General features: G+C 42.7%; 2 protein-coding genes and 1 long non-coding RNA gene across 5 annotated transcripts in view; all 3 read left to right on the top strand.

The window, feature by feature from the left end:
• Positions 1-46,954: 46,954 nt before the first annotated feature.
• Positions 46,955-116,003, top strand: nrp2a (neuropilin 2a). 2 transcript variants are annotated; one of them, XM_079264161.1, is made up of 18 exons: positions 46,955-47,624; positions 55,519-55,690; positions 66,356-66,537; positions 73,033-73,263; positions 74,445-74,600; positions 75,066-75,235; positions 75,974-76,129; positions 84,372-84,516; positions 86,015-86,190; positions 86,356-86,535; positions 86,674-86,818; positions 97,198-97,278; positions 97,394-97,498; positions 102,527-102,792; positions 103,287-103,383; positions 108,497-108,529; positions 113,250-113,312; positions 113,912-116,003. In XM_079264161.1, exons 1-18 carry the CDS (start codon positions 47,549-47,551, stop codon positions 114,211-114,213), a joined length of 2,736 nt encoding a protein of 911 aa, XP_079120287.1. In that variant the 5' UTR covers positions 46,955-47,548; the 3' UTR covers positions 114,214-116,003. The 2 variants fall into 2 exon arrangements, with proteins under 2 accessions (XP_079120287.1, XP_079120286.1); XM_079264160.1 differs by having other exon boundaries at positions 75,063-75,235.
• Positions 116,004-120,989: 4,986 nt separating this feature from the next.
• LOC306773847 lies at positions 120,990-121,369 on the top strand. Its single transcript, XR_013771815.1, has 2 exons — positions 120,990-121,127; positions 121,237-121,369. It is a non-coding gene; the product is annotated as an uncharacterized lncRNA (long non-coding RNA).
• A 19,858-nt stretch (positions 121,370-141,227) lies between these two features.
• Positions 141,228-144,179, top strand: part of abcb6a (ATP binding cassette subfamily B member 6 (LAN blood group) a) — a 10,678-nt gene continuing 7,726 nt past the window's right edge. Inside the window, exons 1-3 of one of the 2 annotated variants that reach the window (XM_079263750.1) lie at positions 141,228-141,438; positions 141,885-142,408; positions 143,071-143,211. In XM_079263750.1, coding sequence (XP_079119876.1) covers positions 141,893-142,408; positions 143,071-143,211 — 657 coding nt within the window. In that variant the 5' untranslated portion in view covers positions 141,228-141,438; positions 141,885-141,892. Of the gene's footprint in view, positions 141,489-141,884; positions 142,409-143,070; positions 143,212-144,179 lie in introns of both variants that reach the window. The other variant, XM_079263749.1, reaches the window with a different exon arrangement.

Raw genomic sequence — 144,179 nt, 5'->3', positions numbered from 1 at the left:
GCTTCAGACTTCTTTCTAATCCATTATGTGGTTTTCCCTTTTACAGCGGTCGAATACAACAATTTAAAATGTTCTTTCTGCTTTGCGTCTCGAGTTTATCCTGCTACTGTTTCCTTGATATATGTCTAATTGCCAGGATATCTCATAAACCATGTTTCTCTTTCCTTCTGTGGGTATGTTGTCTTCTAGGTGTACCAGTAACTGTCTCAAAGTGATGTGTGATATTATTAAGGTGTTTATGTGATGCTTTTTCATTCTTCTTTGTGTCTGCTCTGTGTCTGTATGGCAGGGTAACCATGCTATCCTGGTTTTCAGGCCTGTTTCCAGCAGGTTTCCACCTGGATGCAGCATCAGAGCTTCACTCACAGGATGAGAGGGCTGCCCTGTCAGCCTGATGTCCAAACCTTTCTGAATCGCCTCTTCACAAATCCCACCCAGCTTTCTCAGCTGTCCTCCTGCTCTGACAGTGAAAAACACCAAAAAGCAGTGTGCACTCTGGTTTGCAAGCAGCGTGGTTTGAGCAAGCAGCGATGTGGCGAGCAACAGCTGAAGTCCATGACCTCTGGACCCCATCCATCAGGTTCTCAGCACCAGCCTTGGCCTCTGACACACACAAAACTTCAGCCAGGGAATGGAAGCACACAACTGGGAAAGGCATCACTGTCAGGGAGACACTGGTGCCATATAAAATTATACATGTGCACTCTGTTTAACTTTTGACATGCATGTCATGCTAAAACACACCACCGCTGCTGAGCTGAATATAAAGCTCTAAATGTTTCCAGAAGGTCTGAGGTTGCCAAACTGTGGTTTTTCACTGTGTCCAGACTGAGCTGTCTGTCACTGCTTGCATATTAAGCTCTTATTCTAACACATACTTTCACTGATGTGTCACACACCTTCTCTCAGCCCTGACACACAAACCGTCTGCACATCCGTATCGCAGGGCGCTCACACATGTTACCAAGACGTGTGTGGCAGAGGCTCAGCTGACCGCCTGGCAGTCACTGTGAAATTGGCACCCTTCTCATACAGATGCCAGGTGTTTTGCTTGGCCGTCGGAGGGTTGCTGGGGGTGAGCTTGTGTCAGGAGTGTTGGGTTGCTCTGAATGGCAGGGAAAGGATGGGGTTGTGGGGGTGATATGTTACCCTGTTAGCCCGGCTGTCTGGCTGAGACTGGGATCAGAGAGTGATGTATTGTCTTCACTGTGATCAGGTGATTTCCCAAACGCTACTGAAACTCGAAGCTATGAGGCTTCATTAGTTTTCAATTAGCCATATTTTCCTGACTGACATATGTGGGTGTTCAGCACGATATTCCAGATAAACTGCTGGAGTCAGGTGCCGAGTTGCGTTGAGCTGCACTTAGTTCTGCAGACGTCTGATCTTAGACCAGTTCATCATCCATTTCATTCTCAAAAGTGGAAATTTACCTTTGGTTCCATCTTAAAGTGTCTTATTGTGCTCATTTTAGTCAAATTTATTTTAATATGCAAGTCCAGAAGGGCAAGAAATAATCAAGCATTTTTCACAAATCCCTTCATTTATTTTGTATTGATCCTCTCAGATCAGCCTCTGCCAGAAACAAGCACAGAGAAAGCTCCGCCCTCTGTCCTGCCTGCGTCTGATTGGTCAGCTGCTGAGAGTAGTTATACTGAGCAGTGAAGGTGGGCGTGGCTTTCTTCTCGTGAACATGCACAACCTAGAGTCACTGAGTCCCTCCACCGGGGCGTCACTAAAATTCCAAAGTAGAAAACTCTCCAAAATCAATCATTTCCATTGCCATGGAAACCGAATCTAGAGAGTCCTGGACACTCAAACATGCATTTAGGTGATTAAAAAAAAACAAAAAAAAACAGCGCCGCTCATATGTCTGATGAGTATTCAACACTATAACACTGTAGAAAGCTCAGAAAACTACAGATGGCATAATGGAGCCCCTTTAAGCACGAACAGACCATTCTGTACTGTATAAAAGCATAAAACAAGATAAACGTACCAATTAAAAACAGAATAATAGCAAATAAAAACAATGAAGCAACATGTCCTGTGTAAGTACAGCAGTAAAGCAGAAATATAATGACGAAAGACATATTTTTTAAATATACTAGTAGTTGTAAAAGTTGGAGAAATAAAGGGCATATTGCAGCCCTTTTTCTTGGCCAGTGGATCAAATGCAAACTATAGCTGATGGGTGGACTCTTGTAGGATCTGGATTGCTGTTTTGATTACTTTTGGGGGCTGTAACTCCCAAAGTGACAGTTGTTTATTCTTGTGTTTAATGGAGAGCTTTCCAAGGCAGGACAGAAAGTTGTATGATGAAACACTATCAGCTTGTGGACCAGCTGATGTTAAGAATCTTCAGTTTCGTGAGAACAACAAGCTCCTGTGGACTTTTTTGTGAATGTAGTTGACATCTGATCATCTATTATTGTTATTATTGTTTCCAGGTATTTGAAATGTTTAACTCGTCCCACATCTGGACCCTTTATGCTGATTGGCATGAATGTAAACATGGAACCTGTACCCTCCTTCTCTCCTGCTGCCACAGCTCTTTAGTTTTAGCAACTTTTATGTGTAATAAGTTGCTCCCAAGAAGCTAAAGCTTTCATGTACTGCCAGTATCAGAGTACTGTCATTAGCATATTTAAGGAGGGAGGGGTCACTGCTGTTGCATTGTACACTGCCCACTGAATCCTGGAACTGTCATTTTTGGAAAGAATAACCTGGTTGTTGAAGTAGTCAGCTGACCTCATTATTTGGGCATTTAGACCTGACCAACTGGAGCAACCCCTGACTTACAGCACCACCCCACAGGCTTAGCCACAGGTATGATAGCTGCATGACTTCATCCTCCGTTCCTCTTACCCTGATGCTCCCATCACTCTGGAACAGGATTAATCTGGACCCATCGCACCATATAACTTGTTGCTCCAGAGTCCAGTCTTCATGTTCTTTAGCAAACTCGCTCCTTTTTTCCTCATTAGCACAATAAGTGGTTTTATTGTAGCTACACTGCTGTGAAGTCCCAATCCCTTGACTTCCATTCACATTGTTCATGTGGAAATGTCACAGTGAGGTGGAGGTGTGGACAATAACCCCTGGCTAAAGCCTGGAGAATGGGGCGGGATTGGATATTTGGCAAAGTTGGAAGTGAAATAGGCATGGTAAGACGGGCAATGGGGGTTAAGGTTAGCAATGGCCACCAATGAAAATGTTGAGGGGTCGGGGTTGGACATCCAGCCCTATCCAATATCCAGCCCCGCCCCTTTCTCAAGTCTGCAGCCAAGACCCACTTGGTGTGGACCCAAATGCAGGGATGGCAGGTAGGGATGCAAAATCAAGATGTCTTTTAATGTGCAAGAAGTTCATTGAAGGCACCCTAACAAGCCAGCACATGAAGCTAACAAATGAACAAGCAAAGCAGAACTGAAACTAAGGGCTAAAAATACACAGGTGAGCTGAATCAGAAAATCAAAACTAGGTGAGATAATTAACAGGAAACAAAATGGGAGACAATACGCAAGGGAACAACACTACAAAATAAAACCAGAAACCAGGAACTAAAGAGCGAACATCACACCATGACTGAAAAGGTTTTTACTTTCACCATTAAACATAGCCCTGAGTTCTACTGTTGTTTTGGTACAACCACCGATCACAATCTTTAAGATAATTTTCCGACCACATTTCTCTCCTGGTTGATTTTGCTTCCAAACCATCCTTCCAGTCTTAAATGATACGGTGGGCTGATCCTAAACCAGCTGTAGTTGTTTCGGCACCATCTTATATGTTTTCTCTGCTTGATGCCACAGGATGTGTCTTCCAACATGGTTGCCTAAGAAATGAGAAGCTGCTCACTGCCTCAGTTGGAGATGTCAGGAGATTGTATTGTTGGACTATATTACATGTGTCAAACTTCAGTCCTTGAGGGTTGGTATTCTGGCTGTTTTTGTTGTCTCCGTGCGGAGAAACTGCTGTATCAATTTGATTTCAATCAGGTGTGTTGGTAGAGGGAAACAATGAAAACCTGCTATTACAGGCCCTCGAGGACTAGAGACACCCCTGGACTATATTGTCCCATGGAGATGGAGCCCAGACAAGCTGGATACAAATGCGAAATTTGTCTTGTTTGTCCTTTGCAGCAATCAGCACTGCATTAAATCTGTGACTCTGCATGCTAAATTAGATTTGAAGTAATAGCAGGAAGCTAAATCTGAGCAGTGAGACGGTGATGAGGAGTGATTGCATTGAGGCAACCGGTGAACTCATGGCCTTTCCCTGTGCTTTTATGAGGTGTGTGTTGGTACGTATCATATTTCTGTTGTCTTCAATGCACATTTTGATTAAACACAGTAGAAGAGGTTGATGGAGACACCAAAGCTTTACCAGTGGTGGAAGTACTAAAGGACGAGTTCATCTTTTCCACATAACTTTGATCTAAAATATCGTGTTTTCTTTCACCATTCAAGTTTCCATGCAGTCGGATCAAACAAGCTAAACACCTGACTTCCAACCTCCTTTTCATTTTGCAGAGACGGTCATTTCAGCGTGGATTAGATAAGGGTGAAGACAAAGTGGAGCCTGATTGGAAAGTCGCTGTAGCAGCCAGCAGTGTAATCCATCCACACATTCCTTCCAGAGAATGCCAAACAGCTCGCTAAAAAAATGAGCTGCCGACCTGACTCCATTACATCTCCTGCTTTCTGTCTTTCAAAACCACACACACACACACACACACACACACACACACTCTGTCTGCGCCTGCCACCAGCTTCATTAGCAGGGAGAAATGTCCTGCTCGTTACGGCGAAGCAATTAGCGGCTAATTGAGAAGCTTTTTATCACGAAGACAAACTTGCTTCCTTGTGATTTTCTTGTGTGGTGTGTGTGAGTGTGTTTGCATTTTGACCAGTTCGTGCATCTGGATTTCCAACTCTGGCTCATATTCTTGAGGTAATTTTTCACTTTAGAGCCGCTACCTGAAGGACATGCGGTGCAAAGACAGAAGACGAAAATAAGGTTTTGATGCAAGACTTCGCATATTGTAGAAAAACGCCTCCTGTGAAAACATCTGACTCATTATTTCTGCCTCGGTTGTTTATTTATTGTGTTTTCTTTAGTTTGCTCAGACAGTTTAGAGCTTCTGTCTGGAGTTTGGTGTCATCCGATACAGCGAGAAAAGCCTTAATGGGGAGTTTTACCTACTTATTTCAATGCTCTTTCCCCTTCATTATGCCTCCTTTCTAGACATAACAGTCAAATTGCCACAACTACGCTCCACGCTCCATGAAAACACGAGTTGCCAACTGCCTGCCCTTCTCACTCCTCAGCTTGACTTTCCATCCCTCCGTCTGCGTTTCCTTCTGCCACACTCCTCCGTCTCCTCTTTCCATTCTGTCATTCCTCACCCCCAATTCTTTGCAGTCCAGAGATAATCTCTATGATAGGGAGGAAATGAGAATCAACACACACACACACACACACACGCAGTGTGCCAGTTGTGTTTGCAAATTGCTTAATTAAAACTTATGATTGTGATGAAGTAGATAAAAATATAAACATGCAACTAAATTTGAGGTTTTATTCTTGTTATGCAGGCTGTTTTAAATGCTAGTTCAAGCTTTGTCCTGTAGGGGGCAGAAGACTTGTTACTTCAGTGCACTCCAGTGACCTCTTACCCAATTTAAAGTACACATTCCCTGGCACAGCTTTGCACTGGTGTCTCATCTTGATCTTTCCCTTACAAATGAGGATAGAAATGCTGACCATCCAGCCCTGGATCACTAAATAAACCGCACGTATGCAGTTCTGTCTCTTGTACAAGCTCACATCATGGATTTCCCCTGTAAACAGTGAAGATATGTGACCTCCCCCTCTCTGACCACCCTCTGAGAGTATGTTTTCCTAACATGCCTTATCTCAGCCCACCCCACTTCAGAGAGAAGCTGAGCTGGGGATTCCCTGTGAGTTTTTTGCACACAAGCATTCACCAGTTTCCATGTTTCATGGCAGAATAGGGTCCCCATTGTGGCGCGAGGATGCCGGAACTCAAAGGTGAGGGTCTGGCCACACAAACGCCTGCGGCCGTCTTGGCTTGACTCATGAAAGACACGAACACTTAAACAGCGGAGGCGCCCCAGAGGGTTTGAAGGCCTGTAGATGTCCACGAGGACAAGTCACATCCTATTCCTCCTCTCTGAGTGGAGAGCAAAGAGAGCAACAGGCCTGTGTGAGAGTGGGCTGCTGGGCTTCATTATAGATGAGAGATGTGTGAAAACTTGTTGGTTTGTCTGTCATCAGGGAGACGGGAGGTGTAACATCTGCTGCTGTCAGATTGTATAATCTGCATACTGATATGAATTTAAACAAACAAGACTGTTTATAGTCATAAAAAAAGTAGCACACACCCTCTTTCAGTTCTATTGTTTGATGGAATTTTGGCCCAAACTTTGCTTCAGTTCATTGATGTTTTCAGGACTTTGTTTATGCACGGCTCCGTCAAGATCCCACCACAGTTTCAGGAAGGTCTGGACTTCTACTGGATGAATAAAACCTCTTGATTTTCTCTTCATATTGCAGATTAAAGAGCCAGAAGATTACTTTAGAAGTTTTATCATATAACATGGGATTGGGGGTGTGTCAGTATGTGTGTGTGAATAATTTTGTGTCTATTTGTTTTACTTGTTGTTTTCATTAATGTAAAGCACTTTGAGCTGCTTCTTGGATGAAAGGTGCGACCATTGACCATTGGCCGACTGGCAGTTTCAGCTTGCCTCATGTTGACTCAAGGATACTTTGAAAGACACAGGAGTTCATAGCAGTGAGTGGAAGGTGTTCAGGTTCTGTAGTTGCCAGACAAGCCCAAATCATCATTCCTCCACCACCGTGCTAGACAGCTGTTATGAGGTGTTTGGTGGCGTGTGGTTTCGGCTTCGCTGGAATTGGGAGGAGTTGAGCTGGGATTCAGGAAGCAGGTGCAGATTCAGTCACCCTGCTGGTCTTTCTCTGCACCAGTGTGTTGAAGCCCTGGAGGGAAGAAAGCAACCTAGAGCAGGCAGGCCGGGCCTGATGTCAATAGTACAGTGTGTTAAAATAATGTCCACACAAACCAGACATCCATGTGTGTCACATAGATATATCCTGATTAGCTGACCTTGTATAAGGTATGTTCTCATGGATTATCCCCAAATATCCCCATTTGGTGTCAAGACATCTGACTTCTCATCGTAGCATTTGGAGCATTGGTCCAAAGCTGTTTGGTTTGTGTCGATACCAATACGACATGTATTTAGTAGGGATGTGAAGATGATCCTGTTCATGTTGGAACACAGTTGTAAAGTTGAAGACAGAAGTGCAGGAATGTGATACTAAATGTAATGGACAAGGAGCCAAGCCTAGCATACATCATAAGCTCCTCTTAGCTTTAGCAGATTTTCTCACTATGGCGCCCACTAACGACAATTCATTCAGCTTCCATCTTGCATTGTGTCTCTTCTCTGAGCACTCTACCAGCAGTAAAAGTTACTTAGATACTAGTTAATAGGGGTGTGACGATATGCTTTATTCGATTTGATTCTGATATTTTGGGTGCCGATTTGATTTAAATTGTGATTCTCGCAATTCTCCGATATTGCTGATTATTGTAGACTAAAAAAGAAGAAAATGTATAATTTTTGCCCGTTCTTTTCCTTGATTTCAATGAGAGAAAAACAACACAGTAGCCAGACCATCATTGTGCTGCTATAATGCCCAAGAAGACAAGTAAAAAGATAAAAACAATAAAAATGACAAAAATTTTATAGTGCATTCATTTTATTTATTTGAAAAAAAAAATCTATTTTTTTAACAAAAAAATCTATTTTAAAATTTTGAAGAAAAAATCCCAATTTCTGATTTTCCGATTAGTTTTTCCCACCCCTACTAGTTAGGTATTATTGCTCTGTTCCTCTCTCTTTTTATTCTCCACTCCTCAACCGATAATGCCTTACTGGGTCTCTTTGCCTGAATTGACCCAACTATACATTGAAAATACACTACTCACAAAAAGTTAGGGATATTTGGCTTTCAGGTGAAATTTATGGAAAATGCAATATGTTCATGCTACAGTGATATAATATCATAAAAGTAAGACATTTAAGTAGAAGGATGCACTACTGATTTCCTCATCTCAAAAAATTCATTCAACACAAAAGGTAACAACAATGGTAGTTACACCACAACAAAAAATTTGAACGTCTCAATATCTCGTCATGTGCCCTTGAGCATCAATTACAGCTTAACAACGACGTCTCATGCTGTTCACAAGGCAACTTATTACCTGCTGAGGCATGGCATCCCACTCTTCTTGAAGGGCAGCCCTCAGGTCATTGAGGTTCTGGGGTGCAGGGTTTCGAGCCTCTACACGACGGCTCAGCTGATCCCACAGGTTTTCAATGGGATTCAGGTCTGGAGAGAGTGCAGGCCATTCCATTTGAGGTACACCAGTCTCCAACAGCCGTTCCCTGATGATGCGGCCTCGATGAGCAGGAGCATTGTCGTCCATTAAGATGAAATTAGGCCTGTGCTGTTCATGTAGGGGCACAATCACTGGATTAATGATGTTATTCAGGTAGTATGGGCTTGTCACTGTACCATTCACAAAGTGAAGGGCAGTTCTGTACCAAGTGGACACCCCTGCCCACACTGTAACACCGCCACCACCAAAAGCTGGCCTGGTGACAACAGTGGCTGATGCATAGCGCTCTCCCTGACGTCTCCAACATGGTTGCCGGCCATCATTTCTGCTCAGTGTGAATCGACTTTCATCAGAGAACAGCACTGAGGCCCACTGGTTCCTCGTCCAGCGTAAATGCTCCCTGTCCCATGCAAGACGATGATGCCTGTGCCTGGTGGTGTGGTCAGGTACCCGTGCAGGTCGTCTAGCACGCAGACCACGCTGATGTAAACGGTTTCGAATGGTCTGACGTGACACTTGGGTGCCTCTCACCTCTCTTAAACGTGCCTGGAGTTGAGTGGCATTCATCATCCGGTTTCTCAGGGCAGTGTTCACAATGTAGCAGTCATCAGCACGGGATGTGGCCAAAGGACGTCCACTTCTAGGCCTTTCTGTGACTCTTCCAGTCTCTCCATATCTCTGTTGCAACCTGCTGGTGACACTCTGTGACACTCCAAGCTCAGTGGCCACTTCTGTCTGAGAACGTCCTGTTTGAAGCATCGCAATGGCAAGGGACTGTTGTTCCATTGTTAGGTGTCGTCTTGGTCTCATGATGTCAAAATGTGAACAGCATGATGAGGACAACTGTTTAAACACCAGCTCTAATTGAACCAGGACATTTATTGGTCAATTCAAGGATCACACACCTGCCGTGATTTTTGCCGTTAAGCTCCTTGTTAGAGAACAGCAACTTGTGCAAAATGTATTGAAACATTTAACAGTTGGACATGTGCATTTAAAAGCTTAGAGAAGATCACATTAAGTTCACCTGTACAGGTTTGAATGCATTTTAGGCTTGTTGTGAAATTTCACCCAAAAGCTGAATATCCCTAACTTTTTGTGAATAGTGTATGTCCATTTCCAGCATGTGACAAGGTGCCGTAAATGCTGCTGTAAAGATGATAGGAAAGTGGGTGGTGACCATTTAAACAGTGGATCAGCTGCCGGCCACCTGCATTTGTTAGCTGTGTTGTCATGTCTTTTTATTAACAAAAACCTACCAAACAAGCCACACTTGTTTGATGTTTTTAGCATTTAGCATGCGAACTGAGACCTATAGAGCATGGCATTTACCTCAGACTGGTGACTTTGTAGTTTCTGTGACCATTTATGCAGTTTTGGGGTGAACTTGCTGGGTAATAGAGCACTGTAGAATGCTGCGCTCATTTTTTATTTGTTTAGTTGCAGCAGTTGCTTCTCAGATCAATGCTAAGGTCTTTCCTCCTTTACATTGTGTTTACAGTGTTGCATGCAGGAGCAAAGGATCTTGGAGTGATGTGTGGGATGAGAGAAGCAGCTGCAGGACATTCACATCTATAAACATAATGATTTTCTCAGTATTAACTTACAATTGAATTGTCATAAACAGTATTGTGAAATGTTCCAGCTCCAGCAGATGCTGGAAATATAATGACAGTTACTCAACATTGGCTGCATTTCCTTTTGTTTAGCATCTAGATGATAAAAAAAAGTTGATATCAGATCACCGTGGCAGCAGTCGAGAAGTCACTTTGATAACACTTCAGTGCTGTCAACACTTCCTCATTGCTTGCGGCTGCTGCTTTCACTTTGCAGACAAACCATTCATCAGGCAGAGCAATGATATCAGATGAATCTGCAAAACCAAACATTAGGTTCAGAGTTGTTGACGTGTCAGTGGAAGGCTACGGTTTATTTTCACACACAAAAAAAGCCTTTTCTTCCACTTCTTTGTGTTTTAACACCCACATATAATTTCTCGTTTTAGCACGGTCGGGTGTCTTGGTGGGAATAATCCCGATACCTTTGCTATTTTAGTGAAACTGACATTTCTGCTCTTTCCATCCCTACCAGTCTCACATATCTCACAGGGATGCTGCTTTCTTGTAACTCGAGAAGTTTTCATTGGCCTGTGCTAACGCCAGTCAAACTGGAAACGATCATGTTACAGCATATGCAATAATCTGTCAGCTGTGGTGCGATTGTTTAAAGAACTTTTAATTGCTTCTTGGCAATAGCGTTGTTTATGCACGCATTCTCAGCATCCAGTAGCCACTGCTTCAACGTTCACGCCGCTGTAAGTGATTAAATCTTTAATCTGAAGTGAGATTTTTTTAGCTGGCAAATAGAGAAAAAAAAACATTCCAGGTTGAAATGAATCAGTTTTTCTTCCCTCTAAATCCCTGAGCAGCAACAACATGTGCATTTTTCACTTAAATATCCACAATTATTGTGGTGTGAAGAACTTATAGAACTTGTTACTATAAAATGCAAAAAGATTAAAAGCAGAGTTAGACATAATGCACCCCCTTTCTATTTTCTTAATCAGACTTTTTTCCCCCAATTTCAAAAAGTTTCAAAATCACAACTAAAAATGCAAATCCATGGCGAGTCATGCTGCATTCACTGACAAATGGGAACTAGGAATTTCTAGCTTCTAACTGGGAGAAAAGTACAATTTAAACCACAAGAAGAAGTTGGATTTTCTTAAAGGGAAGTTCTCCTGCTGCAGAGAGGCTCGTCCACACCTCCGTCTCCTCCAGGCTGGACTATTGTAACACACTCCTCATTAGGATCCCTGGCAGGAGCCAGTATGTCCAGAACAGCGCTGCCATGGTCCTGATGAGGGGGCGCATGAGCACATCACCCCCATTGCTCCATTCCCTGTACTGGCTCCCTGTTTACTTCCATATGGACTACAAGGTCCTCCTGCATCACTGTCTGCATGGTGTGGTCCCCACTTACATCACTGAGCTGCTCACATTAAACACCTCAACCCGGTCAGACCAACAGCACCGTCTGCCCCCCCCCCAGGACCCGGCTTAAACGGGAGACAGGGACTTTAAAGCAGCAGCTCCCGGCCTGTGGAACGCCCTCTCTGACCACTTTAGGCCCCACAGACAGTGGACTCTTTCAGGAATGGACTAAAAGTCTTGCTTTTTCAAAAAAAAGTTTTTTGTGGCTAATTTATTTATATTCCTGTTGATGTTTTTTTTTTTTTGTCCTTTTATTTTATTGTAGCTCATTGTAGCACTTTGAGATTTCACTTCAAATGTAAAGTGCATTATAAATAAAAATGAGGATGATGATGAAGGTTATGATTATTATTATTACGAGCGTTATTATTATTATTATTACTTTAGAGATTGATTTTTAGAACAATCCCTAGTTTTAAACAACCTGATTCAGACTTTGGTAAAAAAAAAAAGACTTAATGCTTCATCTATCTTCCCCACATTTACTGGAACTATTCCCAGTAACAAGGATTTTGTTACTGGGAACTTTGCGTACCACTGTTTGCTGCTTTAGCACTTAGTATGTGACAACTAAACATGCCCTGCAAGTGTGTGCTCTCTCCAGCAGCATCAGGGTCCTCCTCCTCCTCTTCCTCCCTCTGCAGAGGCGTATTGACGCGGTGTGAGGAGGTTAAGCCTTCGGTTTAGTGTCCGGGCGGCCATGACATTCTGCCTTGTCGGCCTGTAATTGACTCATCGGTGTGTGTATCAGTGAAACCGCCGCTCACCTGCTTTGAGGGTGTCAAGGGGTTTGTGATTGACAAGCTACTCTAACGCCACGGCTCTGCAGTCCAATGCATGCTGGGTGTTTCTTCCGTTCTGCTCTGTTTTTTCTGGCAGGTTTGCCAACATTTGATTATTTTCCTTCCCCTCCTTTCAGTGTTGCTTCTGGCGTTTCCCACACTTATTTTGTTTTCATCTGTCTGCCGCATGTGTTTCTCAGTCTGTTTGCTTGTCAGCCTCTTGTCTCTTCCACCACCTTGCTCTGGTTTCATCATCCTCAGGTCCTTGTCGCTCCTCGCGGATCCGCGGTGTCAGGTCATGTTAGTTGACTGTAGTGGTGTTAAAGTTACGGCGCTCTGCAGAGACCAGCTGGAGGTGAGAGGGGGGGTTTAGTTTCTCTGGAAAGTTTGCTGCTCATGCTACAGGCATGCCGTTATGCCTTTGGCTTGATTTCAGCTGTCTACTCCTCTATATGTACACACACATGCACCCACTCACTCTCCACCTTTTTCTCACACACCAACACGGAGCATATGTTGACTGAACCCCAGTACGGGAGCATTATCTATTTAAGGCCACTAACTCTGTGGATTAGACCAAGATTGGGCCTCATAATGGCTACTCTGGCACAGCACCCTGCTTCAATTACGGCCCCAACATATCATACACACACATCCCCTGTCAAAATAATCCGATCTTACTCACACCCAGATGTGATCATCACATTAAATGGCTATACACACTTTCATACATCTTTCACCATAACTGTATTTTTACAGTTTTCCCCTTTTTCCTTCCAAAGTGGCGTTTACGTCACTGCCGTGCTCCTGCTGGCACAGTAAAGCATATTACAGGTCATTATTAACATTATAGTACATGAGCACCTTTTATTGAAAAAAAAAAAAAAAAGAAATGGTTTTGACAGTATCTACTCGTGCTTTACTGAAGTTCTCGTAAACGTTGGTGAGACTGCTTCCATGATGCAGGAACCAGATGTGTGCACCATGAATGCACAGAAAGTCTCACTTTATGAGACTGTTAATGAAGTGAGAATGATGTCATGTCGTTTATACTTTATTTCAACAGTAATCCAAGAGGCTAAACAAGTTCAGGTGGAAAACAATGGTTATGCTTGTGCATATTTTAGTTTAGGTGACCAAACATAAGATAAAGATAAACTTTTTTTTATATAGAGCTTTCCAAGGTCACAAAGTGCTTCACAATAATAAAACACAGAAAACTTGCAATGTTTGGAAAAAACACAACAGTATAAATACAGAACAGTGTCAGAGTCTTTTGGGAGCTAAAATGCTTGCCTGGAAAAATTTGTTTTTAAGATCGAGCTGAAAACCTTCCTTTTTCATGATTCTTATAGTTAGGATATGAGCATCTCCTGAGTTGGAGTCTGCATGTACGGGACCCAACTGTCCAGGTTATGCTCATTGCTCTTATAGTTATGGGTAGTCTAGCCATCCATTACTTATGTAGCAACGGGGATGTTACCTGATGCACTGAGAAGTACCTCGCTCTATTTCTCTAATATATTAATGTATAAATATATGCCAATATTGCCGTCTCTAACTTATTTCTCCTTTTTTCCGCAGGTCTTCCTGAATAAGTGCAGTTGTACATGTTGTTTTGTCTTTCTCCACCCCAACCAGTCGAGGCAAATGGCTGCCCTCCCTGAGCCGGGTTCTGCCGGAGGTTTTCCTCCTGTTAAAGGGGAGTTTTTTCCTTCCCACTGTCGCCGTGTGCAGCTCAGGATGGGGGATTGGATGGAAGTCATGACTCGATGAAATCAGTTGGTTTCTATTATAGGATATGTATGAATTGGCTTGAAATGATGTGCATGTAAAGTTCCCTGTGATAACATTGTTGTGAAGTGGCGCTATACAAATAAAGTTGAATTGAGTTGAATTGAAAAGCATCTTCTGAATCCAGAGAGCGCAGATCCTGGGGAAGCTCATTCCAGAGACGGGGAGCGACAGCTTGAAAAGATCGGTCTCCCCAGGTTTTAAAACGGGTTCATGGCACCATCAACAGGTGTTTCTCAGTCGACCTCACACTTCGAGCCGGACTGTAGGGCTTAATTAAGTCCTCAATGTATCTAGTGCCCTGTCCATGCAGGGCTCGGAAAGTAAGTACCAAGATTTTAAAACAAATACGATATTGAAACAGAAGCCAGTGAAGAGACTTTAACACGGGTTCGATGTAGGTTCTCCTGCTGGTTCTAGTCAAAACCTTTGCTTCTGAGTTCTGCACTGTCTGAAGACGAGCCAGTGCTTTCATGTTAAGGCATGTGAATAGGCTGTTGCAGTAGACTAATCATGAGGACACAAATGCATGTATAATCATTTCGAGCTCTTGCTTAGACATCATTGGTCTCAGCTTTGCAATATTACATAGTTTAAAAAAAAAAAAAGCTATTTTTAACCAACTGTCTTGAATGATGGTCTAATGACATGACATATTACCCCTCAGTTTCTCAGCTTAGACTTGGCTGAAGAGCTCAGGTTGCCTAAATGTTGCTTTATGTTGGGGATTTCACTGTCTGGAGCAATAATAAGTGTCTTGGTCTTATCAGAGTTAAGTTGGAACCTGTTATCACTTAACCACTGTTTTACTTTTGAAAGACAGTTAAGTAAAGAGCACAATATGTGAGTTTCAGAAGCTTTAAATGAACCGTACAGTTGGAGGTCACTGGCAAATAAGGGATAGGAAACATCCTTACACTGCTGGATAATCTGTCCAAGAGGAAGGACGTATAAGAACAGAAGCCCTCCCAACATCTTGTTTTACACTAAAAGCAACCATGCGGAAAACACTATAAAGTAAAATTAAGCAATAAATTGGAAAATAGAAGCTATTTTCAGCTTTGAAGGGGAAGTTTTGGTTAGAGAAAATCTGTGTTGAGCTAGCTGTGTTGGCATCCAGACATCCAGCATGATGCTCCACCAGGTGAGCGCTCAGATCTGCTGTGCTACTGTTGTACTATGTTTCTGTAAACTTTTGTCCAATGTTTCTTCTTTTTTTATATTTAAAAAAAACAAAAACCTTTTCATTTTGTAAGCAAGAAAGCTGAACATATTTACCTTTTTACTGCTAGATCCCAAGCGGGGTAGCAGGCAGACAGCTGGCAGCTGACACGCTGTTTAAACGGAATGCAGGCTCCATTGCTCAGCACCCTGCTGGCACGATGGTGCAGGCTCACGTCTATTCAACTCAATTTGCTGTAAACTTTAAACAGCCAGCTTCTAAATCTGGAATTGGGTTGGTTCGTGGCCTACTTTATTCAATCGAGGAGTGCACACACATAAAACATGTCTTAGAATTAGAATTGTGTCACCTTTACATCCCCGCTAACATAAACATCCTAACACTAAAAACTGCAGTCGTTACAGAAACTGGGGTTATCCTGCTCCGCATCCTTCATGCTCTGTAACCAACATGACCGCTTCTCCTCAGAACTGGCTTGCATGCTGCAAATGTTTGATCACATCCAGCATGAATTTAAGGTTAAATGCTGCTTGGGTGCTGGATGTCAGGCTTCAAGGGTAAAAATGTCAGCCAGTGTGTTCTCTGTCTGGCTTCTTTATCTGATGCAAGGCAGTCATTACGTTGTTGTTGATGCAAACTTTTTTTTTTTTTTTTTTGCTTTACTCTGACTCCTGGAGGCCCTGCAGGTATAAATGTGTCGTCTTGCCCCGAAAATACAAATTTAGGCAAAGAGGTCGAGCTGAAAGGGGGGCTGTGAGTGAGGGGGTGGATGATTAACATCTAGCAAACTCTGAGCTGCCTGTATTTAAGAGCTCACAAAGCTAACCGGAGCTAACAAGCGCTAACCAGCTAACAGAGGTAAACAGGCTAAAGCTAAGTCACATTGTTAACCGGTTAAAAACTGCGGTTGTTCTACGTTTTTCTTACTTGAAGCAGGAGATTGGGTACCTGTCAATTAAAAGGACACGCCCCTAAATATGCCAAAGTTTGAGATTAAATTACTTTTAAATGGGCGAGTTAGAAAAAAATTCACTCCACCCACAGTTGTCATGAAGGTAAACCTGACCTATAAACTGAAAATGGATTTTTGAACCAGGCTGTAAACATGTTTATTTCTGCTGTGAAGTTGGTCTTTTTAACATGGGAGTCTATGGGGATTTGCTCTGTTTTGGAGCCCCTAGTGGATGAAGGGGGAACTGCAGTTTTATGCACTTCTGCATCGGCTTCACTTTAACCACCGGAGTTTGCCGCCTGGGATCAACACAAACCATGGATGCCTTAAAGCATACTACGTTTATCATAGTCAATCAAACTGGCTTCAGACAGTGTCACAGATGTAAAAGAAATAAATAAAAATAAAATCTACTTCCACACACACATCACTACACACCATCTTCCCCTTAACAATAAAATCAGTCCATTTGCTATTCTGGGCTCCATTTTGTATTTGTTGCTATCATGGAAGCAGCTCTGTGGAGGTCCTCGTGTTGGGAGTGGAGGAATAATGAGGCTGGCCTGTAAATAATGAAACAGGGAACATTGTGCATCAATTAAAAGCCATTTACTGCTTTGCATCCATCTCATCTTCTTGCATTCGTGTGTTTATGTTTGTCCCTGTGTGTGATTTCAAGTTTTCCTGTATGTTTTCCTTTTATTGTCAATACATCCATGTGTGCTGCACACACCCCTCTGAAAACACATTAATCAAATCGCAAAACCTCACTGCCTCCCCTGATATGAAAATGAGCCGTCCGGTGCCACATTGAGGGAATTGTCACAGTAATTGCTCTTTGACAGCTATGCACACATGCACACGCATGCGTATAATCTTTAATTGCCTCCAAAATGTTCATGTCAAGATGACGTTGCTAAGATAATGGCTGGAGACTGTGAGGCCCACACTAATGGCATCCCTGTTTTTAAGCGCGTCACGTCAGCAGAAAGTCCATCAGATATTTAGTGGTGTGCAATGGCTGCCATTTTTGGGGTAATATTGTGTGTCTGGAAGCCGGCCAAATCATTAAAAACCTTATCTCACAAGAAGGAAATCTCCAGCACAGTGAGGCGTATCAGGGAGATCTTCATAGATATAACTAATGTGACATTTCAATTCCGCATGTCTTTGTTTATGTGAATTTCATTCTTTGTTTAGATTTAAAGGCACAAAGAACAAGCAAATCCAGACTTTATCATACTTAAAAACCTTTTTTATTATCAGTGCAAAGATGAATATGAGAGATTAAAGATGCTTTTGTTGTTTATAAAGTGAAAAACAGCTGAATATACTTCAGTGGTCCATATGGAGCTTGGCTGGGGGCTTTGGTGAGTGGTTGTCTGCGGTCGCCTGGATCCTCAGTGTCAGGTGGGTGACTCTCTGGCTTGTAGGGGCGAGGACCTGGCTCTTGCACACGACTCAGATTTGGATGCCCAGTGCTTGGTAGGGCTGGTGACCATTATCCCTGGCCCCTCTATGGCCGTGGGGGCTCTTCCACTGTCAGCTTCTAGGTGGGAGAATGGTTGTCTCTGCGGTGGGCTAACTCGGTTTCATCTCTATGGTGACTGCTTGTTGCCGGGTTGTGGAGTCCTATGAGTCTGCTTCTGATCCTTGGGGGGGAGGGTGTTTGCATGATTGCACTCATTATAAACCACTGTTCCTCAAATGGGAGAACACGTACCCCTTGAGGTACTTGGAGATGCTCCGGGGGCAGGGCCAGATTGAAAGTGCACAGGCCCCTGGGCCCCGAATGTTCCCTGGGGCCCCTTCCCCACCGCAACATTGTGAAAGGACATTTCTAACATCTCTCAGCCAGTGGAACCAATAGCAATACACTAGACACTGTGGTGTAACTATGTTATGTACATTTTGATTTATGTCCAAACTTCTGGTGTTTTCCCTACATGGGCCCCAGGTGGGCGTGGGCCCCTGGCCCTGTGCCTATGATGCCCATTGGATAATCCGGCCTTGTTCGGGGGGTATGCAAGAAAGTTTGTTGAGTTGAGTCAGCTCAGGTGGGCAGGATTACGACACAGTCACGATGTGATGTTTGTGTTCTCTTTAGTTTCCTGTTTTATTTTGTAGTTTTGTTACTTTGTGTGTTTAACTTCCTGTTAATTAGTTCACCTGGTTTCAATTTTCTGATTCAGTTCACCTGTTCCTTATTACTCCGTCTGTGTATTTATACCCTTAGTTGCAGTAAAAAAAAAAAATGTTTTGTACTTTTTTTAAAATTTATTTTATTTTAGTCTACATAAATCAGCAATATCAAAGAATTGTGAGAATTGCAATTTAAATTGAATCGGCGCCCATAAAATTAAAATCGAATCGAATCGGGACAAAAACCTATTGTCACAGCCCAAACAGATATGTTTGCATATACCGGTACTTGTTGCTGTTTTTTTTTTTGTTCATGTTTATCTACAACAAGTTATACACACATGCATTTATCACACGAAGAAATGCTAAATTTAAAATTAGCACCTTAAAAATCTTTGTTTTGTAGGGAGACTTGGAAAAGTGAAGCAGACAGTTTGGTTCTTTTCAGGTGGGATGTCCACAGGCCTGTGAAAGCACGCTGCACACTGAGCCTGACAGCAAACCTAAAACACTGGCTTTCACTTTGTTTTTGCACGGCACCTTCGATCATTTTCCATGACTTAAAACACTTTGTAACCAAAAAAGCGAAAGTTTGGTTTCTGTCAAGTGGGTTTGTATGAGTCATGTGTGGATTGGGATCTGCACACCTCCCAGTTTGAGGTTTAAAGCAAAGCGTATTTTACCAACCTACCATGAAAATCCCACCTTAAACAGGCTATTTCAGTTTTAATGTGGGTAGTAGGTTATATTTATCTCCAGTAATTTGTCAGATTTTATTTTTAAAGTTACTCCATTAACAAAAGAGATTGCAGAGCTGCTCCTATGTTGCGGCTTCAGTTGTTTCATAAATATTGTTTTTGTCTGACTTTCATGTTTTATAACACTCATTTAGATCTAAAATGATGTAAATACCAAAACAAAGGCATAAAGGCAGCATGTATAGACACAAATCATCTAGAAAAGCAGCCTTAATGTGTTTCTGTTTGGACTGTTGAGCAGATGGCAGATAATTTGTGCAAAATTATGCAAAGTGTGCGACTTCCCCGTATTGGAAAGAAGAGTCACTTTGAATTTTTTGGCCAGAATTTTGTCACCCGATCGTATCAAATTAGCAAGAGCTTTCTACTAGTGATCACTAGCTTTTCCACAAATAATGTATTCCAGTCTGCCCAGACTGCCTGCTGCTGTTGTCTGAGGAGAATTTTTATGGCTTAAATGCTGCAGTAAGAAACACTTTTGTGTGAAGTGAGGAAGTTTCAAGTCGGTTAGCTCACCAAACATGCTGCGGGAGACATCTTGGAAGATAACAGCAAGGTGAGAGGTTAAACCAACAAGGCTCAGTGGAGGAGAAAAGGAGTTTTTTTCTGCTGGTGTTAATGTTATGAAAGATAATATGGACTGGAGCTTCGGTTTGCATGCATTTCTGATTCACACCGAAGAAAAAAAACATTTGGCTCCTGTGTGTTAGCATCTCCACAACTGCGGAAAAATACCTGCATAACAACAACCTGCTAATCTGTCAGCATCAGCAATCGCAGCTACAGCCTGTTCCTCTCTTCATGCACACTTCTCTCCATTTTCACTTTCACACCCTGACTCGCATGCTAGCCAGATTCCCAGAATCCTTCATGCAGACGACACATTATTCCTGCTTTCTTTGTTTGTACTTAGCTTTGTGAGGTGTTTAAGGTGTAAATAGATGCTCTAACTGACTGATAAAATGCCTGATGAATGGTTTTGGCTTTTTTTTTTACCAGACAACATGAAATTTAATATTGCAGCATTTAAAAAAGGGAAACAAAAAAAGGAAAGCAACCCCACAACTCTACCTCTTATAAGGAGTTTATCTTTCATTTTTGTGTGTGTCTTTTTATGAATCATCTTTTTACTATTGCAAATGCATCATCAGCCTAACACACCAATTTTAATGTGTGTGATTTGCATTTCATTTTAATTTATTAGTAACATTGAAAAATAAATGAAAGTAGAAGTTGCACCAACACACATTTGCCAACTCCCTCCTCCACACATTCATGCACTAATCACAAACCCAGTCCCGATTAAGTTTCTGCAGCAGTCATGGCCTTGCTATCATCCATAGCAGCTGCCAGTCCATTGTGTACTGTGGATGAGCTCAGTTACCCCCAAACACTCACACACACACACACACACACACACACACACACACACACTGCAAATGGTATCCCGGCTTCGTCTGCTTAATTATTACGGTACTGAAACTGTCATGAAGAGCTTATTGTGGCATCATGGAAGCAAGTCTCTTCACAAATCTTAAAGATTTGATATTTGCTAAGATGGAAACTTGCATTGGGACTTCCTTTCACAGCTGCTTAGAAAGTGAATATAATGTGGGATGGGAGGGTGTAGAGAGGGATGCATTTGTCTCTTCTAAATCTAGGTTGCAGAATAACAAGTGAATGATTTATGAATATGAGTGTTTTCTGACAGCGGCTGAGGATTTGAAGCGGAAGTGAAACGATAGCGGGCTCAGGCAGATTTTTGGATTTGCTCAGCAGGAAGTTAGCAGCAGTGTAAACCAAACCCATGTAAATGATTTCTGCATTTATCGTTGCCAATAACTTGCTGGGATAGGCTCCAGTTTCCACACAACCTTGAGTTGGAAGCAGATGATGAGTCATTTCGTTTTGGTCTCATTATGCCAGAAACAGCTGGAAAAGTTGCATCATTTTCATTTATAAATAACTTGCTTATATATACATATATATATATATATATATATATATATATATATATATATATATATATATATACATATATATGTATATATATGTATATATACATAGGTAATATATATACATAGGTAATATATGTAATATATGAAAGAACTCCTCCCTCAACCAACCCCTCCCATCTCCCCAGGGTATGGCGGGTGGCTGTTCATCTCTCAAGCTCACGTCCTCATTATGGGTACTACTGATGCTTTCACCCTCCAGGCCTTCTCCAGTTCTTCCTTGAGGCCTTGGTACCTCTCCAGTTTCTCATGCTCCTTTTTCCTGATATTTCGATCATTGGGAATGGATACATCGATCACTACGGCTTTCCTCTGCTGCTTATCCATGATCACTATGTCCTGTTGGTTGGCCATCACCATTTTATCTGACTGGATCTGGAAGTCCCAGAGGATCTTAGTCCTCTCATTCTCCACCACCTTGGGGGAAAATTTCCAAAAGGGACTTGGGGGTCTCTGGTCCATATTCTGCACAGATGTTCCTGTACACTATCCCAGCGACTTGGTTATGATGCTCCATTTATTCTTCACCTGCCAGTATCTTGCACCCTGCTGTTAGGTGCTGGATTGTTTCAGGGGCTCCTTTGCATAATCTGCAGCTGGGATCCTGCCTGGCATGGTAGATCTGGGCCTCAATCACTCTGGTTCTCAGGTCTTGCTTCTGTGCTGCCATGATTAATGCCTCGGTGCTGTCCTTCATTTCAGCCCTTTCCAGCCATTGATAGGACTTGTTTATGTCGGCCACTTTGGTGATCTGCTGGTGGTACATCCCATGACTTTTCCTCCAATGATGGTTCTTTCATCTCTTGTGAGACATTAACCCAGTGCTTCATCCCTTGGTGCCCTCTTCTTGATGTATTCATGGAGTGGTGTTAGCAGCTATAAATATTTATATGCTATAAATATATAGATACACACAAATTTACATTTATATATATATATATATATATATATATATATATATATATATATATATATATATATATATATATATATATATATAAATATATACTATAGCATGTAAAGCTATATATGTTATTGTTGTTATGTATATATATATATATATTTCATATATATTTCATATATACATATATATATATATATATATATATGTGGATATATATATATATATATATATATATGTATATATATATATATATATATATATATGTATATATGTATATATATATATGTATATATATATATATGTATATATATATATATATATGTATATATATATATATATATATGTATATATATATATATATATATATATATATATATATGTATATATATATATATATATATATATATATATGTATATATATATATAGCAAAAGCTATATAATCCGTGTCTGACTGGTAGCGATGTTGCTACTATGTTCATGGGTTTTCCTTGGCTCACATTAAGTGATGCATTTAAGCATTAGATAAAAAAAACAGGTGTGTTGGCGAGAACGCTGACAAGACCAGAAAAACTGTGCTGGTGACTGACAGTAGACCTGTAATTGGGAAGGAAAAACATATCCACAAGTCTAAGAAAGTCTCCTTCCAACAGTAACCCTTTTTGATACGGTTGTACACTAGCCTGGCTATTAGACCCAACTCATCCATCACTCCGTTTCCGCATGGGTTTCCGGATGCGCAGCGGCTAGCCTGCTTCCAAACCACCTTCAGCTCAGAAGCTTGACTTGCTGAAATTGAAAGCAGATTGACCCTAAGCAGGGCTGCGACATACTGCAGCACTGTGGCCATTATTAATAACGAGCAGGACATGCAAGGTACGTTTTGACAAACAAGTGTGTGACCCCTGAAGACACCGAGAAGCTATTGTTCTGACCTTTAGATGGTAACCACCCTGAAACCTAGGATTGAAAATAATGAGTGTGACTGCAGCCATTACCCAGGGAGGCTCGTGCGTGCATGTGTGTGTGTGGTTGTCACGAATTAGATCAACAATAATCTTAGGATTGTCCACATCTTATAATGGAAGTGTATTCAGTTTTATTCAGTAAAACAATTTTTTTTTACCTCTAAGACTGTGTAACAGCATGTGTTAGAAGTACATTGTTGTCACGAGGAGGTGGTGGAGGTGTGGACCCAGATGCAGGATCTGGAGGCAGTAAAGCTGAGTGTAGATGTTTATTTCCAAAGAAAAAGACGTGACACAGGAACGCAGGAAGTTATCAAAATGAACCAGCAATGACGAACAGAAACCAAGGGGTCTAAATCCACAGGAACAAAACGAGATGCAGATAAAGTGAATGAACTACACGAGCAGATGAAATAATGAACAGAAAACCAGACATGAGAGAATTAAACAAGGGAAACTATCTAAACCAGGAAACCAGAACTAAGATACAAAACAAGAGACCAAAACTAACATTGTGTTTTATTAGCTTTCCTCAAAGCAATGACAAGTGTTTTGATGTAACGCGCAACACGGTCCAAACTAGCAAATGGTAATATTATTCACTTTTCCTCAGAGGATACGCTGATTTCAACTTGAATGTAGTACTTTGGTTTGCCAGATAATAGTTTTGGTACTTTTTTTTTTTTTTTTTTTCACTCAGCCACCTTTAAACTCTGACCACTCCCTCAGTGACACTCTCTAAAATCAAATCCGAACAAATATTCAGTGTGAACTGACATGCACCTCAGATGTCCAAGTGCAAGTGAATGCAGCATGTAATGTCCTTCTACATGTTGTTGTGCAACAGATCAGAATGCAGCAGCTTAACCTCATCAACTGCCTACATGGGAGATACTTGTATGTCCAAACTCGACAAGAATGTAAAAGTCGTAAAACCACCAGTTATGAGGATGTGCGTAGTTAAACGGCCAATAATGCTAAAAAGCACCTGATAAAAGTGAAGTATAGTGAAGTATAAGTCTGCACCGCTGGTTATAAGTACACAGTGAAGACACATCCTAAGTCAACAATTGTTGATTTAAATATCATTGCTTGCTTTTACAAATTACATTTTAATAGTACCATATCTTCTGTTGTTATTTATCCTCACCACTGTCACAGAGAAATTTAGCTATACCATAAATGACTAAATACTATACTTTTTTTTTTTTTTTGTCTTGTCCAGCATTTAGGCAAGCAGAATGATGGTCTGGTGTGTTCTGCTGAGCAAATTTTCTCTGCCAAGGGAAGCTTTATAGATATAATGATCCCCTTGACTTTCTGAATTTTTATTTTAGTTCTATATTTATTTTGTATTGTTGTTTGAATTGTAGAGTTTGTACTGCTGGACCAGAGAGGACAGATGAAAGACAGAAAGAGAAAGGAGAAAAAACACCTCATAAGAAAAGTGAAAGAGATAAAGGGAGAGAAAAGGGAGAGAAAAAAAAACAACTAAAAAATAACCTAAAAACAAAAAGAAAGAAAACAACCTACAGATGTATACATACACACACATACATACACATACATATACACACACATGTATACACATATATATATATATATATATATATATATATATATACACATATATATACATATGTACACATATACATATACACACACACTTCTATGCACACACATACACACACATACATACGTACAAACATATACGCACTTGCCAGTATTAACACATATACATATACATACACATACAAGCCAACTTTAGATAATAGTAACTAAACTATGAATCTAAAAAGTTAAATATAAATGAGAAACAAACAGAAATGAGAAAACTAGCTGCTGTTAGTGAATAAAACTGCGTGACGACTCGGTGACTGTGTCACATGCAGAACATGCAGAGTGGAACGTGTTCCGGAAAAGGTGATCATGCCAGTGTGACCCTTCCCACACAAAGGCAAGAGGCACGCCAGGAGTACCCCCGAGACCAGGGCCATCGGCAGCCATCCCCAGGCGCAGACCCCAACCCCCCCACCCCGGAGCCAGCCATGCACCGACCCAGGAGGAGGCAGAGGGGGGTCCCAGCCAGAGTCCCCCGCAGTCAGGGGGAACAGGCCCCAGCAGGCCCGGACCAGCGAGGACCGGCCCCGCCGGGCACCGGCCACCCAGGGCAGACAGAGCGCGGGCCCCACGGCCCCAAGAGCCCAGAAGCAACCCCCCACCCCCGCAGGCAGAGGGCCTAGCCCACACCGACGGAGGGCCGGGATCCCCAGACCGCCACCGAGCGGCAGCCAGGCCACACCCCAGCGCACCAGCAGCGCTCCCCGAGCACCAAGACCCTCCACGCACCCACGCACGCACGCACACACACACACACATACGCACACACATGTGCACACACGCACACATGCACCCACCCACCTACCCCCACCCACACCCACACGCATCTACACTTCCTCCTTAAACACACCCTATCCACCCATTCTCTTACACACGCTCAAACTCACACTCTCCTACCCCCGTTGTTTATACTCACACACCCCCTCACACACACATCCCTGCTCCCTCTATAATCACCCATTCTTCCATACACGCATACCCCACTCTACACACACACACACCTCCCTACACCCCTCTATCCACATTCACACTCCTCATTGTACACCCACCCCATCACTTCCCCGTACCACCAACATAACCCCACATACGCACCCCCACCCATCTGCATACACCCCCCCTTCCTCCTATCCCAGCGGCCATCCACTTTCCTAAATTCTTTCACCCTGATCCCCCCACCCCATCCTAACATTCATTCACCACTTCATCCATTGGCTCATGCACCTCACCTTTCTTTCCCAACGTGTCCCCTGTGAGATACCCCCGGGGGAGCAGGGGATAGGAGGGCCCCGATCAGGGCCCCACAACTACCCCCCCACCCCTGTCAACGCCCCCCCACCACTTCACACATGCAGCCGATCCAGCACCACCCAGGGCCAGCAGCAGTCCCACCCCTGCCAGGCCAGCCCAGACCCAGGTCCCCTGAACAGCACCACTCCCCCGCCCAAACTCCTCCGGCACAGCCCCGGAAATAGGGGCGTGGCAGGACCCCATTGTCACCCCCTCCCTCCCAGCTTATGAATGATTGTGAAGTGTGTGTTGTTTGCAATTAAAATTGGGAAGAAGTAACCACATCATGTTGGGAGCGGGACCACCAAAGCAGCCCCGCCCACCGCACACTGCATGGCCTGCCCCCCAAAATATGTCCATGTGTTGTCAGTGTGTGTTTTTTGTGTTATGTTGACTAAGTGTAATTAAAACTGGGAGGTGAACCGATGCTGGGTGCAGCGATCGAGACCATCTTGATGGCCTCTCTCACCATCCAGATCAATGTGTCCACCTCCCAACGCCCTGCCTGTGTGTGGTGGAAGAAGGGAAGGAGGGGGGTCCAGGGATTTAGGTTCCGAGGGAAGCGCACCTCCCTCAAGAAGATGAACCACCGGCTCGAGGCACGTCCCCCATTCCCGGGGCCCCCGAAGGCCAGGACAGGCCAAAGGCAGCTGCCCCAACGACCAGGGCCTTCAGCAACACCAACAAAGGAGCCGCCACCGGCCCCAGAAGGCATCAACGAACCACATGCAAAAGTGGGGGGGGGGGGGGGGGGGGGGGGGCAAGGAAGAGAAGGGGCGGCAGAAGGAGAGACAGACCAAGGGCCCACCGCCCCCACACTCCTAGGAGACGCCCCCACCCAGAGACACGTTGCACTCCCTCCTCCTTTACACACCAACACATTCACACCCCCTCACCATCAGCCTGGTATACACACACATCTACACACAGACACACCTACAGATCCACACATACATATATACACATACACACCCTAAATACTATACTACATTAACACAATAATATAGTACTAATATATCTAGTACAGGTGATCCTCAGTTTACGAACAAGTTCCGTTCCTACACGGCGGCATAACCCAAAATGCGCAAGTCAGATTTTTACCCCTAAATACCCCCTAAATTACTTAACTATCTAAATACATGTAAAATACATCATTTTAGTGGAAAAACAGTACAGCCAATTACAACAGACATTTCAATTAAAATAAAATAAATATACACACTAAGACGTTGTTTTGGCCCCTGCGTCACCCATTGTAAGAGCTCATACAGAACCTTGTAACTTCAAAACTTGCTCTATTTTTTTATTTAAATTTATCTAATGAGCGTCATAAAGTCAAAACAACGTAAGTCGAGAACCGCGTAACCTGAGGACCTGTACTATTTAATACTATGCCACATTATTATACTCCTACCTTTGTGGGTTTTCCCACATGTGACCATTTACTTTCACTTGAATCCTTAAAGACACACAGAACTTTTGCCATTTTCCCCGACTTGTGCTCCCTGTCCATGGCTAGTTTGGCATCCATCTTGCATCCTGCCCAAGCAATAACCTCCAGGGGGAAAAACTGAAGCCTTTGCAGAAGTGTATAAGACTACAGTTCCCCCTTCATCCACTCGGGGCTGCAAAACAGAGCGAATCCCCATAGACGTTCAAAAAACCAACTTCACAGCAGAAATAAACATGTTTACAGCCTGGTTCAAAAATCCATTTTAGGTTTAATAGGTCAGGTTTACCTTCATGACAACTGTGGGGGGAGTGAATTTTTTTTTTAACTTGCCCATTTAAAAGTAATTTAATCTCAAACTTTGGCATATTTAGGGGCGTGTCCTTCTGATTGACAGGCACCCGATCTCGAGCTTCAAGTCAGAAGAACGTAGAACAACCGCAGTTTTTAGCTGGTTAACACGTGACGTAGCTTTAGCCCGCTTACCTCCGTTAGCTAGTTAGCTCCTGTTATCTCGGTTAGCTCTTAGCTACAGAAAGCTCGGAGTTTGCTTGATGTCGATCATCCACCATGATGCTCACAGCCCCCCTCTCAGCTCGACCTCTTTCCCCATATATGTATTTTCCTAGCGAGTCGACACACATGCCCCTTCCAAGATGGCGATGGTAGGAACCACCCACCGAGCTTCAATTCAGCTCTTCAGAAACCTATGGGTGACGTCACGGAGGCTCCATCCATCTCTTTATATACAGTCAATGATCCTGCCTGCCCTGTTAGCTCTCTCCAGCCAGCAAAAGACGATCTTATGATTACTCATTTAGTCTCTTTCTCTTTTAATATTCTTGCCTCTTTATCTTCTCTCTTCTAATTTTCTTTAACGCAGAGTTTTAACGTCAGAAAGCTACATAATGAGTCTTTAAAGCAATTTGCAATTCCCTCTCAAGCCTGTAATGCAGTAACCAGTAGGGAACGTTGTGTTTTATCAACTCCTTCTGATGGATGTCACTCGCCAACACTTTGAATCAGTGACTACATCATTTCCTGTGTCTCATTGGGATGTATGAAGAGTCACACCTCAACATCAGTTGCGTGATGGCCGAGCTTTGATGCAACGTTTCGAACAAGTCCATCTCATTGGAAGGAAACTGGCTTCGGAGCCTTCGTTTCAAGCGTCCCATCTCTGCTCGTTCTGTCCCGGTCACTTATTATTTATTTACAAGATGCTAAAAAAGTTTGTAAAAATAGACATGGTCTGATTTTCTTTGACGTTTTTAATATTCCTTTTTATTCTCAAAAGATAAACATCTCCCTTTTTTTTAGCCTTTCTGTTGCTTCACACACACACTCTCTTACCAGTGTTTACAGTGTGCTTGTCATCTGTGGAGCAGACCACCAGACTTCGTTAAACCATCCCGGTCCCCTTCCTCATTTTCCTCCGACGGCACCGATAATCCCACAACCAGATCACTTATTTCAACATCCATCACACACTCACACACTCTGATACGCAGACGATAACAAACATTTCCAGATGCTCCGAAGCACTTACACAAAACTCCTCGCACACAAACACAATCATGCTCCCATATACGAGGTGCCAGCCATTGCCATGGCAACTCCAATCAGGAAAGATTCCCTTTCCTCCCCATTACAGCGAAGATATGACAGTTTCTCTCTCCTTCCTTCTGCCCTCCTTGAAATATGATTGTTTGTTCCCTCGTCTCTCTTCCCTCCTCGCTGTTTCTGTCTTTTCCTTTATTTCCCATCATCCACCTCCTTCCTCCTGCTTCCACAACCCCTCTCATGCACATACAGCGACACAAATCAGCACCAAAATACAATTTATATTCATTTCAGATTTCTTGAATGCTCATCTAAATATAGAGTTCAATTCAAGCCTGGATGTTGACGGCTGAAGGATGTTTTCTGTTTGTCCATATTTGACATTTGTCCTATGCCACGTTTGCCGTCCTGGTGTCCATTATGTCCCAACCATTAGCATGTTTAACATATGAGAAGTGTAAGACTCTGGAGATTCATTGCTTTGTGGATGAATGAATGTCATGCTTGCCACATAAAAGTGCTGCTTTTACCACGTGGCATTAAAAACAAGAGAAAAGCAAATCTGTTTTATCTGGTGTAAAAGACGATGGAGGGTGTCAGATCTGTAAGTTCAGAGCGGTGCACACAAGGTGTTTGGTGTGACACACCAGCAACAGTAATATTAACCACAAAGAAAAACATTGACATGTAACGGACAAGTTAAATGGTAGAAAACAGGAAGTGAGATCATCATGGGACGTTGGTACAACTCCTGTGTGAGCTCATTGTTTGGCCATGCAGAGACAGAGAAGCAGGTCCCTTTAAGCTCCTGCGTTCAGATTTTTTTTTTTTTTACCAGACCTCATTTTAAAGAAAGAAAAGAAAGGAGTTCAGTTCAAGGTGATACAATAATCCTGCGAATTCTGTTTACTTTCTGTTCACAAACTTAAGTTACGGGTAAACACATTCGTACAAATGTAGCAATTCTACTTTCTCATGTTCAGACTAACACACACCCAGATAAAGCAGCTGGAAGTTGAATTTCTCAGGCATGTGTGCATTTATTTAGGTTGAAATGGGTGTAGCAATAATGCACATCCCCGTTCTAAGGCTTCAGCCACGTGTCAGTCGAGAAAGAACCGGTTCTTTGTTGTGAACTAGAAGAGCCAACTCCTGTAGTCAAGAGCTGAATTTCCAGAAGGAGTGGAGGTTTATTTTGATGGAAACGCCATGTGGAGAATCACGTTTAAAGCAAGTTATGTGGAGCAAGGACACATAGTGGTACAAGTCAGGTTCTGCAGGAACAGGGAGCTGGATTTAAATATGTATATTCAAGCAGGAAAAGTGGAGAAACTGGTGAATGTCTTTGTCCAAATGTTTAGAGTTTCGTCTCTATTTATCTGAGATTGTTTGTTGTGGTTTTGTGTTCAGCTGCTCATTTAAAGTGGTTTTGAAAATAAACAGTAACTAAGATTTTTGAACTGCGAAGGACTGGCGAGCTGTCCAGGGTGTACCCTGCCTGTCGCCCAAAGCCGGCTGGGATAGGCTCCAGCTTCCCCGCGACCCTGAATTGGAATAAGCGGTTCGGAAAATGAATGAATGAATAAGATTTTTGAAGCCACTGGAGATTTTTAAAAAACTTTTTTTTTATTTTTTGCTTGTTTTGTTTTTTTTACTGATATTTGCTTGACTTCTTTTGTCCAATTCTTAATTTTCAATACCGATATCAACCGATAGCAATATTTTTTAAGGAAGTTGTGCCAATCAAAAGAAAATATTAACAATATAACAATATTACTTATATTTTGTCATTTTGTGTTAGAGGAGATGTAGCTGAAGAGTTTGATTTATAATATGTGCTTGTTGTGTGAAGGTTATGTCATTAATAGTAAAAACCGAAACCAATAACTAATGTAAATATCACCGATAATATCAGACATCTCTCAAACACACTAAATAAAAAGTTGCTTGCCAACATACAAATCATCCATTATTGATAAATTAGGCCAAAAAAGAAGCTCTGAAGGGAAAGTAAATAAATTTATTTAAGAACCAAAAGAGCCGAATCTTTGAAAAGAGTCGGACTTCCCATCGCTAGAAAGTGTGACGAGGAAGTAACAGAAAAAATGTACTTAGAACAGAGATGCTCATGTCAGGTCCTCTCCTATCCTGCAACTTCTCCAACACACCTGAATCAAATGTGCCAATTCCCTCCACAGCAGGTCATTCAGCTCTGCCGAGGCCCGGTAACGAGCCGTTCTCTGGGTTCAGGATGTGTCTGGAGTTTGCAGGATAGTACCGCGGCCAAGGCCGGACCTGACAACCCTGACATAGAAGAGGAAGCTAACAACAGAATATCTGGAAGGTATAAAAGAACATATAAAAACATTGATAAGATTCATAGTTTTATTACCAGTTCTAATTAAATGTACTCTAGAAATAACAGGGATTCATACATGTGGTAATATCTTAAAGTATACCACCATGTTTACAATTGTGTTTGATAGACTGTGTACGCGGATGATTGGCAGCTTGTTCTGCTTTTATTGACAGCTGTTTGCTTGTTGGCTGGTGACTTGGGGCAGTTTGACACAGCTTGACAAAGTGCAGGAGATGGATCTGTAGTGGGAAATTACACTTAATTGGGAGACAAGAGCTGGGGGTGCGATACTGGGGTATTTAACATTAATCAATCAAAATGATTGTCAGGCAATTTTCTTGCATAAAACCAAAACCAAAAGAATGGACTTTAATATGGACATGCATTGTTACTGGTATTAAGAAATGGACTTAAAGCAAGGCTGCTTTTAACTCCAATGATTTAACTCCCCTGTTATCCCTTGGATAACTGTAACTGCTTAACGGCATCGTCGTGTTTTTTTTTTAAGAAAAGAGGAAGTTCTATAAAAGTTGAAAGGAAAATATTGCTTCACTCCTCGTATCAGTCTTCAGCGCACACACTGCAGGAGATAAAAGTTGGCACATCATCTAATTTAGCACTGACTCCTCCAATCATATATTTAAACTATTCCACTAATTAGGTGATACTTCCTCTTTTCCAAACCAAACTGACTTTTGAAAAGAACTTCTTTCGCTCATCTGACATTATCCTCTTCAAAGATGGCCGCTGGGTCAGCAACCACTGAACCAGATCTGATTCTCAGCTGGGCTCAGTCCTCATAAAACCACACACTGTTCCCCTTCACACACACCCAAGCCAGCAAACTCCAGCCAAACCAAAAGAGAGGCTTCCAGCTCACAGCTCACATGCAGAATTAATCTCAAAAGCATCCAAAACGAACACTGACACACATCAGACCCTCTCTCGCTGGATTTAAAGGGTATATTTAGCAGCTTTTCACTAATGAGGGTACTGATTCACATCTGTCTGTCTGCGATGGGGAAGTATCTCTTTACAGCTCTTTGTCAGTTAAAAATATTGTGAAACAGTTTTAGCGTCCTGACAGCTCTGAGTCAAGTTGAAAAGCAACAACTGAGCGGAGACAGAATTGTTTCATTAAAAGCTTTCATCGCTGTGTTTTGCCTGGAAAATGAGAACTGTGCTGAATAAGATGATGGACTGTTCAAATTCCTCCCCTACATCAGCAATCATGGTAGTAAACAGCAGGGATGGAATTAAATTGCCTTCAATACAAATATTAACTCACCAGACTTTCTTTTTTTTTTCCCCAATGAGCAAACTGGATAATAGGTCAGGAAATCAGGAAAGCCGCCCTCGGAGACCGCTTAAAGTGCTAATTAATTTCTAATTCATTCAGAAACAAATACTATTATTTCTCTAGACTTTTTGACCTCGGGATAAATTCCAACTTTGCATATTAAAAAGTTAATTTCAGTGTCTCTCATCAGATTAAACTCAGCTCAAGTATTACTGAATTATTAGGGGAAAGTCTAGATACTAAAATAACACCAAATCCTGCATGTGACAGAATGTTTTTCCTAACTAACTGACTATGTTTATATGTTTTATTGTACACCTTAAATGCCCTTTCAATGACTTAATAGCTCCTTGCTGAATCCAGGCTCTCCCAGTTAGCACGTGGATCTCGTTATTAGCTCTTTGCTGTGCAAAACTGTGCAATATCATGCAGAACTTTAACTAATGATTCACAATGAACCCATACTGACTGACATTATTAAATGTCACCTGCAAATATGATTTTAAAAAAGACATCTCTCCATTAACCTTCTTTTAGATTAGATTTATGTGCAGATATAGTTAACCTATAAAGACAGGAAATAATTCTGCTAATGTGGTAACAAACATTTTTTAATGATTTCTGTGTCATGAAAACACTTCAATACATTTTTTTATCACAAAATATTCAAAGAGGTAATATTATTAAGGATAGAAAGTGGATAGACTGAAAAAAATGATGATTTCTGCCACAAAATCTACATCAGGCACAGTGCTGTGTTTCATAGGCGGCTGCTATGGAATAAGTAATGTGTACATAACAGAAAGTTGGTTTATGTAGGTCAGAACTGACATGAGTGAAGTCAAGTGTATCAGACGCATCATGTTTCACTTACCATCGCAGTGCAAAATCTGCTGGTAGTTTCATAATGATTTAGACACAGTGAGGTTAGAGTGAGTCTTCAGACTAGTTCTGGCTTTATCTCCCACTTTTACTTCTCCTCTCCAGTCTGTTAAAGGGTCACATTTCTCAGAGATTTAATGATATTTCTCAATGCGATTCAGAGTTGTACTCCAGGAAGTTGGTGAAATGCCGCTGATCTGACGTGGGTGGTAAATTAGGAGGAAATAGCTGGCAAAAAAAATGCCATCTGCCTACGCCAACTGTAACTTTCTTCATGTGAAAACAAAATCAATTTTTTGGGTTTTATTTTTTCTTTTTGGAGGCTGAGATGACTTTTCATGTTGGACTATAGGCAAATCCAAACTTCTAACTTGTGAGTTGGTGGACCTCTGAAGAGAGGTGAAAGGGCTAAGTGGAAAAGCATCCAAACCAAAGAGAGGTTTTTCTTAGTAAGGTTGTCTCTAAATATGTAACTAAAACTATCTCTTGGCTGTCTAATTTAGGATTTGCAGGTGCATCAAGAAACTAGAGATTAGCTTTAATCAATAACTACTTAGAGTCTTGGAGCAGATATGTTCCTTTTCAGATGTATCCTGTTTTTTTTTACAGCAAAAAGAATAAACCAGATTCAATTTGCAAAGTGGAAATGCTTCATTTTTGCTAAATATATATTGTGCCCAGTTGTGCTTTTATCATATTTTTAAATATGTATTATTAAAACTAATAAGCGGCTCAGAAAATGAATGAATGAACAAAACTAATCTATTTAAGGTTGATGGAAATGACAAGTAAGAAATATATCATTTTCTTTTTCAAAGAATATATGTAGTTGCTTTTTAAAAAGATGTTGGCTATTGTACATGTGACAATGTAAGTGTGCCAAATCTTTCTAGGTTAAAGACCTTAATTTATAGTTTGTATACAACATTTTTTAAACTCTGTCACGCATCAATTTTTTATTTTTGTTGTGATTTTTCATTTTGTTGCAGTTTATGAGGGAAAGTTGGGGTAACATCAACCTGATCTGACACAAATTTATTAAATAACCACAAGGTACAATGTACAGCAAAAATAATCAAGGTAATAGATGAAGGAACACAAAAGAAAATATATATTTAAAACACATACAAAGAGAGGAACTAGCATGTAGCAAAGCTGCTAATAAATACATACTTCCTAAAAACATTACACAATTTATTAACAACAAACCTGTAAAGAAACACTTGCATATTTTAAAATCTTTAAAATCTTATATCTTAAATCTTAAATATGAACCACAGCTCTTTTCAACGACTTCAAAAATTTTGTCTGTTTTAGCGCATAGCTGTTAGCATTGCTAAACATAGCAGCTGCTAATGTTGAGAGCTGCTAAGACTACGATGATTGTCATGAAATATCTATTGTTTATCACTTTATTATACTTTTTGTGTTCTTATGACAGCAAATGAAGATCCAAATACAATCCAAATATGTTGTCATATTTTAATATTTCGTTAGTTAACATAGAAAGTTAGTTTTACCTGCTAACTAAGCTAGCAAACCCAACAGGTAAATGGTTTTCCTTCTATCTTGAACAACTATTTTAGGGTTTACTTAGGTAGCATTGATTATTTAGTCTATTTACTGTGATCAATTATACATATGTTTTATTCATTTTTATAAGACATTTTTGAGAGTGTAAGAAAAGTTCAGTATATTGATCTGAGTAATTCTACACCTGTACAAGTCTGCAGTGGGATGATATGGCTTTTGTTTCCTGATAGAACATTATGTTGTATTGATTTTGAAGCAGCTTCCTGCTTTCAGGGAGTTTTATCTAGATCTGAAGCAAAGATTAAGATTCTGACATTCTCTGGAAGATAACATTGCAGAACCAGTACTGGCAGACTTGTCAGGTAAGACATGAGTATCACATATCAGCCCAGTTAGATATCTGTTTTTACATGTGTGTGTTTTGTGACTTCTAATCAAGTCACTGATTAATTATTATTTGCATCCTGACTTGTGGGACCAGACAATACATGTGGTACCAATAAAGTTTAAGATAAACTCTGAGCAAGTTCCAATACAACTTAGTGTTGAAGGACAGTAATGCGTTTGTTTTAGAGGTGCGAGACGTACTACCCCTATCCCCGATAAACTTGTTTATTGTGTTTGCCCTGTCAGCCATGGATCGTCATCCATCTTTACTTTGTCTCAGCTTGGTTTCACCTGAGGTCAGGGCATACTTGATAACACCTTGCTATCACCTTCTTATCGCTATGTAAATTACAACCAGCCCAGGCCACTGTAGGAGATCCATGGACGCATACCAAACACGCCGTTGTCACCCCTTCTTCCGCCCTTGCAGTGTGAACTGAGGCTCGGCCGGGTTTGATAAACACTGACAGTTGAAGCGAGGTATTTCCATGACTGACGGTTATTGACCCAGCGATATGGTGATTTGTTGCTGTGCTGCGGCACAATTGATTAGCCATAAGGAAACTCAGGAGATGTTATTGGATTGCTATTCAGAGAGATTGAGTGTCAGTCTCCATCAAATTCCAGATCTCATCCATCTATCTTTCACTCTGACTTTCTCTCTTCAGAATATATTAGTCATTTTCAATAATATCAGGCGGATGTGGAGGCTTCTCCTGTCCTTTATTTGATATTCTATATCCATGGCCAAATAATGATGGCTCCTCAGGCTCGTCTTGTTCACCTGTTGGCCTTTTCCCTCTTTCTTCCTCCAAGTCAGTCTTTCAGTCCTGCTGTGTCTGTTTGTCTTCCGCCCAGTGTGTCCTGGCTGATTTGTGTCGTATCCTGTGCACTGAAATTAAAGAGGCATTCTACAGATTTATTGCAAGGCCAGTTTACTTTGGAGGAATACTGCCCTACTCTATTCTACAGTCATTTAGCGGACACTTCTCTAAAGCAACTTACATTGAAGAGTGTGAACAGCTTGTATAAGTATTTTTTTTGTGTGTGTGTGTGTGTGTGTGCTTGTGTAAATCAAGAATTGAATTTCTTTTGTAACTTTGTTTGGATATCTATGTCTGAAAAGGAAAAAAAGGGTCTTTGTAAATTCAATCATTTAAGACAAGCCAGATATGTTGACCCTTGTTGATTTATTATACAACAACCAAAAAGGTTGTTTAAAATCTAAATAAGAAAGAATTTAACTATCTGCTAATCTCATAAAGCCATGTGATCATCCAAATAAACAAAAAAATAAATAGACAAATAAAACATATGACATGCGGAAACTGTTACATTTTAGCATTTCATGGACAAAATGGACTCATATTGAGTTTGATGGTTGCAGCACCTCTTTCTATAACTGCCTGTAAATGTCAGGGAAGTGAGGAGACCTGGAGTTTTAGGGGATGTTGTCCCATTTTGGTTAGATTTTTAATCCTCCACAGGTCTGCAAAAAAACATGTCCTTGATCTTGGCTAACTTTAGACCAGTGTTTCTCAGCTCCGTTCCCCAGGACCCCCTGCTCTGCACGTTTTATTGGTGACACAACCTTTAAACACCTGAATAAAATAAAGTCCTCCTTAACATGCAGCAAAGACCTTGAGGAAGTTCCATAAATGACCCAGGCGCTTTGGAGGAGGAATATATCTACAACATGCAGGGCAGCGGATCATGAGGACCTGGATTTAGAAACACTGCTTAGACCCACCTCCAAGATGCCTTTTGTATTAAAAATCTTGAAAAAAAAAAAAAAAAAAGAATATAACAGTAAAGGCCATTCTTGGACATACACAACATTGCTGAAGTGTTCCAGTCTGGTTTTAGATCCATACATAGCACAGAAACAGCTTTGAGGGTTGTTAATGATACTTTCCTGGCCACTGATGCTGGGATTATATGGTTCTAGTCTTGCTTAGCTTAACAGCCACATTCAGCACAGCAGAGCACAGGATTCTGTTGTTACAGCTTCAGAACATGGTGGGATCCAAGGGACTGCGGTGGAACTAGCATATGGCTTTGCTATATGCCAGTTCCTCTCTGTGTATGTGTTTTTTTAAAATGCATTTACTTTATTTTTGTGTTCCTTCATCTAATTGTTTCTGCTGTACATTATGTGAAGTCCTCACACTGACTACCTGAGCTCCCAGATCCTTCTTGCAAGACTAAAGTCATAACGGTAACTAATGGCTATTTATTTTGACTGTCCTGATTACGCTGAACCATTCAGCACACTATTCATGAAAGTTGCAGTGGAGGTCTGCTAACTTGTGTTAGCTGTTAAGCTAACTTCTACATGCTACGTGACCAGCTTGATTTCTTGTCGTTGTTCATCTTTGTTTTCTCAACAGAAAGGAATGGACACATTGTCAACAAATCACCAAGTCTTCAGCTCACTCTTTACAACTAAACTAGGTCAAAACAGAGCAAGAGATCATTTCTCAAGGTGCAGACCGCATATGTATTTATTTGCTGTTAAATTCCTTGAAAGAAACCAATGGAAATAGCCGAGCACGCTGATGCAGACTGTGTGTGTGTGTGTGAGACACTGGTTTTTATGTTGGGATTAAAAATTCGGAATTAAATAACTTGGAATTAACTTATTCTTTTACGAGTTAACATAAAAATAATATTTCAGAATGGAGGTTTACATGAAACACGTCCTTCCTTAATTCTTCTTTAGAGCGGCGGGTTGAGAAGGGTTCTGATTGGACAGAGGGTGTGACGTATGTCCTTTACGGAAAATAAGTTGGCTCCCTGCTTCTCGTATTTTAGTCGTAACTTGCAAAAATTACATAATAAGTACCAGTTTTGCCGCTATTTTGATTATAAATTTGAAGTAGCAGCTCAACACGAGCATACTACTTCACTTTTTGCAACAACTGAGAAGGAGAAAGATAGACCACCGAACACGGGAGGCAAAACAACGCGCGTCATCGGGACAGGACAAGGTAACGAACACGCTGCAATGGGAACGGGTTGTGTGTGGGTGGAAAGCTAACCTGGTTGCTACGTAGCAAAAACGTGGCGATAAGTAACTCACGAACACACTGGTACTGGATTTCCACAGTGCTCTTCATTTATTAAACTTACCAACCTTACAAAGCCTGGTTGGACGGCTACTGCCTTATCATACATGACTAACACACAACCTGCCCATTACCATGAGATCAGGAACCAAAACGAGCATTCTTCTAGAAAAATGTCCATCCATTCTCCACAATCTGCTCGGCGCTGTCTGATGACATCACCAGTAGTGGACAGCCAAAGTGTTGTTAAAGGGTCATTCCACAATTACGACTGTTACAATGCTCAGAACGACCAGAATTAACTTAGAGTGGAATTAAGGTTTACATGACAGAGGAATTAAATAGTTCGGAATTAAAATGCGAATAAACCAGCCGCTTACATCAGAATTAAGTTTAATTCTGAATAGAAATTTGCATTAGGAATTAAGAGTTTACATGGTCGTTTTTTTTTGTTGTTTGTTTGTTTTTTTCTTCAGTTTAAAGCAGAATTAAATTTTATTCGGAATTAAACAGGAATAAAACTCCCATGTAAACGTAGAAAATGTTAGCCTTTTAACCTGCATTTTAACGCTTGTTTGTGCGTTTACAAAAGCTAATCTGTATCTTGCTAGGGGAGCTGTGTCCTACCCTGCCTCGTTTCAAGGAGATCAGGTCCATATTGCATCCACTGGTGCTTATCAAGGTCATTCTTTGACAAAAAGGATTCACAATGAAGCAAATGTCATTTTAAAAAATGTGTGTCTGTGGATCTACTTGAAGTGACACGGGGCATTCACTTACACGACTAACACAGATGTTACCTTTGTGGTCAGAAGGCTTTAAGTCAATTAGGTTTTGCAAATAGGGGCCAAGTACTGGGCCAGCTCATACACCAACACACACACCCACACACACAACATAATGATAAGATTACCATGGTAATGTGAATGCATCAGAGTTAAACTGCATTAAGAAAGCCGCCTTTCTCCAAGACCCTCGCTTTTCTCTTTTGGTTGTCAGCAATCTTATCCTAAGTGCCTCTGCTGCTCCTTTTCTGTCTTTTCCCATATTTTGTTCATGGAACCTTTCCACTTCTTTGAGCCCCTTGTTTCCTCTTTCTTCTTCCAGCTTCTCCCACAGCAGATGCGCAGCAAATCTTCCTCTCTGTGCCTCTTTATATCTCTCCCTTCCTCTTCCCATCTGTCTCCCTTTCTCTGTCTTCATCTTCATCCATTTAATTTGAATTACTGGCATGTTTTTTTTTTCTTCTTCTCAGAAAATAATGCTTCAAGTCCAACACTTTATAGAATCAAACTTTTTTTGTCCTTTTTGGCCCACATCCCACTTTGTTTAGCTAGCTGTTTAGTGACGAAGCACTGCAGACAAAGTCTTGTGCTGCAAAATATAAGAGAAAAAGCTTGCAAACTATAGTTTAACCTCATCGTCTCCATCTTTTGTGATTGCCATAGTAAAGGTAGGATAATGAAGTACTATAGCAGACAAGTGCTTGCTCTTTGCATGGAATTCTTAACAATTGGGAGCACGAGATAAAACCAGTTTAATCCTTTGAGGGAAAATCTGTCATGCCAAAAAAAAAAAGTGATGCATTTAGTCTATCCCCCTGTATAACAGCAAGGCATCCACAGATGATGTAATATTACTGTTAGAGCATGCATACTAATGTTTGAGTGCATGACTTCATTCAAGAAAGGCATGATTCTGTCTGGCACGAAACTGTAGCTCCAAGCCGTTAAACACCTTTCATCTCCCTCCCATAAAAAAAAACACTCGCTTTCTCATTAGCATCCACTTGTCCCCCAAGTGCTTTCTCTCCTCGGTTTGTCGAGAGCTGATCTCCCTTCCAGAGGCCAAGCGATAAAGGCCCTGCAGAGTAAACAAGGCATGGAAAAAAGGCCTATTGTCTTTTTATTGTAGCCTCTTCATGCAGCACTAATTCCCACTGTGAAGACACCTTCAGAGGGGTGGGGAGCACTGTTCTACACAGTATCATGCACATCCAGACAAGAAATCGCTATTTAAGAAGAAAAAAAAGACCATTTTTAAACTCACAGGTAGATCTGTCAGACTTTCCTGATAAGTTTGAAAACGGTTTGCAGTAAACCAGTTTTTTATGATGTTACTTTTAAATCATCTGCTCAACATATCAGGTATTATATTGCTGCCAGGAAAATATGGGTAGCGAGCCCCCTGTGTGTGCATCTGTGTATCCCTCTCAGGTCTCCAAACTAGAAGGAGGGGCTGGGGGGGATTGGAGGGAACAGGGTGGTGAAGGTCACTTTGATGTGACTATAAAGACACACAGCAGGCCAGTGGAAAGAGATGAAAGAGACGGAGCAGAAGTAAAATAGATCCTGTTGGAAAAAAGCGAAGGAAGTCAAGACGTCTTCTCCCTTTTTACTCGGCAACATACGGAGGATAATGATGCCGTATCACAAACAAGAGGTGACCAGGGAATGGTGCAGGAATCTTGCAATTAAAGTAAACAACATTTTCTAACTGAGCAGACGAACAGATTTGTTGGATCTGCAGCTGAATGCACGTAGAAAACTCATATCGGAACCAAAAACAGCATCTTTAGATGTGATCATTGATTATAATAAAAAGGTTTTGCAAAACTTAAATGATTTATAAATTCTGTTTTATCTGAGACACTTTTGATATGCCACAAATTAACCAAATGAAATCAGTCTTGATCATTATCGTATCCTCAATTTCAGGATGTTTATCTTAGTATCTTAATCATTTGAATGTAAGCATAAATAGCAACTTGTCTGTTTATATTTACAGCATGTTTCATTTAATGATTGCCTACAGCCAGGATCTGGCTTGATACAACTGCTGCCCTCTTTAGGCGTAGCCGTGTACTGCACATGAAGTGGTTCTGTCTCCTGCTGGAATGGATTTCATCTTGATCTTTGCAAAAAATTTATATATATATATATATATATATATATATATATATATATATATATATATATATATATATATATATATATATATATATATATATATATATACATACATATATATATATATATGTAATATGTATATGTGTGTGTGTGTGTGTGTGTGTGTGTGTGTGTATATATTTACACAAGAAATTACAACAATACTGGAAAGAATCCCAAAAAACAAAATTAAGAGATGTTCTTAGATGATGACAAATCTTAAATCACGGTTTCTTCTCTTAGGATCAAATTGTTTGTTGCAGCAGCTGAAGGTGTTTTGGTGATCGAACTGTTTCCACAGTTGAAGGTATGACAGAATTACACACAGGCAAGCAGGAGCATGAGGAGGAGGAGGAGGAGGAGGAGAGGTAAGACAGCAGACAGACACCAGATGTTTCCATACAGTCCGAGGAGTCAGCCAGCTCAGCAGAGATTTGTGTAAGCACTACAGTCGGTTGAAGTACGGGTTTGTGCGTAATTGTTAGTGTGGACAGCGTGCCCATTGCTTGGGTGGTCCATCAGGAATGTGACGGTGGAGACATGTCTAGAAGTAGCAGGAGATGCGAGAGATCCTGCTCAATGGGAGGAATTAAAGAAGTAAAATATGAAATGATCATGGGTTAGATTAGGATGTATGTGTACGTGTGTGTGTGTGTGTGTGTGTGTGTGTGTGCGCATGTGCTCATAAGATAAGGATCAGTTGAATTTTTAATGATCCCAGGGGGAAATTGGGTCACTGCAGCAGCAAAGAGGAGCATGAAGATGCACAGCAGAGCGACTAGTATAGTTTGAACATTAAACATAAAGCAGACATCATTTCACACACGTACATATACGTGTCAGGTGTGTGTGTGTGTGTGTGTGTGTGTGTGTGTGTGTGTGTGTGTGAAAAAGACAGTTATATGTAACTAATCTTATCTTTTCATCTTGGAAAGCACTTATTATTTGCAGAGGTGTCATTCCAATGAATACCAAAGGGAGCACAAAACTCCTGCCTTGACCCACACACACACACACACACACACACTCTGAGGTTGTTGATGGGGTCAAATCAAGGCTATCTCCAGCTTATCTCCCACCATTAGATCTAAAGCCATGACTGACGGTGATGAGGCTAAAGGCTTCTACCGTGATCACTCAGCCTCCTGAAAAAAAGACTTCGAGACTTTCACAGACACCCCCCCCCCCCCCCCCCCCCCCCCCCCCCACACACACACACACACACACACACACACACACACACTCTGACCTACAGACAGCTGACTAGCAAAACCCACTGATGGGCAAGAGGGAGGATGAGACGTTGAGAGGGTACAGGAGTGTGTGTGTGTGTGTGTGTGTGTGTGTGTGTGTGTGTGTGTGTGTGTGTGTGTGTGTGTGTGTGTGTGTGATGGAGATGGGGGAGAAAAAGAAGAAGAGAGGGAGAGTTATCAGTCATGCTGTCAGTCTCCGGGGCAAGTTGTGATAAGAGAGGCAGTATGGCTGTGGCTGGTATCTGTCTCTTCCTCTGTCTCTCCAACACTCTCTCACACACACACACACACACACACACATGTAACGGGGGAGAAAGACCCTGTTGTGTTCCCCTCTACCACCCATGACTGAACACAGCACAGGTGTGCGGAGGTGAGGAGTCGCGCTGTATGGCAGCCATTTGTCGACTGTATTCTGTGGCAGCGAGATGAGAGAATCCAGATGGTAAGACCTGGGGAAAAACACGCGAGAAAAAAGGATTCACGTGTCGCAGCTGCAGGTTAGGTGTTTGATTTCACCGCTGCAGTACTTAAACAGCCTCTGACACTGAGATATGGATGCTTCATGTCTGCAAGGATATTAGCTTCATTTTTTTTTTACTCCGAGTTCTGGTTTATTTGCAGAACGAACCACTGAATTATTACAAATACAGAGTTTTAAATATCAAACATGCAAACCAGAATATTCCGATTAAGAAAATCTTACTAAAGATTTACCTGACACATGTATTAAATATATTTAAATGTGCCTCGTAGCTAGACGCTCATTGTGTTTGTCTGCTTGTTGCTACGCGCCTTCATCCAAAGTCTTTAAAAAAAAAAAAAAGAAAGAAAAAACATCTGGAAAATATAAAAGATTCCAGATCTGTCTGAAGGTTTTCAGCTGGATTTAGGTCAGGACTCCACTGCCAATTATCTGCATTATGAGGATGTGAATAAGATAAAGTGAATGGAAACACATCAATCCTGGCAAAGATTAAGATGACACGACTCGCCAGCTGTTTCTGATCGGAGTCGACAAACAATAAACTCGCATGACTGAGTTCCAACTTCCCAGATAGGATTTAGTATCCCAGATATTCCTAGAAATTAAAGGAATTCCTGGAGATGAGCTTTCTTTTTTCCTTCTTGATGATATTTATGTCAGTTTTTGCTTTTGGTTGGAATAACTGCTACTTCTACTGAACCACAACTCTTCACAGATTAGTTTGTTTTTCTTCCCATCAGTTAGTGAAAAAAACACATTTCTGTTTTTGCTCCTTTTCATCTGCTTTATTAATCCATGTTTTCTTTCTCATTTTGATCTAAGCTGTACTGCTAATGCTGTGATTTTATCTCTTCTTTGATGCAGTCACGGCTCACAAAGGGTGCATTCACATCAGGATAGTCCGCTAGACTTGGTCTGATTGGGGACTCGGCTCAGTTGTGGGGGATGTAGACTACAAAATACAGCAGAATCACAACAAATCAATGCACATACATCTGATGATTTCTATCTAATTTAAGCTACCTAACAGTTAATACAAACAAGGGGTCGAGCTCATGTTCACATTGCAATTTGGTCAAACGCGCCAAACCTTTTCAATAATATATCCCCATTCCCACCGAAGGTGGCGCTGTGCTATTATTTAGCAAAAGAGAAGAAGAAAACTCTGTTTCAAATTAAACATGGAGACGAAACTATCACTGTTTGGGGTTTTTTTTAATGTTGTTTTATGCATGTATACTGCAGAAATACACTGCAACAAGAACCGCAGGATGAACAACAGACAAGACAGAGGACTCGCTATGTATTTACCCATAATGCAATGCTACATCAAATGCAGGAAGTGACTTTTTTTTGTAGTCCGCTTCCTGTATTTGGTCCGATTCGTTTGTCGTATTCAGAGTTCCCCAAACTAAGCGGACTTTCTGAGCAAACGGACTCGTATTCGAATGAAAAGGACTGATGTGAATGTGCCCAAAGATGAGTCGCAAAGCAGGCCCAAACCATGAAACAACCTCCACCGTGTTTTACTGTTGGCATCGTGTTCCTTTCCTTAATTTGGTCAATTATTAACAAAAGAATTCACTTATCCAATGCAAATACCTTTGATATAAATACCTCTTTGTGCATTCAGTCATACAGCTCTGCTTTAGTGTGCAACGCATGGACGAGCTGAAACCAGGATTTAGGATTCATCCAGATTAGCTTGAAGCTCTTTATATCTCCTCTGACAGCTTTTTCTTTTACACTTGTCCTTGCTCCCTATGGAGGTGTTTCATTCTTTTATGAAAATAGATTTGGTTCCTTTGTACAAGTACATTGCAGCAACTTCATGTTGCCAAAATAGCAGGAATGCCAAAACATATACAAGACTGCAGTCTACTGTGTGTGTTCCTTCAGCAATAAATATACACACATTCCACTCACAACGCTCCCCCTTTATCTCCCCACTGGCCATGCATTGACCCAATATTTGGGGGGTTGAAAGCTGATGGTGGGAGGAGAAATGTTGACAAATGGAAGAGGAGAGTATCATATGACCCTCGGGGACTGGGAGGGGGAACTGGACAGAAAGTGACCCAGTGTTGCTTGAAGGTTTTATACCGCCTTCGTCTTCTCTCCTTTCTCTTTATCTCGGTGAAAGGGTCATAGTGGGGGTTAAGCAAAGATCACATGCTCTCATCACAAAGTGTTTAATCAGTGCTCTCTCATCAGATAACACACACACACACACACACACACACGAGTAGAATAAAAGGAAAAAAGAAATGATCTCCCAACTTTAATCAAGACCACAATATAGCATGTGGCAAACTGGTTTATGCCAGTACAGACCCCCGCTCGGAGGCTCAGATTAACCAATCAGATTGACGTCTGACAGCCACCTCTCCCTCTAGCTGGAGGTGGGCTTGAAGATGACTGACAAGCTGTAAGGAAGCTGCAAGTTGATGGAATCGAGTCAACCTTGGGGTGGAGGGGGGTGTGTGGAGCAGCAGGGGATGACAGTTGACTGAGGTGACAGACAGACGGTGACACACAGAACTGTCACACAACCTTCTGTCAAGGGCAATGGGGGTCTTTTGTTGACAATGTTTACATCTTGCAACTATTGCGATGGAGGGGATAATAAAGGGGACTACAAATGCTTGTAGTCGCTGTGCTGACACACCATCGTACGGGGGGGGGGGGGAGATAAAGCTCCTCTGCGCAGATATGCATGCATTGCCTCAAAGTTTCCCATGTGTTCTGACCTTCAAGAATGCACCTAGCCGTTCCAAATAAAGATGCCAGCAAGGCTACATGCAGTCATTATGCAGCCAGGCCTCCGTCCGTTACATTGCAAGGTAATACAAGCCATAGGCAGGGCACATGGGCTGGACGCTGAAGAGGCCTTTCTCAGCAGATTATTTTGGGCTCACTACTGTGTCATTACACGGCCTCCCGCTCTGTATTTAGGTCTGCTGATTGCAGGGCTGACATCGGGCAGGGCTGAGGTGGGCTCTACTCCTAGTGGGTTGAGGGCTCCAACATTGGTTTGGTTGTTTGATGTGTTTTTTGTGGTGAAAGGCGGCCATGTGCCTGCTTACCAAGGAACCACCCCCTCCCCAGTCATACTCTCCTCCCTTTCTATCTCTGTTTCTTCTTCTTCTTCTTGTTCTTTTTCTTCTTGTTGTTCTTCTTCTTCTTATTCTTAATCTTCTAATTCTTCTTGTTCTTGTCCTTATTCTTATTATTCTTAATCTTGTTATTATTCTTATTCTTCATCATCATCATCTTCTTGTTCTTCCTGTTCTCGTTCTTGTTCTTCCTGTTTTTGTTCTTGTTCTTCATCATCTTCTTATTATTATTCTTATTCTCATTCTTATTGTTAGTATTAGTATTAATATTCTTGTTATTATTATAGTTATTATTGTTATTATTATAGTTATTCTTGTTATAGTTGTTATTATTATAGTTATTCTTGTTATAGTTGTTATTATTATAGTTATTCCACGTCTGCCCCCTCTGATCATGTAAAGCAGCCCCGGGACAAGTTTGGTTTACCATGACAAAGTGTTTTATCTCGGTCTTATCTATGGAGGAGTTCATATCTGTGGCATCTTTTTGTGAGGGGAGAGAGACGGGGGGAGAGGGAGCGCGTACACGTGCGCGTGCGCTCTCACCCTTCCATCCCTCCCTATAATCGGCTAAGCGACGGGAGGGGGCGGAGCCCAAGGCGCCGTGACTGTAACGCGATAGCTGCTCGGCTCAAAAGAGCGATCACTCTCACACACACGCCACACACCCCTCGCAGTAGCAGGACGCGCGTCAGTGTCGGAGCGGAGCGGAGCGAGGAGCAGAGAGGAGCGGTGCTGCGGGAGCTGACAGGACATGAAGGGTCTCTTTACTTGTAATTATTAGATTTGTGCCTATAATTAAAGGAAAAAAAAAAAGCAGCTTTCTGTACCAGGACTGCTTCTGGGAGAGAGACTCCCGCAGGAGAAACAACCCTCGTGTGCGCAATCCACGCTGGGACGCAGGGAGGGAGACCGGGGAGCCTCTGTCGGAACTTGACGCACCCTGGAGCCGCTGTCCACGCACCAGCAGAAGCCTCCACGCTGCGGGACTTTGTTTTGGATGAGGTTTATTTGCGTGGCTCCTCTACATGGACACACTTAAAGGAGCTTCGCGAAGAGTATTTTCTGAATTCCTCTTGTGGCATGTAGTTGCACAGTTTCCCACGCAAATGGTTTGATAAACGCCGTGGGGTCCCTTTTTTTTCTTTATTTCTGTTTTTTTTTCTTTAAAAAAAAACAAAACAAAGTGTTGTTTGTTTTTTTTTTTCACTGCTGCCAGTGGGTTTTAGATCCTCGAACGTGTGTGGATTTTTTTTTCTTGTTCAGGAACCGCAGCGCTCAGATCCGACGAGGTGAAAACATCGGACACTTAAGGCTCTCCACAAGTTTTTTTTTTACCTCATCCAAAATGGATTTTGTGTCTTCGCTGATTGGATTTTTAATGGCAATGTGTCATCTAGCGTTGAGAGCCAGTGGAGAAGAGGGTGAGTTTTAGTTTATTCCTCATTTTGACGCGCGCGTGGTCCGTTTTTAACCTAAACATGTCTAATAAAAACTGTATTGTGCGTGGTTAGTCAGAAAATCCAGCGCAATGAGCCTCTCCGGCCTTTAAAGACTATTGTTTTGGTATTTTATAAGTACAGTTCAAGGGGTTTGTGTGTTTTTAATGTTTTAAATCAGACAGCTGGCATAATATTTCATGATGCATCCTGTTGCCGTCTTGTTTCCGCTTAATTGGGTGAATATGGGAGGCAGTGAAGAGGATTGTAACTCACACATGAAGGTTTTTCACAGTTAAAGCAAAATGTGTTTGTTTAATCAACTTCAGATAAGCTCTGGCTCCGAATGGGTGACCATTTCAAGCCGGTGGATCTTGTTTAAACTGGACAACTTTGGAGGATTTGGTCTAATAGAAATTCAGAAACGGAAAGCTGCCCCTGCCTGACAAACACCAGCCCTTCACTGGGCTTGGAAAACACCAATCTGAAACATTTGCACGTGTCCAAGGAGCCGTGCGTAAAAACCCGCGCTCTCACATTAACCAGCCAACCGGTCCAGTCTCTTCCTCGTGCTCCATGAGGGCTGCTGCGCGCGGCTGAGGGCAGGAGCTCCCCGTCATCTCCGTGCCATCTCAACAATCACGACGAAGGGAGGAGATTAAAGTAAGCAGGTTTCCTCCTTGCTGGAAAAGTAGGGATACGGCACCGTGCCATGCCTCAGCCAGATGACTCTTCTGTATCTGGGAGCGCGAAACTCAGGCGTAAAAAGCTGCCATTTCTGGAAAAGCTCAACGCGTCGCGATACCAGCAGAGGCAGGAAGAGCCAGGGATGCATGCAGGGGTTCACCACGCTGAGAGGTGACGCCACTGTGACACATGACTCGCGCTCACTCATCCATGACTCCAGTCTGGCTGCTTACAGCTGGGCAGTAAACACAGTTTTGCTGCGCGCTTTTTCTCTACGCACAAAGCAAAAATGACACGATTTGTCTGTTTACGTTGTGTTTGGTCTTGCTTTTTCCACACACACATTACATCATAAAGTGTGTAATTCAAGAATATATAGTAAACTGGTGCACATTTAGTGGTGTTTATATTGGAGGGCTGTAATTCCTTCTCAATGGGTGTAGGGATGGAATTAGGAGCTCATCGTGATCCCATGATGACTGTTGAGGCTTTAAGACACCACCCGCTGGTGTCAGCTCTCATCCCCTCTTCTTTTCTGGCTACTTGTTTCGAATAGGACGGCCACCCCAACCATTTCTGTGAATGTGTGTGTATTGGCTGCTTGCGTCCTCGCTGATCACAGACAGATGTGGGCCTCTTGGCAGTCGCCAGGGAAGCAAGAAGCTGGATTCCCCCCCTGCTTTCTCCCTCTCCTGCCAAGACACTGCACCACATGTCCCTGCCTCAAGAGCCGCATTACACACAGATGCCAGAGGGGAGAGAGGCTGGTAGAGAGCAGAGCAGAAACAGAGGAGGGGAAGGAAAGAGGGTGCTGGTGACCGCAGAGAAGTGGAGGCAAAGAAAGGAGAAGAGGATGCCGTCCGCCGGGCCACAACAAGAACAAGGGGGAGCATGAGTTGGGAGAGGTGGTCGGGGGATTGTGCTTCAAACGGTGGAGAGGAAAGGGCAACATCAAAGCGTTACAGAGGTCACGGAGTTAAAATGGCATTGGGCTCAGGGAACAGATCGCATTAAGGGTTACGAGGTGACACTATCATCTGCGTTGACACGGCTAACGTGGGGTAAAATCACAGCCGGAGCTCCACGGCGAGGGGAAAGATGAAAGAGGTGAAGTCTGTCAGCCGCTCAGTCTCTTTCAGAAACGATGCTCTCATGAAAGTTAAGCACACTGCGAGTCGCATCAAAAGTTTGCGCTTTCCAAAGCGTTCCTGCTTTTCCATGTGGGTTGTTGAAAGTTGATACATTTACAGTAGCGAAGGGTTTTTTTTTTTATGAGTGTTTTGGAGCTAAGTGATGCACGCCACCGGCATATTTCATGCTCTAAAGGTGGATCTTTGCTTCAGAGGGAAAATGTCCAAATACAGGATCCAAAAGATTCATTTCAACTCATTTTTCTGTCAGATATAAACTTCCACTTCACTTGTACTGTAATCACTACAGTTTGACTCGGTGACATGTACATTAATTACTCCCTACCAGAAGCATTAATATTCAAGCCATTAAGCAGCTCATTTGCATGTTTATTAAGTGGGCGGCTGTGCATCCTCTGTGGTATCATCTTCTTCCAGAGTTGGATTTCTAGTCATTGAATCATTTCCCAAACTTTTAGCTCCTGAATGAACCTTTTTTTGCTGCTGTTTTTTGTTGTGTTTCTCCTTCTTCTTTCCCTCCTTAGCAGCCCACCCTTCAGTTCTTTGCGTTTTAATCTGCCGGAGCCTCAGAGGTATCAGCTGCGAAAACAAGGTCACCTATTAACATTCATAGCTGAAGACAAACAGAGGAGCCCGTTCAATACCAGTCAGGTATGAGCGTCGCAGGCTCGCTCAAAGCCCTGGAACAGCCCACCGCAGTCGGGGTGAAATTAAAAACAAGACCCCTATAAATAAAACAAAGCTTGCTCTTTCAGTCTGTCGCATTAGCCTCATAGTGGGTCTTAACTGGTGCTCAGGGATGGCTTTAGATGGGAACTGGAGGGTGCGAGCATTGTGAAGAGGCAAAGTATTTTACATGTACTTTAGGCGGATTGCAAGCCGGGTTAAAAGGCGGCGCTGTTCAGGGTGTACATTTAAATTTAGACAAACAGCTTTTGGTGAGAGGTGCAAATACCACAAAGGAGGGTTTTTTGTTTTTTTTTCTCTTTTTAAGCAGTCAGTTCCGCTGAAAGGTAACACTCTGCAAGGTGGGGGTGGAGGGTGATGACAAATCACCAAAACTCCTGCAGCAAAGCTCAATTCTTCACAGCTTCCCCTCGCTGATGTCTACTCTGCTGTTTCCAGCCCAGACGGGGGGGGGGGGCTTGTGTGAAAAGTGCTTTGGCGGTGCAGGTTTGACACCGCCGCACAGGGATTAAGGAGTGCATCGAGGGACAGGGAGACATGATACTGTAGGCAGGTAGAGTTTAGGATTAGGCCCACACCAGCAGCCATCTGTTTACCCGATTGATCCATTGAAGCATTGATCACGACAGTCGGATCTGTGCATTTAGCTGATTAGCATGGGGCACTTATCCTGTTAGAGAGGGAGGAGTTAAGAGGGAGCGAGAAAGAGGAGACACAGAGAGGAAAAGAGGATTTGGGGGATTTTATCTGCTTTTTATGTGGCTTTTGTTAGTTCTTAAGAGATCTTCCTTTAAACACATTTAGCACTGTTTAACAAAGAGCTGTTGCACCAGGGTGATTGTTACTCCTCTGGCTTTTGCTCACAGTTAATTCCTTTAGTTTTATTTCCTGCAAAACATGATTTCATTACAGAAAAGAGGGGGGGTTCAGTGCAGCATTTGTATTAACCATTGTGCGCTAAGGGGGTTCATGTGTACACATATAACTCCTAAAATGAACTTTTATACATTAAATTGTGTCTAATATCTGTTTGGGAGCAAAAAATCAGAGAGAAATATTAGTATATCCTGAATAATACCCAATAATTCATCTGTCAGATGTCTCAATTTGTTCATTTATGGGGGAATTTTTAAGCTCAGCACCCTAATTTAATATTTTTTCTTGTTTGTGTGTTTTATTTCACCCTGTAGTGATCCAGAGGTGCAAAATACAAGTGTGGAAAACAAAAAAAAAAAAAAAAAAAACACAACAAAAATCTGAAAATCCACCAAAACATTTCAGAAAAAGAAAGCATGCCTGCTTTCCGTGACTTCTTCTAATGTTTTTTAGTTATTAAATTAATGGTTTGCTCATATTTTTTGCCGTCTTGTGGATTTATGTGTTGATATTTGTTCAGCTTGTTGTGTGTGTGCTTGCTTTTTAAATGGACTCTAAACGTAGTTTCTTTTTTTTTAAAAAAGAAAAAATAGGTTTAGAACGAAATGGGAGAGACATTTCCAAAAGATAAATGACAGAAAATCACATTTCAAAAACATTTTTCAAATCTTTTTTTTTTTTGAGTATTTTCCAGATTGTTGTACCTGTGCAGTTGTTTTTTTCCAATGCTTCACAAAGGTTACCTTTTGAATTTATTGAATTAAAGTTGTGTTTTGCATCCATCCAATTTCTTAACCACTTACTCCAGCAAAGGGTTACTGGGAAGCTGGAGCCTATCCCAGCAATCACTGGGCAAGAGGCAGGTCCACCCTGCTCAGGTCGCCAGTCCATCGCAGGTGTTTTATACCTCAAGTCCTACTTTACTTATGAAATAAACATCTGTTTTTGCTCACACATGCTTGAAATGAGTGTAATTAGCAATACAATAAGTTCAAAAAAGCTTTAAAGTCAGTCTGTTGATTATTTTAAACAATTTAAGCAATAATTTCCCCAATATGGAGACGTAATACTACACAGTTGTAAGTAAATAACTTTCTATTTGTCCCCTCCTCGTCCTCCTCTGGTCCAGCCCACTGTGAAACAGCTGAGATTAAAAACAGCCAGAGAGTCAACCCTCACTCTGCCTGAATGGATGAGCGCTGACCACTCTCTCCTCACGTTCCCCCGCTCTCTGGGTGATAGCACTTTTTAATTAAGGTGGTGGCGGTGCGATGGGGAGGGACGGGCACCAGACACAAGGAATGATGGAGGGATTTATCAGCACCTCTTCCCCACACTCACCGCTTATCCCAGAGCGTGACGCAGTGCCTCCCCGATAAGGCGGCTAATAGAAATGAGAGCGCTTACACACACATCGCTGGACGGCGACGAAGACATGCAGACATATGCACATTTCCTCAGATAATGAAGATAGAGGCGCTCTCAGCTGCTACAAAGACATCAGAGTTTGACTTGATTGGGACTGACGGGAAAATACGGACACACACACACACACAGTTAACTGGCTTCGCTGATATAATCACTAAAAATAGATTACACAAGTCTTTATAGTACTTCAGCTGGATGTTAACTTTATACACACAACACACTCCTAACATTCAGTATGCACACACTCGCATAGTGGTGTCATTGTTCTGGTAGAATAGGGTCTCTGCTTGGTGGGAACATGTGTGCACTTCTGTGTGTGTGTGTGTGTGTGTGTGTGTGTGTGTGTAGACAGATGGACTACTCTACTAGAAGAGACAGTGTAATTCATGAATCTTTCTGGCAGCTCCTGAGTGCTTCCCTCTTGCTACTCATTCAGCATCGACCAAACACACACACACACACACACACACACACACACACACACGTGTATACTGTTCAATCTGCAATGGATTATCAAAAAATTAAGGATAAAACACACATCTGTCACAAGACCTTTAAGCATGGATGGATGTTGTTGCTGCAGCAGCACACACACACACATGCCACCAGTCCTAGTGGGTGTGTGTGTGTGTGTGTGCTGACTGACAGAGGTTTCCCAGTGGGGTCAGTGTCTACAGGGAGCCGCTGGATAGCAGACATGTCTTAATGAGGCTCGTCAGGCTCTGTGCACACGCGCTGCATCTTTCTTCTGCCCTTCCTCTGCCTCTGTATTTCCTCTTCCTCATCACCTTTTTCTCCCTGCACGCCTGTCACTCACCCCTCTCTCTCTCTCTCTCTTCCTCTGTTCCCACCTATGAGCTCACACCCACCCCACGGCTCTCCTCGCTTTCCGATCAACCCCCCCCCCCTTCCTCCTTGAAGCTTCAATCCCTCGTCCGTTCGGCCCATCCTCACTCATCTCTCCTGTTTTTCTCCCCACTGTAATCCCCCTTTCCTCCCTCTCTCCTCTCCCGACTCTTCATCCTCCCTCGGAGGCCATTGAATTGGCAGCTGAGGGGGAAAAGTGTCGAGGCTGCAGGATTTCTCCCCAAAGGGCTTAATCTGCTGAGGCTCCTTGCACCGATAGCCTCCTGCACACCGTTCCCTCCATAGGCTTCTCAACAATGACCGTCTGTCTGCACAGTCGCAGCAGATAAAGAGATGTGTGTGTGTTTTTTTTTCTGTCTGCTTCAGTCATTCTTTCCCATCCATCCCTGCTATCTTTTTGAACATTTTTCAGCTCGCTATTTTTTTCCACCTTTTGCAGGCCTTTGTGATTGACAAGCCCCTCAAAGAGGTGCACAAGCGTGGGTGGCCGTTTGAGCATGCAGCAGCAGCAGCAGCAGCTATGTGGGTGTGTGTTAATGCATGCATGTGAGCGCCATCCTGTGCACATTTGGGGCCAATGTGTATGTATACATACATATATATATATATATATATATATATATATATATATATATATATATATATATATATATATATATATATATATAAAATATACATGTTCCCAACATGCATGTGTTTCTGTGGGAAGCTGAAGTCAGGGACTCGCCTGAAATCCCCGTCAGCTGTACGGGGCTGATGCATGGGCGTAGGCGTTGCTCCTCTCCGGTGTAACAAAATAAGGAAGCCATTGCAGCTCTATCAAATGTCAGAGAATCTTAAGTGTGCCTTTTAAGCACAATAGGCGGTGGAAATGTCAACACTTGAAGGGTCTATTACACTTCAAGCCTTTGGTGGTTGTTTTTTTTTTTCCCTCTCACTTCCTTTATGTTTTTTTTACAAAAAAAAATGAAATAAGAGAAAAATAACCCATTTATGTCAATATAAGGGATTCATTTAAAAGGCTGAGTGGTTAATCCTTAACGTCAGGTTGTGCATTTTTAATGGAGCTGCAGCACAAGAATTAGCTTGTCGCACGTCTCCTTACTGTGTGGGACGTTTCGCTTGATTGGACATGCAACACCTGCAACAATATTGTGAAGGCTCTTTGAGCTCAGTATAAAGTTCATTACATTTAGTGATCCCACTGGAGCCCTAAACATCCCACCCCAACACACACACACACACACACATGCAGTCATAAACAGTGTTAGCTTGAGAGCTAAATCATCCACCGCTGTTGTCATGGAGAATATGTTTAGCTTAATGTATGACAATAAAATGTAATAATAGAACAATACTGTGTGTGTGTGTGTGTGTGTGTGTGTGTGTGTGTGTGTGTGTGTGTGTGTGTGTGTGTGGCATGCAGAACACTTGTGTACATGCTGCTTTTGTGAGTTTATGTGTTTAGCGTGTTTGTGAGAGATAACGCAAAGCAGGAGAGCGGCTGTAGCCGTCAGGGTGTTAGCGGAGAATGGGGCCTTTGTTGGAGCGTTAGCTTCTCATTACAGAGTCGGGGTGACCCGCAGAACCCCACTAGACAGGCCGTCTGCGTGTCACTTCCTGTCTAAGCCTGCTGAGCAACGCCATTGGCAGGCTATTGTTCCTGGGAGAGGCTGATAGGATCAGGGAATGTGTCCTAATGTTTGCAGATTGGCTTGCTGGAGCAACAATTACACTTGGAGGAGCGCTCCCAATGGAGAAGGAGGGAGATAAGAGCCTGGGTGTGGAAGAGGGGTGAAAAAGCCTCTGCAAGCGTTCAGCAAATGCACAATGATGATCTTTTATTGTTTTTATAGCTTACCCACGTGGTCCCGCTCGCATTGAGAATCCACAATGGAGAAGTTTTTCCAATTTCCTGCTAACAGACGGCCTAAATTGGTTTCTTTGTTTTACTGTTCATTTGTTGCTCATCACATCTTCATATGTGGGAACAAGGTAAATTAAAGCATGCCATCTGAGCCGCAGTTCCAGCCGTGGGCGTCTACGTTTGCATTTACTGGGGATTTATTTGATGTGATGGCCGCCACGTAAATGACGGGATGTAGAGATGCTTAAAAATGTCTGCATTTAGTCTGTGGTCACATTGACTTACCTCGTGTATCTGTCCTTCCTCACATTACCAGAGTGTGGAGGCGTCTTGGATGCCACAGAGGCCGGCTACATCACCTCCCCTGGTTATCCTCTGGAGTACCCTCCTCACCAGAACTGCCACTGGATCATCACGGCGCCAGAGCCCTCGCAGCGCATCGTCCTCAACTTCAACCCTCACTTTGAGATCGAAAGGCTCGACTGCAAGTAAGATCAGTTCTGCCACAAGGCGAACGTTTCTCAGTGTGCTATTATTCTGGATGACTGGTGATTATAGTTGATATTTTCATTAGCATCCTAGCATTCATGAGCTCTCCATTGGAAGCATATAATTATAACGCCGTACCCCGAGCCGTTGGAGCATTTTCAACATTTTCACCACAACAGGTCAGTTGCAGAGGAGAGTTTAATCATCAGCTTTCTGTAAAAGCATAAAAGCGATTTTCTTTTTGGCTTTCACACCATTGCACTCGTTTCACCTTGGCTGCTTGCGAGCTAAAACCACTCTCTGTTTAGCTTCGGCCTTTTAAAGGCCTCATCAGGCCAATTACCAGGTTGAATTCCTTGCTTAAGGGCACAGCTGCTGCAATGGTTAAACCTCAGCATTTAAAACAGGAGAGAGTTTTGCTCATTTTAGCTTCCACATGTCAAGGTTTTTGGTCTGTTTTTTACACAAACTAGCAAAACAAGTCTGTAAAAGAGGAATGGAAAGTATGATTCATATTGAACGGTACGTGTGTCTTTCCTCCTTTTTAATTTGTTGAAAGAAGCCAAAATAAATACTATATGTCGGATTTATATCTTTTGTTTTTTATGATGTTTAGAACCAGGAATCTGAATGACGTTATCAAGACTAGCAAGCAGCGATCTTCCTCTATCTGATAATGAAATGCCAAGCAGCATTTGAGATCTGCATGTCTCCATTTGGGCAGTGGGAGAAGAAAAAACTCAGACAGGATGAAAGAGCAAAATCGAGATGGAATTTTAAGGGGCGGGAGAGGCAAAGAAAGAGGATGAACAGGGAGGGGTTGAAAAAGCAAAAAGAAGGCAATGAGACCCAGCTGTTGATCTGGATAGAACCGCATTGGTCAGTTTCCTTTCTCAGAGACGTGAATAATCCAAATCATATGGTCTTCTATTGTCTTAGACCTCAAAGGAGAAGAGGAAGAAATCACAGCTTCCATTGTTTAATCCAGTTTTATACAAGCAGGTCAGGGCGAATGCTTCCCATCTGCCCATTTTGACAGAACAAATTTCTATGAAAGGAACACAGATGAGATTCATCTCAAATTATTTCCCCGATTATGGCCATTTATTTCCTCCCTCCTTCGCTCTCTATATCCAAGAATTAATAACTCCAGATGGGTGTTCGCTGACAAATGGCCCGGAGAAAAATGTTGCTTTCATGAGCATCAATAGCGGCTCTGGTGAAAAGGAGTTTTTGTGATGATTGTCAGCTCTTTTCACGCGGCCGCGTCAGGTTTGAAGCGGCGAACTGGAGTTGCTATTTTGATGTCTCTGCTCTTTTTGTCACTTTTTTTTTTTTGTCAAAGGCAAAATGGTGCATTATTATCTCTTTTGCAACATGTTAGTGGGCTTCAACACCAGCGCGGCAGTGTAAACTGAAGCTACTGGCTGTGAGAGGGACGGCTCAGCTGTTGATAAGCAGTGTGTCAAGCGGTTTCTCGCAGCCCAAGGCACGCAGGGAGGGAGGAGGCCGGAGGAAGTGGAGGAATCAAAAACTTTCAAATGCTTTCCTCTTCTCCACAGATTTATTGGGATAGTTGTCTTTTTTTTTCTTTTACTCTTGCCTGGAGGGATGGAGGCCTCTGCCTGCCCTCTAACACACACTCCCACTCAGGCTCCCTTCATCCTGCATGTATGACCGAATGCATGTGTATCAGGGAGAGTTACTGAGTATGTGTGGGCGTTTGGATGCGAGTAACTCTGCAAAAGCATGTCAGTTTGTAAAATAAGCCTCTCTGTTTGCCTTTTTCCTTCACTCCTTTTATCCATCCAGCCTCTGATAATTCCCATTTTATTGGCCAATTAGGCAAACAGGGAATCGTACCGACACTTATGCATGCATGACCTCTAACACTGATGTTCTGCATTTCGTGCGTGAAACATTTTCCTTTGTGGTCTGCAAGAATAAGCGGAATAATAAAAAGAAGCACAACAGTTCGATATCCTTGCTGTCTCCATCCTGTTTTATGCTTTTTACCTGAATTGATCCAATCCTCAGAGCGCTTAAGGGCGCCGAGGTGAAAGGTTCAGCAGGGCTGGAAACCTGCCTGACAGTTGGGATTAGAAACGTCCAACCAGCGCGATGTTTTCTGGAAGACTCATATAACATGATCTTAAAGGTGGGCTATTATGGTATTTGGAGTTTTCTGAGCATTCTACAGTGTTACAGTGTTGAATCCTCATCAGACATGTGAACGGCACTGTTTTTTATCACCTAAACACATGTTTGAGTTTGAGTTCCAGCATTCTCTCCGTTCGGTTTCCATGGCGACGAAAAACGCGTCGTTTTAGAGAGTTTTTTCTACTTGGAAATCCTTGTGACGTCCCGGGGGATAAGGTTTGGTGATTGGTTACCTTCTACTGGTTAACAAGGGCATGTACAAATACATCAGGCGGTTGGAAAATGTCGGATAAAGTTATTTCCAACGATGGCTGGTGAGTTTACCAAAGAGAGACATCCTGCTGCATCGTTGCTGTGGGTTGCTGTTTTCCACTTCGTTTTCAGGCTCTGATTCAGGTTCCAACATGTAGGGCTGTATACTATGTGTAGACATTGTATTTTGTTTTTTTTATTGAGTTCATATTAGCCTAATCCTTCTGTTTATGAGACGTTACAATGACGGCGAAAGCAGGTGCGGTGCGCGCTCCCGATGTAGTGCAGTGGCAGCTGACCAATCAGTGGCAACCATAGACTGTATATAGCGATGGACGGAGCCTCTGTTACATCACCCGTAGGTTTCTAAAGAGCTGAATTGAAGCTCGGTGGGCGGTTCCTACCGTCGCCATGTTGGCAGTGTCATGCGCGTCGTCTCGCCCAGAAAATACAAATATGGGCAAAGAGGTGGAGCTGAGAGAGGAGCCGTGAGTGTCATGGCAGATAATTGACATCGAGAGAACTCCGAGCTAAAAGCTAACCGAGCTAACCCTGAGATAACAGGAGCTAACCACCTAACGGAGGTATGCGGGCTGAAGCTAAGTCACGTTGTTAACCGGCTAAAAACCGCGGTTGTTCTACGTTCTTCTGACTTGAAGCCGGAGATTGGTACCTGTCAATCAATCAACCTGTCAATCAAAAGGACACACCCCGAAATATGCCGAACTTTGCTGTACTTTTAAACAGGCGAGTTAGAAAAAAATTCACTTCCCTCCCAGTTGTCATGAAGGTAAACCTGACCTATTTAACCAAAAATGGGTTTTTGAACCAGGCTGTAAACATGTTTATTTCTGCTGTGAAGTTGGTCTTTTTAACACGGGAGTCTACGGGGATTTGCTCTGTTTTGGAGCCCCAAGTGGATGAAGGGGGAGCTGCAGTTTTATGTACTTCAGCATAGGCTTCACTTTTTACCACCAGAGGTTGCCGCTTGGTGGCAACTTATATCTGGCGGGAGGCGGGGCTTGATGCGGAAGAGTCTCAATCCACTTGTTTTGCCCACAGGCTGATCCTACGGAGAGGGTCGGCCTGAAGTAAATAAAGCGATTTGTGACAATAACTCGATCAATCCCAGCCCTTCTGGGCTCAGAAATAAAAATAGATTAGCCTGAAATGCACATAATAGTTCCACTTTAAAGAAAGGAAATGAACTTGTTTTTTTTTGTCTGTGTGATTATGCTTACAGAGATTCATGCACCCACTTAAAGCTACAACCTGTCGGTGTGAAAGCATTAGTCAGCCATCCCGCCTCCTCCTCCTGGGGCACTTTAGGCCTTCATAAAAACAAAAAAAAAGTGATTGGTCAGCCCAGACAAGGAGTCTGAACTCTGGCTAATGTCCCCAGCCAGCTGGTGGTTTTCTCTCAGTGGGTTCAAGCAGTCAGCACTCGGATGCAGCCAAGCTGCGGCTCTGCTGCAGCAATCAAATCGGCAGCCTCGTGCAGGCGCTCCACGTCTGAGGTGGCACTTTAATTCAGGATTTCATTTCACGGGGAGTCCGGCTATGTGCCAAATAGCTCTTACCTTCAGGCTGCCAGCCGATTGATGCGAACTAAATGTAATAAAGGCTAGATGAAATATCAGGCCCATATCTCTAATGCAATCTGCCATCGCCGAGCCCCAGGATGCTACCTAGTGATATAACAGGAGCTGCTGGGGAAGGAGGAAAGACAAGCTCGAGGTGTAGAAGAATAACTTCCCCTTTATTTTTCTGTTTCTCTTCTGCCATATTTTTCTTGATCCACCTCTTTTTTTTTCTCCTTTGTGTTTCATCACCCTCCCTCTCTTGAAGCCCGAGGAGGATCTGTTTTAATTTTACACGCTCAAATTAAACATTGAAACAGGCGGAATCACGCAGCACATTCATCCAAGAAGATCCATTCCTCGCACCTTGGAGGGTTTTATTTTCTCCCTTTTATTTGGTTATTTGTTATTGAACTCAGCCTGAGGTGGGAAGATTTTATGATATGACTTGATAACTCCATACACAGACATGCAGGCGCAAACACACAAACACACACACACACAGCTGTAAATCCTCTGCCTGTGTCATCCCTGCTCATACTGAGACGTGTCACCGACTCATAACTCTGTTTGCATGGACGTGCATGCTCTTCTTTGTGTGATATCGCCCTCTTACTCAAACTCAAAGATGGTAGAGAGGTGTGGGATCAATGTCTGTATTCCGCTTGTAATGGCAAATCTATAGATGATCAGCAATAGCCAGAGGGAGAGGTGACGAAGAAGGGATGAAGATGAGGAGTTTAATTGAGGATGGTTCGGGGTGAAAGGAGAGACAGACGAGTTCCCAGAGGTCACAACTGAAGGGAGTTGTTCGAGAGCTGATCTGTCGATATTTGGCACTTGGCCTACGTTAGGACGCCATCATGGTCATCAGCAGCTGCGCTGAATGATGAGACAATAAATGTGAGGTAGAATATATTTAAATGACTTCCTGTGATCAATTGCTCTAGAAACTCACGATGAGTCCAGTGTGTGAGACTGAACTGCAGCGCACTGAAAGGAAAAGCTTAATCATACTGCGTCACCAGTTAACCCTTAAAACTGACCAATCACCTCCACTTTTATTTATATTGACGACAGTTTCTCAGGAATGGTTGCATGTAACTCTGTGGGGGACATTGTGATCGATAGTTTAACCTTTAAATGATCAAGTGGAAGTGTTCAATGCAATTATATCCTGACCTGGAGATTTACTGTCCTCTCAAATGTAGCATTTATTCACAAACTCTATATGGTAAATCAATTATAACACCATTATATGTTACATTTGCATGATAAAAAAAACATCATTGTCACTGATCCTGTTGCTATGAGACCTTTATTTTGAAATAGCCACTTCCTGTCAAACTTTATACCAAATGGGTGCTTAAATGGGCTGCACGGTGGCATGGTGGTTAGCCCTGTGGCCTCACAGCTAGACGGTTGTCCAGGGTGTACCCTGCCTTTCGCCCAGGAGACAGCTGGGATAGGCTCCAGCTTCCCCCCTGAATTGAATTAAGCAGTTTGGAAAATGAGTGAATAAATGATGCTTGAATGGATGGCAATGTCCAATCAGGAACCGCCAAAAATCAAGAAGTGACCACAAAGTTTATGTCTGTATGAAAAGGACAATAATAATGATAATTATTGTCCTTTATGGCAGGAATAGAGCCGAGATGCTCTTGGTGACGCCAAAGACAAAATGTGCTGGAGTTGGTTTTGAGGTGAAAGTAGGTAAATAGTGTTCTGGTTAAATAGGGTTCTGCCGGAGGTTTTCTTCCTGTTAAAGGGAAGTTTTTTCCTTCCCACTGTCGCCGCATGCATGCTCAGGATGGGGGATTGGATCAAAGTCATGACTCGAGGCAATCAGTTGGTTTCTATTATAGGATATGTATGAATTGGGTCGAAATGATGTGTATGTTGATTTGTGTATGTAAAGTGCCCTGTGACAACATTGTTGTGAAGTGGCGCTATACAAATAAAGTTGAATTGAATTGAATTAGTGGTATATACAACTGTGTGTGTGTTTCATTGCCACTATCCGTTCAAGCCTCAACGTTACAGGTGAGGCTGTCCTGAAAAACATGCCTGTATCTTGATTTTCATGCATTTTACTGAAAGCAAAAAACAAACCAACAACAGAAATACAAACTTGGAGTTTTAAGAGTTAAAAACCATCCAGCAGCCAGAGTGGAAGGAGTTAGTGCTCCAGTAAGGGCTGCAGGTACCGATTGATGTTTCAGATCGATGCTGCTCCAGAAGGTCTGGGGCCGAGGCTAGACGGCCTGTGGTCAGCGGTTCGGCCCCAGTCATCTGTAAGTGTGAATCAGTGATGGACAGCGGAGGAGAGCAGCGAGGCATGAGGAGACGGGGATGAGAAGTGCTGTTTGTTTTTGGGGCTAGATTGAAGATGGCAGGCCCTGTGGATCTGCTGGGATTTTGCTCGCAGCATCTAGTTAATATTTCAGAGGCACTTATGGTTTATTAGAGTCCCCTTTTGAGGGTGGGAGGAGAGGGTGTGTGCATGTGTGCACTTGGATATGTTGCTATCTGGGTGTGTAATTTCTGCTTCTGCTCCTCTAAGTCATCAACAGGGAGATGAAAAAGAGTGACAGACTCCTCATTGTTTACCAGATCGGGATTTAGTGGGTTTCTGTGCTCCAAGAGTGGAACAAAAAAAAAAAAAAAAACCATCAGAGAGGAAAATCATTTCAGCTGAAAGCCCCGAGTGTCTGAGGACGGCCAAGTTTGGTTTGCAGATATTCAAGAACAGCTGTTGCTCTTTTATCAGCATAAACAAAATAAATCAAGACAGCCGTGACTCACCCAATACAAATTTAACTTAATCGTTTATGTAATAAAGTTTCCACTGAATGCTTTGTGCATTTATTTAGTCGTTTATGTTAAAATACATGAAACATCATTTCCAGACTGGATCATTAGCAACGGAAGATAATACACAACAGGGTGGGATGTTACTAGGGGTGGGAAAATCGAATAGAAAAATCGAGAATCTGGATTTTTTTTGCTTCACAATTTTAAAATCGATTTTTTTTTTTTTTAATAAATAAAAATAATTATAAATTTTTTGTCATTTTTATTGTTTTTATTGATCTTTCTACTTGTCTTCTTGGGTATTATAGCAGCAGAATGATGGTCTGGCTACTGAGTTGTTCTTTCCTGATTGAAATCAAGAAAAATGAAAAAGTTTTGTTCATTTATTTTGTTTTTAATCGACAAAAATCAGCAATTTCGAAGAATTGTGAGAATCGCAATTCAAATCGAATCGGCACCCAAAAAATCGGAATCGAATCGGGACAAAAGCATATCGTCACAGCCCTAGATTTTACTATATATACTTGTTAATGATCACTTGATTAGTTTTTGTAGCACTGAGACCACAGGAAGCCACAAAATGCTAGGATGATGTATATATGATGCGTTTCAGTCTGGATGTAGTGAGGCGCTGCTGCTGCAGCCGGCAGGAAATGTCCCCGATCGCCGGCAAACAACAAAGGTGTGAAAGGCAATTAGTGGCTTTGACGCAAGGACGGCGTGATATATGAGAGGAAAGGAAGAGAAGACATGTCTGGACCAGTGCAGAATTACTGGCCCTTGAGGGTTTTTAGTTTCCTTAACCCCTCTTCCCCCCGTGTTCCAGCTATTCCCTAAAGGGGAAGCGAGGGAGGGTGGAACTGCAGCCTTATTACGGCTCCTTAAACACGGGGCCGGTCGCACAGACCCAGACGGGCTGCCAGACAGACAGAGAGCGACAGAAAGGCGGAGTTTGGTTCAAAACAAGCTCCTAATGGAATCTAGATGTGTGTAGGGGCTGTCTGCTCATGTGTGTGTGCTTGCCGAATGTGTGTCTTCACGGGTGCGGGTCGGTGATTGCGCATGTGCAAGTGATTTGTGTGTAATGTCCTGGAATGCGTTCAAGTTTTATTTTTTAGAGAGTGGCAGACAGTGGGCTCTCACACGTCAGGCCCTCATACATGTATTCATCAGAGCCTGGGGAGAGGCTGAGCGAACAGGTCAATAATCACATCTGAGGAACACTCACTCACTGACGCTAATCCACGACAGGAGAGAGGGAGGCAGAAAGAAGGATAGAGACCCACTCCAAAATCAATTAAAACCTAATTAGGCTCTCAGCTCGTTCACAGGCCTTTTATCCTCGGTGTCGGCGATACGGCGCTGAGTACACACACGCACGCCCGTGTTTGCCCATGTCTTCGTGTGTGTGTGTGTGCATGTCTGTCTATGCACGCATGTGTTTGTTGACACGTTTTTGAGCGTGTGTTTTCCCCTAAGCGTGTGTCAGTTACAGCCATAAAGCAGGTACACTCAGGGAAACTAGACTCACTACGGGAGCCTGGCACTAAAGCCCTCGATGGCCTCTGTAATGCAGGATTACAAGCACGACGTGCATAATACTATTGGACAACTGCTTCCACGCTCGCTCGCTTGCATGAGAGCTTTTCAGGCTCAGCCATCGGAAGGGAAAGGAACAAGAAGAATGAATGTGGCGAATATGTTTGTTGCATTCGGAGCACAGGTACTGCACAGGTGGAACGTGAGCTGAGCGCCAAAAACACACAGGGAGGAATTTAACCAGGAATTTAAGAGGCATCTCACTTGTGGCCTGTAGATCAGGATCATTTGGAGCTCATTTCCAGCTCCGCCGTCACTCAGTAACAAACTGTTTCTTCAGATGCTTGAATATACCAAACCATAGTTGCACTTCACCGGCTAAATGCAGCTATGTCGTGCTTCCGTTCTTACCTGTGCATATGGCACCCTGTCCCAGATTAATGTGCCGGGATTATCCCTCGATCAGTAGTCTTAGGCTGAATGCTCAGTATAGGAATCAATACACTGCAGGAATGAGATAGCCCCCCAAAAAGAGGCTTAGAGACTACTTAATCCAGGTTTTATTTCAAGCTGACAGTACAAAAGCCATCTTAGTGCTTCGATGCAACAAACAGCCATCGGCCTGAGCTGATTGGCTGGAAGAAAAAGGTGGTTTCTTGTTTGGAATAGTAGCAAAATAGTGAGTTAAAATCCAAGAGACAGCTTTGATGCTCCCCCCCCCACCAAACAGCCCATCACACTAATTAGTGAGACAACAGCGACCCTGTTGTTGTTTGACAGCTTCCACACATGAACTAATTCAGACGAGTGTTTGCAATTCAGATGCCTGTGTGTTTTGCGGTGGGGGGGTTGAGTTGTCCTCAGTGCAGTTGCAGGGCTCCTGCCGACATGCAATGAAGCGACTCGCTTCGGAAAGAAACGGGCATGATATCATGGAGACCAAAATTACAAAGAAATTATCCACTGCTGCGCAACGTGAAACGCATCAAGGCACTTTTTTTTTTTTTTGTGGGAAAATGTTGACGTGCAGCGCCGTAACGAGGCAAAGGAGGGCGTATAAGAAGAGAAGCACTCAGATAAAACCTTGCTTTAAACAAGGTTTAAAGCAATCGTTTCGATTTGTTAGTGCCAAGCTGATAACAAATCGAAACGAAAGAGATTTCCACTGCTTTTTTTAAATAATTTCCCAACTCAAAATGACTTAAAAGCTGCAGCTAGCAACAATAAAATGGTCCCATCGAACTGGTTTCAAAGTAGCCACGGTGTCGTTCACACATAAAAGAATGGCTTTGCGGCATGTGTCAGTCCTTTTAAGCAAAAGTCAAAGAAATAAGCCGAAGGATAACATATGACCTTAAAAAAATTCTCTAAACTGTTTCTGAGACTTGATCTCGACATGTCTGAAAAGGCGACCAAAGAAGAAGAAGAAGAAAAAGATCAGCTACAACTTTGAGCTACCCTGATCTGCCTGTGTCCAATAACATTAGAGGAATGACACACAGGGCTTTGAGCTAATTCTGGATCAGCCAGGTGTGTTCTCTCTCTCTCTCTCTCACACACACACACACACACAAAGACACACTGACCTCACAGTTAAGAATTTGCTTTTATCGTTCAGGGTCAGCTAGCCAGTCAAAGGTCAATGAGCTGAAAGAACGAGCATGTGGAAGCTAATAAGAGATGCAAATTCACATCTATGTCTCTCAGCTTTGCTCTCTTGCTCCCACCTCGACTCCCCGTGCTGCCAGTGTCCTCACCTTTCATCTCCCAGCTCTCACCTCTTTACTTTTTCATGGGCTCTTCTATCTATTTTTACACATCTTATTAATGAACCCATCTAGCTGTCTGTTTGCCTGCATCTCCACTGTCAGAATTGCAGACACTCGCTCAAATATGTTTGAAACGCAGCCCTCCCTCCATTTTCCTCTCTGTGATCCAATATTCAGTGATTTGGGGATTGTTCCCCCCCCTCCCCCCCTAAGCTGTCATCAAAGGTATCTGGATGCGTTGTCCCAAGCAAACTGGGTCAGAGAAGCTACATTTACTGAATGCATCTGATGGAAGACGGCAGCAGTGTGTCTCAGATTTATTTATCTGTCTTGATGTGATGTATTCCTGAACGCTTAAATCGGACGCTGACTTTATCCCAAGGCTGACTACTCCACACCTGTCTGGCTTTTATTAGCTCAACTGGTTGCATAACTGCCCATATCTGTGTGTTGGCCTTCTGTTGTTCTTGTTCATTTGATTTAGTGGGGAAAAAAACTTCACGCAATGTGAAATCACATCTTCTCTTCTTTTTTTCCTTTTGTGGATCAGATACGACTTCATCGAGATCCGCGATGGGACCTCGGAGATGGCCGACGTTTTGGGTCGACACTGCAGCAACATCGCTCCAGCGCCGATCATCTCGTCCGGACCCTCGCTGCAGATCCGATTTGTCTCGGACTACGCTCATCAGGGGGCAGGCTTCTCTCTGCGATACGAGATCTTCAAAACAGGTGAGGAAACCTTTACGGGAACATAAAGTTACCATGTTTGCCTTTTTTTTTATGCATCTGCAGAAATAAAAGTGGAATCCTAATGAAATGAGTGAACGTCTGCAACCACGAGGTCTACTTGGATAGATTTGAATCATATTAAGAATAAGGACGCATTCACACTGGGGTTGTTTGGTCCTTTTCCACACATAGAACGGTCTGCTAGAAGTAGTCTTAGGGTGCATTCACATCAGGATAGTCTGATACACTTTGGTCAAACGTGCCAAACCTTTACAATAATATATCCCCATTCCCACCAAAGGTGGCGCTGCACTAGTATTTACTAGTACATACACTGCGACCGCAGTATGAACAACAGACGAGTCAGAGGACCCACAATACAATGCTACGTTAACTGCAGGAAGTGACTTTTTTCTTTTTTCTTTTTCTTTTTTTTTTTTTTTTTTAGTCCGCCTCTTGTATTTGGTCCACTTGAAACAGGCAGAGACCTGCATTTGTAGGCCAATTCCACTTCTTTGGTCCAAATCAGAATTTGTTTGGCGCATTCACAGCTCCCCAAATTAAGCGGACTTTCTGAGCAAACGGACTCGGATTCCAATAAAAAAGGCTGATGTGAATGTGTCCTTAATGCTCATTTGCGCTCACATCGGCAGCTTACATCAACAGAGGCAGCCGGGCATGTAAACAAACTTATAAAGTGTGAGAAGGGGAGAAAACTACAAAACTACCATTATGCTGTCAGAAAGCATGCGAGGAATGCCCGTCTGAGAGGAGCAGGAGCCACTTCCTGTGACGAGACGAGGAGCGGGTAGGTGTGGAAGGCTGTGGTGGGATGATGGAGAGAGCTCCGAGGCAAGTCGGAGTTGGCCTTAAGGTTAAAGGTTTATGGGTAGAGGCTGCGCCAAGGAGATTGATGGGGACGAGTGTGTGCCGAAATGGAATTTTCTCAAACTCGGCAAAGTGCGCGAGATCAAGTGGCGAGGTTGGAGTGTATTTGTTTTGGTGCGTGGGCGTGTGTGTGTGTGTGTGTGTGTGTGTGTGTGTGTGTGTGTGTGTGTAGTAGTAGTAGTAGTAGTAGTAGAAGTGTTAAACTGGTCCACTGGCCTTAGGGCAGCAAGATTTATGTTCAAGTGAGCTACCAGCTGATTGCTTCTGCAAGCCTTTGAACGTTTTGAGTAGCTCCTCAATCGTTTAAATTTAGCATCAATCTTCATTTTCCTTTTCTCTTTTTTTTTTTTTTTTTTTTTTAAGCAGGAATCCGCAGAGATCCGACTGGAAATATTCATTCGTCTTATCACCAGTTATCACCTCCCTGCCTTTCACAAAAAAAAAAAAAAAAAAGAAATCTCTTGTTTGTGTCAAACGAGTGTGACCCAGATTTCATGTTCAGCTCTGTTACCAAGGCCACCAGCTCGAACCCTGATAATATAATAGCGCAGATTGCATCTGTCTCACACACACAGACACACACACAGACGGATTGAATTCTGGTGGAAAGAAGGGGAAAGATGTAGCTTTAATACGATCCTGGTATAAATTCAGGGGGTGTAAGAGATTGTGTCAGTGTGCAAACACTTGTAGGTGTCTGCTGCCTGCATGTGTGGGTGCTTGTGTAAGATCCGGTTTGTGTGTATTAGGGTGGCGTGATGCATGCACATGTGTGTGTTTGTGTGCAAGTCAGAGAGAGAGGAAAAATAAAATCGGAGACAGGAACAGTGGGGGAAATGATTGGGGTGAAGGGAGCCAGACTGACAAAAAATGAGTAAGTCAGAGAGTGAAAATGTATTCAGGTTGCCTGATTGAGGCCAAGTGTTAATTACGACGTTTCCACCGCCTGCGCGCTCCCTCCCTCATCATGGCTGTTTGTCTTGCCGTGGCAGGCCTGGGCCGGGGGTTTCTACTGAACTGCGCACAACTTCTGACAGGAGCAAACAGATCCTAACTGCGATGTGTTTATTTATTTACCCCAGTAGAAGTCATTCATTTCAGCAGTACATCTAAACCACGTTTAACTTCACGAATAAAACTGAAGCTAATACAGTTTGCAGTCGTGCTTCTTTAAAAGTCGTGCGCGTTCAGTGTGAGGGTTGTGTTTATGGGTTTGTATGTGTTTTTAAAGGGTGCGTCCAGATAAGATATCTAAGTACACAGCTTGGAGATGTGTGTGTGTGTGTGTGTGTGTGTGTTTGTGTGTGTCCCCTCAGCTTCCTTCCAGCGTTGAACAGACAGTAAAGACTAGCGGTGTGTCGAGCCATCAGTGTGTATGTTGTGACTATGCTTTGCTATGAACTAATGATACCAGGGCTTGTTTTTGTTTTGTTCATTCAACCCTGTTACATAAGCAGTGACTGTAACTTCTCCAGGGGGTTTGGAGTCGGACAAGCAATCTGTTTGTGTCGACTTGTGTGTCCGTGTGTGTGTGTGTGTGTGTGTGTGTGTGTGTGTGTGTGTGTGTGTGTGTGTGTGTGTGTGTGTGTGTGTGTGTGTAAGAGGGGAAGGATACAGTGCAGTAAAAGCTAATTACTTCTAGTAAGGAGGATCGGGAGTCGGCATATGACTCCACATCCACCATGGATAGTCCTCCACCCATCAGTGCACCTCCTGAGGGGCACCAGAGTGAGTGTGTGCCCCAAAACAGCATCCTCGCATCTACACCCCCCGTCCCTCCCCCCCTCCCCCCCATTGGCTTTAATGCTACCATACAGTGAAAGTGCACGCCCTCCCTCCTCCCCCTCATTGTTGTGGCCTACTTTGGTCCTGCTCGTGCGTGCTTAACCCTTTATTCATCCCCGACTAACAACCCTCACCCACCCCGCAGACACTTTAACATACACAGTCACGTGCTGCTGATGCTGTTACCACGGCTACAGGAGGAAGACTTGGCACAGAAGCCCCCCCTTTTTTTTTTTTTTTTGCTGTTCCCTAAAGCTCACCGCTATGGCGACGGGGGTCACACTACATCTTAGCCAATCCCGAGTTACAATAGGGGCAGAGAGCACCTGAAGGCATCATGTCCTCTGCGTGACCGAGAGTGACCATGACATGCGCGGGGGTTTGCAGTGGGTGCACGGCCTAAAGCGGGACCCCCCACCCAAGCGCCAGTCAAAACACTGGCTCCATGTGTGTCTTTGATGTTATCTTGTTGATTGGACGCCAACCCTTGCATCAGTCATGGCTGTTGCTATCCGACTGATTGCAGCATGGTGTTTATTCCTGAAACACCCGGGTCAACAAATTATGCTGAAACAATTAACTGGCGAAGGTGAGCTGGATTGGTGCATGAATAAACCTACTGATCACTGATGAAGAAAACTTTCCCCACAATGACATACTGAGGCCTGATCAGGTGCATGAAGGGCTCTGATCACAAACAGCAGGAGGCCGGGGAACATTTGCATGTTTTTTTACTAAAGAAAATTTTTTAAAAAACGTGATTATTCCGTCGCGTTTTGCATAAAACATGAATCCAAAGGAGCATTCCTGTGTATGGAAAGCATCTGTGGACTGCTGCAGCTTCTCTCTGGGGCTACAATAATGTCACCATGGCATGCCAGGAATGTGTGTTTCCTTTTTTCAGCCTTGTTGTTCGCTGTTATTGTTGTTGTTGTTGTGGATTCTCCACCCTAACCCCCCCCACCCCCAATGCAGCATGCCGCTTCTTTTACACATTTACGCACGCATACACACAAGCCTCGGAAGAGATTTTTTTCTTCAATGAAAGCTTGAACTGAGCTCAAGCGGTGCAACACTCATCTGTGTGAGCGGCGGATGCATGTCAGAGGGAGACAGGCAGGTAGAGAGCTCACGGTGAGGCCGTTTTGATGTGGAGCAGACGCTCGCAAACACGGAGGGGAGCTCTCGGTGACAGTTGCGTGCTGAGGACTGGGCCGGGGAAGAGAGGAGACAGAGCTGGATTGAATGAACACAGACTCTGTAAGTTTGCTTCTGTGAGGAGAAAGGAATGAGGGAGGGAGGGGGGATGAGAGAAGAAGACAGAAGGAGGAGCAGGGAGGAGGTGGGTGGGGGTTACCCCGACACAACATGTGGAGCTGCTGCAGGAACTCATGCAAGAGTTGAGCGGTTTCTACCCAGCAACTCGCCCCTCTTGCCCCCTCCTCGAATGTTACACCGACACACTCACACTCACACCATGACCTCCCACTCATTGCCAGAAGACAGCTCTTGCCAAATGGCAGCTCACGGTGCGATGCGAGCACCAACCCGCGTACGGCAAGCATGCGCAGGTCAAAAGACAACAGAGGGATGGAAGTAACCGGGACTTGTTTTCGGCGTGTTCATACACTGTGAACTAATCGGCACTAATGAAAATGGAAGGTACTCATGCGTGCACGAACGGAGCAATGGTGTAACGCGCAAATAAGCAAACACATGCATGCACGCAGGACTTGCATGTGAGAATGTGTGAAGCGACTAACTCGTTCACGCTAAGTGTAAAAGACACAGTCTGAACCCAGAGCGGTGTGCTCAGAGGCAATGGAGTCAAGCTGTGCAGCACAGCGAGAAACAAGGGCAGTGTGTTACTGGGTCTTCTACCTGCAGACACACATGCATGCTAGTCACAAAACAAAAACACTTTTCTTACCTAATGACATCCTCTCAGGACCAGTCCTCGTACATATCTATCACTCATTTACCGTTTTATCATGTTTACATGAAGATTACCTGAAGAGTTCATGCCACAAACACTAAACACACTGAGGTAAGGTCAGACATTGAGGGGTTTGGGTGAAATATTGCTGTAAATTACCGTCATATTTCAGCATGCCTTGTTGTGTGTGTGTGTGTGTGTGTGTGTGTGTGTGTATGTAGGGAGCAAGGCTCCTAGCATGAAAGCAGATGATCCATGGGTGTTTTGATGTTGCAATGTGTGCGTGGGAGTCAACACAAAAGGTTTAATGCTGCTTTTAACGTGTTGGAGGGAAGGTTCGTATGTTTGTGTCAACGTTTTCAGTGCAAAATGCACATGTGCAGCGGATCAGTAAATAGATGGAGACATTGTGGAGCTGTCAATAGGCGCACGATAGATTAGTCACGGGATGGAAAGTGGAAGACGTGTCCATCGAAGGAGGATGAAAAATATAAGATGGAAAACTAAAAGTAGATACAAAGGAAAGGAACAGAGACGCAGTGTCTGTCTCCTGAGGGTTTTTTTTTCCCTCTGTCTCTGTGCTGATTGGGGTCAGTTCTCCGCCATTAACCAAGTGTAGACAGGGGAAGGGCCGGAGCAGCCAGTCGACCCCTCTGCTTTTACAAGGCTGTCTGATAATAAGGACTGGTGCCTCGGAGGAATGCTCAACAGCAAGAGGGTCAGTTAGCATGTGTGTGCTGGGTAAACGCTGCTTTTATGAATATGAAACTGCTTTTTAAACGCGATAGTGCAGTGCTGAGGGATGCAACGCAGGTTTGAAGTCTCCCAGATTCTTTTCCCACGAGCCTGGATTTGACTTGACCTCAGCAGCATCCGATGGGAAAGTACAGCATTAACTTAAAAAGAAAATGCATTAAGATAAAGCTTTTCTCAGTAACATTACCAGGATAAGTCAGAATTTCTGGTGTCATGCAAGCGTCAGGAGCGATGACTTCAGCATCATCGGCTGGTGCAGAAAGGTCACCAGTGCAGGCATTTCTTGCACGTGCAGCTATCCAAGATCAAAAGGAAATCCTGTGTCCTAGCAACATCATCTCATGAGGATATTTGTCCTCATGGTGAGCATGAAAACAGAGGGACATAAAGACACACATCGAGCCACTGCCAGCTGTTTATAGCCTATCATATAAAGAGAGAAATATCTGAGGGCAGAGAGAAGAGACAGAAAACAACGCCAGGTTGAGAGAGAGACTGGTTTTGTGTCTTGAGTGTGCCCGCTCTGTCCCACCCTCATTGATGTGCCGGTCCATAAACACTTGGTCATGACTCGGGCTCCCCAGTGGGCCACAGAGCAGTGGCTGATGGTTAGATGATCTGAGCCACACAGCTGCTACCGCTCAAGGTGAGCCGCCCAGGGCGCATAAATCTGCATGGCTAATGAGGAGACGCCGCACAGGGCCCACTTAGAACCGTTACACAAGTTTGGTGCTGGGTATGAGAGTCAGAGAGACACCCAGAGAGCAAATAAGAAGCAAAGAGGGAATGAGGAATATTTGTTTTGAGTGTATGTGGAAGAGCAGGGAGGGTCTGGCTCTTTAGCCTTGCATTAAGGTGTGTATCACTGGAGATTTTATGGCACGACGGGGTTTTTTCTTTTGAAATCTTGAGCAGTATTTTGTTGTTTTGACTTTGCTTGTGTTTCTGTGTGTGTTTCACGGCCACTGCTCCTGTATATCGGAGCAGGCTGTCAGTGACGAACGACTCTCTACAACGACGTCTGCAAGTTAGATGAGATATCCCAGTGTGATCGATTACCTGGCAGCTCCGTCCTCCTCCTAATGTGACTGATTTTTATTTAATATCCTCTTTTCCTCGCGTCCTCACAGGGTCAGAATTCTGCTTTCGCAATTTCACCAGCCTGTCCGGCATGATCGAGTCCCCAGGGTTCCCGGACAAATACCCTCACAACCTGGAGTGCTCGTACATGATCATCGCCCCGCCCCACATGGACATCACCCTCACCTTCCTGACGTTTGATCTGGAGAACGACCCCCTGCTGGTGGGCGAAGGCGACTGCAAGTACGACTGGCTGGACGTGTGGGATGGCCTTCCGCAAGGTGAGGGCACACATCCTAAAACTGTGTCAAAACTTGCCTTATGAGCGGGCTTTGAAAAGTTAGATGCAGAACTAACACTGACTCATGCAATCCCTCGCATTCCTGCACATGAATTTACATACCAGCCTTCGATTTCCTCCGCCACCATCCCTCGCTTTGATGTAAGCAGTCTTGCCTTGCATTCCATTACGTTGCATAGAGGAAACATTATTTCAAGGAGGGAGCTGAGAGTGCTTCGACACCCCCGAGGAGCAGTCCTTTCCCATGGCCTTCTTCTTCCCCCTCCATAATAACAGCCTTCATCACCCCTTTCCTACCCCCCCCCTCTGCCCTCCCTCCTTATCACCTAGCACTTCCTTCCTCCCCAGGCGAGTGAGAGTGACGGCCATGATGAGTATCTGTTTGAGTCCAACAGGAGGAGCCGAGCACAGCAAAAGCTGAGATCAGGAAAAAACATTTGAGGATGTTATCGCAGCCTTTGAAAGTGACCGCCACGGGGTGATGTCGGTCGCTACGGCGCCGATGAAACCCCCATTAGAAGCGGGTAGCGGTTCATTTCTCACCTCTAGCTTGCTTTGGTTCATTCCTTTGTTTAAGCTGGGAATTTAAGGATTTGCTCTAATTATTCGAACGGGATCCATGTGGATTTAAAAAATTCCAATTATAACCTTGAATTTGGTTGCTTTGATAGCTGAAAACAATTTATGCCATTCAAAAGTTGAGGAATTAGGAGCAAATTAGAGCGTAACCCAGTTCCAGTGAGCTGAGTCCTCGGGCACAAAGGAAGGATGGGAGACAAGATGGAAGGGTGAGGAGTTTGGTGTCTGGTAGGGGGCTGCCTGGAGACTATTTAAAGCCTGCATGTTTGTGTGTGAATGCATGTAGTTGCAGCTGATCCCAGTGCAGCTTGCAGTCAGGCGGGGGATTCCAGCTTCCCTGCTGGGCACTGGCTGAGACGCACATGGCAGATGGAAGGATGGACAGGAAAGTAAAGGGAGAGTTAGGAATGATTGGAGGCAGAGAGATTAAGGGGGACGCATGCTGCGAGTCATTAGACAACACTTATCAAAGCCTGTCCTGCTGGACTACATTTCTTTATTATGATTGTTATTTATTATTATTATTATGAATTCATGATGTTTAATTGAGTGAAATGTGGAAATGATGTGATTCGTCCGCAGCGTCTCCACTGATCGGTCGCTACTGTGGGACAAAGATCCCTCCAGAGATCCAGTCGTCCTCGGGCCTGCTGTCCCTGTCCTTCCACACCGACATGGCCGTGGCCAAAGACGGCTTCTCTGCGCGCTACAACATGACGCACAAAGAAGTCACCGACTGTGAGTTGTGAGATGACTTTTAAAGTGTGTGTTTGTGTGCCGTTTGGGTTTTTTTCCCCCACCATCTATTCCCCTCCCTATTTTCTTCTCCTCCAACAGTTTCATCTCTGCTGACACTTGTCTATATTCCTCCTCTCAGCCTCTCCATCTTTCAGCTTTGCCTACTTTAATGCTATTTTCAGTCTCGATGCTCCTCCTAACCCCTCTCAGCTTGTTTTACTCCCTTCCTAAGAGATCTGATTCTTAGAAGCAGACGCATGCTTTTGTCTTTTGGAATATAAATGAACATCACCTCAATTTACCCCCCCCCCCCCCCCCCCCCGCTCACCTGCTTCTTTCTCTTCTCTCTGTATCTACTCCTGCTCGGTATTTTTCTTTAACTTGCTTCAACTTTACTTCCAAGATTTCTTTTCCGTCTTCCTCTGTTGCATCTATAAATGGTTAACTTCGCCGTCTTTCCAGTAGCTTTCCACTGCAGCATGGCGCTCGGCATGGAGTCGGGGAAGATTAGCGACGATCAAATAACGGCCTCAACCACCTTCTATGATAACCGCTGGTTACCGCGTCAGGCCCGCCTCAACAACGACGACAACGCCTGGACGCCGTCGGAGGACAGCAACAAGGAGTTTATACAGGTGTTTATTTATTTATTTCTGTTTTTCTCCTTTAAATCCCTTAAAAATCAAATGCTTACTCGGTGAAATCCTGCTCAGGGTTTCACTTGAAGACAATTTGAAGAGGCGAGTGGAACCCAACAAAATCCCAAGCAGTTCAGATAAATTAAAAAAAAAAGCCATTATAATTCCAGCTGTGAAGTGACCTTAAAGGCTACTTTCACTTGCAGAGGACAGTAAATTTGTCTCGGTGATGCTGGGACAGAGGAAAAGGCGCACTGGGCGATATCATGTACAGCGAGGACATACAGCAGGACATACACACACACATGAAGGAAACGGAGGAGCTGTGAATGGATGATAAGGAAGTTGTTCAACACTCTCAATCTTTCCTGTCTCAACTGGGTGCGCACGTTTGCGTGCATACGAGCGCCGAGCAGAGCGGCGAGGAGCCTGTGATTGATGAAGGTGCGCTCCTGGAATGCATCCGAACGCCACGCCATTGATCTTTGCTTGCAGCTGTCCTCACCTTACACACATCACAATGCACACACTCACACACACACACACACACACACACACACAAAGAGCTACCACCTAGGGTTCCTCCTGCTGTCTGTGTGACAGATAGCTGATCTGTCTCTGGGATCTGCATCAGCCATCAACACCACAAATCCTGCAGTTATCACAGATGTCTAATATATTCCCTTCACTCACTATTAACTATGTTCAAGTCAAATATATCTCCATTTTTTCCAGGTTGACCTCCAGTTTCTGAAGGTTTTGACCGGGATAGCCACACAGGGGGCCATTTCCAAGGAGACCCAGAAGGCTTACTATGTCACTACCTTCAAACTGGAGCTCAGCACCAACGGAGAGGACTGGATGGTGTATCGGCATGGCAAGAACCACAAGGTAGGCTCTCATTTCCGCCTCTACATACAAGGAAATCTTGTAAAACAAGCTTTAAATTGACTTCAGTCATGCATTTAAGAATAAGCTTGCAGTAACAAGGCGCCCTTTTTTTTATTCCACATTTATGCTATCATGGAATAATCCAGCAACAACAAAGATGCTGTGTTTATGCAGAAGCCATATCAATGGATGCAACATTCCTGAAGCAGTCGTACCCCCCCCCCCCCCCCCCCCCCCCCCCCCCTCCAGGACTGTTTATGAACCTGAGTCATGACCCCGGTCATGAGTTAGAGAAAGAGGGAAGAGATAGAGGCAGGCAGAGGAGGGGAACCTGACAAACAAGAACAATGGAGTCCTCTATGTGCCCTTATCTGCGCTTGTAATTCATCATCTCTCTCTCAGACTTACACACACGCACATATAAAACACACACCTGGGGTTGTGAAACCCTTTGGAGTCACGCCAAGAGGGGATCGAGCAAATCTGCGTTTAAGAGATTCATAGTAAACGCTATTTATGGAAATCGACGGCGCAGATTGAACCTCGCCGTATCCACGTGTGTGCGGATGCACTGGACGTAGTTTAGGCTCATGCGGTGACGTGACCACCTGTCTCCGGGGAGATTCCAACTTTTCCCCTCATTTCTGGCTTAAGGTTGCTGTGGAATTCAAGCAGGAAAAGCAAAGTGGAAAGAGGAGGAGGGGGTTATTAATCCACATACTCTGCAGGCTGGGTGGGTGCCCTCCCCCCCTTCTGTGTGTGTCAGTGATTGGTTTGGGTGCACCCAGCGGGGGGGTATTTGATCTAGAGATTATTGGGGGGAAAAAAAAAAAGTGGATTTAACGTCAAAGTCAACATCTGTGTAATTTATTAGAGCCCCCAGATGCAGCCATACACACTCACACACAATCCCCAGACCAAACCCCCCCCCCCCCCTTTAAATAACCTCTGGCTGATCTCTCTATGTGATGTGCGTGCATGTGCATATGTGCATGACGTGTGCCTGTCTGTCTGCACTATGTAATTTGAGTCGTTTAATCTGTCTGAGCATAAAAACCTCTATTCGGACACATTCAGACACGGATTCAGACAAATGCACCAGCGTGCAGTCGGGGGGGGGTATCGCCAGCATTATGGTGGCTGCTTTAAAAAACATCGTCACCCCACAAGACAATAAATTATCAATAAAGGGTTGCAAATTTTGGGAATAGATAAAAAAAAAAATTTAAAAAAACGTTGAGAATTATTGTGAACTTGATTCAGTCGACTCAAAAGTTTGCTTAAAATGTACGAAATGTAGCAACTCCGTAGAAGGGAGACCCGATTAAACACCATCTGGTTTTCATGAGGATAAGCAAAAGATGACAGCTACGTTATGTTCGCAAATTAAGCTTAAAACCACAAGGATTTGCTGCATGTCCTTCCTTCCTCTGTGATGTACAAAGAACAGACTTCTTAGACTGGATAAAACTTTCTCCTTGTATTTTTCCAACAGCTGATCTTCATCAAATCCTCTTTTTTTTTTTTTTTTTTAATAATCACACACTAGGATGATGTTCAGCTACGTTTTTACAGTCTTTTTGTTGTGATGCTGAAAGCGAAGAGTCCACTCATCAGCCCACTTCTTCACCGCTCCCCGTGGGTTGCGGTTGAATCTTCCGTGACTGCTAATCCACCAGCCATGTTGCACAACCCCCCCCAGTTAGCCTGTCCTAAGCCCCCCAAAGAGTCTTAAGTGGTTGAAGCTCACTTCTCATCAGGGGGTCTTGTAATGACTGGGATTTGGTCCTTCTAATTGTCATTTAACAGTGAGATTTACGCTAATGTGGCTTATGAATTGCGCTTGCATCAGTAATGTACTTTTATGTGTGTGTGTGTGTGTGTGTGTGTGTGTTTGGGAAAGCAGTGAGTGTGCCTGCGCATCAGATATGAATCATCACTGAAAGCAGGACCAGCTTTGCAGTCCTTACCTCATCTTGTTTGTGTGTGAGAGTGAACATTTTGCTTTTGTTGCCACAATTTGTGCCCAAATGTTCAATTTCTTTTTAAATGTATATTTTAAAAGTGTGGGAATTACTGATATTCTGTCGTAATGACGGGCATAAAAATGATTTCAAACGGCAAGTACGGTAAGCATTAGTGGCCAAAACGCTTCCAGAGTAACACGTAGTCATCTGTGAGTGGATCCGCTGGCCTTGGGTATGGCTGTAACCGCACTGCACGCAACGCCGTGGTGACTGCTCTATGTGAGACATAAACTGAGACGGGTTTTATGAGTCCTGACGTATGGACAAAGCTTTCACATTGGGTTGATCACATTACTAGTTTGTTAAGGTGTTAGGATCTATGTTTAAGAAGTGACAGCTTTTCAAGGGTGTTCCTGTTTTGTTTTACAGTGAGGCATGTTAGCAGCTGTTGTCAGGCTCCATATGTGTAATTGTGAAAATAAAAGTTCCCTGCATGTTTTATAGGCAACCCTACCTTAACACACCTAAATGAAATAAAGGGTTAACAAGCTGCAAAGAACTTGATAAAGAAGTTAAAAATTCTGACTCAGGTGCTTTGGAGGAGGAATATGTCTAAAACCTGCATGGCATGGGGGGGGGGGGGGGGGGGGGGGGGGGGGGTGACCAGGATTGAGAAACACTGAACTACTTTGACACTGTGGACATGTGGAGTCTTTTTCTAGGGTCCTTTTGAGGCATTACTTACTGTTGCCAGTGTGTTTGCTCAGGATGGGAGATTGAGTTGGACTCAACTCAATCTGTTGGTTTCCTTATATAGACTATTATCAATTGGCTTTCATGATGTTTTCTTCTCTGTCTGTAAAGCGTCTTGAGATGGCATTGCCGTGATTGGACGCTATATAAATAAAGTTGAATTGAATCCAAAACTGTGTTCCAGTGCCGATCAAACGGAGCCGATGATTCAGTTTTAAAGTTCAAGTTGTTCTTATTTCACACCAGGGGCGTTTCCAGGAGCTGGGAGCATCAGGGGGCTGAGCCCACAGCTTCATAGAGAAATAAAAATAAAAGCTTTTTATTTAAGTTTCCGGTCTGTCCTCTTTTCTCTGCCCTGTTCTTCTTTAAGATTTGCCAGATTTGTTTTTATCATAATTAATGACACAAAACACTCATCTTAAAAGCAAACTGACCTTTGCGACATGATTAGCCTTCAAGTGTCATTTATTGGGGATAAAGGCTCAAAAATCCAGTTTGATTATAAAATATGCTACTTAATGGTTTAAATGTATAAAATTTATCCTTTCTGGATAGTTGGATATTATGCCTGCAGGCAAATATTTGTGTATATGATAAATATAGAATGCGAACATAATAAAAACGTTTTATTTTCCAGAGTAATCACAGTCGGGCTTGTTTGTTCATTCAGAGACACCGTAGAACAATATAAATTGCTCATTTGAAGATGATAAATGATAAAAAAAAAAAGATAAATGATGATAAAATAAATCAAATTAAATCAGTTTCATTCAAGTTGTTAGAGATAGTTTGTTTTTTTTAATCATTGACTTAAAGTTAGTCACATACTGCACCTTTAATGTGAATCCAAGGACCCACAGAGCAGCAGAAGCAGGAACGAAAGCGCCGTTTGCATTTCACTCTTCAGTGGCACCAACAATAAGCCTTTGTACATGCGTGCATATCGCTATGATTTTCTTGACTAATTTTCTCAGCATGGCAACACATTTTCAATCTGACGCCCATGTGACTTTTTAACTCAAGTCACACTCTTCACATATGCACCTCATTACTTGATGAGACGCTAAAACACTCTGGAACTGCAGATCTCACGCAGTCAAACTGGCGGATAGCTGTTTTTTTTGTGTTTTTTTTTGCTGAAATAGACACACATGTGTGTCCAAACAAATTAACTTTGAAAACACACTCACACACACACACACACACTGTCATCTGTCACTGTGTGTGAGGGAACGTCCCAACAGCACGGGTGCTAAACAAGCTACGTGTTACTGAAAAATATTGCGAGGTTGTGCTGAATCTGTCACACGTCCACACACACACACACACACACACACACACACACACACACACACACACACACACACTCATCAGATAACCTGGGTAAGAGAAAAGTAAAACAAAAAACAGCCCACACAGCATTTCTGTCTCCTCTTCATCACTCTATGACGAACCCACAAAACTACACAAACACAAAAGCTGCTTCCATGCTTGTGCATGAAAAACAATACAGTTTTACATATGCATACACGCACACACACACAAACACACACCTACAATCAGTTAAAATCGGTAACATCTGCACCTTGTGGGGGACTTCAGCCAAAGGTGGTCTGAGGATTGCTGTCAAACCTGCGTATGGACACACACTCACAGTTGTGGAGCGTGGCCAGCTGGAACCAGTTCCTACTGTCAACGTCTTCATACTGAAGACTTTGGGGGGGGGGGGGAGTAGGGGAAAGAAGGGATGGGGATATTGGACAGAGAAAGAGACTGGGGCAAAATGGAAATGAGAAAAAAAAAAAAAAAGGAAGAAGGAATGATGCCTTTCACAGAGCAGAGGACGAAGATGTGCCAAAAACAGAAGGCGGTGGGAACAAAAGGACCGGTGAATAAATCAAGCTGTGGAAACGCTTGATTTCCAAGAAACAAACGGTGCACGCTTTAACAAGATCCAGAGAATCTTGTTAGTTTAAGATAAAGGCTGGATTGTTTTCAGTAGACTTGTTGCTCCAACATGTTTGTCCCACAGAAGGCGTGTTTACTCGAACACGCCGTTCTTGGTGACCTCCTTCTTAGAAGTGCCATCAATAGTTAAATACCCATGGCACACTAACATGTCTGACCATCGCTAGCTGCTACCGTGCGTTTAATGGGGTCTTCGTTATAATTTCATGACTCTCCGGATGGCGAGACACAACATGACAACATTAATTATTCACCTCCATGATGGGTGGGGCTCTGAAAGAAAGACGACGGCGGTCGTCAGGCAGATTACAGCCGTGCTCCAGACATTGTTAGCTGGTTGAAAAGTAACCACATTATCAAGAAGTTAGTCAATCACCAACCATCTGCTTCCTCGTGTCATTAACCTTTAACCTTGGAAGCAGCAGGTCGGGAGTCAGATGAGCGACCTTTCAGGTATCCTGACAATGGAGCACAGGAAGTGGAGAGGGGAGGGGGATAGCAACGTCTCAGTTATCCACAAGCTTTCTCCACCCCCCTCCCCTCTCTCTCTCTCTCTTCACATCCAGTAGAAAAAGAGGATTCTTAGTGAACAACTTGTTCTTTTAGTGGCAGTGATGTTGGCCTCATCCCCAGTTTTAATCCAACGATGGAAAAAACAGAAAAAGGCAGCTGGCTTCGGCCATAATGCAGAAGTTGCCCCCCCCCCTTTTTTTTTTTTTTTTTTTTTAAAAAGGGGGCCTAAGCATGTCGTAACAAGATATTTCTGAGAAGCTGATGTTGCCAGATATGAATTTAAACATGATATTGAGTTTTTTAGCATTGTTTGAAGCATATTCGCATTCATCACACTACTAATATATAAGCTTCTACAGATAAATAATGTAGAAGCTTATCTGGCAACATTTCATGTCTTGACATTTGACTTATGCTTGTCCCATTATGTTTTTGTTTTTTGTTTTTCCTTTTATTTCCAGTGAACTTTAAGCAGTGCCAGTAATTCACATCAAAATAGAGGAAATTCCTCTGAATTCGGCCTTATTTTCTTGTTAGGAGATAAATACTGGGACGAAGCGCTTCCTGTTTCAGTGATGAATCTGTGTGTTGTTCCCACTCCCAGTCTCCTATTCCACATTCCTCCACTCATATCACCAAGTCATATCCTCTGTCTTGCATTCAATCTGGTTTTGACTATTCTTCTGAAGGCACCTGTCCTCCCTGCAGACATTTTCTGTTTTCCCCTCTTCCCTCCCGTCTTCCTTTGTTTCAAAGACGACTATATCTTCGAGCGGGGAGCGATGGGTCGGCTGTACATGAGGGCAGATCTTTCGTCACACACTTGTCTTTGAGGGGAGCATGTGTGGGTGTTTACATAACCCCACATCTTCTGTTTTCTTGCCTCTTAGGTAAACAGAGCAGCTGCTGATCTTCGATCCAGCAGCAGATAGGCCAGCGATAGCCCCGCTTATCTGCTCAAACACTCACTCTGCTTTGTATTACCAGTGTCAGCTCCGCTTGATTAAATCAGGCCATGCCCAAAATCAAATAAAACCCCTCGAGGAGGATTTTGAAGCCGCATCGCTCATGCTTTTTCCCGGTTATAGAATTTATGGAACATCATTTTGGGAGTTTTGGGAATTCCACGTTGATATGTCGTCATATTTTCTATACTTGCAGTGAGGATGAGGCATCATTAAAACATCACATTTTCAAGCTGTTTGATCATCAGAGTAAAGTAAAAACCATGTAGCGACCTCTTTTTTTTTTCTCTCTTTAATCTTTAATCCGCCTCCTTGTTGCTGTTGTGTCTCCATCTTTCCATTGTGTGTTGCGGCTCTGATGCCGGTTGCTCCACTATCAGCAGATAGGCCGAATGACACTTAACAGCCACTCAGTCACTTAAAAGACACTTCCTATGCTTATCTGAGTGTGTAGGATGGCTGTGTGTTTGTGTGGGCTCCTGCGGTTTCCGGTGTCTGTGTGGTTTGGAGCGAGTAGCCACCAGCAAGACAGAAGAAAGGCACATGGAGGAGGAGCTGTGGAGAGACATCAACGCTGCGGTCTTAAAGGAGCGATTCAGATGATGTGGTGACAACAAGACAAAGAGCTGAGGGGAGATGATGTGGGGAAGGAGGAAGTTATTCATAATTACCAACTGGGAGTTATGGTTTTGGTCTCGTATAGGAAAGATGGTGCGTCGCGGGGTAACCGCAGGTCGCTTTTCCGCCCCAAAACAGGAGGAAACTTGACCACCCTGGTTACATTTACCCTCTGACCCGGCTGCCTTAACCTGCCGCTTTAAGAGCAAACTGGAAGGAAGGGAGTGTTCGAGGAGAAGAAGTGAATGTTGACGCTTTAAGGTGGACGCCCCGGGAAGTGGATTTCACTCGCATCCTGCCCACCTGCACAGACTTCCTGCATCTGACAGCTAAATGGTGTTCGGTCGTGTCAGGTCACGTCTCCCGCAGCTTCCTACGGTCACCAGCGTGTTGGGTTAGTGGCGTGTTTATGTGTGGGTGAGCGCGCCACCCTTCACTGGGCTTTCCCAGCCTCCCAGCGCTGAACCCCTGACCTCAGAACACATCAACAGCTGGGCCGGTGACATCGGATCTGTGTTTGGGTTGTCTCTGCTTTGTCCGGGCTGCCACTGTGGGTGTGTGTGTGTGTGTGTGAAGTCGAGTGAAACCGTGCACAGTGGGTGGGTGCTAAAGCAAGAGATGTGTAAGTGCATCACTGGGTGTTTCTCAATTCAGGGTCTGCACACTTCCAAGTGCGCAGACTTCATAGGCGACGAAGTGTTCTACGTGGTCTGTACGCACCGAAGTGCGCTTACTGCCAGTAAAATGAGACGGCCTATCTAGTGTATGAGAATTACCCATAGTGCTCCAGTCCTCCGTTGCCTGGCAACTACACATGCCAAGTTTATCTAACTACTGATCCCATTCTTCCACAAAAGACACAAAAATATATTTATATATATATATATATATATATATATATATATATATATATATATATATATATATATATATATATTTTTTTTTTTTTTTTTTTTTTTTTTTAAAATTCCTTTGCTTTCACTCACTAAGTCAATTCAATGACAAAACAGTGTCTTATATCACTGGATTATAATTTAGCACATTTTTAATTACTGTTCATTATTCCAATCTCCAGTTATCTGAGTGACTGTAATAAATTCAGCCTTTTTGAATGAAAGCTGACGAAGACATCTGAGGATGACTGGAAATTAAATTCATTTGTGGTTATTGGACACAAATATGTGTGTGTGTATATACATAAAAATAAATAAATAAACGGTCTGGCTGGTGTGGTACCTACACCAGCGCTCTGCTGGTCATTCTTTTCTATCAGGAACGCAATGAATCCTGGGATAGGAGAGGGTGCAAAGCATACATCTCTTGTATCCTTCGTTTTAAGATAATCTGGAGCCAAACGAAGTGTGGACTTGAAGGCAGGACTGGAAGGAGCCTTTGAATTGAGACAGCACTTGGCGAACAGTAACCCTTGACAGTAACCCTTGTGTGTCTCCCCCGCAGATTTTCCACGCCAACACCGACCCAACTGAGGTGGTTCTGAACCGGGTCCCGCAGCCAGTTTTGGCCCGCTTTGTTCGTATCCGACCACAGACCTGGAAGAACGGCATCGCGCTCCGCTTTGAGCTTTATGGATGCCAGATTACAGGTTAGATTTCACCATTTCTGCTTTAAAGCCAGTCAAACAGCCGTTATCATCCTGCTTTAACATTATATAGAAGGAAAAAAAACGGCCGGTTCAACCCACTAAATGTATAATTTACCCAAAAAAAGATCAAGTTAAACAACATTTAACTTTCTGAGCCATAAAAAAACAGGATCTCACACATGCATTTAGGCTCTCCCTCAGTCCCTCAGCCATGTTTTAAACATGACGACCCTCAGGCTAACTAAAGGAAACTTTTTCGCTCCCTTCCTCCTTCCACTGCAGTGTCATTTTAATCTTCCACTGTTCCCTCCATCTCCAACTCCCTCAACTCAGCTCCTTTCTTCCCCTCTCACGGTTTTAGAAGCTCCTTTTGATGCCTCCTCTTTGCTCTGTGAGCTCCTCCGTATGGAGAAACAAGCGCTCCTCAATCATTCATGGCTCCCCCTGTTCACCCTTACATCAGAACTGTGATTCCATTCAGCCTCAACAGCTGCTACTGAAATGACTATTAGCTCCTGCAGCTCAGGTACAACCACACACAGGCTGCGTCTAAATATAGCAGATGACCTGGAAAGCAAGCGCAACTTTTGGAAATGTACGCGCGTATCTACACTTCCTGTGCCTGGTATTTATTATTTACACCCCCCCTCCCCTCTCTCTCTCTGCATTTGCAGTGACATAACAGCATGAAACTTTGATCTGTGTTCTCTTAAACCGTCAGCACAACTAACATCTCCCCTACTCCCTTCCTCCTTACCCTTTTCTCTCATCCTCTGTGTCTCCGTGCCTCTCAAACCCCCTCCACGCTCCTCCACCATCCTTCCCCGCTCCCGCTGCTCGACTCTGTAGGCGTCTCATCTCTACATTTTGCGCTCCTTGTCCCCGTCTCCCTAAGCCATCAGCTCCAGCTCTCTTTGCCTTTTCCCAACTCTTTCCGCTCCTCTACCCTCCTGCCTCCCAGCGTCTTGTATTATTCCTTCCTTATCCCCTTAAATCCTCATTTCTGCCTCTCACACACTCTCCCGGCAAGTTATTTTCAACCCTCCGCATCTCGATGAGCCTCGTTGCCGAGACGTCGACACGGAGGCTTCCCCGTCGGTGAATGCGTGTGATAAATTGTGGGCAGAAAAAAAAAGGGAAACAATGAAGTAAACAACATTAAGATGCTTAAATATCAGTGTGAGATGTGACGTGAACAAAAAGCAGCAGCGGCGGTGCTTTTATCTCGCTAATCGTGGTCTAACTGCATATTGAACATGAAGCTGAAGAGTTTTAACTTTTCGTTTTTTTATACTTTACTCTCCTCAGTCTCTCATTTCATCCTCTCCTGTTTCTTCCACGCTTAACTCTTAAAGCTTAGTGGCCAGTGATGCAATCCTGCGGCAGAGCTTAACAGCTCCCTGGTGGGAAAGTGTGTAGCAGCACTTTAGGTCGGTGGTAAAAAAAAAAATAAAATAAAAAAAAATAAGTGAAGTACTTTCTGGCCTTTCCACTGCAGATGCTCCGTGTTCAAGCCTGCAAGGCATGCTGTCCGGTCTGCTCCCCGACGCCCAGATCTCAGCCTCCTCCAGCAGGGACATGGTGTGGAATCCCGGGACCGCCCGTCTTGTGGCGAGTCGCTCTGGCTGGTTCCCTGCGCCTGCACAGCCCCTGGCTGGAGAGGAGTGGTTACAGGTACAAAAAAACGCTTTCAGCTACATTTATCCGACTTTAAATCCTTCCTTCAACCTTCCAGCTCACACCTAAACAAGAAGCACTGTGTACGAACAACCAAACCATGTGTTGCTTCGCATGAAACATGGTAAACACCATCCAATTATTTAACCCTGATCGCTGCAGGTGGACCTAGGCGTGCCTAAGACGGTGCGAGGAGTCATTACCCAGGGAGCCCGAGGAGGAGACGCAGGAAGCGGAGCAACCACAGACAACCGGGCGTTTGTTAGGAAGTACAAAGTGGCGCACAGCTTGAATGGAAAGGAGTGGAACTTCATCATGGACATCAAGACAAGCCTTCCCAAGGTGGGTGAAGCAGGAGGGTAGATTGTGTGTGTGTGTGTGTGTGTGTGTGTGTGTGTGTGTGTGTGTGTGTGTGTGTGTGTGTGTGGAGGAGAATCATCATCTTATTATTCATATCTAAAACTCCAATCTTCTGCTCAGATCTTTGAGGGCAACACACACTGCGACACCCCGGAGCTCCGTCATTTTGAAGAGACGGTGGCCCAGTACGTCAGGATCTATCCAGAGCGCTGGTCCCCAGCAGGGATTGGGATGAGAGTGGAGATACTGGGATGTGACCTTCCAGGTAGGAACGTCAGCCGTTGCGTGTGTGATGTTTATCACCTGCAGGCTGAGTGATTTATCCCGCACTGCAATGAGCTCCAACCATCTGAGCGGACCTCGACGAAGGATTAAAACTGCACGACGGTCATTAGAACCCGCCAGAAGGGAAAAGAACCGGCGTTCTCTAAGAAAAGGGGGCTTTTTTTTTTTTCACTCACCTGGTAGATTTACAGATACACAGATTCTATGTGCATTATGATGGACAGGGAGTGGACAAGGTTTGGTTTGCAGGAATGCACCCCTAGAGAGTGAGAGCACTGGTTTGTTCACTTTCCAGCATGGTCTGTTACCCAGATGTGCTTTTTTTTTGCTGGATCATATACAAACACTCTCTCACACACACACATGGACTGTCACTGTTTACCACTCCCTCTGTGCCTGAACAGGATGGCTGGTGTGCAAAGCTCAACATGTTGGGCGCTTATACAAGCACACACGTTCTGACACAGATTTACTAAACAAGGCAGAGAGAAAGTACATGTGTGTTATAGCGCGGCTACAGCCGGAGACCCTGCTTTTCATTACAGTGATTTATGCATGTTTGGAGCTGATGAAGCTCACTGATCTCTAGCTGAGGGAAATATTAGGAATATGTTGTTGTCAACTTCTCGTTTGTCGGCTGTCCAGGCAGCTTGCAGAGAGATTGGAAGATGCATAAGGGGGGAAAAAAAATGAAAGCACGTTAATGATTGTTAAAGTTGGAGTTAACCACTTCTGTTCCCTGCATTTCGCCCAAACACTGCTGGGATAGGCTCCAGCTTCCACGCAACCCTTCATCGGATTCAGCGGTTAGGATAATGAATGGATGACACTCCTCTTTGGGCTTTTTCTTTTTAAAAAAAATCCCCTCCCTGAACTCTCAGGAAACACAGGAAACAATGTGTTTGACATTAACAACATTGACGAGTGACCTGTGCAAGCCACAGCCCATCAGCGCTTTAAAGGTGGAGTATGTAAGATTTTCAATATTTTAAAAATAAATTAACTAATAAAATAACTACAATCATAATTAGATAGTTTTTTTTTAAACATGTAGGTTCCAGTCTGTCCGTATTTGATGTGTTATTAAATTACAAGTTTAATTATTGACCAATGACAAAAAGCACTTTTTTTTACTGGTAGGCAAATATTTAAGAAGGGTCTTTGTCATTAATTAAACTTGTAATTTAATAACACATCAAATATGGACAGACTGGAACCTACATGTTAAAAAAAAACTAATTATGATTGTAGTTATTTTTTTAATTTTTAAAATATTGAAAATCTTACATGCTCCACCTTTAAATAAAAAGAAGCTAAAGATGATAAATCAAGACGCTGAGATTGAACTGCTTTAATAGAGAAGTGACCTGAAATGCAGCGCTGTTGTCACACATTCTTCACACAGCATCACATCTCAGCAGGGATAATGGACCACTGCTGACATGCTGTAAATCATTCATTTCCCTTTCCACTCAAACTATTCAGGCTGTCTGCTCCACCTTCGCTGATGTCTTCACTCTTCTGATTCGTACGCAGGCAGCAGATTCAGGTCTTCCTCCATGTTTCCTACACATGGTTGCAGTTCTCTCCTTCCCCACCCCGAGGCCCAGTGCGTGGGTCTCTAAATGTTTTGGTTCTCTTTTCGTTACCATGCCTCCTCTCCTTTCCCCTCCTCCCCTGTTACTCATCACTCGCACCTCTTTTCCATGCTGACTGCTGTTGGTCCTGACTCCTTCTGTTCCCCCCAACAACACCACCACCACCTCCTTGTTCCTGCACAGCTGCCTCACACACACACACACACACAGCTTCTGCCACAACAGGGTTTTTTTTTTTTTTTTAGACTTTGTACTCGCAGAGTGAAATATTTATGAGCTCGGGCGTAGAAATTTTAGAGATCTGTAATGAATACGGTATATCATCGCAGCTTCTTTCCAGGTTGAATCATTTTGGTCTTTGGAGGCACACACACACACACACACACACACCTATCATTTAAGCCTCAGGTGCTTCAGCTTCACACTGTATTTCTGCTGCATTCAAAATCCCAGGTAATGCAACAGAGCTGACTGCGAAATTATTCCAGAATTTAAGCAGATATCACAGTTGTTTGGTCTTTTTATATGTTCGTTTTTTTTTTTATGGATGTTGACCCTGAGGTTCAAAATTTGACAATATTGATCAAAACAATGCAACATAAAAAAACACATTTTAAAAAGGATGTAACACAACGAAAACAATAGTGGTTCAGATTACACAGTCATTAAAAAAATAAATAAATAAGCACACACAAAATTATTAACAGCATTTCAGAACAAACAACTATAATTTAGAAATTTTGTTTTCCACCCTCTGCTTTGTGTTTATGCAAACGAAACAAAAATGTTTTTGTTTATTCTCCTAAATAGTCTCTAAATCTTTTAAGAAAAAATTATTAGATTGTCTAATAATCTGTTTTTTATTGAACACAACTACAAATATTTAAATTAATTATACAAATGTTTCTGCATGACAGATTGAAAACATGAAATTAAGTTAGAAAAGAACTAAAAATAAACATTTGTTGTGTTTTTTGCTCCACATAGGAGATACTTTCTCTAAAAACAAACCTGTTTTCAGATCCAGTTCCTTCTCAACATGGGAGTCCTCCTTTCATATCAGCTTAACAACTTTTTCATCCGTTGAACGTGTTGTCACGGTGACGTGGAGCTGTGGACCCGAATGCAGGACGGGAGGCAGGAATGCAGAGTCAAGATGTATTTAATGTCCAAAAAAACTCAAAAGAAACACATGAAGCTAACAAAAACACAATGAACCAGCAACAGAGAACATAAACCAAGGGCCATAAATACATGGAGGGGGTTGCTACAAACAGGTTAATTGAATCAGAAAATTAAACCAGGTTAGCTAATGAACAGGAAGCTAAACAAGAAACTAAACTAAACTAAGAAAACGACAAAATAAAACAGGAAGCCAGAACTAAAAAGACACAAGAAATCCAACCCATGACAAGTACATGAATAGTTTCTGTCTGGATTTCATTAGAAAAACCAGAATTGCCTCAGAAAGTCACTGTTTGGGGGTACACTGCCCCCCACACTCCTACATCTTCACTTTAAGGATGTACAACAGGTTCTGAATAGGGTTGAGGTCAGACATTGATGATGGCACCACCATGAGGTTTTTTTTTCCTTTCATACTCATTCATTCATTCATTCATTATCCTGACCGCTTAATCCAATGAAGGGTTGCGGGGAAGCTGGAGCCTATCCCTGCAGTCTTCTGGGCAAATGGCAGGGTACACCCTGGACAGCTCACCAGTCCGTCGCAGGGCTCCTTTAATTCTCATAGCAGCCAAAGTTTCATTGGTATTTTCTGCAGCATGAGATGGCTACAACTAATTGCAGAAGTTACATTTCTTTCTTTTATACCATAGCAGGAAGCGGTCACTGCACATATTTTGACACCCTGAGGCATCCTAAAGGCAAGGCAAGGCCAGTTTATTGATATAGCACATTCCACATACAAGACAATTTGAAGTGCTTTTACATAAAGCATGAAAGCATTACAGCACGGTGCAGAAGAAGCATTGAAAAGTACGTTAAAAACCATCTTTACAAACAAATTAGAGAATTTAAATAAAGGCAGAAAAGGTTCGAATTAAACAAGAGGAAGTGTGAGAAATAATGAACAGTGGGGTTTTAATAAGAGGCAGCTGAAGGGTTCTGTTATCTCACTTCCCATTATTCAAGCCCAAAATATTACTTCACCATGAACTCGCTGACCTCACATCCTTGTTGGGATACGGTTACCATCCACCAACCATCCAGAACTCCATCGATCTGGACCAGGAGGTCACCAACTCCACGCCTCGAGAGCGACCATCCTGCAGGTTTTAAGTGCTTCCCTGGTAGGACTCACTTTACTCCAATGAAAAGGTTCTCCAACAACTTGTTGTCAACATCTGCACCTGCCTGGTAACGAGACCTTGATCTGGGTCAGGCGTGTTGTATGGAAACACTAAAACCTGCAGGATGGTGGCCTTCGAGGACCGGAGTTGGTGATCCCTGATCTGTCACACAAGCAGGGTTTCGGACCCAAAGAGCAGACGGGGAATGTAGCGCTGAAACACAAAGTTTATTACAGGGAAGGCAGGGAAGGGAAGGGAGCTGATAGAATTGCAGACAGGCAGGTGAATGGAGGTTTGGGGGTGCAGGTGGATCCGGGTGTGGCGCAGGACTGGTTGAAGGGTTTGTTCCAAAAGATGGGATCAGACTGGATTCTCTAGGAGGACAAATAAACATTAAACACGAAACAAGCATTTAGGTAAATTCAGGAATACTAGAGAGCAGATACCACTAGTTTGTAGTACGATCTGGCGTTGAATGCTGCTGGACTCGGAGGGATATACCGCTGTGATGGGTTGATGAATGACATCTGGGACTTGGGAGTCTGAAAGAGAACCACCCCCACACACACACACACACACAGTCTGAAGACCCATGGTATGATCTGGACCGTCCAGTATAGCACGGTGTCATCAGAGAATTAAACTGTCTGCATGTATTTCTGAGCCCACCTCAACCATTGCCCTCAGAGCACTGGTTAGGGGTGGCTGAAATACAGCTTCATGCACAACTGCTGCTTCTGGAGGATCCCACATCGGGAGGTTTCTGGGTCTCCACCAGCAGCTTCCGGCTCATCAGGGACTCTGACGGTGTGTTCAGACCAAACGCGTTGTGAGCGTCAAGAGCAGCAGGTTTCAATGTAAAGTCTATGGGGAGGCGCGGCAAGGGGGCGTCGAGCTTTCTCGCGTCGCGTTTTGAGCGTTTTGGGTGTCGGCGTTCCGCGCGGAATGCACCGAAAAATTTAAGAAGTTTTTAAAGTTCGACCAAAAGCCAGAGATGGACAAAGCTGAACTTTGTCCGCTCGACGCGGGGCGTCAACCAATCAGAGCGATCAGCTCGCAGCTCCTGGAGGATTCCTGTGGTGAACCCAGACACGGGGCTGAGATGCCATTACTCGGTGCAATATTTAGGATAACCATTCCTTGCTAAAAAGCTGAATGTTACTGATTTGTTACTAGCAACACTTTGTTTGGGGGGCGGCTCTCTGCTGAGTGCGGCTCTTGTTGCATTAACACTGCCCTATGACAACGTCCTCTAGCTTTATTTACTAAATAAAACCATGCCATATCTCTACTGAATCCGCCATCATTCAAACTGACCGGAGAGAAAGCGCCTCCTCTCTTTTCCGCCGCGTTCGCCGCTCGCTCCAGACACATAAGCGGCAAACGCGGCAGTAGCGTTTTGAGCGTCGGACACAAAAGTGGCAATTTAGTGACCAGCATTTTCGACGCTCAAAACGCGTTTGGTCTGAACACGCCGTAACAGACGTTTCTTTATGAAACTTTGCCTGATCTTGCTTGAGAGTTCCTAAAATCACTCCTTTCACAAAGGATCCTTCTTTTTCCCCATACTGCCTGGAAACTGGGACGTGCTTAATAATGTTGAACAAGCAGCTTAAGTAGTTTGCCTTTCATTAAACTCACCTGAGAAACGTTTTATCAAACCTGTCTTTGTTATCAGAAACAGGAGAAACAACACAAGCTGAACGCTGAATTAACTGAATCCCACGTGCAGAATAGTTTGGAGGAGAGTGTTTGTTACATAAACCCAGAAGGGATGCAACCTGACAGCTGGAGACCAGACATGGTATGAAGTTAAGGTGATGTTTATTTAAATCACCATATGCATGAAATGTTGTGGAACATAAGAAAACAAGGTCTAAGTCAGGAGCTACTCAACTTATGGGTGGGAAATTGATTTTTTTAATTTATTTATTTTTTTTAAATTGAATATTGGGGTTTTTTTGCTTCACAATTTTAAAATCAATTTTTTTTTTTCAAATAAAAATAATTCGTTATAAAACGTTTGTCATTTTTATTGTTTTTAATTGATAATTTTACTTGTCTGCTTGGGCATTATAGCAGCAGAATGATGGTCTGGCTGCTGAGTTGTTTTTGTTTCTAACTAAAATGAAGAAAAATGACAAGCAAAAAAGTTTTGTGCTTTTTTTTTTTTTTTTTTTTTAATTTGTTTGTTTTTTGTTTTTAATATACAAAGATCGGCAATATCGAAAAATCGCAAGAATCGCAATTTAAATCAAATCGGCACCCAAAAAACAGAATCAAAATCAAACCGGGATGAAAGCGAATCTTCACATACCTATTATCTACTAACAGAGCTCAACAATAACTGTACAGTTTTACTACGCTAACTACTGTTAGCGCAATAACTCCCACCGCACAGGGTGTGTTTAACTGGTGAAACAGTGTCTTACTCCGACAACCGGTCACTGTATTGCAAACATTTATTGAATGTGCAACACACGAGCTAGCTACATTAGCCTCCAAACAACCGTGTCGTTGCCAGGTAAACAACTGGAAAACAAAATGAACAAACAGAATATTAAAGCATATACACGTGAATACAAACACATGTACGTTATATATGAAATAAATAGGTTTTTAAGTACAGCGTCTCTTACCAGCTCAGTCTCACCAGCAAACAACGATAACTGCGCAGAAAGACAGGTTCAAACCGTAACAGACACAGACGGGCTTGCGTCACGCCCTAGTTTTCACAATTAAAGCCCCCGCATACACAACATCGAGAAAATAATATAACAACTTAGGATAACCACAGAGTGGTGGCTGGCTGATAATGAGGAATAACACATATAAAATACCCCAACATGCCCCAAAAGGAGTTTACTCCACACAATAACACATCATACAGCAGGTGGCAATGCTGAAGCAACCAATGCTCCCTTCCAAACCGGTCCTTGTTAGGCTGTTAGCACCTGATTGGAACAGAGGAGTGAGTAAAGAGCCAGTCATCTGCACGTAGAAACTGTTTTTCCTGGTTTTCCATCCTGCTTCAACAGCTTTAACTGCATTTCTGTCAGTCTGTTGTGGATTTCCTCATCTCTGTGGCGGATTGTAGCTCGATTCCTTTTGTTGAGGAATGTGCATGATTACTAGGTGACGATGTGCTTTTGTCCCGATTTTATTCCGATTTTTTTATTCCGATTTTTTTGCCAGTTTGATTTAAATTGCGATTCCCACAATTCTTTGATATTGCTGATTTTTGTAGATTAAAAACAAAATAAATGAATAAAACTTTCTTTTTGCTCGTCATTTTTCTTGATTTGAGGGAAAAACAACCCAGCAGCCAGATCATCAAGTTGCTGCTATAACGCCCAAGAAGACAAGTTAAAAGATCAATAAAAACAATAAAAATGACAAAAATTATATAATGGATTATTTTTATTCATTTGATAATAAATCAATTTTTTGACCAAAAAAAAAAAATCGATTTTAAAATTGTGAAGCAAGAAAATCCCAATTTCCAATTTTTTGATTCAATTTTCCCACCCCTAATAATTAGTCATCTAACTACAGGTGCACAGTCCAGACTCCTCTTTAGGAAGACTTGTCAGGGAGAATCTTGGTCTGAGCATATAACCCCACCAAGCACAATATCAGGCTTGTCATTCTTATAGAGTTCTTCTGCATTGTGTGTGTGTGTGTGTGTGTGTGTGTGTGTGTGTTGCATCCATTCATCAGCGTGCCTCGAACCGCCAGAGAGAGATTTACAGAAAGGCTTTCTACATAATTAAAGATTTTTTTTTCCTTTTTTCTTCTCTGACATATCGCTGAGTCAGAATCTCTCGGAGTGAGCAATGTCTCTTATGCAGGGAGCGTTGGCCTTCATCACCCGTGTGTGTGTGTGTGTGTGTGTGTGAGAGAGTGAGTTTTTAGATGTGTGTTGTGAGGAGAAAAAGCTGTTGGCATGCATGCTAACATGCACACTAGCATGCATCTGCATTATCCACGTCGGAGCTCCCCCTGAGTCCAGATGTGAGTGTTGGTGTCTCGTCCCGCGCATGATGATGATGACTTGTATCATCACCTGCCTCGCCAGACGCGTTATGTAACACAACACTGCTGCAGAGGGACTTCCTCTGCATCACAAAGCACACACTTCCTCCACACACATCAAGAACGGGGCTTGGGGCAAGGCAGGCAGGTCACATATGTTATCACGTTTTCTCTCTCTGTCCACACAAATGCTCAAGTCAGTCGCATTCCCACTGCCCCCCCCCTTCTCTTCGACACTCCTGTCACACCCTGGAAAGGTCAGCACATTTACACCGTGACAGGGCCTGACCTTTGAAAGCACAGAGTACTCAGGAGCCGGGGAGAATTTTAATGGACTAGACTGTGTGTTTTGTGTTTACATGTTGAGTTTTTGGCAAAAGGGGGGGGTGTTCTTGTCGGGGCGTCCAGGTAATCTGCAGACTATCGGTTCGTTTTAACGCCACATCTCGGTGTTGAACTGAAGGTCAGACTGGAATAAAAGAGGAATGCAGACGACAAGCTGAGCAAGAGGTGGAAAAATATTTTTGGAAATAAAGATTAGTTTCAAGAAGACGCTGCTTTCTTTGCCTTACCTTCCCAGTATGCCACCAGCGATAAGAGTCTCATTAGGTCGTTAATGACGGGCATAAAGGACATGACATTAACGCTGGGGTAATGTCAGAAGCCGTCGCCAGCTGTGGCCGCGCCTTTCATCTCTGCCATTTCTCCAGCTGGGGCACCGTTGCGCTCATTTCCACAGGAAGTTCTTCGGAGCAGATCAGTGTTGCATCACGTGTTCGCCGTCCTTATTGCTTTTCATAGCTGGAAATGGTAACGCTAGTCATGAGGAAAGGGGTAAGTTCACAGGAGGCCGGAGCAGTGGCACTAACAGGCATTTGGCGTGGTAAATCAGTGTGACTTTAATTTCCTCGTAGATGTTTGGGCTTTTTTTTCTTGTTTCACATGAGCTCATCAGGCGGTGAAGCCTCAAGAGTTGTTTGGATTGGCTCACGGCGAGCCGACAAAGAAATACGAAACACAACACGCACTTTGAAGCGGATGTTAAACGAGCGCTGCATGTTTGTAGTTAAGTGAAAGACACAAGTCTGTTTGTAAACATGTAGCAACAGCCGAATAGCGAAAGAGAAAATGGCTCACGCTTTGTTTGCTTCGTGAATTCTGATCTTCAGCTGAGACATGACCCAAACTTCTGTGTAAACTCCTATAACACACCGGGGTTGACCCATCTGCTCCTAATAACGCTCCTGCATCACATTCCAGTCACAGCCTGCTCAACATGTGTCTCTGCACGCACGTGATTGGTTTTAATGAGCAAACTGTGGCCGTTTTTATGCTTTTTTTTGTACTTTCTTTCTGAAGTTGTGCTTCAGCCGATGCTAACGGTAAAGGGAGAGAAACTCCTTCAGAGTCCATGTGAGTTAAGAGAGAGAGGGAGATGCTAGCGTGTGAGAAAACTCAAAGGTGCTCAAGACAGCAGAGTGGTAGATGGAGTGTGTGTGTTTGTGTTTGAGAATGTGTGCACTGGAGCTTCCCCTGACAGCCAGTGAGTGGTCTCAGAGTGTGATCATCCTGTCCAAGGTCGAGGGGAGTTTGTTAGACACATCCATCCATCAGCCTTAGCGTCAGACATCGCATGTGTGTGTGTTAGCATGTGTGTATTCGAGGGGTCTTTTTGTGTGTGTGCTCTGCACATTTTAACCAGTATGTGTCTAAGACACATACTGACGCCAGAGCTTGCAGACACAACATGACAGGGGCCCTCTGGAGTGTTCTGGGGCGGTGTGTGCCTTCCTCCGCCCGCCTCTGACTGGAGACAAGACAGTTTTTTTTTAAGCTGTAATCCTGCATTTGCTCATAATGAGTTCCTGAAACAGCAGTTTCCAGTTTAAATATTCAAAAACTGCCAGATTTTGTTTGTTTCTTGGTTGGAATAAACAGAACAGAGTGTTATAATTAAAGCCATCATGCTTCATTCCTCTCTGATACTTTCTGCCTTCTTTGAACGGATCATGTCCTCCTTTTAGTGTGGTCCACCGACGGGGAAATTCCACTAAAATAACCTCTCTTGTGAGGACTGTTTCATACAGTCCAGTCGAGGCAGATGGCTGCCCTCCCTGAGCCGGGTTCTGACGGATGTTTTCTTCCTGTTAAAAGGGAGGTTTTTCCTTCCCACTGTCGCCGCGTGCATGCTCAGGATGGGGGATTGGATCAAAGTCATGACTCAATGCAATGAGTTGGTTTCTATTATAGGAAATGTATGAATTGGCTCGAAATGATGAGTATGTGAAGTTCCCTGTGACAACATTGTTGTGAAGTGGCGCTATACAAATAAAGTTGAATTGAATTGAATATAACCAGCTTCCACCATACATTATGGGTTTTTTTTTTTTGCTTTTTTTTGTGCATTTCTGCAGAAATCAGCACCCCAGCAGATACTGTCACACCAACTCTACCTCCTGACGCTGAAACCACCACGGTCCTCATCACAACGACAGGTGAGACAAGAAGCCGCGGAGTAATCGCTTTAAAAGGAAGCTTTTGATGCTTTATTCATGCGATACGGTTGTGATGTGTAATGCCTTTCTACCCGACCTTTTTATTGCTTTACAGTTGCCGCCTCTCCTCCGTCAGATGGTGTGTGTGACTTTGAGAAAAGCCTGTGTGGGTGGACACATGACGCCAACGCCCCATTGGTCTGGTCCCTCCGCCGCCACGGTGAGTCCCAGTAATAAGAAAATCCTGCCTTACGTACCGACAGGTGGAACTGCTTTCAAAGCATCATCAGGTAAAGACGAAGACAGTCGGAGTTAAACATTCCCAAAGCAAAACCCAGAGAAAAGTCATAGACTTTTAAACATGAACATCGATTCTTGTGGAGCTAAAGTATGACAAGCAGGTTTTTTTTAAAGGTGGAGTATGTAAGATTTTCAATATTTTCAAAACAAATTAACTAAATAAATAACTACAATCATAATTAGATAGTTTTTTTTAAACATGTAGGTTCCAGTCTGTCCATATTTGATGTGTTATTAAATTACAAGTTTAATTAATGACAAAGACCCTTCTTAAATGTTTGCCTACCAGTAAATAAAAGTGCTTTTTGTCATTTGTCATTAATAAAACTTGTAATAATAACGCATCAAACATGGACAGACTGGAACCTATATGTTCAAAACACTATCTAATTATGATTGTAGTTATTTTATTAGTTAATTTATTTTGAAAATATTGAAAATCTTACATACTCCACCTTTAAGGAGTTGACTTTTCACAGTGAGTGTCTTTCACTTGAATATACATTTACAAAAACATGCACACTGTTTATCAGACTCAACAAGATCTTTAAGGTCCATACTGTCAAGATCTTTAGCATTCTTCAACACATTTAAACCATTTGAACAGCAAAACAGCCAACTCATGCAGGACAAGTTGGCTGGGAAATGTCTTCTTACAGAAAGTTTTATTTTTATCATTTGGATGGTTTATTCATGTGGAACAAGTGTTTCTGGAGCCAAAAGCACTTTTGAAACCAGATCCAAAGTTGATCAATTTAAATCTGTATGGCAGCGTTGTAAGTCGCATGTCAATGGTAAAGAATCACTCAACATTTGTCTATAAATCAGCTCTTCAGATAATTCCTCAAAATGTCAAGTTCTCAGCAAATTTAGCAAAGATTAATCGGTTTTCGCTTATTTCAAGAAGTTTATCTCATAAAAATGCATTCCCTTGTTATAAAAATGTGCTTTTCAAAGACAACTTTAAAGCATTTTGCTCATACGACACAGAAAGTGCAGTGAAAAAAAAAAAATCAACTTTGATATTTGCACCTCTCCTGAGCAGCCAGATTTAAACAAACCCAGACGTTCTCATTACAAATTCCTGGAAGATTCGTGTTGGCAGCACACATCCACATACGTTTCCATATTAATGACATTCTATATGAAACATTTGAGCAATATTACTTCTTTTCTGTAGACAGCAGAAGAAATCCCTGCACACTTGAGCACATTATGAGATCAATTTTGACTTAATATCATGTTTAAACGAGCAAAAAAAGACTTACATGGTTAGAAAGTTTGCATAAAAAACAAAGAAAGGTGCTGCAATAAGTAAAAACACGTCCATATGTAAATACTTGTGGAAATGCATGGAACATAAAATAAATCCACGAAACAGCTCAGAACTTTAAATTTATCACCTTCTCCAGCGTTTAAGCATTAAAAAAAAACCCAGCTCCTTTATAATGCATCTTGTTACTGCTGTGAATGATTAATGCAGACACCCCTTTTGCTTCTTAACTTATTCTGATTTCCGTACTGCTCATTTACTTACCCTGTTTGCTAAAATTTGTAAGATGCAAATGATCTCGTGATGAATATTTATTGCGTTAGCTACCAGAATTTAGTCTCCAAAGAGATCCCTCGCACTGTTTGTTTGCTTTTCATGTCATCCGCGTGTCCCTCTTGCTATTTCCTCCCCTGGATTGACTGACTGGTTAGCTGAATGACTCAGACTTGCCTCAGAGAAGATAAGTTTACTGCTCAATAAATATAGAAAAACACGGCGCCTGAAAATGCACGTTGGTGTCCGATGGGGTTCTGCATCAGCTGAGAGCTTTTAATGTATGCAACTGCTGGGGGAAAATTGCACAAATGTGTCAAGTTTATCAGCACTGCTTTCTGCAATTAAATGAAGCCATTCTCCCTCTGTGGCTTCATTGTGTCCCTTTTCAATTTGATTAGAGTAATGCTTTAAATTGAAACCAGTCTAATTTAGCCGCAACATTTGTCTGCCAGCTCTTTCCAAGTGAATGAAAACAAAAATGAAATGAAGGAACCGGAGAGAGACACTATATACGGCTTCTGCATGTGATGCTCAGTCGCCTCTATGTGTCAGAAAGTCTCAGCAGGAAGGGGTTAAGACCCAGTAGCTCCAATTAAGTTCAGAGCAGGAGATTCCAAAGACGAGGGGTTATTCCCAGCTGGCCGTTCCTGCCCCTCCATTACCTCAGGCACATCCCACATGATGCATGTAGGCTTCTATCAACTCAGACATTCCTTGAAGAAGTAATTATTCGTTTTTTACTTTATACATACCCGCAGATCAAAAGTGCAGCTTTTGGCGTGTTATTTAAAGCTACAGAGGAGATTTCCTCTGGGCTCAGGAAAGGGTTTTATTGCTCTCTGTTTTGAATTTTTCATAAGCAGGGTACAGGGTTGGTATCCCAACCTTACTTTTGTAATCATTCACTAGTTTTTGTTTTTAACAAATCTCCATGAAAGATTTGGCTTTTTTTGCAGCTGGAGAGGATTAAAAAAAAAAAAAAAAAAAAAAAAGGAGGTTTCAAGTGAATTTGGTCAATTTGTGATGTAAACCTGGGTCGTATTCTGCAGGACATCAGATCTCCGCAGCAAAAAGGAGGAAATGCTCCTCAAGCGTGACCTATTTAGGTCATAGCTGCCTTCAAGAAGGAGCTTCAAAGCAGCGTCTTTCGTCGCGGGCGGATTGGAAAAAGGTGGCGCAGATTAGTCGGGTTGCAGCTTTTGTGTATGAAGTATCATTTCCAGCCATTTTGACATGCCACCTAAGCCTTTGATTTTTTTTTTTTTTTTCCCTGCAGAAGCCAAAGGTCAGAAATCCCAGCCAGCGTAGGGTCATTATTTCAAGTCGCTGTTCAATCCTCTGTAGAGTTCATCGCAGCCACAAACTCCTCACCTCTTGACCTCAGTCATGAAACCTGTAATAAAGCTCAAATTAGCCACCGTGGATTGTTATATTATTTGGTTTGATATACCCAGCTGGTAAAAAACGTGATAACCAGCCTTCGCAGATTGAGTCATTGTTTGCTTCCCGCTGCTGGAGAACACTGTGAAATAGATTAATAATGCTCTGCTGTGCTGCCTGTAGCACGGCAGCCTCCATTATGAACTGTGCAGCAAACAAGAGGCGTGACAATGGGGGGTTTCGCTGCAAGATGCCATGCTTAAACACGCGCCAAAGACGACAGAGGTGGCTTAAAAGAGCGTTAAAATATAAAAAATAGATGCACCACCCCCCCAGAAATATTGAGCATGAAAGAGCGCATGGTGGCACACATTCATTCCAGGGCTGAGAGGGGCCAAGGGACATACTGTCACACTCACACTGTCTGAAGTGTCACACACAGGCGGCTTTGTGCGTATGGCGGACAGAGGGAGCCTGTCAAACCGGAGACAGATTTGTCCCCCTAGATACGGCTTGTGTGATCTGCCGCATGCACACAAACACTCGCACTGCAAAAAGGTTATCAGTCCAGCCACTCAATAACCCGGTCGCACTGAAAACTACCTTATTAGATGATGCTGAGCAAATATTTTACCTCTTTACAAGTATTCTCTAATATTCACAGCAGAAAGCAGGCAGTTCCAACAACACACACACTCACACATATACACACACACACACACACACAGTGGTTCAAGATAAAGCAGGTGATTGAATGTGCAGATTGTTGATACTGGACATTTTCCCACAGGAGCCACTTTAGAAATTCTCCACCAGACGCCTCACTGAGTCACCACCCCCTCATATACAGCTTTTTCTTTTTTTTTCCCCTCCTCAGCTCATACATACAGTGAGTTTGCTCGTCTCTCACAATGGAATTCATGCCGGCATCCAATTTGCAAACCAAACATCCTCTGGTGTAAACAAATGGAGTGGTGCACATTTTGTCGGACATTTCCGTTGCTGAAGTCATTTACCTGGATGGGAATGAAGAGAAATAGGCCCCGAGGGTCCTGGCTGGGGTTGCGGTAAAACTGCGCGTATGAATGGCACTCTTACCGGACCTATTCTTCTGTGTTTATATTTGTCATATCCCTATTGTTAGGTGTTACCATTGTGCAGCGGGGATCCAATTCCTGTTAGCAACTGGTGATTGGTTTCTTTTTGTTTAGGAGTCATGATGGAAATGTCATACTGTGTGACAACACATTCTGCATGTGAATATGTGTGTGAGTTTCCCTTATGTCTGGTCGCTATTAATAATAACTGTCTGACTGACTGCACACAGCTTTTTTTTTTTTTTTTAAATTTTATTTTATTGTTTTATCATTTATTTGTTTATTTTATTATTTTGTTTTATTTATTATTCTTATTCTTATTATTATTATCATTATTATTTATTGTTGTTGCTATTATTTTGTTTTATTCATTATATTATCATTTTCATTCATTCATTTCATTTCATTATTCATTTTATTTTTATTTTATAATTTTCATTCATTTATTTTATATCATTGTTTAATTTATTTTATTTATTTTATTTTATTTTATTCATTTGATTTTATTATTTTATTTTTTCCAAGTTTTTTGTAAATGTGAACACAGAATAAAGGGAATGAGATGTTAAAGAGCATCTTTTTGAAGTACACATGAAATATATGCTCATCCTGTCAGATTTTTTTTGTTTTTAATGCCTTGAGGGCTAAAGTGACAAGCCATTTAATCTGACTGTTTCTTTTTTTTCTCCCTCGCTGTCATTTAAATGTAGTAACTGTTCAACTCAAGCTTAAAACAAAGCTAAGCTCATCTTTTGAATGATTCAAATACCCCAAAACAGCTTGGCTTCATATTGGTCATATAAGTCCTCAAAATCTGTCACACACACTGGATTTTCTCTGTCTTTAAAATAAAGAGTCCATCCTGACTTTTCAATCCCATTTGCTCATTAATCTAACTTCACCACATCTCGCTCCCTTGCAGAGCTCAACAGCTACCTGTACGTGGATGCAAGCCTGAAGACAGAGCAGCAGCGAGCTCGGCTCGTCAGCCCCGTAGTGGCCGCCGACACCGGCCCGCTGTGCCTCCTCTTCTCGTACCAGCTATGGGGTGAAGCTCAAGGCCACCTGAGGGTCCTGCTTCGAGACTCCCACAATGAGGAGACCGTCTTGTGGACGCTGAAGGACGACCAGAGCACCGTCTGGAAGGAGGGTCGAACCATCCTTCCACGCTCTCCTAAAGACTTCCAGGTATCAATATGTGCACAAATATGCAGCTCAGATCTTTTATATTTTTAGTCATTACTTCCTCAGAAAGGAGGCGTGTCTTTAATATGTTTGAGGAAAAAGAGACGATAGCGAAGCAGTAGATTTTAACCTCTTTGGTTTGACTTGGAGATGCGATAAAGCACGGCGTATTGTCTCTACCGGCTGCGTGATTGTTGGGGGGGTTTGCTCTGCATTTGTCACAGACATCACACACAGTCATCGTTCTCATGAATAAGTGAGCCGAAGACGCTTGCAGAGACTCAGAGGATGATTGCAAATGTTGAGGGCAACTTTGAAATTACAGGGAGCGTATTAACTTTTTATCCTCCTTCTCCTCCTACTTGTCCCTGTTCTCAATTTACCCCCAACCCAACCCCTCCGCTCCCATTGCTGTCATCCTGTCTCCGTCTTCCTCTTCCTCTCGCTTACTTTCCCTCCTTTTCCTCCTCCTCTTCCTCTTCTGTTTTGACTGCTAGGTTGTGATGGAGGGCTTCTTTGTGCACGGCACCAGAGGACACATCTGGATAGACAACCTCCACATGAGCCTGAGCACCCCCCTGACAGAGTGTACACGTAAGTTTCTTCTTTCCTGCTCCAGTTTGGCAAAAATGTAGCTTCATCATCATCATCCTCAGTCAACACATCCACCTCCTCCATCAATCAGCCTTATATCTTCATTACTCCTTCCACCTCCTCCACTTTTAGCCTTAAGGTCCTTAAACAGTGGTTCCTCCTTCCACCTCCTCCACCTTTAGCCTTAAGGTCCTTAAACAGTGGTTCCTCCTTCCACCTCCTCCACCTTTAGCCTAAAGGTCCTTAAACAGTGGTTCCTCCTTCCACCTCCTCCACCTTTAGCCTAAAGTTCCTTAAACAGTGGTTCCTCCTTCCACCTCCTCCACTTTTAGCCTTAAGGTCCTTAAACAGTGGTTCCTCCTTCCACCTCCTCCACCTTTAGCCTAAAGTTCCTTAAACAGTGGTTCCTCCTTCCACCTCCTCCACCTTTCGCCTTAAGGTCCTTAAACAGTGGTTCCTCCTTCCACCTCCTCCACCTTTAGCCTAAAGTTCCTTAAACAGTGGTTCCTCCTTCCACCTCCTCCACTTTTAGCCTAAAGGTCCTTAAACAGTGGTTCCTCCTTCCACCTCCTCCACCTTTCGCCTTAAGGTCCTTAAACAGTGGTTCCTCCTTCCACCTCCTCCACCTTTAGCCTTAAGGTCCTTAAACAGTGGTTCCTCCTTCCACCTCCTCCACCTTTAGCCTTAAGGTCCTTAAACAGTGGTTCCTCCTTCCACCTCCTCCACTTTTAGCCTAAAGTTCCTTAAACAGTGGTTCCTCCTTCCACCTCCTCCACCTTTCGCCTTAAGGTCCTTAAACAGTGGTTCCTCCTTCCACCTCCTCCACTTTTAGCCTTAAGGTCCTTAAACAGTGGTTCCTCCTTCCACCTCCTCCACCTTTAGCCTTAAGGTCCTTAAACAGTGGTTCCTCCTTCCACCTCCTCCACCTTTAGCCTTAAGGTCCTTAAACAGTGGTTCCTCCTTCCACCTCCTCCACCTTTAGCCTAAAGTTCCTTAAACAGTGGTTCCTCCTTCCACCTCCTCCACCTTTCGCCTTAAGGTCCTTAAACAGTGGTTCCTCCTTCCACCTCCTCCACTTTTAGCCTAAAGTTCCTTAAACAGTGGTTCCTCCTTCCACCTCCTCCACCTTTCGCCTTAAGGTCCTTAAACAGTGGTTCCTCCTTCCACCTCCTCCACTTTTAGCCTAAAGGTCCTTAAACAGTGGTTCCTCCTTCCACCTCCTCCACTTTTAGCCTTAAGGTCCTTAAACAGTGGTTCCTCCTTCCACCTCCTCCACCTTTAGCCTAAAGTTCCTTAAACAGTGGTTCCTCCTTCCACCTCCTCCACCTTTCGCCTTAAGGTCCTTAAACAGTGGTTCCTCCTTCCACCTCCTCCACCTTTAGCCTAAAGTTCCTTAAACAGTGGTTCCTCCTTCCACCTCCTGCACCTTTCGCCTTAAGGTCCTTAAACAGTGGTTCCTCCTTCCACCTCCTCCACTTTTAGCCTTAAGGTCCTTAAACTGTGGTTCCTCCTTCCACCTCCTCCACCTTTAGCCTAAAGGTCCTTAAACAGTGGTTCCTCCTTCCACCTCCTCCACTTTTAGCCTTAAGGTCCTTAAACAGTGGTTCCTCCTTCCACCTCCTCCACCTTTAGCCTAAAGGTCCTTAAACAGTGGTTCCTCCTTCCACCTCCTCCACCTTTAGCCTTAAGGTCCTTAAACTGTGGTTCCTCCTTCCACCTCCTCCACTTTTAGCCTAAAGGTCCTTAAACAGTGGTTCCTCCTTCCACCTCCTCCACTTTTAGCCTAAAGGTCCTTAAACAGTGGTTCCTCCTTCCACCTCCTCCACCTTTAGCCTTAAGGTCCTTAAACAGTGGTTCCTCCTTCCACCTCCTCCACTTTTAGCCTAAAGGTCCTTAAACAGTGGTTCCTCCTTCCACCTCCTCCACCTTTAGCCTAAAGGTCCTTAAACAGTGGTTCCTCCTTCCACCTCCTCCACCTTTAGCCTAAAGTTCCTTAAACAGTGGTTCCTCCTTCCACCTCCTCCACCTTTCGCCTTAAGGTCCTTAAACAGTGGTTCCTCCTTCCACCTCCTCCACTTTTAGCCTTAAGGTCCTTAAACAGTGGTTCCTCCTTCCACCTCCTCCACCTTTAGCCTAAAGGTCCTTAAACAGTGGTTCCTCCTTCCACCTCCTCCACCTTTAGCCTAAAGGTCCTTAAACAGTGGTTCCTCCTTCCACCTCCTCCACTTTTAGCCTTAAGGTCCTTAAACAGTGGTTCCTCCTTCCACCTCCTCCACCTTTAGCCTAAAGGTCCTTAAACAGTGGTTCCTCCTTCCACCTCCTCCACCTTTAGCCTAAAGTTCCTTAAACAGTGGTTCCTCCTTCCACCTCCTCCACCTTTCGCCTTAAGGTCCTTAAACAGTGGTTCCTCCTTCCACCTCCTCCACTTTTAGCCTTAAGGTCCTTAAACAGTGGTTCCTCCTTCCACCTCCTCCACCTTTAGCCTAAAGGTCCTTAAACAGTGGTTCCTCCTTCCACCTCCTCCACCTTTAGCCTAAAGGTCCTTAAACAGTGGTTCCTCCTTCCACCTCCTCCACTTTTAGCCTTAAGGTCCTTAAACAGTGGTTCCTCCTTCCACCTCCTCCACCTTTCGCCTTAAGGTCCTTAAACAGTGGTTCCTCCTTCCACCTCCTCCACTTTTAGCCTTAAGGTCCTTAAACAGTGGTTCCTCCTTCCACCTCCTCCACTTTTAGCCTTAAGGTCCTTAAACAGTGGTTCCTCCTTCCACCTCCTCCACCTTTAGCCTAAAGGTCCTTAAACAGTGGTTCCTCCTTCCACCTCCTCCACTTTTAGCCTTAAGGTCCTTAAACAGTGGTTCCTCCTTCCACCTCCTCCACCTTTCGCCTTAAGGTCCTTAAACAGTGGTTCCTCCTTCCACCTCCTCCACTTTTAGCCTTAAGGTCCTTAAACAGTGGTTCCTCCTTCCACCTCCTCCACTTTTAGCCTTAAGGTCCTTAAACAGTGGTTCCTCCTTCCACCTCCTCCACTTTTAGCCTTAAGGTCCTTAAACAGTGGTTCCTCCTTCCACCTCCTCCACCTTTAGCCTAAAGTTCCTTAAACAGTGGTTCCTCCTTCCACCTCCTCCACTTTTAGCCTAAAGGTCCTTAAACAGTGGTTCCTCCTTCCACCTCCTCCACCTTTCGCCTTAAGGTCCTTAAACAGTGGTTCCTCCTTCCACCTCCTCCACCTTTAGCCTAAAGTTCCTTAAACAGTGGTTCCTCCTTCCACCTCCTCCACTTTTAGCCTAAAGGTCCTTAAACAGTGGTTCCTCCTTCCACCTCCTCCACCTTTCGCCTTAAGGTCCTTAAACAGTGGTTCCTCTTTCCACCTCCTCCACCTTTCGCCTTAAGGTCCTTAAACAGTGGTTCCTCCTTCCACCTCCTCCACCTTTAGCCTAAAGTTCCTTAAACAGTGGTTCCTCCTTCCACCTCCTCCACCTTTCGCCTTAAGGTCCTTAAACAGTGGTTCCTCCTTCCACCTCCTCCACTTTTAGCCTAAAGGTCCTTAAACAGTGGTTCCTCCTTCCACCTCCTCCACCTTTCGCCTTAAGGTCCTTAAACAGTGGTTCCTCTTTCCACCTCCTCCACCTTTCGCCTTAAGGTCCTTAAACAGTGGTTCCTCCTTCCACCTCCTCCACCTTTCGCCTTAAGGTCCTTAAACAGTGGTTCCTCCTTCCACCTCCTCCACTTTTAGCCTTAAGGTCCTTAAACAGTGGTTCCTCCTTCCACCTCCTCCACTTTTAGCCTTAAGGTCCTTAAACAGTGGTGCGTATGAGGTTTTTATGAGTCCCCACTACACGCCTGTCCTTGCCTTCCCAGTTTGGGAGGCAGTTTCTTTCGAAGGACCCACCGAAAGCAGATATAAAAGGAGAAAAGGGAGAGGCAGGGACAGCATTTACTCCTCCACCAAAAGAAAAGAGAGAGAAGAATAGGGAAACTAGGACATAAACGCCTCATGGGCTTCGCCGATACTAATCTATGTTTCATTAGATTTCTCTTCCTCTCTTCTCTTTCAAACTCCCTTGCGCTCGCTCCCGTGTCGTATTTGTAAACAGAGTTTTTCCCGAGCCGAGTCAAAGGGAATTACTAGACAGGCTGCTTCCCAAGCAAGCTCCTTGGTGCCTGGCATGAACCGAGCGCCAGCCTAGCTGCCTTAATCTGGCCTGAGCAGGGACTTCTGAGAGGGTCTTAAACAGATCAGAGACCAAGCTTGAGGTTCGGAGCCAAGAACCCGCCGCCATCACTCCTGACTGACGTCCAGTGAGCTTTGGAGCCGGACGGCAGTATAATTCAGCAGAAGTGTGTGTGGCTAGTCCTTATGTATTCATGTTTGCGTGCTCTTTCAGTCATTTCTTTTGTTTTGGTGTGTGTCATGAGGGTCCTGAGAGAGCCTAAGCAGTGGAAGGCAGAGATGACAGCCCCAGCCTTCCTCTTACTCCATGCTGCTGTGTTTCCTCCTTCCTCACCACTCCCAGAGCATGCTGGGATGTTTCTTATCACTCCGCACAGTTGAGTTTTTCTCAGTGCGTTGGCGTTCCCGCCAAAAGGCGCCAGCTCCCAAGTTGGTTTCCCTCTTTCTCCCTCTCTTTCAAGCCTCTTCTCTCCACACACACATGCTGTATACTATCTAACACACTGTGAGACACACACACTCTTTTATTTGCATTCCAGGCAATCAAAGTGAAGGTTCTGCGCTGCGCCTTCACGGCGAGCCAGAACCCCTCGCCTGCTCCAGTTTCACTGGCCTCCGCCGATAAACAACTTGTGTGAACTTTGCGAACACGCACGCATACACACATGCGCATTGCTTTTCCTTGGATGTCTCGGCCGTTTCCCAAACTCCAACCTCACACAGTGTATGAGATCACATTCTTGCAGAGGAGCCGGTAAATGCCATAATTCACGCGAGTTATCTTAGGAATTAAATTCCCTCAGGAGGAGTTTGATAGTCTTGTGACATTTGTGTGACATTTGTCAGACTTTTCAGTCATATTTAAAGTTATCTAACAGTTCTCCCCAACCTGTCTCCCTCTTCCCGTCTGTCTCTGCCTGAATCTGTCTCCCTGTCCTTGCAGAACCCATCGCAGCGTTTTCTCCTGAAAATCCAGGTGAGTTTGACTTTGATATGATATCACTTCCTATTTGGTCTTGCCTCCTGCCCGTTGGTATGCACTAGCCTGGGGATTTTGCTTGGATGTCTCAACTGAGAATAAAAACAAACAAAAAAAAAAGGACAAGCCTGTAGCACTCACTGAGACTGCAGGAGCTTATTACACTAATAAAACTGCTTTCATCTTTATCATCTATAGCATGTAGACATCACTGGACAATGCAACTGATTAAATGTCCACATAGAAGAAGCTAACCAAGTTCCAAATGAGGTTGTTCCACTAATTTCTTGGTGCATTTTTACCTTAAATGGACTCAAAATGTAGACACACCCTGTGTGCAAGGCAAGCTAACTGTAGCACACTTCATGGAGTGAGATATCTGAAAAGAGCTCCATATTCTCACTTCTAGGCTGCCTGACGCAGCCAGAAGGGATTTAAATAACTGTCTGCCTCATGAAAAATATTTAGAGCAACCTAGCGGGACTCTATAAGATTGATGTCAGTGTTTTGGCATCTCATAATGCCTTCCAATAAGATAAGAGCTCGGCGTTTTCACTGTGAATGTGATGCGTGCGCATTTCTTCAGCTTTCCGACTTCTTTGCCTTCACACACATTTGACAAACATGCGCACGCACGCGGGTTAATATCACCACACGCGGCGGCATCCCCAGTGAAAAGCAATCAGATAAAGTGACTGAGCATGGGTGTCCCACTCTCCCCTCGCTAACTCGGCTCTGTCTAATGAGTGTGTGCAGTGTGAAGTAGCGGGAACACGCACCATTTCCCACTATAATTATGTGACATGGTCTAAAAACCAGGATGTATTGAGATGTGCTTCAGTGTCCTTAGCTCAATGTGACGTTCCACAAACGGCTCATGTTTGGATTTGAATGGATTTATTAGTTGATTTTTAATTGTCTAGGTTTCTTGTTGTGGCATGCTTCGGTGTTAAGTGTAGAAGCTTCTTGAAGGAAAAGTAACATTGCAAATGAGTTCACATGAGGGGCAGCGGTGTAAGGGATCTGTGGAGATAATCTCCAAGGAGACAGCGTTTGGCTTGAGGAGGAGAGGACTGGCCAGAAGGCTGATGTATGAGGGGGGAAAGGAAAAATGAAAAGCCAGGACGAGAGAACAACATGAATTATGCACTCAGAAAAATAAAATCTGCCAATTTCAGCCAGCTAGATAAAGAAAAAAAAAAAAAAAAATGCAATCCAATATTGGCTCAGAGAGCTCTGGAACATTGGATTCCCATGTGGTGTCCGACTGATTCTTGCATGGCTCTGAGACTGAATCAGAAGGCTGTTTGTGACATCCTGGTGCCAGAGTGAAACAGGAACAGGAAGCTCCTTAATTCAACGTGTGTGAGTGCTTGTATAACTAATTGTTTTGGCCTTAGTTTCACACCAAGCAACTTCACTGGAGCTTCGAAAAGCTCTAATGGCATTTGCGTTTGATTGGATCGGACTGATTTCAAGCCAAATCTCTAGATGATCTTGGTGTGAAAACTTGTCCTCAAACTGCAACCGAAGCTACAAAAATGGATGCTTTCATTTATTTAGTTTCTTTTTTTTTTTCTGGCCTTGGAGATTTTTTTTTTTTTTTCTTTGCAACTGGCATGCTGATGCATGCTCACAACGTGCACGCCTGCTGACCGTTTGACCAACAGGGATAGAAATGAGCTAATTAAGTACAGAAAATAAAACAAGTGCCACTCCTCTCTTTTCCCATTGGCCAATTACTCTGTATCTCTCCACCAGGGGGAGGCGTTCCTGTGCCTCCCTTGCCCATCCACTGGTATTACATTATGGCCGCCGGAGGTGCCCTCCTTCTCCTGGCAGTGGCCATCTTGGTCAGAGCTCTCTGTTGCTGTCGTCAACACCTGGCCACCAAGAAGAGCCAGCTGTCAGTGGCCTATCACAGCTCCTCGCAGTGCTTCCAGTATTCTAACTGGTCCACCAGTATGGCCACCCCAGGGGTGGAGCCAGTCCTGACAGTGCGGTTGGACAGCCGGGACCGACACCGTACCCTCTGCTAAAGGGAAGCACTATTTGCACCTATTTGGCAGACATGGATGCCAAACTCTGATGTTGGGGGAGGCAGTGTGGGCGATGATGGCACAAGATGGACTGCTACCACTCGGGGAGCCCTCCTTCTTTTAGTTTACAGCTGTAATGGCGATGGTGACACTAAGTGTGCAGAGAAACACCGTGGCCTCTCTCTGTGTCTCTATTGGATGAGGCTTCGGTTGGCGTTTTCGTCTCCGCTCCGTTAAGGAGTTCGCCCTTGACATTTCATACTACGCTGCTCCTGATGAGAGGAATTATGTCTGAGTAAGTTATTTTTCCCGAACAGCCTGATTCAGATCATTGAGTGCCATCTGGCTCCTCATAACCTCCTGGAATGACCCCAGCTTGGACATACACAAAGACATGTTGTGGGCTGAAGAGGGAGAAAGGGTCGAAGCTGGTTCGGCTGCAAGAGCCAGCCAGAGCTGCCAAACCACAAGGCTAAAACAAGACCCCAGAGACACGAGGGGCTCTGCTTTGCTAAGAACGAGAGGAGAAAACTGTTAGGCTCAGAGGCATTTAGTGTGCTGTAGCTGTGGAAATGACCTGGCAAGCCTGAGAAAATAATGCTTGTGGTGTCTCAAATGACGGCGCAGGATAGCTGCAATGTGAGTTGTGCCAATACTGAGGGTGTTGCAACAAATTAGGGGGGGTGAGAAAAGTCTTCATTGTCCTTTTCAACAGAGCATGTGCACATTTAAAAACAAAGGAATGCAAATCCATCATACTTAAAGCTCTGCATCTCAAATGGAGATAACCGGCTCATTTGATTGAACGTCTCGTCCTCTCCTGATAAAGGCATCAGTCAGTGATGGATGCAGCCGTCTTCAGTGTTTAGTGTTTCATCTTGATTCTCTGTTGTAATAAAGCACGTTGTTCCACCCCCCCCCGTTTATGCTTCATACCACCCACTCCAGTTGTTCCCCTTGTCTTTGAGCTGCCCTAATGAAAGCCATACCGAGCCAAGCCATGTCGTGTTTTCAGTCTGGATGTGTGCTTGTTGTTTTTAGGGTTGTAAATAGGCACCATCACCACTTATTTCTTGAGATATATATATATATATATATATATATATATATATATATATATATATATATATATATATATATATATATATATATATATATATCCCATAATGCCGCTGGACGCCATAAGTGAAGCGTTTTACTGTACATTTGTTTCCTCGCGAGCAATCTGAAATGTTATGAAACCAACCAATAAGAAGCACTTTTTACTCATATTTGACACATCTGGGATCTAAAGCATATTTTATTTGGATATTTTTGTAAAAAAAAAATAAAACTGGTGCCAGTTTTTCTCCCTCAGCTCAGCTGGTTTGAATGAAATGGAGGTCGTCGGCGTTTGGCCTAACGGGGCAGCACTTTCTGGTTGTGTCACAGCTGCAAAAATCCATCACCTGCAGCCCCACAGCTCAGCAGAATGCACCTCAGTTTGTTGACTCAATTACAAAGCTGCACTTTTTTTTATTTCTAGAGTAGAAAAAATAAAAGGTGTGTTTTTGGCACTCACTCGCTTTGTGCTTTTAAATCAGCTGGAGGAGGCGAGAGATTGGACGGCCTACTTTATCCATCTCGACACCATTACGCACCAAGCTTCTAATAGTTGTAATTAGTTAATGGACAGATAACATTTATTAAGGCTGCGGTAAGCACTTTCCCCTCCCGTCTACGGCGCCTGTATCGCCCAGTCCGCTGCCAGTTTCCGTCGCCCTGGAAACAGCATTAATAATGCCATTGGCTATCAAAGACCTCCAGATCTAGACGTGCACCTTGCCAAGCAGTTACTCCCACTCCGTAATGCTTGCCAAGAGCAGCCGACACACACTCCAACACACACACACACCAATACACACAGAGTAAAGAGAAAACTTTTGTAAAGAAAAAGTATACTTGATGCTGGGCTTAACTTAAATGCTGCAACCATTATTCCCACACTCGTCTTCTCATTCACACACACATAGATGTTTTTCCACTCACAAAGCATTGGAACACGTGTTGCCATTACTTATTTTCCCTTAAGTCACCTAATATAACTTAAACTTGACAGAAATGACTTCAACAGTGATGTTTTTTTGCATTTGTGTTCACACAGAATGAGCAGTCTTACATCAGTACTTTACGTGATGACTGTGTGTTGACTGGAATGTATCTTAATGATCTTTTCTTTATTAATAAAGTGGTATTTTTCTATTATTAAGAGTCTGTGTGTGTGTGTATCTGTTTATGGGTATTGGTTTTGTAAAGCATAAACTACATAAATGTAAATATTTAAAGGGTTATTTATAATTTAATATTGAACAAATGGTTTATTTTTATGCTATAAATGGTGCAGAAGTCAGTTTTTTTTTCATTGGAGTTGCAAGTTTAAAGAAACTTTAACAGATCTGCTGAAATGTTTGACACGTTCTTTGATGCATTATCTCTGCACCATATTTTAGTACATTTAACTTAATAGTCTAAATGAAATCTCCCTCATAAATGGCAACAATCACATGTCTCTGGTGGGAGGATAAAACCATCTGACACAACTTAACATCATTTAGTGAATTTTCTGTGTGTGAATGTGTGATTATGTGTAAACTGGCTTGCTGCTGAAGCTCAGTATGTGTCTTGCTTCTCTTTAACAGTTAAGAGACCCAATGAATTTGGAGATGGGCGACTTTTCAGTGGCAGAGACCCACAAGGCGGAGGTAAGGTCGAATGAAGTTGCAGATCTTTGCGGACCTTTTATTTTATCTGCATCTACTGTTTTGCACATTTCTTGTGGCTGACATTGTTAGTAAAAGTACTCTGCTTTACATTTTTGTTTACTGTGTCCATTAGAACAAATACTCTTTTCTTTACATAATTCACTTCCATGCTGTTGTAGACATCCATCGCTCGTCTGTTAGTTAGTTTATTTTGTTTTGTTTGTATCAGTCACAATCGTTTTGTCCATTTCCAAAAAGACAATCAAGTTAAGCAAAAACAAAATAGGCAGAAGCAAAGCTTGTATGCCTAATAATGTACACTGAGAAGTAGAGTTACCTCAAATGATCCAAATAACAAAAGCAGATGCATTACATACACAGTGTGTGATTTTTATGAAGGAAAATCATTTATAAAGTGGCATATCTCTCAAAAATAAACTGATAAATCATTTTTTTAAATAGAAATAAAGAATTACAATTTTTTACCTCATTACTGAGTTTATTCCATAGTTGAACCCTCGAAAGGACGAGCATCTCTGTTTCACCCCGGTCCTAGATTTTGGAACAAATCAAATGAACTTGTCTGGTATTTTATCCAGGTTTGCAGTTCCACGAGTGGAACACGGCATCTCCATCGGAGCCTCCGGTGACTCACGTCTCAGATAAGGACAACTCATGGTTGTACACCTTGGACCCCATCCTAGTCACGATCATCGTCATGAGCTCCTTGGGCGTCCTGCTCGGGGCGGTCTGCGCCGGCCTCCTCCTGTACTGCACCTGCTCCTACAGCGGCCTGTCGTCGCGCTCCTCCACCACTTTGGAGAACTACAACTTCGAACTGTACGACGGCCTCAAGCACAAAGTGAAGCTCAACCAACAGCGCTGCTGCACAGAGGCATGAAAGACAGGCAGCGGGCAAAAAAGCCAACCATTTCATGAAAACGTCTCACTATTACTTTCATTTCCACTGCTTCCCTGTCGTGTCAACTTCTTTGGTGGTGCAAATCACAATAACTTGTTTGCAAGACGTGGCACTGTCTAGTATTGAGGACTCCTGCGGTAAAGCGAACCAACGGCTTACCGCTGCCGACTCCTCCGTGGCAGGGACGTTAGGCCTCAAAAAGCAAATATCAACACATATCAGTTACAGACTCCTGCTACAAAAAGAGAACTGTTTATAAATGCATCATAGATTCGTCTAGTTTTGAAGCTGGATCCTGTAAACTACACAGACGGCGAGCTGGACACATCGTGTTGGAAAGGTGGTAGGTTAGGAACGTGCTTAGAAAGCGTATTTTTGGATCACACGTGAACACAGTGGCCTAGAACTTAGCTCCTTTGTGTGGCCTCTTGGCTCTTTTGTTCCTATATGCCTCAGTTATACCCTTAGTTCCTATTGGTCTGTGGTATTTTTAGTCACCGACGTCCCTCAAAGTTTCTGCTTAATCACCCTTTTTCTGTTTAATGTTTGCTTTCTGGCCGGCCGCCAGGCTGCGATGGAAGATAAGCTGGGGTGAAGAAAGTAGATATGTGTGTGTAGAGGTGGGGAGGGGGCATTTTAACACATTCTTTTAACGCTGGAGAGAAGTTATTGTTTAGATGTAGTTGTCGGAGACTGTTGTTGCTGGTTCCTGTCAAAGAGAAGGTCATGTTTACATTGCGGTAAATGATAAAAAGGTCAAGGAGCTTTTGGCGGTGCAACCTATGGATTGCTGGTTAGGGAAGAGACTGAACCACTGAAGGAGGGGGAAGCAAAGAGAGACGAGGAGAGACTGTGACTGACGAAGCACTAAGCCTCTCTCACAAGGGGAGGGGGGCGTTCTCTCTCCTGTTAATCGACTGACTGTGTGCCTGGACACACAGCAAGCCTTAAAAAAAAGTTAATTGTTGAAAATATTGAAATAGGAACGTGGAGACGTTTTACACGTGGACCTCAAAAGCCATGATTTAAAGGACCTACACCATTTTTTTTTTCCCCTTTCACTTCCAAACACAAACATCCCACCATCCCACCTCAATTTACTGGCTAATTGAGGTCTAGTTTGAGAATTTGTTTTCCCTTTTTTTTTTAACATTTTCTTATGTCAACTTTCGCACAAGGCAAGCTTTTTTTTTTGTTGTTGTTGTTGCTGTTTTTGTTTTGTGTTTTTAAGGTTTTGAACCTGTCAGAAAGGACCCGGCGTGCTTTGAATGGACTCACAAGCCATGAGTAGGAGAGAGTGAGTGGAAAGATCTCAGAGTTCCCTCCCACGCACACGAACATCCAAACACTTCACTTGTATATACTAATGTATATACAGAACTTGGATACACATCGCCTCATTCTGGGAAACACAAGGAACTTTGGACACGCATTCCGAAACCCACTCCAGGTTAGAGATGAAATCCTGTGGATTCACAACGCAACCTCACTCAGCGCCTCATCCCATCCCCCTCGACACACTCGCTGTCTTCTGTCCTCTGAGGCCCACATCTACGGACCCCACTGACTCTCTTCAAAGTGCCTTGGAGCCTCGGGGATCCAGCTTGCCTTTGGAGCCGGTATCAGACACAGACATGTGACACTGACTGTGACAGTCACAGCGCCCCCTTCTGTCTGGGAGGACCAAAACAACTCAAATGAACAAGATAACCCTAACCCTAACCCCCCTTTTTTCGCACTGCTGAGACTGCTGTTGTCGTTGTTTTAAAGGGGTCTTTGTACAGAAATGCTCTTTTTATGATTGTTATTATTATAATTATTGTTATGATTATTTAATAAAGGATTTATACCATACTGAGGAAAGCAGTGGCAAAGACTTTCTTGAAAATGCCCCAAAATAGTTGACAGGAACAATGTTTCTTGGATCGCTGACGTTCCTGTGTTACTCGTGGACGCAACTGAAGGCTTCCGGTCTCATTACCCACGAGCTCCGTCTGAGATTTGGTGCCAGACTTTCACTTTTAATTATAGAAAGAATACACACGGGTAATTCAGGCACACACAAACTCATGTTCTGGCTGCTTTTCTGCATAACACACACATGCATAATTCTGTGTTGTTAGCCTGCTCCACTTGGCCTCTAATCTCCCCATGATGTCCCATTAGTCTGGACCTCTGGTGGCCCTCATTTAGGAGCTCCAACATCAAAGCTTTGAAGTGCCCGGCGTCTCAGCACACACACACACACACACACACACACATTCAGACAGTACACATGCAATTACTCTGTTTCTCTTTTATACAGCTTGCTTGGTCTCCCACACACGGTTTCATTTACCCACATAAGCTTCCATCACCTAAATGAAAACCCTGCTAGCATGTAGCGCGCAAACTTTTCGACTCCCATTGTGATTTCTTAAACTCTTCTTGGTCTTTTGGTCCAAGTATATCCAGGAGAAGCAGATGGGGGACTTGCTGGAATGTCAAAAACTGGTGAAGAGAGCTTCTTGAATGTTTTTCACCCGGTTACAGTTTATTACTTAACAGCCATGTTGAACAGGAAATGAAATGGAGCCTGTAGCACATGATGAGCAATGGAAAAAGGTGTTGCTGCTGCATGCTGGGGATGGCAGCGGCTGTTAGCACGCTCCGGTCCATGGCATAGCAGGCCAATTACCATCTCTGGAAAAAAAAACAAAAAAAAAAAAACACAGACAATCCCCAGTTTGCTGGAGGAGCGCGATGCCATCTGCTCGCAGGTTTGATTGATCCCGGCAGAACAGTCACAACCACATCACACGAATGAATACCGACAGGAAATTACCAAAGGAGCCAGATTGTCATTGTTCCGTACCGCCTCTTGTTTTCACAACCAAATTATTCCTTTTTTTTTCCCTTTTTTTCCCCCTTGCGAGTGTGTTACCCAAATGTTTTTCATGGCTTTTATCAGTCTGTAACGGCACACTGCATGGGGCCCTTTCCTTTCGTCGTCAGATCACAGAGTTCTTTTGCTTCTGAAGCCAAAGCGGCCTTCAAAGAAAAAAAAAAAAGCTCTGGCGCTCTGTAAGTCGATAGGCCAGATTGCATAGTGCCCATTTGAGGGACACACTACAGGAAGTGACTGAAACACTCAACTAATTAATCTGGGGATTATATAATCATGCTGGAATAAAGGGCAGAACATTGGTCAAGACAGTTTGGAGGGAAACTTTATATTCCTGCAGACTGTGTCCACACACAGCAGCGCCTGGATGACAGAGGAAATTGGTTTCTAATTCTACCCTTCGATATAGCTTTCAATTTAGCCGTGCAGGATATTTATGGAGCAGAATTCCTGCTTCCCAGAAGAGATTCGGAAATCATAAATTCAAAAGATCCCCTATACCCTTCCCCCTGCACCTTCGGTGAGTCTGAAGAAGACAACCACCGGGAGACTAAATCCTCCATCTCTTTCAAGTGCATCCAAAGTGCTGACACAAACCAGCCGCGATGCACATGCACATGCGCATACAGACACTGACGGCACACTTACATTTTTAGATCGTGCACACACTATCACCGCATACCCGCACCTCCATGGTCTTCCTGGGCAGGGGGCCCAGATATTCTTGTCGGGCCTGCCAGGAATTCAAAGCACCTATATGGGTCAGTGAGGGGAGGTGGAGGATATGCAGGGGGCCTCTGTGGCAGCATGCCTGCCAATGATGGCAGACCAAATAACAACAAATGCTTAAGTCTTGTATAAACACCAGGCAGACCATCACTTTCCTTCCTCTGTGACATTATCACCTCCCCCCTCCTACAAAAGACAGTGCCTTGGAAAACAAATACATGGAGGAAATGACTGGGGGCTCCATTCAGAGCTCCAATTTAGGCCGGCAGCCTTGTCATTGTGAAGCATGGCAGAGGAAATTAACTTGATAAAAAGATACAGCCTGCGATTCGAGACGGTTTTATGGGGCTGCTGACCACACGCACCACGGATGGCTTCAGCTGTGCCTTCTTGCTCGGATACTACTGAAGCTGCTGTAGCGCCTTCAGCTGCTTTTTGCTCAGCAGCGCTGGGTTTGATTTCCCTGAGGCATCTCGGCTCTGGTATTTTCTCCATCAGCACATCTGAGCGTGTCATACTCCATCAGGCTATTAAAACACTCAAGCATTTCCTCATAACTGGACTTTTATTGTGGACACACAAGCCGACCAGTGGCCCGATGTGGCAAGCCACCTGTTCGCTCCACTTGAGGCTGCTGTGTTTACAGACATGGTTGCTCGACACAGCCCAGGAACCTTGTTATCAGGCATGGTAGGAGGCCTCAAACCATCTGTCTGAAGTGGCTGTCATTGAGTTTGACTGACAGTAACACGACAGATCTATATCTTAGTTAAATATGGTTCATTTAATGAGTGTATTGCTGATTAAATTCTGTTTCTCGGCTATATGGAAATATATCACGCAGTGCATGAAGCTGAGACACGATCGCCACTTCTGCCTGCTGCCATTGTTACCTGGTTAGTTATTGTTTTGTTTGAGACAGATGAGAGACCATGCTGAGAGAAATTGATTCTTGATGCTGAATCTAAGATCTGACAATAAATAAGCCGTTAGAGGGCGAAAATATTTTGTTTCTTAAAAATACAAGTAACTTCTTTTTGGTCAGTTTATTAAAGGAAAAAAAAACATTTAAGACTGTAAAACATTCGGAAATCATGTGCTGCAGGTTAAATCAACCACAATACTGATTATAAAGCTGTGTTTTCATCTTAAAACAAAAGATTTTTGGACTTGCAGTGGATAAATGTGTTAATTATTTTGTTATAAAGAATAGAAATTGACTGATAAATTACTTTAAAGTCGGATCCTAAAGATTTCCATTCAGTTAATTGAGCCCCATTTGACAACAAATTCATCTCAGTTCCCTTTAAAGACAAATCAGTTTGAGATATTAAATTGCTATTCAAAGAAAATTAAAGCAACATAGTCCAATTTATGTTCATATAAGCCAGTTATTAAAAGAAAAGTAGTCTGGCTAAGGAAGCCAACTGACTGCTTTGACTCTTGTCTTTCAATTTCCCATCCTGAGATTTTAAGAGATTTAAAGACCTAATGTGTGACTTCAAGATCTGCGCATACACGATACTCAGAGAAGCAATAACACAACATGGCCTGCAACACACCAACATCACCTTCACAACTTGTGATTTGCTTTTTTTCACAGTAGAATTTTACTATTAATATTTGCGAGCTCATTTTGCCCGTGCTTCTCTTTATAATACCGTTGAAAATATAGATATTTAGCACCAAGGTTGGTACTGCTGTTGTGTTCATGCATCCTGAACTATCACCGCAGAATTCATCACTTTGTCAGGAACTAATGCAAATAAGCTCAAATCAAAACAGATTTTACTTCAATATCCAACAGCAGCAAAAGGAAATGGCTTTGTGTGTCCTGAGAAGTTTGTTATAAATCGGATTGATCTGATTTAAGTGTCAGATCTAAAAATCTGTTCACGCCAGGTGAACAGTAAATGTAAAAACAGGAAATGTGACAGAAATCCAGCAAAGATCTGACACAGGACCTGAGAGGTGAACGTTCAGCCTTGTCCATCTACGCTGCAGCCTCAGGAACGGTGTCCATGGGTGGCTGAAGCCATTCGCAAGCAAGAGAAAAAGGTAATGTTGCAAGAACTGAGCTGAACATCAGGGCCAGTCGGTCTCATGAGGAGTTAAAGCCTCCCAGATTCCAGACTTTATTCAAGCGATGTGGGACCGTCTTAATGAAGAGCAGAACACCCAAAATCCAAACGCAGAGATTTGAAATGTCCTTCAAGAAGTCTGAATAATTACTCCTGAAGGCTACTGAAAGCAGTTTTTCTCAGTTCTGCTCCTCAGGATCTACCGATAAGCATGTTTTAGATGTTTTCCTACTCCAACACACCCAAATCAGCTGAATGGACCTCCTTATATAGTTTTTTGGAAGTCTGTTAATGAACCATTAATTTCAGCCACGTAGGTTGAAGTGCTTAAACGGCTAAAACATGCAGGTCAGTCGGTCCTGAGGAGCAGGATTAAGAAACAGACTTAAAGAAATGACAAGAAGGATTTTTTGAGAGGATTGAGACAAAGTTTAAAGATATTTGTGCCAAATATTGACTTTAGGCTCATAAAAATTGCATAAACTGTTCTTTGTTTCTACTTCACACTGCAAAAACTCAGCCTTAAAGGTGGAGTATGTAAGATTTTCAATATTTAAAAAAAAATTAACTAATAAAATAACTACAATCATAATTAGATCGTCTTTTGGACATGTAGGTTCCAGTCTGTCCATATTTGATGCGTTATTAAATTACAAGTTTAATTAATGACCAAAGACAAAAAGCACTTTTTTTTACTGGTAGGCAAACATTTAAGAAGGGTTTTTGTCATTAATTAAACTTGTAATTTAATAACACATCAAATATGGACAGACTGGAACCTAAATGTTTTTTTTAAAAAACTATCTAATTATGATTGTAGTTATTTTTTTAGTTGTTTTTTTTTTAATATTGAAAATCTTATGTGATTGGGCCAAAGATTAGTTTTATTTTGATTTGTTACAGTGCATGCTCATTTTAGATTGTATTGTTGTGTATTTTAAATTGTGTGCTGCCACCAATCCCTACTGAGGCCCATCCATCCCTCAGCTAATTGATGAGCAGGAACAGCTGTGTGCACTTGGACATTATTTAAGTGAAGCCACAGCTGAGGCAGAGAAGGACGGCAGAGGAACAGAGCCGGACACGCAGCTCACTCGCCAGGAGCGGAGGCAGGATCGGGAAACCGCAGCAGTTCTGAGGTTGTTGGCCTGACTACTCAGCCCTGGGCCGCCGGAAACCTTACGTAGCCCGGGAAAAGCGTGAGTAAGACTAACTCGGACCTAGAACTGGAGGCTGGCTGCGGGGCCAGGTGGGGGGAGTGAGGAAGCTCTTCGAACGGTGGACTACCGCATCTGTTCTTCTCCGCAGGCGGGCTGAGAGTGCGGCTGCGCAGCGAGGGAGAGAGACGACGAAGCACCTAAAACGCCGTGTTGCACACCAGAGGACTCCACGGGGACATATATTTGAAGCGTCTGGAGTTTAATAAACTTATTAACTACTTGACTTTTTAGTGTGGCCTCAACTCTGCTCACCCTGCCTTTTTAGGAGGACCATTGTGGCTACGAGGGCAGACCCTTAAGCTTGCAATCGTATTTGAGTCCCCTCAGCCACTGACACTTACATACTCCATCTTTTAAAAAAAAAAAAAAAAAAACAGAAAAAAATATACAAAAATTATGTAAATGTTGCTTCAAATAAGATAAATTATCTGCCAACAGAACAAGAAAATTTGGCTTGACAAGACTTCCCAAAACAAGTAAAAATACTCTTAAAACAAGAGGAATTCTCTGGCATAAAAACTAAGAATTATCTTACCTTTAAAAAAAATTAAGCATATGTGGACTCAATTTAAGATTTTTTATCTTAGATTTCCGTTTTTGCAGTATAAAGGCTGTACTTTTTATATTCCAATAAATCTATGCATTTATTTCCCATTTAAGCCAATATAGAGAGATTAGTGGCATTTGTGCTGAATAAAAATATTAAAACCACCAAAAAAAAAGGGACAAAAAGAAACATTCACCTGTGTTTAATTTGAAATATTCACATGACTTAAACCAGTAAGCTGTGGTTTTTCTGGCCGTTTTATAGTGCCTCACAGCAATAAGGACAAGACATTTGTCAAAGATCTTGAAGTGTTTGTCTCGGCTGTTCGTATTATCAGGAAGTCCTTTAATCTGGACAAAGGCTTGGTCCAGATTGAGAGAGGAAGTGGCTATCTTAGAGCTTCAGAATGATTAAGAGCAGTACAGAGTGGTGATGGCAGAGTTTACCATATGCTGCACAGTAAACTAAACGAAGCCTCATGGGGGGAAAAGCTAAAAAGGACATCTGTTGAGAGAGAGGCAAAAACAGTCCAATATTTACTAAAACTTCATCTCGATGACGTTCCATAAGCAACCAAAATACTTTGGGAATGAAAGAAATGCTGGAATAGGTTTTTTACTTTTAGGGAAGTATGGTTGTAATCTTTATATGTATTTTCATGTGCAGAGCATTTCTGCGTGTTTTAGGGACTGCAGATGGAAATGAGCTCCGAGAGCTACAATCTGCTACAAAGCATGTTTTCCTCTATGATCAATCCTGCTCTACATGCTGCCTGTTTTGTTTATGGGTGATTAAACGGATCCCAGAATAAAACAGCGGAGGCACCCGTGGTCATTTTCTCAGTGGTTCAGTAGTTTTAACTAAGATTATTGTGAGATTTAACCTTTTTTCAGTTGTTTGTTGCTTGTTTATCCAGGAAAAGCTCATTTGGAGATTCTCCGTCCAAAAATTGATTTTATTTTTTTATTTTTTTTACCTACAAGCTGAACAAAACTGCAGTAGTTTTTTATTCAAAGAATTTCATGTCTCTATTGTTTGAGAGATTATGTGAAGGGTAAAAAAAAAATCATCCACTGTGGTGGCAGTGAGACTTCACTTCAATGAATACTTCACAGTAAGTTATGCATGTGTGTGTCTATGTGCATGCATGAATAAATATGAATGTGTGTATAAATGTGTATGGGTATAGGTATGCATAGGTGTATGTATATATATATATATATATATATATATATATATATATATATATATATATATATATATATATATATATATATGCTCTGTGGGAAACACTGGGTTCAGGAAACAGGACAAGTGTCAGGTGTAATTATTAATCATCGTGTAGGAGTAGGAGCAAATAAGTTATAGTTCTTCCTTCCCCTTTTTATACTTGTCAACAGAGTGACATGGGTGTTTTTGGAGGCTATATGTATGAATGTAAGCAAGTACATGTAATGTAAAGGTATATGTAGGTATGTGTATATATGTGGGCACATGTACAATATAAATAATGCTGACCAGTCTGAAATTAAAAAACAAAAAATAGTTTGGATTTCTAACTCTTTATGATATTATGGATCCTCCTTTTCTTCTTTATGAGAGAAGAGCTTGTTTAAGGAAACACTTGAGAATATTTGCTCATATACGACAGGCTGATGCTGTGAATCGTGTTTTCTTCTGCTCATGGGTTTCAAATACCAAAGCTTTGGAGAATCTCTTGTCTTTCAAGCCTTATTGCGGCAATCAGCAGCTTTCGGCACATTTTAACATCAGTCCAGTACTGGAAAAAAACACCTTCACCATCCATGCACAGTAAAGCACAATGTATGTTGTCAGTATGTTACCAAATGTCAGTGGAGGACTAAAGGAAGCTGTAGCATTAAACCTTAAGATCAGGGGTTGCCAACTCTGGTGCTCAAAAGCTGCATCCTGCAATTCAATTCAGCTTTATTTGTATGGCGCCACTTTACAACAATGTCATCTCAGGGCACTTTACAGACACATCAGTTCTGAGCCAGTTCATAATAAATAGCCTAGATAAGGAAAAGCAACAGATTGCATCAAGTGTTGACTTCGACCCCCCCCATCCTGAGCATGCACAAGGCCACAGTGGAGGTGCAAGTACTGGACGTTTCTCTGCATGCAACACACCAGACTTAATTAGCTGTGCACTAGTCTGATAACAGCCACTGATTTGAGTCAGGTGTGCCGCAGCAGAGACACTCCTAACACATGAAGGATTGAGGCTCTGAAGGACCGGAGCTGCCCCACCCCTAATCTAGACATTAATCAGCTTTAAAATCCCTAAATAAATAATTATTTATGAAGAATTAGAAGAATCCTGCGGCAGGTGTTTACAGGTTAGGTTTAGGAGCAGCGTCGTGCCTCAACTACAGCTCTGATCACACGGTGAGTTTTCTTATACTCCGTTCATTTCCTGAACTTTGTGTCATTGTCTGGACCCCATCCTTACCCATCCCTGTTCACATCCATTATCCATTTAGCCTTCCATTCTTTCTTCCCTCATCTGTTCATCCATCCCCATCCAGTTCCCTTTCCCTCTTCACCCCCGCCCCCCCTTCTATCTGCTTCCTTCATCCCTCTTCTTTTCCATCCCAACAGACTCTCTAAACTCTCCCAACCCTCTTTCTGTCATTAATTAAGATTTCCTCTCCATAACCTTTCCTTTTTTTTAAAAAAAAAAAAGATTTATTTTGGTTCCATCTGGGGTGGTTCTTTCAAAATAAGTTGGGTCACTGAAATCCTTGGATGTTGAATCTCCTTCACCCAACATGTCGCCATGACACCCAGATTATCTACCACATAAAGCTTCCACAAATCAGTTTATCAAGTTAACATCAGGAGGGTCCCCATTCATCCTGCCTCATCCATTTATTTTCCCCTCTCTCATCCATCCTTCGCTCCATTTATCTTTTTATCCATCCTCACCCTCCCACTTTCATTCATAATCCATCTGTCACCCAACCATCACTCCTTACCTTGTCCATACTCACCCTCGACCACCCTTTCATCGTTCCATCCTTCCTCCCCTCCCTCATCGATTCATTGTTCCTCCCTTTCCCTCCATAATCTCTCATCCAGCCAGCCATTCATTGATTCTGCCCTCATCCATTCATCCATACTTATCTCCCCACATCCATTCATCCTTTCTCCATCCAGGATCCATCCATCCATCATCACCCTTCCTCCTCCATAAATCCTTCTAACCTCCGATGAACCAATCAGAAACCTCAGATCCTTCCATAAATTCATCCACACCTTTCATTAAATAACTAAACCCCCATTATTGAAACGTGGACCTTCTCATTAAATCTCATGTAGAAGGCATAAACAATCAGCTTTTCAGTGCTCTTGGAATAAATACACAAATAAATAAATAACTTTTATCAAAGCCTAATTCTTAAAACGGATCAAATAACTGGTGTGAATCCTTAATCGCTGTGAACTCTTGAACCTGAGGAAGCAACAGCTAAAAATATGCCTGTCAGTCACAAGTTGAGTAAAGGAAAGCTGTTAGTGAAACAATCGTATCTGACAGACTGTCAGGCTTTGAGCGTTCTTCGCAGAAATGTCTCATAGTCTCTGTAATAGTCTGTTCGATTCCGGCACCTCAGACAATCCTCCACTCCAAACCTGTCGGATGATTTCAGTGAGCCTGAGTTGTAAAGACTATTATTTCAGCAAGCTTGTCAATAACAGACTTTTTTTTTTTTTTTTTTTTTTTTTTAAAATAAAGTTGATTGTCGGGAAAAGTAGCGATAAATTAGGAAAAATCAAGCGTCAGGCTTTCAAGAAGGCAGCTGGAGCAGATTTCAGAGACAAAGCAGACACAGCTGTATCATGGTTCATGTCTGCAGCCATTAAAGATGGACAAGAAGGAACAGAAAATCATCTGAATGTCTATGTTGTGTAAATGTAAAAGCCCCTTGAAATTCCAGTTGCACCTTGAAACCCATCTGCTCCAAAACAACTCACTTTTCTCCCCTTCAAAAGTCCAGAACCTCCCCGAGCCTCTTCGTCTCATAGGTCTGCTCATGTGAATCAAATTAGCTCCAAGAGAGATGTGTGTTTATGCCAAGCGGCCTTGAAAAGAACAGCCGCTGCATTGATGAAGCTGGATGTTGTTGGAGGAAAGCAAAAACAGAAAAGTCTGATGTAAAGTTTGGCACTATTTGCTTCAAAAAGGGACGTTCTACGCAAAAAATAGTCCTTTTTTTATTATTTATTCATGATGCAGTGAAATTTGCAGTTGTTCCTCAGTGACTGTGCCGTTTTTGTTTTTTTTTTCCTTCCCCTGTTTTCATAATTTGATCATCAACAGTGTGAGCTGAGAGAAAAAGTGATGAGGTAGAGGGAAGATTAGTGTCAGCGAGGGCAGTTTGGATGTGAAGCCTCGAGAGAAGAGCTCTCTGTTTGGTTAATGTGGGATGGAGCTCTGCTCCGTGTATACCCTCAATCCTCTGAGTGGGTTGCTGCTGATGGTTACATTTTATTCCTTGTAGGAGGTGGAAATAGCATGTGCATGTGTGTGTGTGTGCGTGTGACACTATAATGTGGTGACATCCTTCTCTCTGCGATGGTTCTGTAACACAGAGCTCTGAGTAACTGCACCCAGGAGGAAAGCGGATTTTCAGCCTCATTCATCTGTACTGAGCTCCGACTAAACATCATTCAAACCGCCAACTTAGCAATCCCTCCCTCTTTTTTTTTTCTCTATCCGCCTGTGCACACACACACACACACACACACACACACACACACATACACACAGGCACATGCACTTGCCCAACAATGCCCTGGCGCTAGATTCATGGGACATTAGCAGTAGGCGTTTTGGAGATTTATCTTTGCACATTCCTCTCTGCCTTGCTTTGTTTTTCACCTGTATTATTATATCACAGCATGAATCTCTCAAAACGCTGCACTCCCACAAGTTTAAGGACTCCTGCCCAGAAATATTCCTACTGTGATTTAGAGAGACCATTTAAAAAAAAAAAAAAAAAGGCAGCAAAAGGGAGAAAATACAGCAACTGGAGCAATCTTTCTGCATATAACCAAAAGTGAGCATGGAATAAGGTGGGGGGCCTGCTCAATTTGCTTATCAGTCACTCTCAAACAGCAGTTTGGTCCCTTTGAGACATAACAGCATCAGGCCACTGGGGCACAAGCATGGATTTGAGTAAACATATCGTAGTAGAATAAGCAAGCCATACAAAAGCCCTTCCTCCCATGACCAGGCCCACACACAAAGACAGTTTGGCTGTTTCCACATATACACTGGAAAGAACAACAAACAAGCGGCCGAATCTGCCAAACAAAGACTCCTGCAAATATCAAATCAATACCCTGTCTTCATGTTTGACACAGTTTGAACTTGGCGTCATCATGGGATTATTTGTAACAATAATAACCCTCAGAGGATGGAACCTGGGGAGTGCACACCACCTGCCTCCCTCTGAACACACTCAGAGAGCGAGAAAACAACAGGAGTGTGTGGCTAGGTGGGCTGAAAACATGAAGGGATTTCCTGTATGTATGGGGACCAGTGCTCCCATAGATGCAAAGTGACTTTTCAGTTCATACAAATCCTATAAAATAAACCAACTGATTGCATTGAGCCATGACTTCAATCCAATCCCCCATCCTGAGCATGCATGCGGCGACAGTGGGAAGGAAAAAACTCCCCTTTAACAGGAGGAAAACCTCCGGCAGAACCCAGCTCAGGGAGGGCAGCCATCTGCCTCGACTGGTTGGGGTGGAGAGGACAGGAAAGACAGAACATGTACAACTGCACTTATTCAGGAAGACCTGCAGAAAAAAGGAGAAATAAGTTAGAGATGGCAATATTGGCGTTTATTTATACATTAATATATTAGAGAAACAGAGCGAGGTGCATTAAAGGGAAAAATAAAAACCTCATATTAAAAGCCTTTTTTTATTTCTTTTTTTGCTATTTTTTTTCATGGGTCGGTTCTTAAAGGATCATAACTTTATGCACAATGGCAGTGTGAGAGGCAACCAAACCTTCGCTTAACAGGCTGTATTTCACAAGTAAATGGTTCACTACTCAGGTAATGTTTGCATTCATTGACCCATGCATCTTATGGATAATTCAATACTGTGAAAAATAAGAGAAAGGGGGGAAAAGATCCATTAAATAATTCAAAGCGGATTTAAACACTCAGTAAATAATATTTAGCTTGAGTGATTCTCAGGAAGAGAAAGAAAGAAAGATTGTCGTTTTCTACGACTTAAGTGCACTTTCAGAAAGCCTAATTGGTTCTGTAACCTTCAGTAAGTGATACTTTTAGAGATTTAGACTTGATTTTAAGATCAGGCTTAGAATGAGTTGGTTAGATGCAGGGTTAGGGTTGTGTACATTTTTGTTAGCTAAGATGATGGTACCAGGCTATGGAAGGCATTGCGCTAATGAAAAATACCCTTAGGGATGCTAACACAAATGCATGTTTAGCTTGTAAGTGTCCTCCCACGCTGACTGCTTTTCTTAGGGCTCTCCTTCACCTTTAGATATGGTAACCAGAGTGGCTGCAGATACAGCATTAGCATGTGTGTTGCATGTTAGCTCCAGAGAGACCAAACAGAGCAAGTTCAGCAGGTCAGACTTTATTATTGCTTTCTAACACCACCACCTTGCCAAGAACGACAAGTATTCTGTACCTGTGTGCCTCAGTTTTGAGTTAACCACCTCTCAGGTTTTATACAGGAGAAAGGAGAATCTAGGATCTACAAATTATGCGCATATCAATGCACTTCTGCGCTGCATTTCACCTATAGTGTATTTTCCAGCTATTTGCATTCAAAACAGTGGAGGTCTTTTGTTTTTTTCTTTTTTTACTTGATCTTTTCCTTGCATAAAAATTCTGTAGTTTTGGATGGTGACATTGTTATGAAATGTCTCACTAAAAAGAAAGTTCCTGTCTCCGTTTGTGTGTGTGTGTGTGTGTGTGTGTGTAATAGAGGATGAGAAAGTGTGTGTTGCATGTTAGGATCGGATTGCTCCAGTTAGCCATGCTATTTCATTTCTTCCATTTACAACCATTTCTTCAGGTGCATTACTTCATGTTGATCTGTTAATTAAGTGATGCTGTGTTGTGAAAGCCAGGACAAATATTCAGTATTTTGTGTTATATCAAATTGTATTTTATCCTTTTGTATTGCACCGTATCATGTCGCACCATATTATATCGCATCGCACTGCACAGCATCGCATTGCACTGTATCAGATTGCACAATATTGTATCATATTGTATTAGATTATTTCATTTTGCATCGTATTTTACCGTATTGTATCACATCGTATTGTAAAAAAGGACAATTTAGTAGATAAAGTAAAAGAAAATTAAAGAAACCCTCGTGCTTCTTAACAAGACAGTATCTGAATTTAAAACGCCATTTCTTCTTTCAGTAATTGAATTGTGATAATTCCCAATACATTCACAAATGGAAGTGATTTCTCATAACATAGAAACACTGTAAAAAAATATATGAAAAAGACAAAAACTAATATTCTGGCCGTTGGGACACCACAAAGCTTTGAAAAGCAGAAAAATTATTTAATAGTAACATACACCTTATGCTTTTAGTTTTAGTTGGCTTTGTAATGTATCATGAAGAAGCCCAATAACAAGGCAAGTTTGTTTGTATAGCACAATTTATGTGCTTTAAATGAAACATAAAAAGCATTACAGATGGTGTGAAGAAGAATAAAAGACAACAAATAGCAAAAATCACAATAAAGTGATAAGTTGAATTAAAATAATTAATAGCAAGGATGGACTTGAACTTGAGCCCTCCAACCTAAAATCCACATTTTAACATTGAGACCATCACTATATGTGTATATATGTACTATGTAACAGTTTTTTTTTTGTTGTTTTTTTCTATTCTATTCTATTGTATTCTATTCTACAGTCATTTAGCAAATGCTTTCACCCAAAGCGACTTACATATCCAGATATGGCACATCTGGGAGGTAACTTGCGGTTCAGTGTCTTGCCCAGGGACACTTCGGCACATAATCAGGGGAAGTGTGAAATCAATCTCCTGACTTTCCAGCCGCCAATTTTTTGTTGTTGATTTTACAACGAACAAGTCAATCAACAATCAACTTTATAGCTTTTCGAATTCCAGTCATGTCTTATCCTGTTTCATTTATTTTTCCTGTTTGGCGAGCTCAAACTTTTACATGCTATTAGATACACATGCAGACATGTTCCTTATTCATTTATTGTTTCTCCTTCCCTCCCACCACACAGCTTAACTTCAAGACAACAGCTGGAGTTAGACATAAAACCACCGACAACATCGCCAGCAATGTGTTTGAAATCAACAGCCCTTCGTCAACAAGAAGATGCTTCCAGTATTCCCATGACCCCCAAATGAATAAATAACCTGCCCCTGCTTGACACCAGTGAGAGTTTTTATCTCCAGATGCTACGCCTGTCTTGCAGCTTCCCACAAGGCTCCCCTCCCACTCCACCTTCCTCCCCACTTCCACTCTTACAACCCTGCTAGAGCCTGGAGGAGTGCAACGCTACCTGCATGCAATCAGCACATGCACATCCTGTACACACACACACACACACACACACACACAAGCACATTCACTTTGCTGTGATGGATGGTCTTCCCCTCTCACTAATGCACAAAAGCGTTATCCGTCACCCTCCAGCCCAAAGGAAAGAGATGCTCTTTTAGAATTGACATTCTGCTCCCTGGCAGCATCCCCAGCAACCCATGTGGAAGTCAGCCCGGCTGCAGAGCTACTCATGCGGGAAGGTGCCTCCTCTTCTTCCTAATCCTTCTTGAGTGGGGGATCATAAAGGCACTTCTAGTTCATTAAATACTTCTCACTTCATACTCGATTATTCAAACGGGTTTGGGATAAATCACGCTAAGTGTGCATTTTGTCTCATGGAAAGGGACTTAACATGCTGGGAGCACTTTGTTATTGCTCAGTAAACTGGGGTCAATTCAGGACATTCCTCTCCCGATTATTGTTCTTGTGTTTGGTGCCCAAATAATCAAAACTTCAGAAGATGAAAGACTGAGAGAGAGTTTTCCCCATCTGGATATTTCCTCTGACTAGAGTGCAACACATTTATGAAACTGTCAATTGAGGGAGTGGAGGCAGTGGAGCTTGACACATCAGATTGGTAAACTTCTCATCCAGAGAAGGAAATCTTACATTTGCATGTGGGTTCTTCTTTTCCTTTTCCTTTGGCAGTGGCACACTTTGAAGCTAAGAGACCCCGAGAGGCACCAGGCTGAGAGGCAAACAAGTTATCATGTTTGGTCTCCCGGTCCCTGTAAGCGGCGCCTCCTCAGCAAGTGGTTGAACTATTCCCGGTGGAGGTAGTATTGTGGCTGGCACTTGAAACTGTAGATGCTGGCTTTGGATTTGTACGGTACGTGCATCAATCCGAGTGTGTGTGCAATATTTATTTGTTCCATTTTCCTCTCTGGCCGGAGATATTCCTGTTAGAGAAAAATCCAAGAGACGGAAGAGTCCTGGGCCACCACCGGCGCCGCTGCAGCTCCAGTTTCTTAACCGTTTCATTTGGGATTCCTGCTTTCAGTTCTGGTTCCTTGTAGGCAGCTAGTTTTGAACTTTAGGTTCAGTGAACAGCCCAGACCCTACAGCCCACTGATGTTTGCTGCTTGGTGGTGATCTCTTATGTTCAATGCTTCCTTTCTTTTGAAACTTGCTTCATTTAGGGACCATAACGGTACAATTTTAACAAGATATTATCACTGCTATCTGATGGCATATGAAGATGTCATCATGTGACAGCCTTTTTACCAAAGATATTTTATATTTGGTAAATATTTGTTATGTTTGCAGCAGAAATAATCAACAATTCCATCATATAATAAGCATTGTGTAATATTTATGTGGGCAAGAATGACTTCCTACACTATTTGTTGAAGAAGCCTCTGACTGAACATACAGTAACTACTAGCTAGAAGCTACTGGATGTAAAAAGCACTGTTTGTTATGCTGAACTGCTTTTGCTTCAATATTCTTTGCATAACTAGTTTCTTTTTTAAGAATCTGAGGAGTTTTGCTTCTAGAAAGCGAAACAAAGGAAAGTAACCTCCCATTCTCTGAGCCAGACATCTGTTAAAGCTTCTGGTTCACAAAAGACCCCTTCACAAGGTTTGGTTCATCTGTCTGACATTACAGAATAGTTTACAGCTTAATTGAAGCAGTACTAGTAAAATTATGCTTATCTCGACATATTAATATGACACACTTATGACACCTATCTGATGTCAATTAGGCTGTATTAGAAAATGTCTAAATATCCTCAAAGACTTTCTTCATTTTCAGTGTCTTTAGTCAGCTGCAGATTTCTTCTGGATTTAATCTAATCAGAACAACAAATCCAAATTAGGTCATAGCGCAGCTGTTTTCATACTCGCTGAATGTGAGGTTTTCTCTGTTTCATCAAATATCTGGTGATGTCCAGCAGCAGCTACGGTCACGTCTCTCCGGGGTTGTGGATTTGGCAGAAGTTGGATTAAAGTATTTGGAGGTCAAACGCAACAACCTCAGGACTTTTTCAGCAGGGATGTTGGAGGGCACACAGACCCAGTTTCAGCCATTAAACACTGCGTTACTGGCAGGGACTTTAACTCTCCAAAACACACAAATCTGTCAGAAATGATGGTGGAGGTATGGACCCAAATGCAGGAGAAGGGAGCCAGAAAACTTAGATGTTTTAATCACGGCATAAACTGAAGGCACAACTCACCAGGGTAACGTGGTCTAACACACACAATGATCCAGCAACTAAAAACAGAAACCAAGCCGTTTATATACACACACACACACACACACACACAAACAGAATGAGACACAGGTGGAATGACTTAACTAATGAGTCCAGGTGAGCTGATGCAAAACAGGAACTAGACATCGAAGAACTGAACCAAGAAAATTTCAAACTAAAACAGGAAACCAGGAACTACACACTCAAAAATAGAGGTAGCAGCTTGTACTTAAAAAGGTGCAAATGCTTGTCGCTGGGGGTGTACTCTTTTGAGAGACATTTCTGTACCCTTCAGTTCTGGTCTATTTTTGTACCTTATCAAGTTCAACCTCACCTTATCAAGTTATGTTTTTTTATGTTTTTCCCAGCATTAGGCCTGGTCCATGCCACTTAGTTTGTAACATTACAGCCGCAATAGTTTTTTTCTCCACCGTTCCTCTCATCCAAATCACATCCACTTCAATGTAAACACAAAAGCAAGTGAACAACGTGACATGTGACATGATGTTGTGGGCTACAGCAAGTTTTGTGCGTCTAAACCGGTCTTAACAATACATTTCTTTTGAGGCGACTTTTTAAAAATTATTCTATTAAAATCATAACACTGCTGCTAACAATAGTTTTTGTCACAACAAACATTTTTCAATGCTGCAGGTACCCTTATGGTTAAAATGGTACAAATTTGTACTTTATGTCACTTTGAACCATTTTTCATACTCTGAAGGTGTGCTTCTGGTCTCTTAAAGACCAGTATTGTACTTTTGAGAGAACATTTCTGTAAAATGTACCTATAGGTACAGAAATGTCCTTATCTTGTACCTCTATTTTTGAGAGTGTAAGGAAAACATGAAACATCACATCCTGACACAAATCAGTGCAAAAGGAGACATTTTCATTTGTTTGAGAAAGACAGAGAATACATAATTCATCTTTTTATTTTAGACTTGAAAATATAGATCATTATATAATTCTTCCTGACACCATGTAGACTTTCTCCCCTTGAAAGATGCCTCTCGGTTTGAAGCACGGGCTTTCTTCGGTACACTCTCTTGTACATTTTTCTATTAATTCTGCTGCTCCTCATTAAGACTTGTGCGTGGTGTGTGTCTGCCTTGAGGTCTAAGTGCATAAGATACACAATAAGACATTTTATTACATTTTTGTATCTTATTAGTCTGAGGAATCAACAGGTAAGAGCGTGATGTGAGAGAGCCCCTAGTGGTCAAAGCAGAGCAGTTGCATTGTTCCATGTGTGATTGTGTGTTGATGTACTGGAGAAGGGTACTGGTACTTTTCTAATCCATTATGCCTGCAGTGTGTAGACAGGTTAGTCCTCAACTCTGACAATACCTCCCTGCCTCTGCTTATCTTCCTCCGTATCTGTGACAGAATCCCAGGCTCAGACTGGTTTCTTTACTCTGTGTTATCTTTAACACACACTATATCTTTTTCCATCTTTCTTGCTCTTCTCACTCTTGGCTTTTGAGCCCCCCCCTGACCTTCTTTTTCTGCTTTTCTATCTGTCTTGCACTATAGCAGAGGGTTCAGTTCAGTCTCAGTGGAAAGAGCCCCTTTGTGTTTGTCCAGAACAGTTTGACAAGAGATTTCATCCCCTGCGCTACTCTCTTCTCAGCGGGGAAAGGTGACTGAGCTGCTCTCGGCGGGCTGCGAGGGGCCGGACAGTTCAAACTCGACCTCAGAGCATCGATGTCAAGCTCTCTACAGAGCGCCGTGTTGGAAGTCCTTCCTGATGGAGAGCTTTGCAAACAGTGGTCAAGCTTGAGGTTGTTGACTCAGTTTGAGAAGCTGGGGAGCCTTTTTTAAACGCTTTGAGTTGTCAAGGCGCTAAAAATGACTGAGTTTGAGAGAATCTGTGTCAACCGTATATGCTTTCAAATCCCTACTGAGGAAATATGAAGAGATGTTGCAACTCTGCATGCATATCAGTTGGAATTGGAAATGCGGTGTTTCTCTCAGAGCCAAAGCAGATGCGTGCTAGACTAAATCAAGCATACAGCAAGAAACACACTCGGTTTCCAGTCCAGACATGCAAAAGATCATGGGTGATTTGTGAGCGTCAAAGGTAGCAAAGGTCATCTTCCGGCATACAAGCAGTGAATCGAAAGCTTTATTGATCAACTTCAATGCTAATAAGATTGGATGTAGCACTCCCATAGCCACCAATATTCTTTTTTCACTAAATCAACGGATTAGATTGGCATACACATCCATCTTATTCCCGACTTTTACCATCCATATGTGTCAGACAGCCAGCAAACAAAGGAGAACCAGAGAAAAGGAAGGACTGAACACAAGAAAAGCACACCTAAAGGGCTTATAGGGCTCCAACTAAGAGTGCATGTGGAGGTCTTTCGAAAAAAGGAGAGCAAGATGAGGTTTGTGGTGGGCAGGCAGTCACATCCACTGGCGGACAAAAGAGTGGGGTGACAGGCAGCCGATGGACAGAAGGTCTATTTCCACTCACACAAAAGAACCGGGGAGATGAAGCAGATTAGCAGCTCTTTATTCCCATTGTGAAGGCTCTAAATGATAAGATTTAGCCCCTTTTCCATTCCTGCCTGTGTTCTGTATATATGTGTGTGTGTGTGTGTGTGTGTGTGTGTGTGTGTGTAAGGGTGTAGGCTCATAGAAGACATCACACACTCTTTCATTTAGTCTTTTTTGGCTTTTATTTCCACATATCAGGATATGCTTCACGCTTTTTCTTCCATCACAGATAGGTTCACGCACAGGAGGACACACACACACTTTCTTTCTGAAGAGTCATTTATTCATCCTCACAGAAAATAAGCACTCGACTGCTGCATTTGAGTCACTTCCCTTCTTTTTACACAACCCTGTATTTACAGTTTAAATGGAGAGGCGCTTATATCTTAAAACCCCTTCATCACTGCGATATGATGTTTTTTTTATGTGAGTCTTGGAGTAGGAAATTACCCCTTCAAGTGGAGGACACATCCACTTGCTTTATGACAATAATATCAATCAGTCAGCAGTTTTTAAGTAGCTTTCAGATGACACGCTGTTATTAGTAATGGGGCGACACACTGTTATTATATTACATGTCCAGGAGCAGGGTTTTCTCACCACCTGCATCTCTGGTCATGAAGATGTGACAAGGACTTATTTACTGGAGTCGGTTTGATCCTATGATCAAACCTTTGGATTTAGTGCCATCTACTGGTCAGTTTCTAACATTGCAAGCTAGTCCAGTGAATAAATTACACAGTAACTTTGAGTTGTTGGGAAGCATCTAGTGTTGATATAAGTTATATCAGCAGATTATGCATTCTAAATGTTAGGTTAATTGCTTACAAAAGTCTTCGTGCGAAGCTTTGAGGTGATCGTCTGAGAGTAAATTCTGTTTACGCTTGCTTTGATTTATCTTTTAAAAGCTGTACAGTGGCTTTTTGGTTGGTTCCTTGGTTTCTGCCTTCTGAATGGAAGTTTACTTGACAGCAGTTTACAATCCTGCAGGTTTTCCATATATCCCACCCTGCTCCAACACACCTGACTCAAACTAATCAGTCATTGTGCAGATCTTCTTTGGCTTTTTGGATCCATTTAATGGAAGTCAGATGTGTTGGAGCAGGTATACATAGAAAACCTGCAGGACAGCGGCCCCTGCTTTACAGCTAAAGCCAGCACTTATTGAAAAGTGAGGAATAAAAATGTTCATTTGATTTTTAGAGGTACAAGATTGCATATTAACTATCCATCTAATAGCACAAAAGAGTAAGGAAATGTGTGGTTAGTTGGTTACTTTTCAGCTTGCAACTAAAGTACATGTTTAGGTACCGCTCCCTGAAAATGTGCCTAAATCCTCTGCAATACTCTCCTGCTTGTGTTTACTCTTGTTTTGAGGGTTTTTTTGTGGATTGGATGATTGCATTTTCCCACAATGATGAAAAAATAACATGTTGAGCATTTTTACACTTTATTTCACCATGTTTGGGACCTCAGTAGTGTGCAGAAGTTCACATTCCACTGTGGGATGGTGTCCCATTCCTCAACCACGATATGCATGGGGACAAGAAGCCTGGTTTTGCTGGTCACTCTGACACAAATAGCAAACCCAAACTGATTCAACAAGTGTTTAGCTGAGTTGAGGCCTGGAATCCGCTTCCAAATAGTCTGTGATGATCCTGGTTCTGCAAGGGGGAAGAGTTTTTGGAGGGGATTTATGCACATTTTTGGGCGTCACTGCCGACATGTTTAGCTGTGTTGCTCCATCGAAGCACAATTCTTATAAGTTACGCCTCATTGTAAAGGTGACTTAACAGACTTTGCAATAATGTAGATCACACCACAAACTGGTGTAATTAAATGAAAGAAATTATAAACCAAACACAAAATCCCTTACTATTCATTCTGAGTTAAAGGTTCTCAGTCTAAAAGCAGCTCTAAAAGAAGCAGATAGGGATATAAATAGCTGCTTAGATGTGCAGTTTGTACTGAATGGGGATATCCCTGCAAAATATTTAATCCAGAATTATTTCATAAACATCCAGAAGTCAATTTGAAACCAGCAAGTGTTTGTATCTGTGTTGCTGTTTCAAACATTTAAATGCAGACAATTTTCTCTTTGAACAAATATTGAAAGAGATGTTTCCTGTTCTACTTACAAATACCTTCTGTGTTCATTTTATGCTAACATTTCCAAAGTGGGGCTGTCAGGATTTGTGAAAAGAGCCATCATATACCTGCTCTTGCATTCATTTAAAAGGCAACAAGACTTCATTTACCCTAATGGCAAAGATATTTCAAAAGTAAGTGTTTGGCACCGAAGCAACTCCTGGAAAATGTTCCAAAATATGAAGTAAATTAATTAAATACGCATTCAATTTTTTTTTTTTTATTATTTAAGGTAGTAATCTAATTTGTGTCATTTTGTCTGTATACCCCTGCAGTGGCCTTGGAAATCAGGCAGTTAAGACATTTATTTTAGTTGCAGCAATAATATTACATGAATCCTTTAGGAATAATTTCCATTTACTTGGTCAATACACAGAATAATAAATAGACACAAGCTAAAAAGTAGAAAATTGTTGCAGTCAGCAACTTTTTGATGTCTGGAGCAATCTACCAGACTTGTCTGCTTTCATCATTAGTCGCTGCTGTCTTCTGATGGCTCATTTCCACGGTCAGTTACCTGAATTAAACAATTACAGCACACTTATAGCTGATGCAGCTGGTTGCTTCAGTGGTCAGTAGCTAATTAAGCAGCTTTTTTTTTTTCTTTCTTTCTTTTTATAGAAGTTATGCACGACTTACTTTCACAGCAGTCTGTGTGCACCATCGCTCGCAAGTCTATAGTTTCATTAATGTGAATTGAGATCCTGTTCAGCCATTTTTATTATTATTCCGCCAATCTTTGCCGCACTACTCCTCCTGCGCCGTTCAGGTCACTTCAATCATTCCCATCTCAAACCCTGCAGCTCCTTCGGGAGATGTGTGCTACGACTTCTGTCGTTTCAAATCTTTGTAGTTTTTGAGATATTTAGCGTTTTGTTAAAACATTCATTCAGCCTTGTGATTGGATGAAAGTCTTTCAAACCCACTGTGCATTGGACTTTGCACATGTTTTTGCAATTCCGCTAATTACACCCTGCTGGAAGTGGAAGAAAAAAAAGCCTTCCCATCCTAATTGGAAAAAATTTCAATGCTTTTTCCAAATTGCAACTAAGAGTACCAGTGGTGTAGAGAGTAAGTCAGTGTGCTTCAATACAATCCTGATGTGGTGCAGTTAAAAAAAAAAAAGTCACTTGTGCTTTTTTTTTCCAATTTCTTATCCTTATGCAATTTCATTTCAGTCAGTCAGCATAGTTCAATAAATGGGCATTCACAGTTGCTATTATTTCAATAATAGCTGTTTCTAGTTGGTTTTTACTACTTTTCCATGCACAGAATCTTCTGTCACATTATTTATAGCAGGTTATTTATATTGGTAACTACATCATCAGCTGCATGTGCATGTCATATGCTGGAAAATACAGGTTTGTGGTCTACCTGTCGGGTTACACGGGTCATCAGCTGGTGACCAACAGTCATGAATGTTTCACACCTTTAACATCAGTACATCTCCAGGTGGTGGAGGGACGGCAGAGATCTCTCCCTGAGAGTCCCTGCTGATGCCCCTGGTGTTGGGCCTCCAGTCCCTTTACGTCCTCCTCAGCCACATCCAGAAGCTGCCTTTTTCTGCCTCCTCTGCCAGGTTTGGCTTCCCAACACCCCATATGAATCCCATATAATGAAGCAGGCAGACATCTGAGGACCCAACGAAGCCCCTACACCCCACATCAATGGTGCATATAATGGCTTTCCAGCCAGTCTCCCTACTCTCTGCCACTAGATTGGTGTACTTAGCAGGCTTGCACTCATTAGCAGCCTAAAACCATCCTCCCACATGACAGTGAGTTGGTTTTGACCACATCAGGTCTGGCTGAAGCGACGTCTCTACAATCTTCCTGGGAAACTGGAGCTTTCTCCCCAGGTCGACCCACATAGTCCATTCACCACCTGGCGAGAGCATATATATAAATAGAAAGTAGTGTAGTTCAAGTCATGTCTAAGCAGAAACACAGTTTATAAGCTGAGAATGAAAATCAACCTCAACAGGTTACACTGTGCTGTACCATCCATCAGTTCGAACTGGATCTGGGTTGTAAATGTTGCTCCTTCCAATTCAATCAGTCATCACATTATCAATATACCTTGACACCAGTGATCCAGGGGCAACCATAAAAGCCCTGGATAGCCAATGTGGTCATGTTTGATGGATGATATGCTTTGGGTCAGTTTTTCTACTGCTTGCTCTTTGAATACATTTCTACCCTCCAGTCATGTTTAAATTCCTACTGTCTAATCTGCCCAGAGACCAAAAAACATCTTAATCACATTTATCAGTACACTGCATATGTGGCATATTAGAAATTGAGTACAAAAAGCACAATCTATTAACATTTTTCTGTTGATTATCAAAAGTAACAGAAGATAGAACCATGAAATCTTCTCTTATATATTTCTGTTTGTAACTATAGACAGACAAGTTATTTATCTGTGTTTGATAGGTTTCTTCAGATAAAGCAAACATCTCTGTTAGCTTTAACAGAGTAAATAACATCGTCCTTTCAAGACAACAAGGGAAAATGTTATCTGCGTTAGACAGAATGTAGAACGGCGAGTCACTGAAAACAGGTCTTAATAAAGCTGAGCAGGTAATCGCAGATGGAGAAAACGATAAGACTGAATCCAATTAATGGCACATTTAGGCTTTTAATGAGGCTGTATGTGGAGGTTCCCACATAAAAGAAAAAGACATGAGGTTTTAGATGGGCAGGCTGTTGAATCATGGAGGATAGAGAAGAGACTGACATGAGGTTCCTTTCTCCTCTCACAATAGATCCGGGAAGATGAAAAAGATTACCAGCTCTTTGTGCCCATTGTGAAGGCTCTAGATGCTAAGATTGACCACTTTTTCCAACCCAGTCTTCATCATGTGTGAGTGTATCTGTGGTGTGTGTATGTCCCACACTTTCATTCTTGTTTCATTTTCTTTGTTTTGAACGTCACATCAGAACAACATCTTTATCTCAGGCTTAGTTTTCCCTCACTGCTCACACTGACATCTTGGAGGTTATTTTTACCCCTTTGTATTGATCCCACATGACATTTCACCTCTAGCAGCCTGAACTGTGAGTATGAGGTAGAATGGATTCATACTTTCATGCTGCTTATGTACAATTCTGATCCTACAATCAGATTGTTGTGGCTGAAAGGACTCATCAGACCAAATCATCTGTCCCATTTTGGTGAGCTTATGTACATTTTGGTGTGGTCTTCCGCTGCTGTAGCCCATGTAGGTTGGATGTTCTGGCATTTTGGTGCAGGCAACTGTCATTCGATGGATATTTTTTTCATTTTTACACTGGTTTTGTTTTTAGTAAACCCTAGAGGCAGTTGAGTGTAAAAGTCCCAGTAGATCATCAGTTTCTCAATACTCAGACCAGCCTGTTTGGCACTAGCAACAATGTGACTTTCAAAGTCACTGAAAACTCCTTTCTTCCTCATTCTGATGCTCAAGTTCGAACTTCAGCAAGTCGTTTGACTGCGCGTACATACCTAAATGGATGGAGTGATAGCTGTCACTGAATGATATGTGTTAACAAACAAGTAAGCAATTGCACCTAATAAAGTGGCCAGTTTACCACTGACACTGCAGAGAAGATTCTGCAAATTGTTCAACCCACTTACTCTGCTGCAGATCCCATAAATGCAATTCGCTTACAAATTTAAACTATTAAATTAAATGAAATTAAGTGAAATAAAATTAAATTAAATTAAATTACTTTAATTTAAATTAAATTAAATTTTTAAAAAAAACTTTATTAATCCCAAAGGGAAATTCAGTAAAAAAAAAAAAAAAAAAAAAAAAAAAAAAAAAAGATAAAACAAATTAGGCAAATATACAGGTTTTACAAAGGTGGATTTTTTTTTTTTTTTTTTTTTTTTTTTTTTTTGTGGGAAACAGTGTTTTTACAAAGAAATAATATATTTTTTCCTATTTCTTTCATGTTCTCTCTTTCCATCTTAAAGCCCTTCGAAGTAGTCTCCCTTTCCTCCTCTAGGGGGCGCTGACGCTTACGCACGTTGCCAGGCTGTGTTGCGTAAGTGTAGATTGCCGAGTCATGGATTGCTGTTTTCTAACACAACGCGACAAGGGCAACCGGTTCCACAGCCACAGTATACACACTTGGCTGTAGCGATGACAGACAAGTAGACATGTAGTACCTGTACATTCAGCTGTTAATTTCATTACAAGCGGCGTGTTTTCGACAACAAACCGGCTTGCAGTGAATGGAAAGCGGAGTCTCGTCTTCGCTGGATTAACCTCTGTTGCGGAAAGGTGGAGTGTGTACATTGCTCAAAGTTAACAGCAACCTGTGTGTCTGACAGGTATGGTATTATTATAAATTAGCAGAAGGCGACTGGTTAATGTCTTTTTTTTTTTTTTTTGCTAAACTACGTGTTAATAACACTTTATTTGTCATGCCAGCTCTTAATTGCATGTGGACTAAAAACCGGTTTGCACTTTGACTTCTTGGTTTGTTAGAAGAACCCACTGTCACATATTTTGATTATGTTTGTCAGATTGGTATATTTACTGCAGAATAAGTCTTATATTTAACAGTCAAATTCAGTACATTGAGTCAGCCAGTCGTGGTTGTGTGATGCAAAAATGTGTCTTTCCCTCTTAAAGCTCTAGCTTGTTGTTTTCACACATTTCTGCTGCCTTTTTCTGCACTTTTCTTTACTTCTGCCATAGCTTTAAATGAATCATTTCTCCTCCAGTTGCAGTCATGGTGTTGATGAGGAGTTACTGTGAAGCGAATGCCTCCATCTCACACACCTGGGTGGATGAAGGCATCTCCCCCTGCTTCTACTTCACACTGGTCCCCACCATCCTTCTCACCATCTCCTTCTTCCTCGGCACCATCCACTGCATTTGCTACCAGAAGTATGGCACAACGATGGAACCCAAGTTCATCCCACGCTCGCGCCTCTACGGTTTCCAGCTGGCCGTTTCCATCCTCCTCATTCTCCAGTATGTTGGTGGGATGGTGTGGCAGGTTGCCAGTGGAGGAGAGCTTCCAGGTTATGTGGTGCTTTATGGCTGCTTTTCCACCATGGGGTGGGCCTGGGCTTTGGCCACGCTCAGGGTAGAGAGATGGAGGGTCCTGTTGATGGACCGGACACGAGGACACAGCACCGTCCTGCTGGTGTTCTGGGCCGTGGCTTTCTCGGCTGAAAACCTAGCCTTCATCTCCTGGTACAGCCCTCACTGGTGGTGGAGCCTGGAGAACACTCAGAAGCAGGTTGGGGAAGACTTACTTTCAAGCTATTGTGCAATTTGGACCAAATATTTTCACTGTAATCCTGTGGACTTCTTTGCCTTTACTATCTATTCAAGAACAAGGCTAGTCAACTTAATTTTAAGAGACATTATGAGTAGAAATCTTTCAGTCTAACTGGCCAAAGGTTATGTTGGTTTCTAAAGTGTATGTGTGTATTTTGAGCCACTCCTCTCCAAACTATGAAGCCAAAAGAAAATGTAAAAGATCCAGTATCCATCCAAAGAACACAGACGTGACTTGAAAGTTTTTGCTGAGTCATTGTACAGGCTTTGTTAGATGCTGCTAACCAATCAAAACATGAGGAAAATCTTTCCCCGCCCACCCTGAGTCAGCACAGAAAGCTCCACTTTGTATTTTCTCAGCTGTAAGCATGACTTTAAGATTTTTATGTCTTTTTAAGGAACTTTTGTGGTTATTTACCTGCCTCTTGAATAAACTATGTATTTTAAAACATATTAAGCACATTTTATCTAGTTTTCACTGAACTGAAACCCTCATTTTGACTATTATTATAATGCAAAACTAATGTGGGCATTATAGCAGCATCTCCTCACTGTTGCATGTTATTTAACTGTCATGTGGCTTCTGTGTTGATCTGTTGTTCATGCGTTTGGACCCCTCAGGTGCCATTTGCACTGTGGCTGATACGCTACAGCGGCACTGGACTGCTCTTCTTCATCGGTCTGAAGGCTCCAGGATTACCACGTAGACCTTACATGCTTCTGATAAATGAAGATGAGCGCGATGTGGAGAACAGTGGTCAGGTACTGATGCTATAATAGATGCTAAACCACCATCTCGTTATACTGAATTTAAAACAAAATAATAAAACACCTGGGTTGCTTTTATACTATTTAATGCTGTTTTAAAGGCAAAGTTATTTTTTGGAAGGTTTTCAGAAATGCAACAAAAAGTTAATTCTGTTTGATCAATTTCTTTGAAATTTTGTTATGATAGTAAAAAAAAAAAAAAAAAGCACAAGAGAAATCCTTTCCAACGAAATTCATTTTATTTTAAAATGATCAAATTTAGCATTTACTGAAAGCACTATACTTGTTTGTTTTATTAGATTTATAACAAACAGCATATCAATTAAGATAAGATGGTGATAAGGGTGCCAGGGTTGGGTATTTAAAAGAAAATCTACTAAAGCCTTTGACTTTCCAAGTGAAGATGGATCATAGTTCACTACATTGTGCTGAAGTCAGTGAATCATTGTTTGGTTTAAACATAAATGCATTTAATGAAAGTTGTAATGAACTTTTATCTCTTGGCATATGCAGGAAATCTGGGGAACTCTCAATACATAAAGGCCAAGAGTGGCACTGCATAAAAAAAACATTCAATTCATTTCAGCTTTATTTGTACAGCACCACTTCACAACAATGTTGTCACAGGGAACTTTACATACACATCATTTCGAGCCAATTCATACATAGCCTATGATAGAAAGCAACAGATTGCATCGAATCGAATCATGCCACCATACAGACAACATCGAGTAATTTAGCCTGAAAATCTGTTGGTCAGCTCGAAAGATGAGCTCCCGCATCAGTCCTGGTCCTCTAAGGCTTGTGTCCTGCAGGTTTAAGAAGTTTCCCTGCTGCAACACACCTGGTTCAGACTCACACTGTAGAACTGGATTTTGAGTTCTGCCCAATCTGCTAATTATCCACTGAGTAGAGTCAAGCATGTTGGAGGAGGGAAACCTTTAACCCTTTTATGTATAGTA

This window comes from Telmatherina bonti (assembly GCF_933228915.1).
Source record: "Telmatherina bonti genome assembly, chromosome: 24".
Classification (NCBI taxonomy): Eukaryota; Metazoa; Chordata; class Actinopteri; order Atheriniformes; family Telmatherinidae; genus Telmatherina; species Telmatherina bonti.
Note: the sequence above shows the minus strand (reverse complement) of the source record. Positions and strands in the feature narration are given on the sequence as shown.

Bases quoted from the DNA above. Each gene is read 5' to 3' on its own strand.
- nrp2a (XM_079264160.1), top strand. From the start codon at position 47,549: ATGGATTTTGTGTCTTCGCTGATTGGATTTTTAATGGCAATGTGTCAT. The intron at 75,236-75,973 runs GTGTTTATTTAT...CATTTTTTCCAG, and splicing joins GCAACAAGGAGTTTATACAG to GTTGACCTCCAGTTTCTGAA. The intron at 113,313-113,911 runs GTAAGGTCGAAT...TATTTTATCCAG, and splicing joins CAGAGACCCACAAGGCGGAG to GTTTGCAGTTCCACGAGTGG.